This window comes from Eptesicus fuscus, chromosome 14 (assembly GCF_027574615.1).
Source record: "Eptesicus fuscus isolate TK198812 chromosome 14, DD_ASM_mEF_20220401, whole genome shotgun sequence".
In the NCBI taxonomy this organism is placed as follows: Eukaryota; Metazoa; Chordata; class Mammalia; order Chiroptera; family Vespertilionidae; genus Eptesicus; species Eptesicus fuscus.
In genome coordinates, this window is record NC_072486.1 from 13,150,551 (window position 1) to 13,265,616 (window position 115,066).

At 42.2% G+C, this 115,066-nt stretch overlaps 1 protein-coding gene and 1 pseudogene across 4 annotated transcripts; one reads left to right on the forward strand and one right to left on the reverse strand.

Moving 5' to 3' along the window:
• Positions 1 to 16,709: 16,709 nt before the first annotated feature.
• On the forward strand, positions 16,710 to 113,513 carry IGF2BP3 (insulin like growth factor 2 mRNA binding protein 3). 4 transcript variants are annotated; one of them, XM_054726412.1, is made up of 17 exons: positions 16,710 to 16,884; positions 18,087 to 18,147; positions 51,782 to 51,830; positions 74,575 to 74,626; positions 74,722 to 74,785; positions 85,053 to 85,334; positions 89,220 to 89,354; positions 90,992 to 91,114; positions 93,420 to 93,555; positions 95,217 to 95,372; positions 96,272 to 96,312; positions 98,133 to 98,137; positions 108,130 to 108,239; positions 109,981 to 110,055; positions 111,339 to 111,470; positions 112,148 to 112,261; positions 113,044 to 113,513. In XM_054726412.1, the coding sequence occupies exons 1-17, from the start codon at positions 16,710 to 16,712 to the stop codon at positions 113,140 to 113,142; spliced, it is 1,809 nt and encodes a 602-aa protein (XP_054582387.1). In that variant the 3' UTR covers positions 113,143 to 113,513. The 4 variants fall into 4 exon arrangements, with proteins under 4 accessions (XP_054582387.1, XP_054582389.1, XP_054582388.1 ...); XM_054726414.1 differs by lacking the exons at positions 96,272 to 96,312; positions 98,133 to 98,137 and adding an exon at positions 106,120 to 106,137 and having other exon boundaries at positions 95,217 to 95,342; positions 108,138 to 108,239; XM_054726413.1 differs by lacking the exons at positions 96,272 to 96,312; positions 98,133 to 98,137 and having other exon boundaries at positions 95,217 to 95,342; positions 108,123 to 108,239.
• On the reverse strand, positions 35,696 to 36,150 carry LOC129151446 (dynein light chain 1, cytoplasmic-like; annotated as a pseudogene).
• Positions 113,514 to 115,066: the final 1,553 nt, after the last annotated feature.

Here is a 115,066-nt window from a genome sequence, read left to right on the forward strand (position 1 = left end):
AGGGCAGCTCCAAAAAGCCTGAACTCTACCCACCCTGGGGGGTTCTCACAAATTACTGAAACAAGACAGAAAACAAAACTTACACGTTCACAAACTTACAGTAAATCCATGCCTGGATGTTGAATATTGCTCCAAAAACAATGAAAAAGGGCAAAATTTCTGGAAAAAGGGCAGCCAATGTTCAAAGGCATCCATTAATGAGTATCTTTAAAGACTAGACTGATAGAATCAGGATACAACTATCTAGAAAGTCAAAATTAAGAGGATATAGGATTGGGGTGTAAAAGTTACTGAAAGGAGCTGGTGGGATGAGTGTGAACTTGTTCATCACATCTTGGTGTTTAGAATTAGGAAGCATGCTTTCAAATCTTGAAAGATGTGGGCGGGAGGGGGGAGCGGGGGATTCTTTAGAGGGTGGGTAGGGCGTTTGTTTTGGACCCTTACTGACATTCTCTGTTAGGATATGATGGACCAAGAAACCCGTGATTGACCAAAAAATTAATTAATTAAGAAATCTTTTACTTGATAGAAGTATTTTTTGAAGGCACTTTTATATTTTCATTTCATTTAAATAAATTCAAGAAGAGTTTAGGTAAATTTTAAATGAGCCATTACACAAAGATGTTTTTAAGGATTGCATGAATGGCATTTATATGCTACCTTTCAAGGGGTGGTGGGCAAGGAACACACCTTATGCCCTGATCTTTATCCTCCCGGGTGCCCTACACTTTTTGGGACACAAATATTTGTTGAATAAATAAATAAATACAACTTCATTAAGTGTGTGTTGTTTTTTTTTTAATGATACTTATTAGAGAGAGTTGTAGACTTGAACAAATCTAGTTCAAAGTTTACCCAATACTTAAATCTTTATAGAAAAATGTATCCACTATATCATTTTCAGAATCTAGTGCTGATACTAGTATAAATCGTTTTTGTTAACTAACCACACCATGAAACCTTATGGCATCATACTACTACATTTTGGATAATGCTACTATTTGATATTGCCCATAATAAAAATAAGAAATGTAGCTCTGTCAATGTTTCTCTCTCATCGATGTTTCTGACTCTCTGTGCCTCTCCCTTCCTCTCTGTAAAAAATCAATAAAATATATTAAAAAAAAAAAAGAAAAGAAATGTGGCTCTGGCCAGTGTGGCTCAGTTGCTAGGAGCATCGATTCCCAGGTAGGGCACGTACCTAGTTTGTGGGTTTGATCCTCGGTAAGGGCTCCAGGAAGCAATGTGTTTCTCTCTCACATTGATGCTTCTCTCTCTCTCCCTCCGTTCCCTTCTTTCTGAAAATCAATGAGAAACTGGCCTCAGGTGAGGATTATAAAAGAAGAAATGTAAAAATGAAGGATTCCATTAAAATCAAAGCACATATTTCACTATCTAAAAATAATAGCTATCTTGAAGTGGAAGGTTAAAAACCTCATGTTTATTCAATATATTTTGCCAGATGTGACAAAAGTCATTCATAGTAGACCCCAAAAAAGTTTACTGTGAATTCAATTCTGCTCTCTATTCTTATTTTTTAGAAGTTAGTCCATGTATGAAGTGACAAAAGCTTAGGATGTTCTCTACCTGATAGGATTGTACTGATAATGAATTAGGACCAAAGATTTTTCATCATCCTTACAAAATTGAAAATTATTTTAAAAAGAAAATTATAGAGCTTTGATATAATTTGGTTCAGAGGAATTAGTTTATAGTCTCATTCCCAAAGTAGCTAGTTGTTTTTTGTTTTTTTAAAATTTGATGGTGAGGTGAAGTATGTATTTGCACACAAAAAAATATGTTCAACAATGTGAATGGAGGACTTGCTTCAGAGAAGGCTGGATGTAGATGGTATCATGCATTCATTCAACAAATATTTATTGAGCATATACTATGTGCCTGGCACATTTTTAGTATTGAAAAAGTAGCAGTAAGCAACATACACCTAAAAAAAAAAATTCCCTGCACTCATGAAGTTTACTTATATACAAAGATAAATCAGATTTACTAATCAGTTTACACTCTAATAGAGAATATACTGGTAAGTGTAAACAATTTTTTAAATGATAAATGTCTTGCAACATATAAAGTGCTATATCAAATTCACACTTTAAAATTCTGACATCAGAGGACGGGGAGATTATTTCTAGTTTCAAGGATCAGGGAAGCCTTCTTGGAAAATAATGACTCAGTTGAGACCAGCCTACAAGTGTAGCCTGAACTATGAAACTCGATACATGATTATCTTACATTAAATTCATGGTATTACAAAATAAAGAGAACGAAGAAAAATTAGGTAAGTTTAAAATATAAAGATTCAATACATGATTATCTTACATAAATTCATTGTATTACAAAATAAAAAGAACAAGAAAAATGATGTAAATTTAAAATATAAAGACTCACTACATAATTATTTTACACTAAATTTATTGTATTACAGAATAAAAAGAACAAAGAAGAATAAGGTAAGTTTAAGATATAAATGTGTCCACCTCTTAATGTGTCCTGGACATGGGAGACTTTCAACATGAACAACATGACAGATCAGGAATTAAAAGGCAAAATAAGCCAAAATGTGATTGCCTTTCTTGTGTTTTTCAAATTTTTAATTAATTTTGTCTTTTACAAGCCTTCCTTGTTTTAAAACAACTTTATTAGAGTTTAGACCATAATGACTTTTCTCATTTAAAATTCTGCAGTGGAATAAAAGTTTTACAAAATAAAAATCTCTTACCCTATAGTTGCATGATCAGTAACTCCAAAGTCGCAGGGCCAGATTAAAGGCTTTTCTTTTTATCAGCCTTGGAGTTATAAACTAAGTAAGCCAAATAATCTTTCCTGCTAGCTTATCATTGAGAATCTTCATTTACTTTCGCAATATAAAATTTGTGTTAACGAAATATTCTTACAATTTGCCTGGACTCTGAAAATTTTAGTGTCTGCAGAAACTTAAAATATCATAGGTGAATGCACCGTCAAATTTTCGTTCATTAGACTCCAATGAGTGGTGTTCTTTTGCTTCACAATTTATTTTAAATAAGTGAGAAATAAATAAGAAATGGTTCCTAAATCATTCCGTTTGTTCCATTAAGCTTCTTTCTCCTTCATTCTATGAGACTGAATTAAACAAATAAAATGCATAGGGATACTCATAACCACAGAATATTAAAGTCTAAATCCTATATCTATGTTTATTTCAAATATTGAAAATAAAGATTCATCTGCAGGATCTTTTTTTTTTTTCCTCTTAGAGTACTGCTATTCTCATTATTTTTGCTAGTTTTTCAAGTGCTCCACTGTTAAAGCTATTTTGCAAGAAGAAGCAACTATGCTGAAGGTCTTTAATTCTAAGGAAAAGTTCCTCTTTAATGTTGCTCACATGAATGTGTCAATTCTAGAGGGAGGAAGCCCAAGCCAGAGACAGTCACCGCAGCACAAATGGAAATTTTATGTCTGTCATGTTTCTAAGTAATTCTTACAGAATATTTTGAGAAACAACCAGAAATAGAAGTTAACATAGATATTTAAACTGAGCAGTTTAAATTCTTTAAATCCAATACATATGGTCTAAATCTGATGATGTTTTATCTACCTTTAGTTTGGTCTAGAATAACAATGGTTCTCAAGAGGCTCCAGTTTTTGTTCTAACCATCTATAATTTGTTCCTATAAAACTCAAACATCCACATTGATCCATTCTTCAGAAATCAAGGGAAGCAGTTAGAAAACCAATTTCAAGTCCAAATATAATTACTAGCAAACATTCATGCTCACTGATCATTTAGTAATTTGACATTTATTAGTTTTTAAATTTTGACATTTTTGTTTTTCTCTTTAATTCTTTTTACCCATAAATTCTGTACTATGGCAATAATTTCTTACCTAAGTTCATATGAAGCACAAGGATCTGATCTTCCATTAAGTCAGAAAATAAATGTGAAAATAGAGACAAATTTGATATAGCTTTCAGTCAGGACAGGGGCTTGTGTTAGTGGTTGGCATCAGCAAGGGATTCGTTTAGGATAGATTTTCATTTTTATTCTGCTTTCCCCACCAACTGTTGCTTAGCTCTTTTCTCTGACACTGGGTGTCTATATACACAAAATACCCCTCCCTGCATTGTTTTCAATGTCAGGCAATAACCCCTTCCCTTCTTGCAGTTCATAGAACTTTCTGAAGTGGTCCGATAATTTCATGGATATTCCCAGTCCTGGTCCTTTTCCTGAAAACTAAATTCCACAAATATTTGTAGCAAGCCTACTGGGTGTCCTGTTGTTGTGACAAAGGTAAAGGATGGCATAAATGGTTTAACTCACGTTACAGCTGTGGAAACAAAGGCCCAGGAGGTGGAAAAAAAAAAAAAAAACCTGACCCAGGGTCACAGCAGGGTCAGCTACATGCAGAGAAAACAGGCGCCATTGTGGCATCCACCATTTATGAAGATCAACGGATTTACAGGTACACACGCTGTTTAAGTGCAGCTTTTAATTCAAAGGCACAGCCAAGGACTTTGAGCTCTTAGAACAGGATGTGGCTCATGTATCTTGTTAGGGGTGGGAAGCCAGGAGGATTTATGGCCAGGGACCACCGCCGGTCCGGGTGGAGCCCCTAAGAGCTTGTGGCAGGGGGAGCCTCCAGCTGTCCTTCCACAGCCAGGAGATGGGAGAGGGAGTTCCAACTGCACCATGGGAAGATACATTTGCCTGTGTGTGTGTGTGTGTGTGTGTGTGTGTACACACACATATGTATGTAAACAGTGACACACAGTTCTCATCCACACCCTCTGAAATTTCACTAAAGCAAAAAAATAAAACTCAAGCCCACTGATAAAATATTATTCATTTGAAGCAAATCTGAACCATACCGACTTTTAAAGTCTGACGTGAGGAGGAATTTCTTAGCTTGCTGCTAAGAGTGGGTTGTTGGCCCCTGGAGGTTCTGGTGTAGCTGGGCCATGAATCCAGCTTTTGAAAGTACCCAAGAGAAATTTCCCCACCAGCCTTTCGCATTGAACTGATTTTACCTGTTTCGTAAAAGATCCTCGGTAAAGTTACTCAGATGAACCAGGTATAAAATTTTTTTTCAAGGTCTCTATCCTCCAGGCTGCCGCCTTTAACTTTCAATGACATGCAGAACATTTGGTAAGAATAAATGTAGGGTTTGTTTTTTTAAAGTTTTATTTATTGATTTGAGAGAGGGTTGGGGGGGGGGAGAGAGAGAGAGAGAGAGGAAGGAAGGGGAGACTGCAGGGAGCAGAGAGACAGAGATAAACATGAATTTGTTGTTCCACTTATTTATGCATTCACTGGTTGATTCTCGTATGTGCCCTGGCCAGAGACCACCACCCTGAACCGGAAATCTTGATGTATACGGATGACGTTCTCATCAACTGAGCTATGGGCCAGTGCCTAAATGTAGGGTTTGTTTGTTTGTTTGTTTTAAAGATTGATATTGGGTCTGGGCAAACCTTACCTTGGGTCTGTTTTCTTATCACCAAAAATAGAAAAAAAGTATTTATTACTACCTCCCACCCAGGATTGTTATGTGATTCGATTCAGTGATAAACAAATCTTATTCCTGCCACTGAACTTACTGTATGTCTGACACCCGTATCGACCTGCCTTGCCCTCAATTTCCTCAGCTGTAAAATGGGAACCGAATAGACCTCCAATCATCGTTCTAGCCCTCAGATTGTAGAATCATCTACTTATGAAGCAGGTTAAACTGAAAGTCACAAAAAAGAGAACATACTCTTTACAATTCCCTAATTAAATACACAAAACCCCCAACCTTCTTTATATGAAGTATCCAAGAATTTGAAATATATGTAAAAAGGGGTGTTTTCCCACTTTGACTCTTTTAGTACAAAGCTCTAATATACACTGCCTCAACCCCTTTCTCCATTAAATAAAACATGCTGACAGTTTACATTCTCAAAGACAAAAACTTAGCTACCAAAACGACATTTTAGAGAAACTGGAACTTACTATTTACTATAGTAAATCTAGATATCTTCCGGTTCACGCGCCTTTTCCTGTTGCAAGTGCTTTAAACACTTTGACTTCCTTCCCATTACACTGCAGTCTGCCTTCTTGACTTTGCATTCACTCTAGCCTGAGTTTTTGAAAACAATTTATTTGCATATTTATACTGATATATCCATAACAGAATTCAAAATCCAAAATCTATAACTTCATATTAAATTGTCTAATCACTCACTTGAATTGTGGTGTTTTCAAAGTAAATTTGTTTGAATACCCAATCCCTAATTACATATATATATATATATATATATATATGTATGTATATAATCAAATTCTCCAATATCCTTAAATTACCTGAAAGATGTTTTTTAAAAAAATCAATCACCAAACCAGTTTTATGAGTTTATAAATGCCATGAACTCTGTTGGCTTTTAATAGGTTATATTCCAAGTTTTCACGGAAAAATCGGAAGAAAAGGACATTTTAATCCTCAGATAATAAATTTTAACAAAATTACTAATAGTCTTCAGCTTATCTTTCATGTTTCGATTTTACTGCAAGGAAACATGAAAAAACACACACAAAGTAATTGTTTTTTATATCACATGTAAAGTTACATTAAGGGAAACCATAAGCTATCAAAAAGATTTCCCCCCATGATAATTAGTAAATACTGTATACTAACAATACATTCAAGTTTTAACTAATACAGACTTTAAACAATAAAATCTATAAGCTTGTTCACTGGGTTTGGTTGTGGGAAAAATACTCAAATTTTTAGTTTAATTAAGAGTTTCTTGCGTATACATCTTCTCTGCACTTGGCTGTAACATATTTATTTCTGTTAACTGTCATATTCGAGAATAATTCAGTTTATTGCTATATGAGCAGAACATTGGTAGAGATGAAAAATGCATCACTTATTGTAACAAAAAGAAACTGTTTATTTAAAAAGCAATGGTCATTCTTCATCTACCCAAAGTTCAAAGTGTTAAAATATTTGGTTATCCTAATGTAACATGACATTTTGTAATGAAATAATTTAGGGGTACTTAATAACCAAGGAAAGAGGATTTCTTACAAGAATAGAAATAGGAGGGGGGCTATCACTGATTGCAACAACATTCTTCATTTATAGCCACCAAAAACTTCATTGGTGGTCAGACATGAAGCAATGTTATAGTTTAATCCGTTTCCTTATCCCTCCATAAATATAGAAAAGGCAGTAAATAACAGGACCCAGTCAGTGCTCACTTAAAATCTGTGTTTCCTCACCACATTTAGATTTCAAACCACACTGCTGTTTTCACAATAAGAGCAGTTCATAACTTTGGCTCTTTTTAAAAAATAAGGACATTGTCTCACATAATGCTATTTACTTTGATTAAAATACCGTATGCACATTTGGATAATGTGCACAAATAGAAGTGGTAGAACAATCCAGCAGACAGAACTTCATACTTTGTAAATAAATCAATCTAACACCATTTTGAAAATATGTGATCATATTATTCTGTTTTAAAATTGATTAAATATATGTTTTATTATCAGATTTTAAAAATGTGTATAATGAAAGTTTTTAAAAGTAGAAAACGGCATAGAAAAATGTAAAATTAAAAACATCTGTATTGTTTAAATCCTAATTGATGTACCAATAGTATCCTAATGTCAGTTCAGTCTGTATTGTTACTCTTCTCTCCCCAGCTTTAAACACATCATATTGAAGTATTTTGATGGTTAAGGGAAAAAAATTGATAAAACAGTGCTTATCCTACTTGTTTTGACTTGCAACCTCAGAATTTGAACACAAGTTCTATCTTGCTTACTCCTTCAAATCTCCACAGAGGGCTTCTCAGCAGGCACATGTGTACATATTCTCATCTCCAATTGCACACACTGACTGCATTCCATACCGGACAAAATTGCCCTCAACTGGAAGATTTGTTGTTATTGAAGAAAAGGGTAATGTTACCTTTCACCCTACTGTCTGTTTCACTGGATTAAAGCATTTACTCAACTTTTGTTGCTGTTTTTTGTTTAATATTTAAAACAAAATTCAATTTAGTCTGTTTTTTTAATTAGCTCTTGATTAAAATAAAATTTGAATATATCTCTATGGTTGCCAGAGATAAGCCCCTATATAGAATGTACTACACCAAAATTTTAGATTTTTTTAGTTTATATTCTATTTGGGTTTTTACAGATGGCCATTCATTTAAATCAAACCAAAAATGTCATTTTAATCTTGGTAGTTAAAGAAATATAGGAGCAAACAAATTACCCTGAGAGATATGATAATTGAACCAACGAGCAAATTTCTAGACAATTTTCAACAAACGAAAACAGAAGATGGTGACATCACTCGGTATTTAATTGTTCCAGAGCAAAATGTTAACAATATAATAAAACCCTGGCCAGGTAGCTCAGTTGGTTAGAGCTTTTCCCCCATACACCAAGGATGTGGGTTTGATCTCTGGTCAGGACACATACATGAATCAACCAATGAATGCATAAGTAAGTGGATCAATAAATAGGTATCTCTCTCACTCTCAAATTAATACATAGAAAACAAACAATATAACAGAAACCAGATCTATTTCTGATATAACAAAATTCATATATATATATATATATTTTAATGAGCTTTGTTAGTGTCCTTTTTATAAATTAGATTTTTAATAGCTGGACTAGAACGATAATGGATTAGGATTAATATGAGGGGCCTATATTTATATTAGCTTAATGAAAAATATTCAATAGTCATAATTACTTGTATTATACCCATTTTAAAAAGTCTTTACTAATATTTTACGGAGTGAGATTCAGTTACTTTTAAATTATACTCCAAGTTTTTGAAAGTGCTGGGGAAAACATTTTTGGATATGAATAGTTTCCAAAGAAAAATAACTTAAAAAATAGAAAAAAAAATACTTCAATGACTGACACAGGATACCTCCAAAACAAAAATTAAGTAAGGGGAAATTATTGATGTAAAATTAAACCTCAGGTCAAACAAAATTTTGCCTTTGAGAAGGCACTAGCATTATTGATGAAAAATAATTGATCATTAAATTTAAGTCACTTGAGAAAAACAACAAAAGATATAACCAACTTTAATTTTCTTAAAAGACTTTTTTTTTAATTGATTTTTTGAGAGAGAGAGAGAGAGAGAGAGAGAGAGAGAGAGAGAGAGAGAGAGAGGTATTTGTTGTTACACTAATTCATTGGTTGATTCTTATATATGCCCTGACCAGGGATTGAACCCATAACCTTGGCAGATGATGCTAAAATCAACTGAGTTTCCCGGCCAGGGTCCAACTTTAATCTTTTAAAGCAATAATCTACCACACAAAAAGTAAATGTTTCAATAGAAGTGTGTTGGGCATAAATTTTAGGACAAATCTTATGGTGTCAATTTTGATAAAGATTTCAGATTAGGTTTTGTTTTTCTTTGCTATATCTTGTTCTCCGGTTCTTATGAACTTAAGCTGAGATGTTTTGAAATAATTTAACCCCCCCTCCCTGCTTTCATCTTTAATACTGGGATTATCATGCTAGAGAGGCTGAGGACTAAATTGTAAACTGAATTGACGAAGGAATGAATTTTAATGAATCAAAGTGGAAATGGTAATGATCTACCATTATTCTTTCAAATAAGGAATTTACAAATATATCTTGCCTTATTAAATCTAAGAATTAAGTTTCCATCTATAGACAGCATGAGGAATTCATCAGTTTTTCTCTAAAATCACAGAAAGAGCTGGTTTGTGTATACTTGTCTTGAAATCTGCTGTTTCATTAAGGGGCTTTAGTTCCTAAGTGTTTTGGAAAAGGATCTGGAAAAGCAATGGTCAAGAAAACAAAAGGATCCAAATATAAAAATAGCAATTTAAGATGTGTCTTTTAAATGTACATGCTAGAAAATGCTGGAAACTAGCTATAACCTCAGCATGTGCTTTGCTTTCCGATTATTTTAGTGAGGAGAGTAGGTTTTTTTCCAGTGGGATTTCATGCTTAGATTACTGTCCCATTTTACTCCATTAGTTAATACATTCTCTCTCTACCACCTGCCCTCCACTCTTAGCAAGGAAACCTGCAGGATAAATGAGTTGCAACCAAGAAACAAGTTTAAATACCCAGCTCTTCTCAGCTTCCCCATACCCCTCCCCCACAAACAAATGCCTGTCTTTGTTTTTCTATGGTTGGTCTGCAAATACTTATGCACATACCAATTACCAAGGTCTTTTCACTAAGGTCTCATCCCTACCCTCTCCTAGAACAGTAATATTAAATGAATATTTACAGTTTCACCTAAGTGAAATAAAAGATATAATTGCAATAAATTATGTATAAGGTTTACCAGCTATATTAAAATTCTCATTCCTGACTTAGTAGTTGGAAATTTAAAAAAATCAATTTCTCCCAACAAGAAGTTTTCTTAAATGAAAACATTGGTCATATAAATCTTTGGATTTGAGAAAATGTTTGAAAATATCTCAAATTTTAGAGTTTTGGCTTGTGTACATTAACTTGGAACTTCTTTTACAATTAAATTTTCTCTACTATAAAAACTTTTAAAATATTTTTTCTATTGTATCATTTTCAAAATATGAAAATTACAGAATATATAAATCCCAACCTGGAATCATTGTACAAAATCATATCTTCTCATTTTAAATATCTTAGGTATTTAGGGGTTACCTAAATCATTAACTGTAATCTTCAGCATTTACACTACAAATTTGTCTCTAAGCTTTAGTTTGTTCAACTCACAATAAACCATTTGTAAGTTACTCTATTTCTGGGAAATAATTTTACATAAGAACTTCAAATATACATATCTCTTAACCACATTAGTGAAATGTAGTTGAATTATATAAAATGTAAACAAAATGTATTTTAAAATTTTTTCTTTACTAATTAAGTCAGTTTTTGAATTTTGTTTTAAAGAGCTGCTAAAATAACTTTGTTTTGGCATTAGGGTGCATGGTAATTTATGTTACTTCAATTAGTTGTTTTTTAAAGACCAAAACGAAAGAGTACAGAAACTAAATAAAGAATATTTTTTTTCCCAAAAGAACTTGAGAATGATGTAACATCACTACTAGCTAAGAGTTAAAAATATAAAAAATAATTGAACTCGCTGTTTTAAACCAATTCTCTGCAAGTTTTTAATATTTACTGAGAAATAACCGTTTAACTGTTTTGTAACTACATCAAATATTTTATCAAGACTTAAAAAATTAACAATTAAATTATCTGTGAACAAATTAAGTTACATTTCTAACTGGTACATTTCTTTTTCCTTAAATAATGGAAGAATTGGAAAGTATGCTATAACATTAGATATACCAAATAAATTTATACTTTCCTCTTTTCTGTCATGGTCAGAATTCTGATCTTTAATTAATTTTTTGAGAAGACCAATAGCATATATAACTAGAAAGGTAGCAAAGACACTGCCTAGAACACACTACTGCAACTGTTAGTTTTCTCAGTTAATCACTTTAAGTATGATTATTCGTTTGATTTGTGCTTAATATATAAGCCAATCTTATATTTATTTTTTCTCACCGTCTCCACCAAACGCAAAATTAGAACATTTCAGCTACAGAAATCGCTAATCCTTCAAGGTTGGTCTCAGCTTCTTCGGTCTTAGGACAGCTTCAACGAAAACGCTGGTCTCGGCACAGTTGATTTTAAGCCGGAATGTTTCGTTTGCCTTTTTTTGGAGGGTTGTTTGGTTTTGCTTAAAACAACCCTGTGCACCACAAAGGGGGGTTAGAGAGGGAGGGGGCAGAATGAGGCGATTCTCTAGAAGTTCAGGGAAATCCAGGCATTTAGAAACGTATTTTGTTGTTTTAACTAAAAAAAAAAAATGTATATACTCTGAGATGTTGGACACGATGTGACTCCAGCTGCTGAGCACGGCGGAAACCCACGACCTCCGGGTGCTGGACGTTGGGGGAAGGGAGAGGACGGTGCGGGCACCACGCGGTCAGCCCGAGGGGCGGGCTCCACCGCACACAGGACAACTTTCCACCCCTCCTTCGTTACCCCCCGCCCCTCCTCGGGGGTTGGGGCTGGGGGCTCGCAGTTAAAGGGCTGGAGAAATGAGAACGCGAAGAGGGAAGAGCAACCTCTCCAATGAGAGGGAGCAAAGGGTTATTTTCGCGCCACAAAAGATGGAAATCCAGGGGCGGCCCGGGGGCCAATGAATGGAAACCAGCAAACGGCTCCGGCGGCGGCAGCCGACGGTGATAGGCTCCCTCCACCCACCAATCGGGAGAGAGAGGGAGCCCCCGCCCCCTCCCCAGGCAGGGGCGGGGCCTCTCCACGCGGGTTGCTCAACTCGGTCTCGGCCAGTCCGCCCAGCGCCGCGCGAGGCCCCGCCCCGGCACCGCGTTTGCGCGCTCGGGCGCCGCGCCGCCCCTCCCCGCCCCTCCCGGGCAGCGGCGCCGGGCTCAGCGCGGGCTGGGTGCCGTCTCTCCCCGTGGGTACCGAGCATCCCGCAGCGCCGGAGTCCCTCGGGCACTCGTGACAGGCCCGGAGTGCGGGAGGGTCCCCCATCGCACGCTGTCCGGCCCGGCCTGGCGAAGGAGGCCCTCAGGTGGGGTCGTGCCGCGAGGGGAACGGCAGCGCTTTCCCCGGGCCCCCACGTCTAAGCCGTCCACGCCGCTGCGCGCGGAGGGACAGGACCCGAGGCGAAGCCCGAAGGCGCCGGTCCCGCTGCAGGGCCGGGGCGGAGCGGGGGTCTCTGGCCTCCGAGGCCAGCCGGCGGCCGACGGAGGATCTTCCCCATGTGAGCTTCAAGGACCCCGCCCTCTTTCTCCGGGCAGACCCAGTGGAAAAGGAAACAGCCCCATCTTCTCCTCTCCAGGGGCACCATGTTTGATTTTAAACAAAAATAACCGAGGGGAGATTCTGAAGAGAGGCAGAGCCAGGTGACTACTCATCACGCATCTGGTTCCAACGGCTCAGACGCCGGGAGAGCCGGGTGAGTGAGCCCGAGGGTGTTCGAGGCACCTCCTCGGAGGCCCGGGCGGCGCGGCGCGCAGGCGAGCCCACCCTCGCCGGGGACTCCGCTCTCGGCCGGCCTCCGGGCGGCGGGCGTCAGGGGCAGCAACAGAAGGAAACGCCATTTCTCCCGCCTCTACCTGCTCAGCCTGCGCTCGTTAACCTGTGGACACAGCAACGGTAACCGACCTTCTAAACATCGCTTTTCTCCTTTAACATTGCACTTACCAATAAGAAACATTTGTGTTGTACTCAGGTCAGCAGAAGCGGAGGTGCAGCTGTCCAGAGAGTAAACAGGCTGCAGTTGGAGAAGCCTGAGCCGCATCAGAGCACACACAATGGGTGGGAGTCCTTCGTGGGATTCTTAAATTGGAGCTACAGCTGCTTCAGGAAGAATTGGGAGTCGCCCCCAGACATGGCTAATTTCTTGTGTGAGGCTCATCCAAAGACTGGAAGTCAGACTGACTTTATTATATACATGCTTGAAAATCCATCCAAGATATTTTTGCACTCGAAATGCCACTAAAGAAACAATTACCCATGTTCTTTTTTTACTCGGCCACTAATATATACTTATCCCTCAGTGCCTGGAAGATTTGAAGTTAAGTGGACTGCATCCACCTCCCTTTTTGATGTCTGGGCTTATATAACTCGTGTATGTTTTTAAGGTCCTAGATGGAGTATCCAGTTTGTTACAATAATACACACATTAAATTCACAAGAGCCCCAGGAACATATTTCTTCAAAACGGCACACAGTGTTTTAAATTCCAGCTGTTAGATTGGTTTGATAGTGACAGACAAGCATGGGCTAGTATTTATGGAAAATAAACAATTTTTCCCATGCTTTGGAAGGAGATATTTCCTTAGGTCTCGGTTTTAATGAGCAAATACAATCAGAAATCCAGAAGGCACCATTCAGTTGACTTTGGAAACTGACAAGCTGAACATGCAAATTTGTTCATAATGAGAAATTACTAAAAGTTAAATGATCCAACAGGCTAGTTTATAATATTTAAAAAGGTATTTAGAAAAGCAAACATTACTAAACGAATGGAAAGCATATTTAAAAAAATAGCTCTTGATCACATGCAACAGGTTCATGAAAAATTCACAATTTTTGATATTTACATTTTTATACCACATAAGTCATAAAGGAAGAATATATTTTTCTTTTTTAGAAGCAAGGTTCTCTTTTTAAAAACATGAAAAGGGAAATAAGTAAGCTTCTTTGAAAAGTTAAACCTGCTTTTTTTGGGGGGGAAAAAAGAAACCTAGTCATACACATAAAATTTCTACTAAAATGTTTTGTTTTTTAAGATTGAACTTATAATACAGTTCTAAATTATATAAAAACACGCTTGTCTCTTCCATCTCATAAAGTAAAAATATTTTACTAAGTTAAATGTGAATGAAAATATTGTAGAAATGAGTTTTACATTAAAAAATTTGGATTTGCTTGGCAGGAAAAAACAAAAAACTTGTTAGAATAGTTGCATTTAAAATGGATTATCTGACACCTTCCAGTTCCTTAACCACAATTATCAAGTAACTTACTTTTAAAAGAAGAAAAATATAAATACTCTTCATATTATGCAATGATTCCCACATATTTTTTAAAAAGCCTGCCATTCATCTTTCAATTGGAAAATACACACTTTTAAATGCCATATACGGTTTGACAAGGGAAACCAACTATATCAATTGTCATAATTAAGATGTTTCGGTGTAAATCACAGTATTTTCTCTATTACACAACACGTCTTCCTACTAGTAAGAGTACCAAGTCATGAACAGGGTTTGTGTATATTTCTGCTACAATATAAGCACTTTCTATCTTTCCCAGGGAATACCTGTTAAAAGTCTACCTGGCGCCCGTGAAACCTGTGCCTGGAGCGCACAATCACTGAAGGACACGGAGGTTTCCCTCCGAACCCCCGCGCTGCGTTCATTTCCGTGTTCCTCGTCTGCAGCCCACATTTTGTTGGTCCAGGAAGGCTCCCCGGGCCGGACCCTCCCCCAACACCCACCATTGTACTTGTACACACACGGGGACATTCTGAATGGTCCTCCCGACCAAATGCGGGCAGGAAAGAGGCAGAAAGAGGCTCGAGCCATTTTCGGGGCGAGTACCACCTTCGGGTAACGCAGAGTGTGGTCTTGCCGTGTTTCAAGAGTCCCCAGTTCTCCCAACTAAAATCATTTAAATGAAAGTACCAGCCTACCCCACTCCTCTGGAAACTACAGGAAGAAATGGTTTCCTTTTAAATGCCGACTTTTCCCCCCGCGCTCTGCCCTCTCTCCTCCAGCCTTCCAGGCCCCGGGACGCCCCCCTCCCCCCCAGCAACCTCCGCCCCTGCGCTCCCCTCCCCCACGGCGGCCCGGCCCGGCCCTCCCCCGGCCTCGTTCATCCCGGAGCCCTCGCTGCTCCGCGCAGCCAATGGCAAACGCGAAGCCCGGAGCCACCGAGAGCCCGGGCGGAGGAGGTGTCGCCCAGACACCCGCCCAGGACGCCGCGGGCTCCCCTCCCCCACCGGCCGGGCTCGGGGCCGCCCCACTCCTCCGGTGCCCGGGCCGGGGGAGGGGAGGGTGCAGGGGTGGGGCGCGCCCGACGCACCCCGCTCGCTCGCCCGCCCGCCGCGCTCCCGCCCCAGCCGGCGCCGGGAGCGTGCTCTCTCTCTCGGCGGTGCCCACGTTACTCGGGTCCTGTCACCCGGGCCACAAGGCGAGTTCGGGAGGGTGGCCCCGGCTTTGCTAACGACCTGTTTTCAGAAATCGAATATTTAAAACTCCGGTAACCAGGGCGGGGGCACGGCCTCGTCGTTAGTCCCCGCACCCCATCTCATTAAGAAAAAAGAGAAATCAGTATTCCTCCTCTCCCCTCCCTCCTCCTCCTCCCTCCCCTCCCCCTCGGGACCCGCCCCGACCAGATAACCCTTTCTCCACTCGGGGGGGGAATCGGCGCCCGCCGCCGGGTCCCCTCCGGCTTTTTTCCTCCTTCCTCCTCCCCCGTCTCGGGGTCCCTCCCCCTCGCGGGGTCCCTCCCCCGGGCCCCTCGCCCCTCCCCCTCCCCCTCCTCCCGCCCGCCGCTCCCCCACCCGAAACCCACTCTAATTGAGGCGCCGGGATTCCTCACGTGAGACGTTGATTTGTAGTTTGAACACGTGGCTCATTCAAAAAGCCGGACACTCGGAGCGGATCTCGTCCGCCTCCTGCGCCGTCCCCGCCCCCCCCGCGCCCGGCTCCCCCCGCCCGCCGCCCGGTGGGTCCGTGCGGGAGGCGGCGCTGCCCTCGCGCGGGGCGCTATCTCCCCGCCCGCCGGCCGGGCCGGGGCCGGAGGAAGAGACAAAAAGTAGTTTCCCCTCCTCCTCCTCCTCCCTCCGCCTCCTCCGCGCTAGGCCCGCCTCCTCCCCCGACTTCGGAAGACTCGTTGATGCGTTTGGGCTGCAGGAAGGCTTTCTCTTTTCGCCTTTTTTTTTTTTTTTTTTTTAATACCCAGAAGAGGAAAAACAACCTTCGGATCGGATTTTCCTCTCCCCGTCCTGGTCCCGGGCTCCTAACTGTGTGTGTGTGTGTGTTTTCACGGCGAGAAGACGAGGGGGAACAAAACCCGCCGGAGCGAGCCATCCCTGGGGGTGGTTTTCATTTTTCCTTTTTCTCACCATTTTATTTTTTATTTTTTTTGAAAAAAACAACCACTCTTCACGATGAACAAACTGTATATCGGGAACCTCAGCGAGCACGCCGCGCCCTCGGACCTGGAAAGTATCTTCAAGGACAACAAGATCCCGGCGGCCGGCGCCTTCCTGGTCAAGACCGGCTACGCCTTCGTGGACTGTCCGGACGAGAGCTGGGCCCTCAAGGCCATCGAGGCGCTCTCAGGTGGGCCCGGCCGCCCGGAGCCCGGAGCCCGGAGCCCGGAGCCAGGCCCGCGCGGCCGGCCACCGGCTCGTGCACACAGGGCCCAGGCCCGCGCGAGGCGGGGAGAGGGGCCGCGGCCCGGACCCGGGCGGGGAGAGGGGCCCACACGCGTGGGGTCCCCGGTGCTTCCCCAGCTTGGACTCCGACCCGCCCCCCCTCCCCCCGCCGGGCTCTGCGGGCTCAGGGCGGTCGCGCTGTCAGAAAGCCCGGGCGCGGGCTCCGAAGGGGCCGGGGGACCGCGGCGGAGCGGAGCGGGGCGAGGGGCCGGGGGAGGGGCGCCCGCCCGCCCGCGCGGGGCCAGCGCGCTCTCCGCGCCCCGCCCGGCCCGGCGCGTGCTCCAGGCTCCCGCACGCCGGCTGCCCCCGCCTCGCTTCCTTCTTCCTCTCCTCCTGACTTGGGGCGTTGGGTTCTCTCCGGGACCCCAACGGGAGAACGCGGCGTGGCCCCGACCCCGCCGCGGAGCGAGGCCGGGGCTGGTGCCCCGCGCGGCGGCCCTGCGCAGGCGGCGAGTGTGACCGGGGTCCCCGGGTCCACCTCCTGGCGTCCCACGAGCCCGACGGGCAGGTGGGCGGGTGGGCGGGCGGGCGGGCGGGGGTCGCCCAGGAGGGACCTGCGGCCGCCGGGTTGGCGGGGCGCGCGGGGCGCGGGCGGGAGCGCCCCAAGGAAGGCTGCCCTGGCCGCTCCGGGAGCCCGCGCCGTCCCGGGCCGGGCTGCACCGCCGGCGCGTGTCCTCCCTGCGCCCTCCCCGCGGCCCTCCGGCCCTTCCCGCCACTCCCTGCTCCGCGCGGGCCCGGGCCTGAGCCCCGGCGCCCCCTCCCCGGGTGGGTCTCACGGGAGTGTCGGGAGGGGTGGGCGGAGGGGCCGCGGCGGTCCCGCGAGGGTCGTGGGGTTGGGTGGCCCCCGCAGGTGGGCGGGAGAGGCCCGCGGGGGGGGGGGAAGAGTGTGACCCGTGGACGCGCCTCCCCTCCCGTCTGGAAGTGACCGCGTTCCCCTCGCGCGGTGCGCGGCTTCCCTCTGGGCCTGGAGCCGCGCCCGGGGGCCGTGCGGGGTCTCCGGGGGCCGTGCGGGGTCTCAGGGGGCCCCCGGGGCCGCCGCCGCTGAGGGGCCTTGGGGCTGGGAGAGCCGCTGCACCCCGCCAACCGCCTCCCACCTCTTGTCCGCAGGTAAAGTGGAGCTGCACGGAAAACTCCTGGAAGTCGAGCACTCGGTCCCCAAAAGGCAAAGGTGAGCTTGCTGGGTGTGTTCTCGGGGGTTCTGTCCTCCCCCCGTTACTGGGGGGACGGCCGGACCGTCCGCACAGCTGAAGGCTCTTCCTCTGATGTGGATTGGGCTGCTCGCCGCGTGGCCCGCGGCTGGGCGGGTGCGTTAAGTGTGCGGCAGGTGTGCGCGCGTGGGTGCTGCTGTGGGGAGGGAGAGCTCGCGGGTGGTCCCCGGCACTCGGGGTCACTGGTGTGGAGGTGACTCACAACGGAGGACTCCCCAGAAGAGGAGTTCAAGCTGCTCCGTCAGGAAACCGGCCGCTGCGGGCAGTTCTGGGGACTCTGTAGGACTTAGGAAGCCATGGGCGACCCCCCGCCCCCTCCTCCTCCTGAGTACGGGATGGGCAAAAGCAGCTGCGGACACCCGTGGGTGTGGCGTGCCTTTCCTTTTCTGCTCCGCGTTGTGGCTGCCAGCCTGGGAGGAGAGAAACTGCCTGCTACCCTGTTAGCTGGCCGGCCGGGATTGGAGCACGTGAGTGAACGGACGCCTGGCCTTCTCCTGCCCAGAGGCGCCTTTCGGTCCCTCCGGGAGGACACAGGTTTCTGCGAACCCGCCTTTGTCTCCTGCTTCTCCCCCCCCAACCCCCCGCCCCTTTTAAAAAATTCTAGTTGGGAATTTTTTGCTTATAAGTAACCGCCAAGAGGTCATGAAGACCCAAGATTTGGGCCGCTGCAGCAAGGGGATTGCGCTTTTGGGAGAGCATGTGTTGTGTGTCACTTGAGGGAATGTCGGGAGGCTGTGTTTTCACTTCTGGAGTGTTCTGGAGAAACGAAATGGCTCCTTTCTCAAGAGCAGGCCAATGTCGCCGCTCTGGAACTCCAAAAAGGTGCTGGGGCTGGCCTACGTGTGCCTTCCTGGGTTTCACAGGGTGGGGTTAGGGTTTGTGCGCTTTCCCCTCCCGTCGCCCCACTCCCCACCGGCCAAGCTATAACCTGGAAGTTAGTTAAACGGACTGTTTGTGTCTGGTTAGGCATTGGCGATAGTGCGGGTGCTAGAGGGCAGGAGGGGTTTGCTGTGTACTTCCCTGTTGCTGTGCAGAGAGCGCTACGTACAACGTCACTGTGTGCCTGTTTCTAGATTGAGTTCTCTTCCAGGTAAAGCATTTTCACAAATCGTGTTTTTGTTAGCAAGTTGGTTTGGATTTTTGTGGATTTCTCTTGTTCATGTACTTAATTTTCATTAGGATAGTTGAAAAGAGATACGTGTGATTGGGTAGATTTAGTTCTAGTTGGGAATTTCCGTAGGGGGTCAGATAATTTCATATAATAGAATGTAATTCTGTAAAAAAGTTTTACTGAAACAATAGAATGTATACTGGAAAGTATCTAAACTGATCTCAGTTTCATAGGAATTGAAAAATTCTGCATGAAGTCATATCTCCTTAAAAAGTTTAAAGGCATAGTCTGAATTGTTTACCTGCGGGGAGGGGGAGAATGGAAGCACATTTCTGCAAATTCTAATTGGTTTTGTGTTTAGCCAGTGTGTCTTAATGTTCTCTAAATATCGAATAAATTAAAAAAAGCAATGGTTCTGTTGAAGGATTGGCATTTTAACATTTGAGAGTTCCTAAATGTAAACATTATGTGTCTTGTGTTTCTCAGATACAATTCATTGACCTTAACGCAAATGCCAGTTACTTTGTCTTACTCTGCTGATTTTCCTCTCCAACCTGGTGTTAATTTCTCCCCATGTGTAGGGAATTAAACTTAAAACATCTGGTAAGAACTGCCTCTCTTATTCATAAAGGCTTTGCTCAACCTAAAAACAACTTAGTTGTTACTTTATAATGAGCAGGTTCCTCTTTAGGAAAGCACATAAGGTATAATGTTACTAGTGGCAGCAAGTATTTATCAGTGGAAGCTTCATTTTATGAACAATGTAGATTAAATTAAAATGCTCAGGACTTTAAATGATACTATCTTACTAGCAAAATAAATAGGACTGTACTGGAGACAACTTTTTACTCAGAGAATAATCAAGTAACTCCTTTGCTTATATTGAAATGGCTAAAAACAAAAGTAGAGCTTTCTTTTTTAGAATTTTCTTAGAGAAATGTTCTGGAAATTCATATTACAATTTTATTTTAACGGAACCTTGGAGCTGTGATGCAGTTTCCCTTATCTGAATGGGCTTTGGAGAGGGCAGAAGAAGGAACCTGGTGAACCACATGCCCAGCACCTACAGGAGGTCAAGAGGTGGTACTGGTGACAGAGAGTTGAATGCCACAGACCAATCCTTGCCAAGTGAGCCTGCTGGACTTCTGGGTGGAGTTCTTTGTGCTTAGCAGTCATTGCATTCCATCCCATCATCATGTAGGCATCTGAGGCAGGCACACCCACATATGCTGCAGTGACCTTTATACCTGCTGTGCAAGGCATGTTGGGAGCTCTGTGCTGAAGAATGCTTATGGCAGCACTCTGAGATGGATGAATGGGCTTGCAGCGACTAAAACAGGGGAGCAGGCCTAGCAAGTGATTTGATGCTTGGCAGCCTGGCCTAACTCTGACTGGGAGCAGAGCTGGGCGGGGACCCTTTCAGGAAGGGGTATTGTTGAATTTGGTTCAGACCAAGCTTAGCTCCTGATTACCGAAGTCTCAAGGGAATGTGGAAGGAATGTTGCTTATCTGCATTCAGATACCCCTCCATTGGGGAAGATTATAGCAGCACTTCACAGAGCTTGAGGTTCCCTCCATCCAGAATGAAGAGAGGATTGCACTGAATATTGGTGATAGTGTTGCACTTTCTGTAAAAGATACAACACATGAAGACTTGGCTTCACTCTGAGGCATAAGCTTAACCAACCCCCCTCCCACTTGGGGGTAAAGTTTGAGTTAAGGGTGGGTGTGAAAATTGTTGGGACTTTGGAAGAGTAGCTGAGTTTGGTTGGGGAGAGTCACTGGTATCTTTGTGGGACCTTGTATGTGCCCCTATGTAAATAGCACTGATTTTTTTGTTGTTATATTGTGGGCTATTTGGCATGGGAGAGAGACCAGGAAAGTCGCTGACACTGGAGAACTGAGAGGGTGGTGGTTTTACTTCATTTTTTCATTACTATTTTAAATTATGAAAAATTTTTAATATTTTCAGACTTTTATAGCTTCAACGCCCTCATGGTTTGACTGTTAGGATATATTGATCAGAATATGTAACCAAATATCTATTTGAACAAAGGAGCAAAAATAGTAGGATATTATAGTGTTAATATATATATATATATATATATTTTCAGGCAGAATTGGTTAAGACAGACTGTGGTGCCTAAGCTCAAATCTCTTTTTTGTTTTGTTTTCTTAAAAATAAATGAACAACTCATTTGCATTTTAGAATCTAGTGCTTAACATGTAAATTGGATAGACAGCATGTATAAAAAATTATCTTACTTTAACTGGCTATTTAAAAGCTAGTGCTTCACTTTAATAGCTGTTCAGTATAGAATAGGTTGATGCTGTGACCAGCCGTGTGCCCACTAGCCAGGGCTTATGACCCTGTTGTTTCAGGACAACAAAAGCTGCTTTTAATGCCGACCATTTAAACATAGGTGTGGATGCTATGGTGCTCCTTGCTTAGCAGAATGGTACAGGTGAAGCTTGTGAATCAGGGAGGTTTCTCACACATGCGGAGAATGTTAGGAAACTTTTGGTAAAGAATCGTAAGCAGGGTTATCTTTGGAGTGCTCCGTTTAAGATCAGTAATGCATGGCTGCTTAAGTGGTGGTAGCCCAAGAGATTTTTCTTGATATCAACCTGTTTTCTCAATACAGTTTGGAAGCGTTTAAAAGATTTTGTACTTTGGCCTTATTAGAATTTATACAAAAAAGTAAATGTTAAAGTGCTGTGCGTGGCTGTCCACAGTAACCAGGAAGATGTAAGGGAAGCATGACATGTGCCTGGAGCCAGTGGGAATTGAGAATCTTGGTTTGTGTTTGTGACTCTCCTTTGGACTTGTGTGATCACTTACATGATCTGTTCCTGCCAAATGTCATTAATAAACTAACAAGGGGCATATTTCGTTTTGCTGGAAATAAATGAATTCCCAGCTAAGACTTAAACATATCTTCTGGAATTACAGAGCTCCGAGGTTTCCCCTCTAAGAAACTTGACTTGTATTTATTTGTCTGTAACCTGGTGGTAGCTCAGTTGCTTTTGCACGGGCACCTCTTTCACTCAGTCAGCAAGAGGGAAATGATCTGGGCCATACTTTGAAATTCTTTTATGAGCCACATCACTGCAGTTATCTTACAGATCTGGCATTTTATATGAAAGTGAAGCTGTTGATCCACCTTGATACATATACTTAAAGCAACTCCATTGTAATCGTCTTCAGCAGCATTAAGACTTTTCTAGCAGTAACGCTTCGGAACGGTATGAATTATCCATTGAATAACTCCGGGTTGGTTTGGTCTGAGAAGAGGGAGAGGCTGTGCTATTCTTAGCTGAGTTTCTTTTATCGACTCTTGCCTCTGATTCAAACTTCTGGAGTCATAAGACAGGAGGTGGCAGTGTGGTAGCAGTGACCAACGGGTAGGCTTGGCATTTTTTGTTAGGATTTCTGCCCCATAAATCTGATGTTTAAAAAGTTGGCTTGGACTGCCAGGGTTTTGCTTGAAAGCTGGTTGCAAACATAGTTTTCAGGGCTCTTAAAATTGAGGGTATAATTTCTCATGCTCTTAACTCACTGTTTGGCAAGTGCTCAGTATTGGTAAATAAACAGTTATAAATTTTAATGTACTATGTGGATTTTGTTGCCCTGAAGGGGAACACTTAGTATACCAATTATGTATTTTAGAAAATTATCCTGAGACCATTTAACTTGATTAGGAAATTGTCTGAAATTATTATAGAACTCTTCTTTGAGGACTCTAAATGAACTATAAGCTGAAAGAGGCATAAATCCTCAGAATACCTGGCATTCTGTCACTTAATTGTTTAGGACCGTGGTCGGCAAACTGCGGCTCGAGAGCCACATGCGACTCTTTGGCCCCTTGAGTGTGGCTCTTCCACAAAATACCACGGCCTGGGCGAGTCTATTTTGAAGAAGTGGCGTTAGAAGAAGTTTAAGTTTAAAAAATTTGGCTCTCAAAAGAAATTTCAACCGTTGTACTGTTGGTATTTGGCTCTGTTGACTAATGAGTTTGCTGACCACTGGTTTAGGAAGTTGATTCATAACAAACCACCACAAAATAGCAGCTCAAAACAACGAGTTCTTCGTCCTCATGACCCTGTGGGTCTGTTCGGTGGCTGGTTCTGTTCCACTGGGTGTCGTTTTGGGTTAGTTAGTAAGCTGGGTGAAAAGGTTCAAGAAAGCTTCACTCATCTGCTTGGCCTCCTGACCTTCTCCACATGGTATCTCATCACTTGGTGGTGGACTGGAGCTGGCTTCCCCAAGTGAAAGCAGCAGCTGCGAGGCCTCTCAAAGGGATGGCCCAGAATTGGCACACTAGTATATCTATCCCATTCTACTGATGAAGGCAAGTCACAAGGCCAGCACTGAGTCAAGGGGGATATGGACATAGACTCTACCTCTTTTTTTTTCTTTTTAAATTCTGACCTGAGGATATGTTTTCATTGATTTTTTAGAGAGGAGAAGGGGTTGGGGGAGAGAGAAACATTGATGTAAGAAATACCAATCCATTGCCTCCCATACTCACTTCAACTGGGGATCAAACCTACAACTTGGGTATGTGCTCTGACTGTGAATTGAACCACAACCTTTCGGTGCACGGGATGATTCAACTGAGCCACTCGGTCAGGGCTAGACTCTACCTTAAAAAAAAAAAAAAAAAAAAATAAATATATAATATATATATATTTGATTGATTTCAGAGAGGAAGGGAGAGGGAGAGAGAGGGATAGAAACATCAATGATGAGAGAGAATCATTGATCCACTGCCTCCCGCAGGCTCCACACTGGCTGTTGAGCCGGAAACCTGGGCATGTACCCTGACTGATTCCCGGAACCTCCCGATTCCGCAACCTCCTGGTTCATAGGTCGATGCTCAACCACTGAGCCATGCCAGCTGGGCCAGGTCCTCCTGTTGAATGGACAAGACTTGTTTGTGACAGTGAACCTACCCTCTGGCATCTGTCTCTGCTTCTGGTAGCTGTGATTCTACTTTCTTACGGACGAGTCATTCTGCTTTCTATTAATGTACATGCGGAGAATCCTCTGAATCTGTCTTAGGTCTTAAAAGAGTGGAGACCAAGTTCACTGCCTCCATGTGGTTGTCTGTATACTTGAAGGTTTGACAAGCCAAGGTTGAAACTATTGGCCAAAACACTTAGGGACATCACAGGCTAAGTTTAAAATACTTTAACCACTTTATTTTAGGATCTTGGAATAAGTAAAGCATTCCTTTCATTTTATTCGTAAAGTGCTAGCTATAAGAAAAACAAGAAACCTTTTGTGAGTACCCCAAGTTTCCTCATTTTTGTATATTTAAAAATCTGGTTCTTGATAAAGTAACCGTGTCTTCCAATTATGAATTCTGTCTTTTGCCACAATAGTCACTAAAACTAGGTGATGTGTTAGAGAAGTTGATTTGGAGGCAGAATAAGTCTTTTATACAGACTGTTTGTGTCTATGCAAGTCCTTTGATCAGTAGAGTACTACTTTCAGAATATGTTAAACACCTACTAATTTAAAAAAGGAAAGCTAATAAAAACGGGGTAGCACAGTGGAAGTTTTTAGTGGTATTAGTTGCTGAACTGGAGGATTCTCCTTTAAGCCCTGGGAGAAGAAGTGGCTTCCCACAGCGCTGTAGGTGGTTGGTGTTACCCGTTTTCAGGTCCACGACTCGGCCCTGCCTTCATGCCTCCCAGTGAAGTTGCCGAGTCCTCACAGTAGCTTACACAAGCAGCCCGATCATGTTTGCGATGGCAAGTCAGAGCAGAGATGTCCTGTTTCTTGCTTTCTCCAAAGAAAAAAGATCTTGTTTGGCTTCTTTGAAGGGTTGATTTATTGTCTTCCTCAAGGAAAAAGACAGGTGCAGGTAGTCTGAAATCTGGGACTTACTATAAAGTATCTGGACATCTTGTCTTAAGACAGAAAATGAGACTACTTTTTCCTTTAAGGTAATTTTTAGTGGCTTCATCTTAATATAGATGAATTGCAGAAATATTGGAGGGGATAAGGAGATGGGAGAGAAGTGAAGAGGGCATCAGGAGGCAGATGCCAAGGCTTTATCTCCGGCAGGTGATGTGTTGGAGATAACAAGAGTTAGCAGTATCCGGAGTGGAGACTGTGGTGCCTGGTTGTCCCAGCTTGCTTCCAAAGTAGTAGGATCCTGGCTTGCAGGAGAACGTCTCTTTTAATCATATATCTATTTTATTGATTTCAAAGAGGAAGGGAGAGTGAGAGAGAGTTAGAAACAATGATGAGAGAGAAGCATTGATGGGCTGCCTCCTGCACGCCCCCTACTGGGGATTGAGCCTGTGACCCAGGCTTGTGCCCTGACTGGGAATCAAACCATATCCTCCTGGTTCTGAGCCCTGCTGGTTGGGTGAAGTCTCTCAAATGTGGAATATTGTTAAGGATTAGGAGAGAGTGGGAAGGAGAAACCACTTTGATTAGGAGCCCCCGATGCTTGCCTCATGTGCCCTTGTTGAACGGAAAGGTACAGCCAGAAGAAGGTGGGACATGAGGTCTTAGATCTGCGTTTGAATCCCAGTTCCACTTACTGAACGCATGGTGTTGTGTAAGGACAACGAAATCGCGGTGTGAGTAGATTAGAATGGAAACGATGTCTCAGGTTCCTGGGCACAAGGTAGGTAACGCATCAGTACATTATCACTCAGTAGCCACTCCAGTGGCAGCTGTTGTATTTTCCCCCTTGAGATTGGAGTGCAAAGGCTGGAAGTAGATTACATTTGGTGGTAACAGAAATATGGAAAATCTTTGTTCTGATTTGGGATGTGGACTGATATAGGTAGAAATCTTTATTTTCACTGAGCATGTATAAATTTTTTTTTAAGTAAGGTATAACCTAGATACAATAGAGGGTAAACAGCTTAAGTTCTTACATATGTTTACATTCAAATTAATTCAAACCACATGAAGTAAAATGTGAACATACTTGTTTTACAATCCTCCCTATGCCCATGTATTTCTTGGTCTTACAGCTGATACCTGGGTGTATTATTTTCCATAAATTCTTCTTTGCATGTATCCACAAACCCTTTTTAATTTAATAATGGAATCATTCTGTTTATATAATTAGTGCTTGTACTAAATTAGGTATCCTGAAGACTCTTCAGCGTAGGCACAACAATTTAATAGTTGCATTGTTCAGCTGAGGTGTGTAACAATTTGTTCTTTTCATAGTAATTTCAGTCCAGGATATTTATGTGTATGTAATGGACTCTTGGTTATATATTTTTATAAGGCACCTTGAATTTGGGATCTTACCTCAGAAACTAATAGTATTTTCTTGCACTGGAAACTTTACTAAATCATACTTTGAGGTTAAATTTGATTAAAAATTAGTTTCCAAAACAAAATACTGCTCAGCTTGCCACTCTAGCTGGGCAGATGATGAATGGAGAGTGTAATTAAGAGGTGGTGATGTTAAAACTGAGAAGTGATTGCAGTCTCCCCAGTGGTCCTCAAATGTCAGTTTTTAAAAAGTCAGCTGTTCTTGCCAAAATAAAGAAGCCCTTGCCTTTTCTTTGGAGAGATAAGTATGGTTGAAAATCCTCATTTCCATATTTTAGGGCAGGTGTCCTCAAACTACGGCCGGCCCGAGGGCCACATGCGGGTGTTTTTGCCAGTTTTGTTTTTTTACTTCAAAATAAGATACCGTATTTTCCTGCGTATAAGACGACTGGGCATATAAGATTTTCCTGGGTTAAAAAGTCGTCTCATATGCCGGAAAATACGGTAGTCCAATATATCTAATTCAATTTATCTAATCGCATTAATATAGTCCAATATACAGTATTTTCCGGTGTATAAAATGACTTTTTAACCCAGGAAAATCTTATACGCCCAGTCGTCTTATACGCCGGAAAGTACGGTATGTGCAGTGTGCATAGGAATTTGTTCATAGTTTTTTTTAAACTATAGTCCGGCCCTCCAGCGGTCTGAGGGACAGTGAACTGGCTCCCTGTTTAAAAAGTTTGAGGACCCCTGTTTTAGGGAGTGCTAATTTACCCATTTCTGCATTTTTCAAGTTTCATTCCCTGTGGCTTATATAATTTTTAGTTTAGCAAGCATAGATTGGATATTTGTGCCTCTGATCCATCCTGTCTAGGTTTCAGGAGCTACAAGAATTAGATACTTGCTTTGAAGAAGTATGTGGGGTGTGGTGGCTTTCACTTTGTTCTGTCTCAATCCCTCACTGTGTTGCAGTGATCCTAAAGGTGGATTAATATCTCTGCAGGTAAAGAGAAATTGCAAATGTGGCTTGGGGTACCTGTTATGCCCCAGAACACAGAAGGGGCATCAGGCTGAGGTGAGTGTTGGTAAGCCAGCAGGGAGAGGTTCAGAGAGGGATGTGCAGGCATACAGGCTAACCGTGTGCATTGGGGATGGAAAAGGCAGAAGGGACAGCAGGAGGAAGGCATGTAAGTGTGAAATATCCTGGTGTGTGCGGGGGAACTCTAAGCTGTTTGGGATTAGAGAGGCTCAACTGTGAGAGGGTAGTGGTTGAAGCTGAGCCTAGAGGGGCAACGGCAAGAGCAGCCTGTGTACTTGAGGAGGGACTGCATTATTCTGATTCTTCATGTGCTTAACTTGAGGGGTTCAGTCTGTTTAATTTAGCAGATGGTTATTTGGGATTATCATGCAAGACTTCATGCCTATGTTAATTTTGGGGCCTGCTCACCAGAGATCGTTGAACTGCTTGTACCTCTTAAGTGCTTCATGGGAACCGCTGTGCCCCAAAAGCATCCTATGGGGTATAGAGCTGTCCCAGGATACTCTCCGGCAGGGTAGTGAGGGTGAGCTGTGAGAGGACTAAGGAACCCTGCGTCAAGGCTGACTGAGCCTGGTTGTTTTTTAAGGTCAGCTGTGACAAGAAGTCATCGGTAGTGATGATTAAAGGGGTTCACCTGGTGTTACTTGATTTGTATTATGCCTCTCAAATGAAGTAACGAACCTTAGGAGAAAACGAGGCAGACTCGTCTGTGTGCACACACTGTTAACAGCAGAACTAGGGGCAGCCGTGCGTGCAGGACAGGGCAGGGAGGGCCAGTGGCATCTTGCCGGGAATCCTAGACCTCAGTTGCTCAGCTCCTTGGTCCTGGGCAAACTGGTTCAACTCTCCGAGCCTCTCAGTTGATCTATAAATAGGGGCCATAAAACCTGCACAAGGTTGTTGAGAGCTAAATGATCATGTTTGGAAAGGACTTCTGGAAGTATCTGGTACCTGTAGGTATTGTCTCAGATTAATGAGCTTGTGTGTTTATGTGTGGCAATTAGAAATAAGAGGTAAGTATATCTATTCCTATATAAGCCCATGGTTTGTCTCATATGCACAGGTACATAGGAATGTTTCACATTTGCTTGTGGAATAAGGTTATGTGTTGTCAGTTAAGAACTTGTACTTTATGTTTAGATGTGTAGGTCTTAGGATCCTTAAAACGGGTCTAGTTTTGAAATTATCTTAAGAGAGATCATACTGTTAAAAAAAGGATGAGGAGATAAAGAATTCCTGTTTAGTACAGACAGAGGTGGACACTATAGTATAAAAATGTTCAAGCGGTAAGAAGTGGCAGTTCAAAGGGGATATCTTAAAAGCCAATCTACTTAGGAAAAGATACTCAGTCTTACTAGTTATTAGAAAAATGCCAATTGGGAAAAGTGAATAAAGTTGGTACTGTCTGGTGTTGGCAAGAATGTGAAGGAATGGACACTCAGACAGCTAGAGAGTAAATTGTCAAAGACTTCTTGGCATGCCTATTATTGGCGGTATCTGTTAGAACTCAGTGTGAATAGCCTTCTAGTATCATAGAAAACAGCTCTGTCCCCGTGGTTTTGTGCAGTCTGGAGCATCGTTTGAATCAGCAATATGGTAAAAGCTCCAAATCACCACACGGGACTTCGTAAGAAGATCTCTGGGTAGTAGTCCATAGTACACACAGATACACTTGTAGGTTTTATTACATCACTCACTCCATTTTAACAGGTTACAGGTAACCTGGAACTCTCACATGGTCTCCTTTCCAAGCAAAGGGGATCCCCAGCCTTAGTTTGACTGTCTGGGACATTTTGCAGTTACACATTTTTGAGCTTCAGAAGGTAGATTTTTGGCTCTGGCTGGTGTGGCTCAGTTGGTTGAGCATCGTCCCATGCACTGAGAGGTCACTGGTTCGATTCCCCGTCACGGCACGTGTCCAGGGTGTTTGGGCTTGGTCATGCAGGAGGCAGCTGATGCTTCTCTCTCTCTCCCTCCCACCTCCCTCCCTCTCTCTCTAAAAAGAAATAAAAATATATATTTAAAAAAACCTTTAAAAGTAGATTTTTGAAGGAGGAAGCTACCTAGAACCCCTTTTCATCTTTCACTTTGCCCTTAAAAGCACTTGGAAGTAATGTTAAACAATCTCTAATTTTTAGGCTGGTTTTTCTTCTGGCAATTTCTGTTATAAAGCAATAGAAATTGGCAAAAGACTTTTTTTTTGCAGTATTGTTTAAATAGAAAATTGGAAATAACAAGTGTCCATCCAAAGAAGATATACCATATATTTTTTAAATATATATTTTATTGATCTAATGGAAGATATCGGTTTTATACCCTATTGTAATGGTTTTTATTTGATTTCAGAGAGGAAGGGAGAGGGAGAGAGAGAGAGAGAAACATCAGTGATGAGCGGGAATCATTGATCGGCTGCCTCCTGCACACACCCTGCTGGAGTTTGAGCCCGCAACCTGGGCATGTGCCTTGACTGGAATCGAACCCAGGACCCTTCAGTCCGCAGGCTGATGCTCTATCTGCTGAACCAAACCAGCTAGTGCTAACATGAGATTTTTGAAAAACAAAACAAAAACAAAAACACAAAACACCCGTTCTAAACCAAAACGAAAATCAGAAAAGTGGAATTGTTTTAAGTTTTTGAAATTTCTTTACTGTTTGGCCTAAAAGACAGCTGAGTTCTCGTAAGTAATTGTGCATTCAATCTGTTGTGATACATTGTTTTGGTCGAAGTATTTGAAGAAAATCCAGCCTCACACAAGCATATCATTAGAAAAGGAAAGAATTATTTGAATAGTCTTCTTAGATAGTTGTAGATATTCTTTGTTTTTACACCAAAACTAGACAGGTGGTAGTTTTTCAACGGGTTAGTTTGAAATGTGGAATCTGAAATCATATCAGTGGATTTTGTGTATTCTGTTACATTAAAATCCATTGGTCTCTCTTGCGCTTTGAATGGTTCTTTTATCCGTAAGTATTGGGAAACTGTCAAAGCTCATGGTGGTAGACAAGTTTGCCAAAATTCTGGTTTTTACTTAAAAGCTCAAATTTAGTCATTGGCAACAAATACTGTTAGGTTTTCTAGAAGTGGCTGGCTGACTTTATTTTCTTTTGAGCAAATGTCCACCAGGTACTCAAGGTTAAATACCACACTGTCTCTAGCTCTTTCATGTGAAAATGGTGCTGTGTCTGAAAAAGGGGGCGGGTCCAATCTTGCAATTCAAACAGCTGCACAGCACAGTGCGTTTTCTTCGGACAGCCACAATAGGTAGCAGAAGTGCTTCTTGCACACTGCCCTTTTCTTCACGTAGATATTAACGAGGTGTGTGTGCTCAAGGGCTGTTTAAGAAAGTTAATACTCTTTACTGCTTCTTCTAGGGCAGTGGTCGGCAAACCGCGGCTCGCAAGCCACATGCGGCTCTTTGGCCCCTTGAGTGTGGCTCTTCCACAAAATACCACGTACCCTAATTAAGTTAATAACAATGTACCTACCTATATAGTTTAAGTTTAAAAAACTTGGCTCTCAAAAGAAATTTCATTCGTTGTACTGTTGATATTTGGCTCTGTTGACTAATGTGTTTGCCGACCACTGATCTAGGGCATTTGAAAATGAAAGTTGGATTACATATTACTGCAAGTGAAGAATACAATGATTGCTACTACAGCTTAGTGTTAGTGCCTTGATTCATTTATGCTCAAGTGCCTCATTTTACCCACTATTGCTTTTACACCAACAGTGCAAATGCCAACACAGTGAAAAAGGCAAATAACAACTTAGGGGTATAAAAATCATGTTGACTTCTTGGACCTCTTGGAAAGTGTCTCAGGGACCCCTAGGAGCCCACATACTATATACATCGACGATTGCTGCTTTACACTAATGTGCTTTTTGCACTTAGTTGGATTAGGTATTCCTGGGAATATGTCTTTCCATCATAACCCAACAGATGGCAAGAACAAGTGAGGATTTTATGCAGTTTCATGGCATATTAGTGTTAGTAGGGAATTTTACACAAGTCAGTTTGTGAAAAACAGGTGTGGGAAGAGAAATAAAAGGAAAGAAACTAAACACAAAGGAAGAATCTAGGTGTATGAAAGATAAAATGTTTAATAATTAGGGAGCACTTAACCGCACATGGGCACCCTGAAGTGAGTATGGTCATTTGGGTACCAAAGTGCACTGTACATGTTGATTAGAGGTCTTGCCTAAGGAAATGAACAGCCTTCAGCATCTCCTGTTGTTTCTAAAATGTTAGAGATCTAATTAGAATCTCAGGACGCCATTGACGTTTCTCTTGAGGACTAGATGTTTTGAGGCTAGAAGCTTGCTTATGGTGACTCATTGTGTCTGTAAGGATGGCCACGTGAGGAGTCCTACCTCTGCTATATTTCAGCTAGCTTTCCTTGTTCGTAGTAATTGTTGGTTAACGTTAGAAAATAACTACATTTGTTCCTATCACAGGAGAGGTACTTTTCTTGTCTTAGACAATAATTTTTTCTTTTAAGAATTATAAGACAATTTCCTTTCATGTTATTTCACCACGTCTTTTTCATTCTGTATATATTTTTTTCTGGCATGAGAAGGCTGGGTAGCTTGCTAGTATGTTTTCTTTTTCAAATGGTTCTGTTTTGCTAATCTTGGGTCTTAGCAGCTTTTAATTTGAGCACATTTGAGTGTTTACTATATGCCAAGGTATTGCCTTCGTTCTTGGGAAGACAAGACCTTGCTCTCATAAAGCTTCGGGTCTAGGACTGTGCTGTCCACGAGGGCAGCCACTGGCCACCCGGAGCTGTCAAAGGAATTGAGATGTGGCTGGTCCGAATCCGGATGTGGTGTTCGTATAAAATACACTGGATTTTGAAGACTTAGTTCAAAAAGAGAATATAACATACTTCAAATTTTATATTAATTTTGCCTGCTTCTTTGTACTTGAATTGGGTACTAGGACAATTCTGTTGAAGTTTGGGGAACTCTCTGCTGAGAATAGACCATGTTGAGTGGAGTGGGATCAGGGAGACCAGTCAGGAGAAAATTACGATTACACAAGTCAGTGATGGTGGTGATGGCACCAGGGCAGTGAGGGGGAAATGGTGGTAGTGTGTGTGATGAATGGATACACAAAAGCAAACTAATTGTGACGAGCAAGATTATGGGAGCAGCAAGATGGGGAAGGGGAAGATCATTCAGTTTGGCCAGGTTGAGTTGAGATGCCTGTTAGACATGTGGACATAGGACAGTGACTACACAGGGAGTGGAAGAGGAGGAGGAGCCAAGGGGATGGAGGAGAGATGAGGGGGAACCAGTGATATTGATTGATATCCTAGTGTTCAATCTATAGATGTTATTCAGATTTTGCCTATTGTCCCACTAATGTCCTTTTTCTGATCCTGGATCCAATCCAACATACCTCATGCATTGAGTTGTGGTGATTCTCTTAATCTGGGACAATACCTTCGTCTTTTGTTTGTCTTTCATGACCTCCATGAGTTTGAGGAGTGTAAACTAGTTATTTTGTAGGATGTCTCTCATCTGAGTTGGTCTGATGTCTCTCCATGGTTAGAATCAGGTTATGTATTTTTGGTGGAACACCACAGAAGTGATGATGTCCTCCGTGCACCACATCAGGAGGCCAGAGAGGTTGGATTTGTTCTAATAGTGAAGGTGTTACCTTGGTTATTTGGTTAACTGGTATGTACTAGCTTCCTAAGTGTCAAGTTCCTGTTTTCTCCTTTGCATTAAGAGTCTTTGAGGGTTACTTTGAAACAGTGTAAAGCTCCACTTCTCATCACTTTCACTAATCAATGCATTCATCGATGGTTCTTACCTGAAACTGTAGTGGCTGTGAGAGGGTGACTCGCTGTTTCTGTCATTTCTCCTACATTGATTAGTTGGAATTTTGCTCTAAGGAAGAGCTTTCTCTTCTCTGTTTATTTTGTTTCTGTTGATGTGGACTCGCTGATTCTTATTTTACAGATTATACCATATTACTATTATTTTGTAGCTCTGTCAAAGTGAGGGTTAAGATGAGAGGCATTCTAGCATGGCGGTGGTGAGCAGTAGGCATGATTCAGCACAGATGGCAACATGATTATGATACTGTAATGTCCACAGTACGAGAAGAAATCTTTGTAAGTTTACACTGCGTTGTACACTTGGAAACGGACTTTAGCTGCCTAAGTGCAACAGATCTAATTTATTTGACTCACTTCTGGTGATGTTTTATAACTGGTGAAAATCAGGTCATTCTTTATGTATGTGACACATTGCATTTAAATTCAGGTACTGTGCTCTGTGCTTGATAATGTGTAGTAACTGTTGTCTAGCATGCGTATCACTGATAATTGATAATCGCATATAGGCTGTTTTTTCCATACCAGTCTAACTTTATTTTAGCTCAACGATCAGGCGTTTCCCCCCGTCTATTTCATTTTGATGCACTAAGTGTAGTAAGTGTGAAATTAGTAGAACACTGTAACCCATTTCTTCAGTGTGTCTGTTTAATCTTACATCTCTTGGCGAGTGGTGTGTACACTGACACAAATCAAATGGAATCTTAAACTATCTTCTTGAGATAATATACTGTATACAAAACACCCACAGGAATTAAGCAGAACTAGTTTTTTTCTGTGGTAATTAAAAAGGAAGATTAAAAAAAATATGTCGTTACATAGCAAAATTTAAACCATAAAAATGATTAAAATGATCTTTTTCTCTCTCTCCAAATGCAGTCATTGTGTAGTTTCTTGTGTTTTGGAAGGGAAAGATTTATACACATATACAAGCATCTGGGAATGTACATTTCTTAGAAAAAATACTACTTACTCAGTGATGCCCCTTACTGTTTTGAAGCTTTAAAAAGCAGTTCTAAAGGTGCTTTGGAAGCCAGAGGGAAGGAAGTTGTGGAAATACAGTATTTCAAAGCTATTTAAATAGTGGAGTCTTGATTTAGGAGTAAAGTATATTTACCCATATTTGGATTGATAATACATTAAAACTTGTTTAAATGTCTTTGTTATTAAAAGGATATTAACAATATGCTAGGATTCATCATTAATACTTGTTACAGGTTATTCTAATTTTTCTGAAAACTCCAGCATGTGGTTTACCCCATCATCAATATGGAAAGAAGAAATGTGTTTTACAGTGCTTAACCAAATATTAAAAAAAGAACAAAAAATGCTCCCAACCTCTGAAAACTTCAGAGCAGTCCTTATAAATAGCACGTGCATAAACATTATATTAACGGGAACTAGTTCAGTGCTCTAAATCTAAATTTAATTCTGTTATTGTTTGCCCCCTCCCAACTTTTTGTGTTTAAAAAAATTTTTTTTTTAAATCTTTAAAAAATATTTTTATTGATTTCAGAGAGGAAGGGAGAGGGAGAGAGAGAGAGAGAGCAACATCAATGATGAGAGAGAATCATTGATTGGCTGTCTCCCACACACCTCCTACTGGGGATTGAACTCACAACCCAGGCATGTGCCCTTGACTGGAATCAAACCCGGGACCCTTCAGTCCACAGACCGATGCTCTATTTATGGAACCAAACCAGCTAGGGCTTAAAAATCTTTATTGTAGTTTACTTTTATATTTTAAGTTTCTCTCCCTTTTTTTTTGTTTTAAAGCTGTTTTGCTAATTGTTTTATAACCACAACAAATGAGTACAGAGCATACCCTGTACAAAACAACACAGTAATCAAAAGACTGTCAAATTACAGCGGGAAGGTTAGGGAGGGGTGGGGGAGATAAGAGATCAAACGAAGGACTTGTATGCATGCATATAAGCATAACCAATGGACGCAGAACACTGGGGGGTGAGGGCATGTATGGGAGTGGGATGCAGGGGGGGCAGTGGTAAGATATGTACACATATAATACCTTAATAAAAAAAAATGGGGACAAATATGTGACACCTTAATCAATAAAGAAATTAAAAAAAAAATGGGGAAAAAAAACCAACAGCAACAATAACAACACAATAAAGGTTCAAGATCAAGGTGTTCCTTTAGGGAAGACTGAAGATTTCAGTCTCTGGTATTTGGAATTTAGGCTGCAATCCTTATTTTTGGATGGATCACTGGGTGTGTATAGCACAGTCCATGCTTTTAACCAGATTTGAACAGCAGAATGGCCTCTTGGCCCAGGTAGAAGTAGATGAAGTGTTGGTTCCCCCCCACAATGCAGTGCCAGTGGGGTTATACTTCTTGTCAGACTCCTTCTTAATATGGGCCTCAATATCCTTTCCTGCCCTGGCCGGTTTGGCTTGGTGGATAGAGCGTCGGCCTGCGGACTGAAGGGTCCCAGGTTCGATTCCGGTCAAGGGCACTTGCCTGGGTTGCGAGCTCGATCCCCAGTGGGGAGGCGTGCAGGAGGCAGCCGATCAATGATTCTCATCATTGATGTTTCTATCTCTCTTTTTCCTTCCTCTCTGAAGTCAATAAAAATATATATCCTTTCCTATGTTATATTTCTCCAACGCTTGAGTAGCACATTCCACGGAGTCCTGTTGCATCTCCTCCGACATATTGGCATTTTTGATCACCGCCTTTCTGTCGCACATGGTTACATGGAGCAGGGCCTGGCCGACTGCAGCAGTCTCCTGGGGGAGGGGCTGTCGAGGCTCAGACCCGGCTAGAGAAGCCGTCACTACCGAAGCCGTGGCGTATCTACTCTCTCTTTTCTAATGGTGTTTTTAAACTGCTTTTTTTGTTTCTCAAAATGCTGTTTATTTTATATTTTGTGTTTTAAGAAAATTATTTTTAAATTATAGTTGACATACGAAGTTTTAATTTCAAGTGTACCATATAGTGATTAGATATTTACATACCTTACAAAGTGATCACCCTGATAAGTCTAGTACCCATTTGACATAATACATAGTTATTACAATATTATTGACTATACTAGAGGCCCAGTGCACGAAATTCGTGCATGGATAGGGTCCCTAGGCCTGGCCGGCGATCAGGGCTGATCTGGGCCTTCCAGCTGCCGCCTAGGTCTTCCTTCGTTCTGCGCCGCCCCCTGGTGGTCAGTGCATGTCATAACAAACGACTGAACTCCTGGTTGAACTCCTGAGGGGACACTTTGCATATTAGCCTTTTATATATATACTAGGAGCCCAGTGCGCGATTCAAAATTGTGCGGTCCAGCCCTGCCTCCCTCTCCAGCCCTTGAAGCAGCTGCAGCTGCTGCTGATCAGGCCCTCCCCCAGCACAGGTGCGCGGACACCCCTGCCTCCCCGCCCCCGATGCTGCACATACAACCTCCTCCTGTCCGGTCAACCTGTTATGGCATCCTGGTTAATTAGCATATTTATCTATTGTGTGTATATATATATTTATATATTCCCTATGCTGTACTTGATATCTCCGTGACTATTTATTAAATGGCAATCTATAATGCTGCTTATTTTTTTTTTTTTTAAATATATTTTATTGATTTTTTACAGAGAGGAAGAGAGAGGGATAGAGAGTTAGAAACATCGATCAGCTGCCTCTTGCACACCCCCCACTGGGGATGTGCCCGCAACCAAGGTACATGCCCTTGACCGGAATCGAACCCGGGACCCTTGAGTCCACAGGCCGACGCTCTATCCACTGAGCCAAACCGGTTTCGGCAATGCTGCTTATTTTTAAAATTAAAAATTTTACAGAAAAAATCATCTTAAAATATTCTGGGGAACACTGAAATTTGATTTGTAAGCCTAAAGAAAATAGTTCAAGATTTTAAAGAAGCTTATTTTTAGTTTTTATACTGTTAACAATATAAATATTTTAAATTGAAGTGTACATTAATGAATTTTTAACAAAATACTGTTTTAATTCCAGGTGGCAGTCTAAAACATTTAGTGTACATCATTCTGGCTGATTCTAAATTAATAGACTTGTTTAAACTATAAGTCTTACATAAACTATATAATTCAGTGTTGCTAAACATCTCATAATGTAATTACAGCTAGCATATCAATACTGCATATTACATCTAAGATTTGTTGTATGTCTTGAACTTTAAATAAGCTTAAATTTATTAAAAATATCACTGTTTATACTGTCTAAATATGTAGATCTGACAAATTGTAGTTTGGTCATGATAGATTTGTGTATTAGTATTCACCTTTTTCAGAATAGCTTTTAAATTTTATGATAGTGTAATCAGTTTAAGATGTTAAAATTTCACTAAACTGCCTCCAAATGGCTTGGTCAAACATAAAATTCTAGTTCCCTAGTTTTATTGTAATTTTTAATTTGGTTTAATTACTGCTACCCTAACTTTTTAAATTTATCAAAGAACTGGATGAATATTTTAATAAAATAACAGCAAAGTACGTAAAAACAAATACTTAAACTTATTGATTAAATTTGAAACACTGAAACTTTTAAAAATCAGGAGGTTGGTCTCAGTAGAGTCTGAGTATGTGTAGTATTAATTGTTATTCCAATAAGAAAAAAAACACAAAAATGCTAAGAATTAAGATTTTTGAAAATACAGCTCTTTATTAGTAACTTTGAACAAAACAAAAAATCTCAACATAATATTAGCTTATAGCCAAGTGATAATAAGTGTGCTTCAAGAGATTGTATTTTAAAAAACTATTGATATTTGTAGTGTGACTTATAGCTTTATTGCCATTTTATTTTCTTCAACTCATCTATTGAAACCCTGCTAATTATCTAATGACAACTAGTTTGCTCAGGTGCTAGGGAGACAAAAGCATTACCTTACAATTTTGAAAGAGAAAAATGAACATTTTACAGTCATTTTATTCAAGTAAGAAAGCACATTTATGTGAATGATGTGTGCATTAACATATTTTTAGCCATTGTCATAATTGGCAGTAACTTTAAATGCATAGCTGCACTGAGTCTTTCGGACTGTCAGGTAGCTTGCAGTTACTGGAAGAAATGGGAGCTGTTAGGATTATGAAAGCTTCTCTTTATCTGCAGAATATTAAGATGTGTGTGGTTGGTTGTTTTGATACTATTTGTTTGGTTTCATAACTGTCATGACTTTCAAAAAGATAGACTCTTACATGTACAGTATTTTTTCTGCTTGTATCACAGTGAAGATGGAATTCTGAAACTAGTTTTTGAGTTACCCACTTTATATATTTAAAGCCTTCCCAAGTTAAAAAATACCTAAAGTTCTAAACATAGGGGTAAGTAATTAAGTACTAATAGCCAAATCTATCCGGAAGGGATTTGGAATCCCAAACATTTGTCACTGATATCCTACTCTTAATAAGATGTATTCTAGTTTTAATCATCAATAGAGTGTGCTAACTGCAAGTGTATATTAATGCTGTAGGATCTCTTAGAAAAAAAGTTAAAACTTTGACTTTTTTTTTATAAACTAAAAATAAACCAAAAAACCTGATGAAGGTATGGCTGATGGCTAGGGGTGTATTGGAGTCCTGGTGTGTTGCCCCCTGGTGGACAGTCTTTCCTGATAGCTTACGTTTTGCACTTGTTTCTACAAGTCAGTCTTTAGGCAATTAAAGTGCTTGGTCCGCGTTTAACACGTTCTTAAGTGTTTTGTAATGCATAAGCTTTTATTTCAACATTTTTACAAGGTGCTAAAGTCTAAAGCCCAGCCCTCTAAAATTTAATGCCCTGTACAGATTGTTAATGACAGGTTTAGTTTGTGATGGCTTTCCTAATAGCAAAGCTTTCCAAAGGGTTAGAGTACTTAAGGGGCGGGGAGGACCCTTTAAAACTGTCGGTGTCTGTGTTCCAGAGAAAGCCCGAGGGCAGGAAGATGTGCTGGGTACACTGGAGGGCGAGCACTGTGCAGAGGTAACGTGGTGCTCGGTGCCCACTCCTTTTGGCTCACGTTAAACTTTTGACCGTTACATCAGCACCTCAGGAAGACCAAGAGTTCGCCCAGGTCATATTACCATGTTAGTCACAGGTAACATGTTTTTGCATATAATCAGTGATTATAAGCATAATATTACCTTCTAGATTGCCATAATAGGCACAGGTTTAACATGTCACTTTTAAAAATATATATATTTTATTGATTTTTTACAGAGAGGAAGGGAGAGGGATAAAGAATTAGAAACATCGATGAGAGAGAAACATCAATCAGCTGCCTCCTGTACACCTCCTACTGGGGATGTGCCTGCAACCAAGGTACATGCCCTTGACAGGAATTGAACCTGGGACCCTTTAATCCGAAGACTGTTGCTCTGTCCTCTGAGCCAAACCGGTTAGGCTAACATGTCACTTTTTAAATTGCACATCTAATAACTAGAAGTATTTAAGACCCTTAAAAGGATTTCCCCGTAGAGGAGAACTTGAAATATCTTATGCATTGCATCTTTTATTGCCAGTTTGCACAACTATTTGTCTTATTCATGTGTCATGTTAGCTGCTTGGTGAGGCGGGAGGTTTTGTTACCTCGAAATGGTCTGCTCTATGTTGATGTGATGACTCCTTGGGCCTCTTCTATAGCAAGTGGATATAAATTAGATAACATTCAATGCTGTTTTTCTAGAGTGGGGTTTATACAGTTATGACTAGAGGCCCGATGCACGAAGATTTGTGCAAGAATGGGCCTTCCTTCTCCCTGGCTGCCAGCACCGCCTTTGCTTCAGCTGGAGCCACTTTTCTGCCTTCCCACGCTGCCCAGAGGCCCAGAGCGGCTGGGACATTGCGGAAGGGCTGCATCATGGCCATGGCGATGATGCAAGCATCCCGCCCTGCCCCTGGCCACTCGGCACCTGCATATGCAAATTAACCTGCCATCTTTGTTGGGTTAATTTGCATACTCCTGATTGGCTGGTGGGTGTCACGAAGGTATGGTCAATTTGCATCTTACTCTTTTATTAGTGTAGATTATTATATTGGACAGTTTTCTTGGAGATCTGTATTGTTGTTGGTTTTTTGTTATTGTTTCATAGAAGCCAAATAGTAGACACCTACAATTATGGTAGAAATAGCATGGAAATTGGAGTTAGAATTTGAATTTGGTTTTTCATTTACCTGTTTCTTGACCTTGATTAAAATAATCTCTTGATATTGTTTTCTTAATCGGTGAAGTGAGAGTATAATACCTGCTTAGTTCAGTTGATGTAAGGTAGAGTGAAAATGTATTTCAAATGCTGGCATAGTCTTTTATCCATTAAGAGTCCCTGAATAAATGATATCTGTTATTTTATTTTACTGTTAATCCTCACCCGAGGTCATTTTTCCATTGATTTTTAAAATATATATTTTTATTGATTTCAGAGAGGAAGGGAGAGACAAACATTTAAAAATGTATTGTCAAATTGTAGCCATGGAAGAAGAAATAACCTGGAAATGACTAATTTTCTCCTGCATGTTGCTGCCTTCAGTCTTTGTAGTTGGAGGATGCAACTTTTCATCTGCAGCATCTCTTATTTGTATCAGAATTGACATAAATTGGAATTGTGTAAAATTGTTGTCCCACTCTCACAAATGATTCCTTCTAAATAAACAGCACAGATGTTTCATTAATACACATTGCTATAAAATAAAACTTTTGTGGATACCCTGTATTTGAAGTTACACTGTAGTTACAGCAGCAGGATGAGTTTAAATGCACAGTCATCCCTGAGGATCCTCGGGAACTGGTTTCAGGGCTTCCACTGTAAACGTAAATCATAATTCTCTTCTAAAACTCCCTTCCTCATGGAACAGAGTACTAATAAGCCCAGACTTTGATTTTGATGGAATTTATTATTTGTAAAGATGGTGACTTACAGATTTTAGAGAGCAGGAAAAAAATGAGGAAATTTGAAAAGTACTGTAGGAGAGACATTAATAAATTCTCCTATAACCCTCACCTGGTTTCAAGAATCAACACCTGGCCCTGGCCAGTGTGGCTCAGTTGGTTGGAGTGTTGTCCCATATACCGAAGGGTCACATTAGATTTAAAAAAAAAAAAAATGTTTTTATTGATTTCAGAGAGGAAGGGAGAAGGAGAGAGGGATAGAAACATCAGTGATGAGAGAGAATCATTGATTGGCTGACTCCTGCACACCCCACACTGGGGGTTGAGCTCACACTGCAGGCATGTGCCCTGACTGGAAATCTAACTGGGACTTCCTGGTTCATAGGTCGGCACTCAACCACTGAGCCACACCGGCTGGGTTAGAATTTGAATTTGGTCAGGGCACATATCCAGGTTTCGGGTTCAATCCCCAGTCGGGGCATATATGGGAGGCAGCTGATTGATAAATCTCTCTCATATTGATGTTTCCCTCCCTCCCTCTCCTTCCTCTCTCTCTAAAATCAATAATTTTTAAAAAGTCACCATTGATGACCAGCCTTATTGGATCTCTGTGCCCCAATGTCATACCTCTCCGGATGAATTTTTGAAGCAAATTCAAGACAGCAAGCCTATTACACTTCTAATTCTTTAGAATGCATCTCTAAAAGATAAGAACTTTTAAAAAGCATAGATAATACTATTATTACATAAAGAAAACATTGGCACTAATTGATTGATATAAAATATTCCAGTTTTTCCCAGTTGTTTAATTGAGTCTCCACTTCACCCCCAGTTTATTTTAATTAGGATTTAAACAGGTTTCATACATTATGATTGGTTGATAGGTCTTAGGGTGTTTTGTGTGTGTGTGTGTGTGTTTTAATGTCAGGTTTTCCATCCTTTTTCTTTGAAATTTACTTTAAACAACTTTGACCCAGCTGGCGTGGCTCAGTGGTTGAGCGTCTACCTATGAACCAGGAGGCCACGGTTTGATTCCAGTCAAGGCACATGCCCGGGTTGCAGGTTTGGCCCCCAATGGGGAGGCGTGCAGGAAGCAGCCGATCGATGGTTCTCTCTCATCATTGATGTTTCTATCTCTCCCTCTCCCTTCCTCTCTGAGATCAATAAAAATATATTACAAAACAAAACAAAAAACTTAGATGTTTGTGTTGAGAGTTTCTCAGATCTGCATTTTGCTGATGTGTCTTTTGGCATGTTCTACATCTCTGATAGCTAGGTTAGAGATTTGGTCATTTTCAAGTTTAATTTTTTTAGATTGGCAAATATATCATAGGCAAGACATAGGAAAATTTTAATGTCTGAGAAAGGTTTTATTTGTTTAAAGAATAACAGATTCAAATAGTTTATCAATGTGAAAGTTCAAGTTTGGGGGAAAGTTGGTATAGATGAGGAAGCATGTTGTTACATTTAAGTGAAACAGTTTCTAACCTATTCTTCCTTAAGCAGGATAAACATACTTGGCTTTTCTTTTCTTACCTCACTAGAAGGTAAAAGAGCTTCTTAAGCAGAAAGAATTTGCTGCTGTGAGACTGGAAGGGAGCATTGCATTTATATTAAGCATTCTGCTGGGAGTAGGCTTCTCTGCAAGGTCTACTATGGCAATATCTTAGAAGAAAAGCAAGGTTGGGTTGTTTAGGATGAGAGGAATGTCAGATATTTGGATCAAATTTGTCTTCCTTCGTTATTTGTGTGTGTGTGTGTGTGTGTGTGTGTGTTTGCTGTATAAGAATTCTATGACATGAAACAATTTTCATAATGATTCTCTTGTGAGCAGTAATAACTGTTGGCTTATTTTATTTGCTTGATTCTACAAAACGTATTAAAATTGGAATTAGAAGCCATGTTGGCTGTCTAACTCTACTTCTTGGAAACAAGAAGTCATCTAAACTCCCTTCCTTCTTCATACTCTCAGGGGGTTGGGATTATTGTAGTTAATGAAGTTGATGAGAATGTGATACAACTTGATCAAGGACAAATTCAAGAATTTGCCTTGGAAAAGCACCACAAAATTGGCAGTAATGTGAAATGAAAAGTGTTAATGAAGAGATCCCCTATATTCAAAGTACAGCACTTTTAAAAGTTTCATCATCTTAAAATATCTCTTCTCACAGGTACAGTCACTTAGTGATGGTAAAATTTTGTTTCTTAATTATTCCTGAAATGTCCTTGACAAACAAATAAAATTTTATCTATTAGTTTTACCCTTGAGTATCAAGTATACTAAGTTTAGATCAGTTCTTTCAATTTGAAAAATGTGAAATTTTATATACATGTAAAATTTTAACTTTTCTAGTAGCCACAGTAAGATGTCAAAAGTAACAGGTGACATGAGCTTTCATATTGTGTACAACCCAATATGTCTTAAATATTAATCTCTTCACATGTGATCAGTATTCAAAACTAGTGAAATTTTATATTCTGTTTTTGGTACTAAGTTTTCAAAATCTGTTATGTACTTTACAGTCATGGAACAATTCCATTTGACTGGATTAGCCACATTTCAAGTACCGTGCTCAGAAGCCTCATGTGGCTAGTGGCTACTCCATTGAACAAAGAAGTTTTAAGATACTAAGCTTTAAAAATCACTTGTTAAAAATATGATTGAGTCTTGCTGGGAAAAAATGTAATGGTATATATAAAATTAGCTTAACTATGGAAAAATTTGGGAATGATTCATTTTCATTGTGACTCAAACAAATTAGAGGTTTTGTATCTGAGTACTTTATTCCCTTGTGACCACCTGAGTTTCAAGGAAGATATGTGTAAATGACTATTGTGTGAATGGTACACTTTTGAAGGAGCTACACTTTGAGTCACACAGGCAGTGAGCCTCTTATTTAAAAAGAACTCTTCCGTGATGTTCAACTCCGTGTGTTTCTGTGGTTGGTTGAAATACTGGGAGTAACTTTTTGGGTTAAAGGCACATTTTCAGATTAAATCTCACTCTGGAGACTACAGAAATCTTTGATTATTCATGAATCAGGAATCAGTTTGTGCCCAATTGATTTCAACTATTATTTTTTGAGCAATGTTCTGTCATGTTAACCTTGCACGTATTCTAAGTGTAAGAAAGAACCTTAACTGTAATCTTCCCTTGAAGGGACATTCGTCTCCTAAGAGGAAGAGAGATGGCAGTGTGCACTTGCAAACATTGGTAATAGGAGCGCACAGAGAAGAACATTTGGTTCTTGGACTCTGCCAACCCATATCCCTGGCTTCAGTCCAGTTTCTATCCGTACAGTTACGGTTGTCAGACTGTTCTAGATAGATGATGAAAAGGTGCACAGCTTTGAAAGATAAATACACTTCTGTTTTAGTTAAGGGGACTAAATAAAACATGGATGTTGTTTCCATGGAGACCTGGGATCTGGGAGCTGGGGGATGCTTACTTAGAACTGTAACGTTTAAGGAGACTTTTCTTCCTTTATTCCTTGTGTAACAGTGTTGAGTTATTGCTTAGGCGCTATGAGCCAGGCAATCTCAGCACCTGAATATACAGCGGTGAATAAGATAGAAATAATTTTACCTTCAGGGAACTTTTCCTGTTAAATAGACCTCACTGGTCACCAAATACTTGAGTTAGCTTAGTTTTCAGTATAGTTGCCTTCCTTCTTGGTATTAATATGCAACCTTGTCCATTTATTGTCAATATTGAATCTTGGTATATAAACTATTGATTGAGTTAAGCTGTGGGGTAATGTGAAAATGTTGTTTTAGGATTAGCATGCCCTTGACCTTTCGGGTTTAACATGCAACCTGTTATTTTTCTGGAGTTATTTGACAAGATTACATTCTTGGTTGGATTACAAGTGGGATCAGTAAGATTGAATATAGTGAGTGAAGTGAAGAGGACAGACTCTGGAGCCCGAATGCCCAGGTATGGATTCTGACCCTGCCACACATTAGCAGTGTGTACTTGGACAACCTAAACTTCTCTTTTGATTCCTGTCCATAAAATGGTGACTGCAAGGGTTAAATGAGATAATAGACATTATCTTGGGCAGTTTGGGCTGCTATAACAAAAACCACGGACTGGGTGGCTTAAGCAGTAGGCATTTATTTCTCATAGTTCTGGATTCTGGAATGTCCAAGATCAGTGTGCAGACAGATTGGTTGGGTGCTTGGTGAGACTTGTGGACAGATGCATTCTGGGCTGTAGACACACGTGGCTTTTTCGGGTGCCAGTGAAGAGAGCCTGGTTTGTCTTCTTAAAAAGACAGTAATCCCATTATGGGGGCTCTACCCTCATGACCTCAACTAAGCCTACCTATTTCCCAAAGGCCCTGCCTCCTAGTACCATCATAGGGGTTAGGGCTGCAACAGGACACATTTTTTTGCGGGGGATACATAAAGCACTTCTGGTTTATATTCTTGTTTAAACTGTTGTCAAACTTTACAGTGGAAGAAAAGATGCAATTACCGAAGACATTTGGCAAAAAACTAGGAATCTAAAATGTGAATTGGAAATAATCCTTATGAACACATGGTTTATTTCTCTTTCAAACATAATGTATATTTTCTAGCTCTGATCTAGGAGCAGTGACCAACTCGATAACAGTGAGCACCTTAGTGACCAGATTGTGTCTCTATGCATTATTTCTGACTTAAAAGGGACCATTGCGCCTGGCCTGTGTGGCTCTGTGGTTGAGCATCGACCCATGAATTAGGAGGTCACGGTTTGATTCCCTGTCAGGGCATATGCCCGGTTGTGGGCTCAATCCCCAGTAGGGGGGTGTTCAGGAGGCAGCCGATCAATGATTCTCTCTCATCATGGATGTTTCTATCCCTCTCTCCCTCTCCCTTCCTCTCTCTGAAATCAATTTAAAAAAAGGGAGAGGGGAGACCAAGGCTGATTGCGTATGTGGGCAAGAAGTGTACAAGTTGAACCTGGATTTATCATCTCTGAACAGACAGCAAGAGAGCTCCCAGAGCTTACTAGAGTCATGCCCAAAGATGCAGGAACCAACATGAAGAGGCTTCCACTGACAAAGACAGGGCAGTTTGAGCATCAGAAAGAATGAATGCAATGGATTGATACATACAAAATCTCTATGAGTCCATGAATTTATAATGATCCTGAAGAAAATAAACATTTGGTCAGCTTTGCACGATGCCAGAGCACCAACTGAAAATTTTGACATAATGGTGTCTGAGCTCTTGAAAGACGAGATTGAGGTGAGGACTTCATGAAGCTGATTTGTTTTGGAGATCATTTCAGAGAGCAAAAGTGAGGAATGGGGAGAGAGAAGAGGGGAATGAGGAAAAGCCAACGAAGGGTACTTGACTGGCCATAAGGACATGGGTGGGGCCTTAGAGAAATGTGCAGAATGCCTCCCTGCTGGTAGCTTGGGGCATTTATCTATTGGCGCCCCCCCCCCCCCCCCCCCCCCCGCGGCCTAGCCTATAAATTGCAGGTGGTTTTAAGGGCTTCAACTCTCCTGTGCTTCTGGGCTGGCTGCTCACGAACTCTTCTGACACTTTGGAGAAGCCCTGCTTAGGGGGAGGGAGGTAGGCAGACAGCTTCAGTGTGTGCGGGAGAAATCAGAGGTGAGTGGGAGACGGGGCACAAAACTGCTGCAGAGGTGGAGGAATCCAGTACTTATCCTGCCTTCACTGTACCTCCTGTGCTTCCGGGTATCCAAATAGTTGATAAGGGAGGTTGTTCTTAATGGAAGAACTTCAGCCTAAACACAGAAGACACCACTTTTCAGCTTTGAATGGAATAATGTGTTTAGGCAGTGATCATAAGGGATTGCAACATTTTAGGAAGGCAACCAGAGATAAATGGATCTCCCCATGATCTCCTCATGGAGCAGGACACACCCCCTGTGACGTATTATTGACTCAGTTAACCAAACAAGAGCAGCAAAAAACAAATTGAGTCTTCAGATCTAATTACCATTTGTGTGGGGCACAGAGGAACATACTAAACACCACCATGGGGGTTTAATTAGCAAAATTCAGACAGGACAAATGATAGATTTGGGATTTTTTTTTTACCTCCAAGTAAGTGGCAAGAAAAAAAGGGAAATGTATAGATTGAGACTAGTGTCATAATCAACCAAGTACAATGTGTGGATCTTCCTTGGATACTGATTGAAGAAACAATTGTAAAAACAAATTTTTTAAAAATTGTGGCTGTTTGACTAAATTTTTAGTGTGAAGTTTTGGTCATCTTTAAGGACTGATATTAGTATTTTGTCTACTTAGTGTTGTTTTAAGAGATACTAATACTTAGAAATAAAAGGCATGAGAACAAGTTGGGGGTGATGGTTACATTCTGGGAGGCAGTAGCATGGGTAACTTTAGCTGTCTTACTCTATTTGGTGAGGTGGGTTCATAGGTGTTTTATGTGTTGTGGTATAAAAAAATTATACGTCACTGTGCATCAAATTCAACATAGTAAACAATTATGATAGAGGATGCAGTGGATAAAATCCAGAAGGAATAATTGTACAGGATTTATGACCTGGACCACCAAATAAATGGCATGGGAGTAGTGAAGGAAACTCTTGTATCAAATAGACCTAAAGAGATATCAGCTCTACACGTGTGCCTCTTGGCGGGATCGCAACATGAACAAACCATTTGTAAAAAGATAGTTATAGGCAATTGGAAATAAACAGAATGGATATCTGATATCAAGGAATTTTTGTTACTTTTGAGGAGCAACAATGGTGGTATAGTAAAGTTTAAACCCAAAAGGTCCTTATTTTTTTAAAATATATTTTATTGATTTTTTACAGAGAGGAAGGGAGGGGGAGAGAGAGTTAGAAACATTGATGAGTGAGAAACATTGATAAGCTGCCTCCTGCACACCCCCCACTGGGGATGTGCCCGCAACCAAGGTACATGCCCTTGATCGGAATCTAACCTGGGACCTTTTAGTCCGAAGACACTCTATCCACTGAGCCAAACCAGTTGGGGCAAGGTCCTTATTTTTTATACCTATTTACTGGTGTACTTCAGCATGACCGTGGGACTTGTTGGTAAGGTGTAAGCATACTAAGGAAGACCGGGTGGTCATACTTGATCATTGAAGCTGGTATGGGCATGTGGTGGTCGATTTTATTAGCTTATCTAGTGTGGCGTCAATGTGAAAATTGCTCTAAAGTTCACTGATTAATAAAGGTCTTGAAGATGCCCTTTGGAGTCTGTGAGCTTTTCTGTTCGCTCGTTATCCTGTAATTTAAATTGCTTTTAATAAATAACTAGTATTGAATTTTCATGGTAACTAATATTTCAAGTACAATGTTAAACAAACTTTACCTCCTTTTTCTCTCCAGGGGAAAACTCTTAAATTCTCTATGGTTAACTTATAAAAAGATTGTGTTGGGGTTCTTTTTAAAAATAACACAGTAATTAAATACTTTTTAAAGTGATTTTTGCTCTCAAACTTAAGTGTGACAGTTCTCACTCCCCTTGTAATTTTTAATTTTTTAAAATTGATTTTAGAACAAGAGGCGGGGGGGGGGGGGAGAGAGAGAGAGAGAGAGAGAGAGAGAGAGAGAGAGAGAGAGAGAGAGAGAAACACACACGATTGTTAGAGAGAAACATAGATCTGTTGCCTCCCTCCCGCACGCACCTTGACCCAGGGTTGGGCATGGGGCCTGACCTGGAATCAAACTGGCAAGCCCTCAGTGCCCTGACGTCGCTCAACCAAATCACACTGGCTAGGGCACTTCCCTTATAATTTTTAAGAAAATCATTGGAAATGTTAGTTGTTTCTGGATGGCGGCTCTGTGAGTCTTGTTTTTCTTTTCCTTCTGTATATTATAACACAATGTAATATAATTATTAAGTGAGTGCCTCCCAGGTGCCAAGCTCTGCTCTAGGCTCTGAATACAGCCTGAGACCCTGCTCTTATGGAGTGTGTGTCCTATTTCTACTACTTTGGTGTGTTTCAGGAGGAGGTGAAACACCAACTTATTTTGCTGATAGTTAAATTGAACTTCAGTGATTTGATAACCATAGAGTAAAACAAATGCCAATATCAGTTCTACCAACTCTTAAGTATTTGGAATCAAACCAAGATATAACAACTCTAAAAGCTCATAAGGGAAGCAGATGGTAATGTGTTTTTAAAAAATATATTTGTGTTGATTTCAGAGAGGAAGGCAGAGTGAGAGAGGAATAGAAACATCAATGCTGAGAGAGAATCATTGATAGGTTGCCTCCTGCATGCCCCACCCTGGGAATCAAGCCTGAAACCCGGGTACATGCCCTGATTGGGAATCGAACTGGTGATCTCCGGGTGCATGGGTCTATGCTGGATGTACATTTTGAAGAATACATTGGGAAACATGGTTAATGATATACACAAGATAGTATTCTATTTAAAGATTTATTGGGAGTCCTGTGAAGTGGATATTTGTTTTTATAATATGAATAATTACCTGCTAATTGACCAGAACTCTGTATGTACATTTACATGGGTACTTTTGGGGAAAAAAATTGGTAGTATATACCAGAAGAATGAGTCCAATGGTAATAAAGGCTTAGTTTCTCAAGATTGTGCTGCTAATTATTACTGGGTCAGATGTTTGATTAAACAGATTAGTATTTGCATATCTGTAGTAATTCTTACTTCCTTGGTTACCCAGGGTAAATATTTATACAATGTCAGTAACTTTTCTGCTAACTAAAGCAATATATAGCAGTTTTGAAATCTGTGTATTAAGGCTTTTGTGGAAAATATAAAACCTTATACAAAAACAGAGCTATAGTACACATCCTGCAGCTTTTACTACGATTAGCAGGAGTTAAAAAAAAAAAAAAAAAGACAAATCTCACACTAGCATTTCATATGTAAATTGAGACTGGGTGGTGTTTAAAATATTTCCCCCCCTTAAATTGACACTCTCACTATCTCTTTGGTATATTGCTCCTGGTGACTGCACTTTGTTTTATTGTCTCAAAAATAATGTAAGAATGCGTCTTTCCACTTTCTGATTACAAACAGAATATACATATTCTTTAGCCTTTCCTAAGGGGTAGGCGGCACCTCTGGCAGTATTTGTTCTCATGCTTTGGGGGAAGTAGAAGGAACAAGAGACTAGGCTATGAATCTTGTCTAAGCTGGTGTTTTACTGTGGTACTTCAAAATAAGTGGATTATTTGACCTGGAAAGGGAAACTAACATGTTTCTAATTCTAGAAGTCAAGTGATTTATTTCACTTGAGATGTCAAGCCTAACTGCTAGTCTATTGTTTTAAAACATATATTTTTATTGACTTCAGAGAGGAAGGGAGAGAGACAGATGAGAGAGAATCATTGATTGGCTGCCTCTTGCATGACCCCCTATTCCCACCCCCATCAAGCCCGCAACCGAGGGATGTGCCCTGAACCTCCTGGTTCATAGGTCCATGCTCAGCCACTGAGCCACGCCAGCCGGGTTTTTTATAAAAATAGCTAGTTAACCATAAATTTCTTTGCCTTCTACAGGGGTGATTGGTGTGTGGCATCTATGCTAAAATCTCATATGATTATTGTCCATCCCCTCCTCCTCTTCCTCTCTCTGACAGTGTTGAAAAAAGAATGTAGGTGTGTGTAATATTACTATACAGAGTTTACTATATATGCATTTTACATATGTGGGCATTGAACTAAGGTGTTTTTTTTTTTAATGTTTTTCTACTGTGGACTCCTTAGGTAGCCTGAAATGTATGGACCTCTTAGGATGTTTTTAAATGCATAAAATAAAATACATAGGATTATGAGGAAATCGATTACTTTGAAATGCAGTTAGCAAAATGCTAAAACTCATAGTAACATGTGCTCCTTAACATAAGGAACAAGTTCTAGCAACACATCTAAATTTCACAGTAATGAGTGTAGATGATATTTAAAGATCTGCAACAATTTATTATAATATGAAAAGAATGGATTTATGTTGATGTCAAATTACAAGCAGTGTACTTCTACTGTAGTTGAATGCTATCATTTATGATTGAAAAGAGGTGCTAAATTTCAGGGAATAGTGAAGATAATAAATATATTGCCCTCCCCACCGCCCATCCACGTTCCCCGAATTCTGTCTTTTAATTGCACCCCTTGGCTGCAATCTCAGATTAAGAACATTCTGCTCTAAAGCTTTGTGTCCTGCAGTGCTTAATTTGAGGCTGAAGGGTTTAAACTTAGAATATAGTCGTCAGTTGAAATGTGTTTCAAACATTGTCTCTGCCAGTTTTAGAGGCTTTAAAAATGAGCCCTAACAACCTAATGTGCCAGATCTCCCAACGGTGTCCGTGTGTTCCCTGTGACCAGCTGTGTCTCCTTTTTCCTCCTTGGGCTGCATTTCCTTACTATATATGGGTTTTTAGTTAATAAAAAATTAACAATTTAAGTCGTTTTCAAACACCCATGTTGGCTATTAATGTCTTTTGCTTTTATATGTGTTCTTCTTTTTTTTTTTTAACATTTTAATTCTTCTGCAGGATTCGGAAACTTCAGATACGAAATATCCCGCCTCACTTACAGTGGGAGGTAAGAATTTCTATATTTAAAATTAAGATTTCAGTATCTAAGCCTGTTGTTAGTTTTTCCAAAGGTTTTTTTCCTTCCCCCAACTCCTGTGCTAGAACACACAGTTTCTCTCCTATGGTTTGTGTCGTGCTCTGTGGGCTTTTCTCTGTATCTTTTAAAAATTGCTCTTCGAGATATTTATAAAAAAATTGAAATAGCTTCTTGGGTCATCCCCTTCATTCAGTCTCATCCCAACGGAATCTTTTTATTTGAGGTCTTTCTCAGGAGTTTGCCAATTGTACTTAAATATGAAGTTCCCTTCTTGGCAAATTTGTTTTAAAAGAAAAATACCTGTTACTGAGGCTTTACTTTAAAATGTTACTCTGCTTTCTTTTGCTCAGATGGTGGCACTGTAGTGACTGGCCATAACACAAACTAAATATTTAGCACAATTGATTCATCTGTGTCAGCAATTTTCAAAGCATAAGAATGATGTTATGGTGAGAATTTGAAACACCAGTGGTTGAAGAGATAAAAGAAAATATCTGTTGACTCTTCCAGATGATGGAATCTGAAAGTTCTGAAAACCTAACTTGGAGAGGCAGTGTAAGGAAAGCTGCTCAGCTCTTGTGTATTTTTAATATAAAAATCAAGAGTAACTAGCTTTGTAATTTTCATGTTTGTCTTCTAAAATGACAGTTGATGAGTCAGAACCTTCATCAAAATGCAAAGTATGGTTAAAAGGTTTCTTTGGTGGTGAGTTGGTCAGAAGTCTGATTTTCCAAGGTCCCGATTAGTAACAACTCATTTATGCTCAGAATATTTTATACAGCATTTATACCCAGAACAATATTATTTATTGAATTTAATCTTTGTAGGAGGAGTTAGTTCTTTGGTATATGCTTGAATGTTTTTCAAGTTATATCATGCATAAAGAGTATACTTTTGTAGATGGAAACAGTATAAATAAGGTTAAGCTCAATGCATTTTCCTGTTTTAGATGAACACTTATTTAAGGAATTGAATAGCTTGGAGGATGGGTCCCCAAATCAAGTGTTGTGGTTTGATTGCTTTGTTTTAACATGATCTATGTTAAATATGATTTTTCTGCTTGTGTATTGTAGCTTTCAGTGAAATAGTCAAATTGTTGCAGCCAATTTTAAGCAAGTGAATTATTAGTATAGTAGTATATCAGATACAGGCAAGTGGCAATTTCGTTTAATTCTTTCATAGTATCTCTTCAAATGTAGATTGCAGTAGCTTCTCAAGCATTTAGTTTATTGTACTTTTGGTGGTTTTTCAAGCTTTTAGTTTATTGAATTTTTATTCTGGATAAAATTTAACCTCATTCATGAGACTAAATCTTTATTTGGCATATTTAACGTTTTAAAACATTTTTATTTATTGATTTTGAGAGAGAAGTAACATTGACTTGTTGTTCCACTTATTTATGCATTCATTGGTGGATTCTTGTATGTGTCCTGACTGGGGATGGAACCCACAACCTTGGCCTATTGGGATGATGCTGAGCTACCTGGCCAGGGCTGCCATATCTAACTTTTATATTTCATTTTACCTTCATCCGTAGTTCTTTAAGGCAGCGGTCGCCAACTGGTAGTCTGCGGACCATTGGTGGTCTGTGAGGTCCGAAAGATTGGCGACCGCTACTTTAAGGTATGGTGAAGTTGGTGACATTTCCATTTTCAGTGGGCAAATAAGGGCACACAAGTAACTGAGTAAGAACACATACTGAATGGTAAGAAGTTTGGAACTAGACTTTGGAACTCTTGACTTTTACCTCTTTAAAAATTTTTAAGTGATTGTTTGAAATATTGATCAACAAAATTTACTGAGGGGTTGCCCTGGCTGGCACAGCTCAGTGGTTAGAGCATAGGCATGTGCAGGGATCTAGATTGTAGGTTCAATCCCAGCCCCCGTGTGTGTGGGGGTGTTTGGGAGGCAACCAATCCATGTGTTTCTCTTTCCCTCCCTCCCTCCCTCCCTCCCTCCCTCCCTCCCTCCCTCCCTCCCTCTCTCTGTCTCTCTCCCCCCCTCCTCCCTGCCCCTCCGCCTTCCTTCCACTCTCTCTCTTAAAAAAAAAAAAAAAAAAGTCTATGGAAAAAAATATCCTGGTAAGGATTAACAAAAAAAAAAATTACTGTAGGATAAGGTGGTGTGAGGTTTCCTTTCCTTGAAGATGCGAATGAACGTCATCTGTTATTTCCTTTTTGAGACGAGTGACTTCGTATGACTTTTACCTGTACACCCTGAGTGTGCTGGCTGTTTTGTGCCAAAGCCTTATTTTCGACAGTGGTGATTTTGCACTAATAGGTCCAGACTCCTTAATATTGGAGAGAATAGACTTTGAATCCACTGATTACGCTTAGAATCACTGAAAGTAGAAAGACTGTACATTATGTGCCTCCTGATTTGATGCAATAGGAACTACATAGACACAGGTGAAATCCTCTAAAAAATAGAGGTTTGACTGGATTCACTTTCAATCTGACTTTTTTTTTTAGAAATTATTATTTTTTAAATATATATTTTTTTATTTTTATTTTTTATATTTTTTATTGATTTCCGAGAAGAAGGGAGAGATAGAAACATCAGTGATAAGAGAGAATCATTGATTGGCTGCCTTCTGCATGCCCCACACTGGGGATCGAGCCCACAACCCATGCCCTGACCGGTGACCTCCTGGTTCTTAGGTTTTATGGCTCAACCACTGAGCCACGTCGGCCAGGCTGGAAAGGACTCCTTTAAGGGAGTTTTTCCCCTAATCTTACTGTCTTAGTACTGCTCTCTCATCAAAATAATCCAAATTCCTAATAAGTACTCACAGATGTTGAAGGGGGTGCCTCTCTGAAAGAAATGTGAGCTCCATTAGTTATGCACGTGAAGGGTCAGAGTGAAGGGCCAGTCAGGCCTCATTTTGGGGTCAGGCGATCCAGATCGAAGGGTGTTTCTGGAGAGGCGACTGCGTGTGAAACAGTCCGAGCCTCGGAGCTGGTTGTCCGCATTGGGAGGCTCTGCAAGCTGGCAGGGCCGGATGTGCTCAGGCTGGAGCCGCTACATTTTCTGAGGCAAAGATTTGACTCTGTGGTCTGACCAATGCTTACGAGGAGTACAAACTTCAGACTCACAATCCTGGTGGAAAATTGAGACTGCGTGTTGGCTCTGCCTGGAGGACTGGAGATCCAGTTTCTCTGGAGAGGGGAGCTGGGAAGATGAGTGTCTTGGGAGGAGACTCCTGAGGTTTCTGCAGTGTCGGACCGTTTCGGCCACGTGTGTGGTCTGGTGTGACTGCCTGAGGAACAGAAGCTGCCTTCTGGGTTAAACACAGGGGAGGAGAGGGGCATGAGGGCGTCGGTTCTTCGGAACTGAAGCATCCTCAGATTGCATCCAGGCTTCTGACATTCGTGGGTTGGTCTCTGGTTCTTTTGTTGTTGTTAATCCTCACCCGAGGATATTTTCCCATTGATTTTTAGAGAGAGTGGAAGAGAGGGGGAGAGACTGAGAGAGAAACATCGATGTGAGAGAGACACATCGATTGGTTGCCTCCCACATCCATCCTGACCAGGGCTAGAGATTGAACCTGTAACCCAGGCACATCCCCTTGGCTGGCATAGAACCTGGGACTCTTTAATCCAGGGGCCGGCGCTCTATCCACTGAGCCAACCCAGCTAGGGTGGTCTCTGCTTCTCGATCTGGAAGGCGAGTAACTAGTATACTAAAAATAAAACACCAATGTTACAAGTTGGAAATTGCAGCATAAAATAGTGGTTTTAGTTTTTTTGTTTTTCTCAGAGCAGAGTTACCTTAATTATTTCTTTTAAAGGTCTTTCTTGGTGCTTTTATGTGAGCTTGAAGCAGTTTTTGGAAGTAACTAGATCTTACAGGAAATCTTAAAAGGCTCTTCTTTTGTAGGGACAAAGGATTGCCTTAACAGAACACTTTATTTAGGGGTTGGCCTGTTAGTTTTGAGCCCCACTCCTAGTAACCAGTTTGGAGAAGTTGACTTTCTAGGACAGTGATGGCAAACCTATGACACGCGTGTCAGCACTGACACGCGTAGCCATTTCTGATGACACGCGGCCGCTGAGGTTTATTAAATACAATTCTATATAACAATTATACATTTATGTTATTTAAACTATAAATATCGCAAAATAATGTTTTTTTCCTCAAAGTGACACACTACCCGAGTTATGCCCAGTTTTTTGGCGAAGTTTGACACACCAAGCTCAAAAGGTTGCCCATCACTGGTCTAGGATGTAGGGAATGTCAGAAAGCCCTTGGCTTCCTTCATGATGAAAAGGTTATTCTTTGGTCGCTTGGTGGTGGGGAGGGCCATGTTAATGGTGAGAGGTGGTAGGGAGGAGCCCCAGAACCTCCCTGTCAGTTACATTCAGGTCCGGCATGTTCAGTCTTTGGAAGGAGGGCTAAAGCTTTAGAAAGATGCCCACATTTCAGAACATACTAAAGAGGCATTCTAACAAATAAGGTGGAAACCTCAGAAAATGGCTATTTTCTTGTGAGATGAGGCAAGTACTTATAATGGAAAAATGATATGATCTACATTACACTTAGAAGAAAGCTTAATGAGGGTAAGTTGTAGAGGTCAGAAATTTCCAGAAGATGAACAACAGCTTCTTAAAGCTGGTAACATCTCAGTGAAGCCTATTATTTTCTTTCCATATGTGCTCTGAATATAGTAAGAGAGATCAATGATCGGGACCTCCCTGGCGGCACCGGGAAGTAGAAATAGCAGCATCTTTAAGAGAGGCTTTGGCAGAAGGGAAACCAAACAAGTTTTTATTTAGAAAGAAATAAGGAAGGAAGCAAGAAGGTAGAGATGCCATATGATCTAGTCCGGGGGAAGACCACACAACAGCAGAGTTGGTCCAGAAGAGTCCAGGATTGCCCTCATAGTAACACGGAATGAATGAACGTGTGCTGAGAATGAGAAGCCTGTCTTGGACATTAGGGAGAGGCGCAATGACTTCCAATTCAAGAGATGTAGGCAAGGGCTGTGGAACCTGTTAGGTGAAGACCCTCGTGGATGGCGATGTCTGTAAGGGAAGGAACTGTCACATTTTCATCTTCCCCATGCCGGTTCCTGTTGGGCACTCTGGTCAGATGCTGTTTGGCCCAAGATGAGTATGTGAATTACTGCCGAACAGAAGTTGGGTGAGACCAGAGCAGTTAAGTATAAATGACAATGTAAAGCTAACAATCCGAGGCACTCTAACTCAGCCACACAGAAAAAGACATCTGTAGGGACAGCAGGGTTGACATTAACCAGGAACTGAACAAGAAGTCACCAGAGGCACTGATGTTGAATATATTAGAAATAACCCATTTAAAGGTTGCCTTCTGCAATAGGACATCTTGGAGCTGGAAATAAAAGTAGTAGGTGATAAACAGGGTGTTTTGGGTGGGTGCTTTTCAAACCTTTTTCTTCAAAGGAGGTGGTGTGGTTGAAGCCTGGTATGTGCAGACAGATAAAGGCAGAGCTATTCAAAGGTAGGATAGAATCTGGCCTAGTGGGTCCCTGTTCGGCCCCCAGGAATCCTCTGGGGAGGTGTTTCGGGACTCTGAAAATCACTGTGACATCAATGAATTTGAGCAAACAGTTGTTAGAGGTAGTTGATCTTGACTAAATAATTTTGAAGGAATATAACAGGCAACTTAAGGAGAGAATTGATGCAGATAGATGACTCTGTCTTCACCAGGCACTGACTGAGCACGATGTGCTGGGTGCTGGATTAACCCATTTTATCTTCACAACAGTCCCATGTCCCCACTTTACAGATGAGGCAACTGAGGTACAGAAAGGTGAAATAACTTGTCCAGGGTCACGCAGCTGGAAAGGGGTACAGTTTCTGTTCTTACTCAGGTTACTCAAACCGAAAACTCCTCCCCTCACCCCCGCAAAAGGCAGTTCCTATTTCTTTATTTCTTGTAATTATCATTTATTTGCTTTCAACATGCCCTTGAAAGTTTGACAGTGAACCCAATAGAAACTGGATCTTTCCCAGGTCTGGAGGAACTGTGTGGTTATGAGTGAGGAATGGACTTGGACAGATTATTTGGGAAATTTTTGGTAAACTCTCCCTTTTAGAGAACTCTGGTCAGTAGAGTTCTTGCTGTATCATTGCTCTGGGATGGGTGAGACTTGGCCTCGTTAGAAATGACCTGGTGAAGGTGTGGGGGAAAACCAGCGTTTTCCTCTGGCCTGTATCTGAGTGGTAGATGAGGCAAGTGTTCTGCTTCCGAGCTGCCACCTCCCTGTGTTCACCGCGCCCTGGCACTGAGATGCCTGCACACCCCCTACTGGGGGTCAAGCCCAAAACCCAGGCATGTGCCCTTGATCAGAATCGAACCTGGGACCCTTCAGTCTGTAGGCCAATGCTCAAACCAGCTAGGGCAGTGGTCGGCAAACTCATTAGTCAACAGAGCCAAATATCAACAGTACAGATTGAAATTTCTTTTGAGAGCCAGATTTTTTAAACTTACACTTCTTCTAACGCCACTTCTTCAAAATAGACTTGCCCAGGCCGTGGTATTTTGTGGAAGAGCCACACTCAAGGGGCCAAAGAGCCGCATGTGGCTCGCGAGCTGCAGTTTGCCGACCACTGAGCTAGGGCAATCACGTACTTTATAAAGTGGTCCCCCCAATATTGCAAGTATCCATCTGGCCCCATACACAGTTATTATAATACTAGTAGCCCGTTTGCACGAAGATTCGTGCAATAGACCTTCATTCACCTGGCTGCCTGCACCAGTTTTCTGCTGGCACCGGGGACCCAGGCCTTGGCTGTGGCCACCGCCTTCTGCCTTCTGTCAGGGTCTGGGCTTGGCCCTGGGCAGTGGCCTTGGGCTCGGCTGCACCCAGCGTCCCTGCTACCCGATCTCAGGAGCGAGCTGACCCCCAGGTCGGCTCGCTCCTGCGATCGGCGAAGGCACCCCGCTGGCGCCCAAGGCCGGGAAAGCCTCGGCCAGCTTTCCCGGCCTTGGGCTCCGCCGCACCCCAGCGTCCCTGCGACCGGATCGCAGGAGCGAGCCTAACCCCAGGGCGGCTCGCTCCTGCGATCGGAGCAGGCACCCTGCTGGCGCCCAAGGCCGGGAAAGCTCCTACGCACCCCAGCGTCCCTGCAACGGTTTCCTGGTGGGCGTGGTTGCTGGGCGTGGCTTGGTTGGTGGGCGTGGCTTGGGCGTAGCGAAGGTGTGGTCAATTTGCATATTTGTCTATTATAAGGTAAGATTATTGACTATATTCCCTATGCTGTACATCCCCCAAACTGTTTTGTGACTAATAATCTGTAGTTCTTAATCCTTTCAGCTTTTTCATCTAACACCCTCCTCCTCCCCAATATCTTTGGTGGTGTTTTTTTTTTTTCTACTTCAGCTCTTCAACACCAGCTATGTGTCCTACAGTTCAACTCAGTTCTGACACTATTGGCTTTAGTGTCAGACTCACCAGGTTAAGAGTTCCATCTCACAAAACTGCCCCCCCACCGCCCTATCCCCACCCAGATGCCTGGTTCAGTGGGATGTCTGGTCTACGTACATTGCTACCTGGTTGATTACAGATTTGGAGGGCCCAATAATTCCTCCCTCCCCCTGTTGATAATTCACTAGACTGGTTCACAGCACTGAGGAAAATGCTTTACTTTGCTTACTATTCCCAACTTATTATAAAGGATGCAACTCCGGCACAGCCAAATGGAAGAGATGCATAGGATAAGGCACGGGGAAAGGAGCGCAGAGCTTGCCTGCCCTCTCCAGGCACGCATGTGATTCAGCTCTAGAGATGTGAAGGCAGTGCTTCCTACCTCTGATATTAATGACCCAAATTTTCAGGGTTGACCAGGGGGAGGGAGAAGTCCCAGGCAGGGGCTTAGCACAGTACACTGTTTGGGAATGGCAGGGCACTCTTAATTCTAATTTTAGGATCAGCAACCAGAGAGCAGGGTTGCCTCAGCACTCAGAACATTTCCCCCTTTGTGTTTGTGCATCGCTAAATGGCCTACTTTGTCTTACCCAAAACATAACCTTACTATTTAGAGTTTTCCCCCACGTGGGGACAGAAAGGCTGTAATTTTCTGTGGTTTTTCCTAGATGTATGTGTAGTACACATACACTGACGTAGTGCGCATACACTGGGTTCCTCAGTTATCAATTGGTTCTTGTCAGGGAGACAAAAGCAAGTGTTCAGTGAGCATTGGTTAAACTGAGAATCAATGTGATGCTTTTCAGAACACGGCCAAGCCCAGATAGAGATCTCTGTGTTCATCTTGCAGGATTCCTTCTTGCTCTAGTGTTTTGTGTCTCCCCTCCTCCATGTACGTCAAAAGGATTGAAATTGTTTAATTAGCTTAGTTGGGTAGATGGTAACAAATTGATTTTTCAGACATTTTTCCCCTCCAAGCAAGGCCTATATTTGATTGCCCATTTTCCCATGTTTTTGTGCTTACTATCGCATTCCTAGCTCTCATTTTCCTTTTTACTTTACTACCGTGCCTTTAAGTTTTAGATCAACTTCAACAGCAGACATGTGGGGGACCCTGAGCATGAGATAGACAGTCACTAAATTTTTCCAGCCAACCCTAGAAATAGTGCTGTCCCCACTTCCGGGCAGCCTGACCTAAAGCCCCCTTTCTTAGCCACCACAGTGTAACTGTATGTAGTTCTGTCGTCTCTTATCTAAAAGTAAGAATGGCCTCCAGTATACCCTGCAAGTCTGTTGATAAACATCAAGCTCATCAATGTGCTTTTATGTAGATATACTGTAATTTTTCCCTGTGTTTGACCTATAATGAACACTTTGATATTTAAATAGGCTTGCATTTTTCAACCCTCAGACCTGCACCTCTTTTAAACAAATATTTTCTAATGTTTCAATTATAATCCTGAAGTGAAACTCACAGAAAATATAGCCCACTCACATATATAATTTAAAATTCAGTATAATGTCCTAGTAATACCAGAAAGGAGAAGTGAAAGGAAATATTTCAAAACATAAATACTTGGACATGACCAGAGCTTAAGGCATGATGAAATAATCAAGTGCTTGTACCTTGTGTAGAATAACCCTCAGCGAACCAGTATTGATGCTAATATACAGGTGTGACATATGGGTGACTCAGAGTTGTGTTGTCCTGTGGTGATAAGGAGACCGAAATACAATTGTATTCTTTTTTTAAAAAAACTTTTATTCATGATTTGAGAGAGAGAGAGGAAAAGAGAGGGAGAGAGAGAAACATTGGTTTGTTGTTCCACTTATTTAAGCATTTATTGGTTGCTTCTTGCATGTGCCGTAACTTGGGATCGAACCTGCAACCTTGGTGTAGTAGGGCGACACTAACCAACTGAACTGCCTGGCGAGGGCTACAATTGTATCTTGATTTTACATGATAGTTGCAGTTTTGGGAGATAGAATATGTCTTCCAAATTGAGCAATTAAATTAAAACTGAACAATAAACATTTGGTTAGGTTATAGGCTCAGATAAATGGGCTTTATGTGGATGTGAATGTCAGGGCTTTTGAGAAGTGTGCAGGACATGGCATCTCTTAATCGTGTGGGACTGTCCCGTACACCTCAGGACGTGACTCACCTGGTCTCTGCCTACCAGGTATCAGTGAAGCCCCCCTCTCCCACCCAAACGGCCCGCAGTGTTCTACCACCACTCCCTAAGCGAAGACGTTTCTCCATTGAGAATTGCTTCTCTAAGTCGTCCCTTCCCCAGCGAGGTGGGAAGACCCGATGTTTTAAAACTCCCAATCAATCACTGACTTTGTATGACATACAGAAATTATTAGAAAAATAAAATTGTAAAGTCAGTCAAAAAGTCAAGCCCTGATTTCTGTGATTACATTTAGTGGCTATAAACTCCTGTCGATCTGCCATAAAAAGCTCTAAATGCCACATCTCCACTGCGAACCTGCCTTGTCACCGTGTGGCCTCCTCATCCCGCCCTTCCTCTCTCGAGTCGCCCAGAGTGAAGGTATGTTTCTGAAAAATTCTTTCTCTCGGAGATTTTACTCCTATTCTCCCTAGCCAAATGCTCAGATGTTTTATTCCCTCCTTTGTTGTTCATAAACGTTACTTTTTATAAAACGTATTATTAGTGATGGGAGTGAACCTAACTGCCCTCACTGTTAGGGATGCTTTTGTATTCCATGATAGAAATTTGCAATGTAGTTTAACAGGAGTAACTCAGATTGTTTTTTATTGCTCTTTATCGTTATATACTTAAAATCCACTGCACTTGCTCCATGCAAAGCCACAGGGAAGCAGTGGCTTTTGTAACCTCACTTTCAGAAGACTTCCAGCGATATTTTGCATACGGCGAGACTCTTAGTGATGAAGATAATTCCTGTCATAAGGCAGGAAATGTCCTGGATCATAAGGTGTTTCCAGCAGTTCATGTTGGTGATGCTGATGGCAGAACACCTTCAACAGGGGACCTGCAGTTGCTTCTTCTGTGACCTGTGGGGAGACCTGTGTACTGTATTATTGGGCAGGCCACGCCCAAGACACCGGCCTCATTAGGATGGATTAATGCTAAGCCTGAGTTTATACCCATCATTACCTCCATGTTCTTCTTTCTCAGCAAATCTGATGTCCACCAACCCAGAGCATGCTCTATGCACTTCCAATATTCCAGGATTGTTGAACCCTGCTTGAAATTCCCCAGCTGAACAAATATTTCTGATTTCACAAAATCTTCATCATTCCCCCCGCGCCCCCCCCATAAAAGACATGACCTAATCATGTTAGTTTCTTTCTCGCTTAACTAAACACGGGCAAGTCTTCCATCAGACACAGCTTTGTTTCTGAATGGTGGGATTTTATCCCGACTTACTGTTTAATTAATGTTTGTTTAATAAGAGGACCTTTGCTCATATGCTTCCTTCTACTGCTAGAGACAGAGCTTTGTTGTATATAATAGAGCTTTCGTTCCCTTCTGTGGACTGGGTCCAGGTCGTCTGTTACTGAGTTTATGGGTCACCTCTACTTTAAAGTGTATTTTAGGGTTTTAACTTTACTACTGATTTCGTACTCATTTTTTAAATCCTTCCTTTCCCCTGGCTTTAATTTTCTCTTATAGATATTCCGAAAAGTCCGTGTCAGTTGTCTTTGGCGAGTTGCTTCATCCTTTTGGGAAGCAGTTTTTTTTTTCAGTCGGGTAGGCTTTTCTGTAGCTAAAAGACCTTGTGTGTCAACTAGGTCCCTGGTTCCCTACCTTTAGACCAGGGGTCCTCAAACTTTTTAAACAGGGGGCCAGTTCACTGTCCCTCAGACCGCTGGAGGGCCGGACTATAGTTTAAAAAAAACTATGAACAAATTCCTATGCACACTGCACATATCTTATTTTGAAGTAAAAAAACAAAACGGGCCGTAGTTTGAGGACACCTGCTTAGACCCTCAATAACCAATTAGTTTTAAAAATCAACAACCCATATATCCATCCAAATACCGTGTTTTCCGGCGTATAAGACGACTGGGCGTATAGAAGATTTTCCTGGGTTAAAAAGTCGTCTTATACCATACGGTAATTATGGTGTACAACATGGGCAAGATTCATTGTTCAGCTTACCAAAGTTCACGGAGCCACGTATGGACTGTGTGCCCCTGAAGGACCCAGTCCATTGAGCAAGGCTCAGTGGTGGGAAACCTGTGGTACGTGGGGGCCACGCCTCCTTCCTTCCACAGCAGGAGGGAATCTCAGGGAGAGCTTTTCCCACTGAGCCTGGATTACACCTCAGAATCCTTAAACACGTTCTGGATAGTCACAACCAATTGTTTGCAGCTGGAATGCAAGAACCTTATTTGTCTCCTTGGGCTGGATGATCTATTAAAAGCCTATCCATTTGACTTCCATACATCTCTACTGCTCCCTTGAGAGTGTCTGCAACCTCATTCACATCTACAAATCCTCCCAGTACGTGAAGAGAGCACAGCGAGGGCGTTCATTGTTTATCCGAGATGCACGACTCCAGATCCCTCACTTGTGCCTTGTCTGAGGTACTCCCGGACCCCACATAGCTGTTTCCCTCTGGGGGCCTGGTTTCTGTGTCTCTGAGAGGAGGACACAGAACTGATTGGAATGTTCTGTACGCATCTGAACTGTGCTTACCGCGATGTGGGCCTTTCTTCTCCTTGACAGTTGCAGATGTTTGTTCAGTGAAGGGAAGGTTATACGCCCACATTCTCTGGACATGAGACTGTCATTCATTATAGGTGAACTAGCTGTTAGGTATTAAAAGGCTAACGTGTTTGATTTACGTGTTTAAGGACATGTGTGGTGTCTAAGTTACCTGTGTTACCTGGCACTAACATGAAGGATTGGACAGGTCAGGGTGATTAGTGGTGAGGTGACAGGCACAGAGTTTTTGTGGGCCAAGGGGAGACCACCCTATGGGCAGAAGACATGCTGAGACTGGGTGACAGCAAGTTCTTGGTCGTGGAAGCTGAAGTGGGTGATGAGACTTGCTGAGTGCCCACTGAGGGGCTGAGGAGTTGGGCTATTCTCACTAAGAAACTGACCACTGTCCATCTTAATGTAATGAGTGCTGTCCATTTTAACCTTTTAAAATAGAAATGCTTTTTTTTTTGTCCCTCCTGAATCTTAGAAAACCTTTTCTCAAGTCAAACGTTGGTAGTCATCCCTTTAAAATGTACAATTCGGTGTTTTTTAATATATTCACAGGGTTAGGAACCATTACCTCTATCTAATTCTGGAACAATTTTTTTTTTTTTATTCCAAAAAGTAACCCAATAGCTGTTAACGATCACTGGCCTTCCTATCCTCCAGCCTTTTTCCAGCCCCTAGCAACCGTGAGTCTACTTTCTGTCTCTCTGGATTTACTTCATTGTGGACATTTCATAGGAATGAAAGTACATAACACATGGCCTCTTTTACTTAGCATAATATTTTCAAGGTGCATCCATGTTGTAGAATGTACTTCATTCCTTCGTGTGGCCAGGTGGTATTTCAGTGTATGAATATGTCACATTGTTCATCCATTCATCATTTCCAGGTATTTTATTATAAGGCTCTGTAGAGCCCAGTAGAATCACTAATGCACATCTGAAGGAGTCATTTTTATGGGAAATATTCTTATTAATACTGACTTTGGAACCCACCTTTCTTTTCCTTCTCTAGCTGTTTTTCTTTCTATTAAAAATAAGTAAACTGTAGCCCTGTTTAGGTAGGTAGCTCAGTTGGTTAGAGCGTTGTTCTAATATGCCAAAGTTGTGGGTTCAATCCCTGGTCAGGGCACTTATAAGAATCAACCAATGAATGCATAAATAAGTGCACAACAAATCAATGTCTCTCTCTCTCTCTCTCTCTCTCTCTCCCCCTCACCCCCCCTCTCTCTTTAAAAATATTAAAACTTTAAACGAGGGTAAAATGCCAACATCTGGGATAGTCTACTACCACTTTTGGGGGCCACTTACTTTTGGATATTTTTCACTTCACTTGGATAAGTTACTTCTTAATCAGTGCCTTTACCCAGGATTATGTTAGAATTGTAATTAGGCTTTTGTACTGCTGCCTCTCCCTTTCCTCTAGCAATTTGTGGCTGTTGAGAGATAATCCCGGCCTTTCTGCACAAGGAATGAGTGAGTGAGTGAGTGAGTGAGTGAGTGAAACCGGGGTTTGCGTCTAGGATTCCCTCCCTAGTGTTTGAATTTTTGGTTTAGGGCTGAGGCCTGGAGGAGGCCTGGGCAGTCACTGCTTTCTGGCTCACTGCCGGATTCTCCCAAGACCTGTGGCATGTGGGGGTGGACCACAGGAGGCTCAGGGTTCAAGGTTTGGGGGGCTGTTGTGACGGGAGGGGACTGGAGAAAAGATAGCAGGTTAATAGCTGGTGCTGTGAAATTCCATGTGGCAGTTAAAATGAATGTGCTAGATTTGTATTTACCAACATGGATTGGCCACCAAGATGACAGAGAAAAAGTAAGATGAATAATGTCATATTAAGCAAGTTATGTAAAATCTGCCTCTGTTGATTCATCTGCAAAATGGGGATAATAGCCACATTTTGAGGAGTAAGTAAGAAAGTATATATATATATATATATATGAGCCTAAGCGACCATTATGACCGGCCGGTAGCTATGACGTGCACTGACCACCAGGGGGGCAGACGCTTAACACAGGAGCTGCCCCTGGTGGTCAGTGTGCTCCCACAGCCAACCTCCCGTGGTCGGCCAACCTCCCATAATCCCTCCCCCTAGCCTGCCGGCTAACCACCTGTGGTCCCTCCCCCTAGCCAGCTGGCCAACCTGCGGTCCCTCCCCCCAGCCAGCCAACCATCCGCTGGCCAGCCATCCCCGATTGGGATTGGGCAAGACGGCCCGATTGCCTGCTAGGCCGAGGGAACCCACCTGTGCATGAATTCGTGCACCGGGCCTCTAGTATGTAAATATTTAGGACAGTAATACATTAATTTTACAAAAATTAAAAACTCAAAATATTTGTCCTCTATGGGTACTTGTGTGAATATATATACTAGTATATGCATATACACATACGTTTTTAAAAAACCTTTAAATTTCACATAATTATAAAATTTACCAAGTGGGTTTTAGCATATTGATGAGGTTGTACAACCATCACTACTAATTCCAGGACATTGTTATCAGCCCCAAAAGAATCTTCCTGTTTATTAGCACTCACTCCCAATCCTCCCTTCCCCAGCCCCTGACAACCACTCGCCTATTTTGTCTCTATGGAGTTACCAATCTGATAAATGGAATATGCAATACGTGACCTTTTATGTCTCGCATATTTCACAGAAAATAATGTTTTCAAGGTTCATCCACACTGTAGCGTGTATCAGTACTTCATTTTTGTCTTCTGGCTGAATCTATTCCATTGTATGTGTAGACCATGTTTTGTTTCTCCAGTTGGGTTGCTTCTACTATTTGGTACTTGTGAATCATGCTGCTTTGACATAGGTGCATAACTATTTCTTCGAATCTCTGCTTCAGTTCTTGTGGGTATTTATCCAGAAGTGGAGTTGTCAGGTCATATGGTAATTCTATTTTTGTGGTTTTTTTTTTGTTTTAGTAACTGCCATATTGTTTTCCATAGAGGCTGTGCTAATTTATATTCCTCTCAGAGGTGTATGAGGGTTCTAATTTTTTCATATTCTTGCCAAGACTTATTGTTTTCCTTTAAAGAAATACAGCCACTCCTGTTGGGTATAAAGCGACATCTCATTTGGTTTTGAAATGCATTTCCTTGGGGACTAATGATGTTGAGCATCTTTTCATGTGACACACATACTTCTAAAACCATCTGGAGAGACCCACCAAACTGACCATGGTGTTGTTTTTTTTTTGTTTTTTTTTTTTTAGAGTTTGGGGGAAGTAAATAGTTTAGAAGCAGGTGGTCATAAGTTTATATTATTTGGAGTGGTTTTTTACAAATATTTCTGTTAGTAAAATATAGAACAAGTTAATGCTGGTTAATACCTTCATCTGAATAAGGTACATAAAAATACAGTAATAGCACTTGAAACCTGGGAGTTGATAAAGTTCTTTGCCTACCAGATGATGATTGTGATCTTCAAGCAAAGTCAGGATTGAACTGGTTTTAGTTTGTGTCATCATATTTCAATTTAATTGTGTAAAGAAATGGGGCAACTTAGTTCAGCATGTGGGGAAGAGAGTGGACTCTGACAGCTAGGGCTTAAATCATTTCTCCATCACTTTAGAATCTATGCTGTAATTTACCCATCTGTGAAATGGGATGATACCTCATGGGATTGTGTGGCCTAAATGAGTTAACATAGAAAAACCATATGGGACAGTGCTGCTGCTAGAAAGCACCCTGGGGTGTCTCCCAGAAGTCACCATGGAAAGGCCAGTGTGGTTGGAGAGGAGAGAGGGGCATTGGATGATGAGTGGGTCACACAGGCCTTCAGACACTTGTTAGGGATTTTGAATGCTATTCCAGTTACAAGGGGAAGCTCTTAGAGTTTATAGGGTGTGAGTTGATTAGCTCAGCTTTAAAAAGTACAGCATAGGAAATATAGTTAATATTCTAATAACTAGGTGTGGTGGTGGATGGGTGTGAGATTTATTGGGGTGATCACTTACTAAGTTGTGTAATGTCTGGTCACGGGTGTACACCTGAAACTAAATATAATGATGTATATCAAGTGTAATTGAAAACAAAAAAATGATTTTAAAAAATCAGTCTAGCCCAGCACTGTCCAATGGAAAGATAATGCAGGCTGTTAGGGAATTTAAAATTTTTTAGTAGCCACGTAAAAAAAAGTTAAAAAGAAAACAGGTGAAATTAATTTTAATAATTTGCTAAAGCAAATGTAGCTAAAATGTTATAATTTTAACTTGTAATCAATATTTAAAAATTTTTTTTACTATGTCTTCTAAATACGGCATATATTTTACATTTGAGCACATTTCTAGTGCCCAGTAGCCCCATGTAGCCAGTGGCTGTCACACTTGGACAGTGCAGGTCTGTCTGTTACGAGAACAAGCAATTGGAAGCAAAAATGAATCTGAGGGTTCAGAGTAGGAGGTAGCAATACTAGGTGGACTTTTAATAATGAGCTTCAGGAAAATGAAGGTAAAATTATTCAGGTTGAATACAAAGTTTCTGTCATACATACATGGAAGCCAGGTAACTATTAGGGATGGATTACTTGCAACACACCTGACATGTAGTCAGTCACTATGGTTAATAACCACTAGTCCAGTGGGAGAAGAAAGACCAGTGAAGAGATTATAAAATGACATTGCTTTCATTCTCAGGATTAGGTAAGCTCAGGTGCTGTGGAAATAAGAGCGCTCTCCCTACTCTGAGGGTGTGGCAGGAGCGTAGGTGTGGGGGAAGCATGTTAAAGGTGTTGGAAGAGGCAGGCTGTACCAGCTGAGACCTCCTACAGCTGCTGCAGTTTGGACAAGTTCTATGGGCATTCAGAAGCCACTGAGAGGAGTAACTTCCAGGAGGAGAACAGTCATGGGGTGGTGGGCTGGAGGCAAGGATGCCAGTGAGACCTTTGGTTCAGAGGTGATGGGGCCTGAGCAGTGGGTGTAAAGAACAAGTAATCAGCAGAAGGTTTTTCTGGAGAGCATGAACTCCTCCCTGCCCAAGGGGGTCAGCTGAAAATAGCTAGTTTTGTGGGGGATGCGGTGGGGTGGTGGGGTTACTGTGGCAGAGGAAATCTGATCACGTGGAGTTACAAAGATAGTTTTTCACGTATCTTTATTTTGGTGTTTGTGTTTGAATAAATTAGGCTACTAGATTGAAGAGGGCATGAAGAAACTTGATTATGGCAGTGGTTTCATGAGTACATACGTAATGGCAAAACTGATAGAATTTCACTTTAATAATACTTCAAGGATTAAACAAACCTAGGTGATTAGCTAGTATTATTTTTTTAAGTATTTAAAAAAATATATTTTATTGATTTTTTTACAGAGAGGAAAGGAGAGGGATAGAGAGTTAGAAACATCAATGAGAGAGAAACATCGATCAGCTGCCTCCTACACACTCCCTACTGGGTATGTGCCCCGCAACCAAGGTGCATGCCCTTGACCAGAATCGAACCTGGGACCCGGAGTCCGCAGGCCGACGACGCTCTATCCACTGAGCCAAACCGGTTAGGGCAAGCTAGTATTGTTGATCTTAGTTATTTTTTAAGTTTTCTTGAGCTATAATTCACATACTGCACAATTCCCCCATTTAGAGTGCATAATTCTGTGGTTTTTAGTATGATCACAGATATGTGCAAGCATCACCACAGTCAATTTTAGAGCATTTTCATCACCTCAAAAGAAACCTTTAGCTGCCACCCTTCCGCTCCACCAGCCCGATGCAGCCACTAATTTACCTTCTGTTTCTGCAGAGTTCCCTATTCTGGACATTTCATATGAATGGAACCCTTAAGATGTGGTCTTTTGGCATTGGCATCTTTCACGTAATGTTTTCAGGGTTCATCTATGTTGTAGCATGTATCAGTACTTCATTCCTTTTTATGGCCAAATATTCCTTTGTGTGGCTGTACCACATTGCGTTTGTCCCTTCATCAGTTGGTGGGAAGTTAGATTGTTTCCACTCTAGGCTGTTATGAATGATCCTAAGTCTTGACAACTATGTTAAGGAAAGTGACAGTCTTTGCGTTTAAGCGTGTGCTTCTTTCTTGCTATTTCTACATTTGGAAGAACTTTTATTTTTTTTTTAAAGTGCTGAATATTTGAGATTTTCAAGTTTTAAATATATAAAAAGGGGGATTCCGCCAAGACATTCATTCCCTCTGCGGCTTTAATTTGCTTTGGTAGCGTCTTCCCCTCCCAGTTGGAGTTTAAACTTACATAAGCATAGAGAAATGTTTTCTTGTGGGCTTGAGTAAAATAAGTTCATTTAGGAATGAGGGTTTTGGTTTGTTAAGAGATTGTGGAAATGTTGGAAATGTGCAGTGGAAGTATTTTGGGTTTTGTTTGTTTTTACCATTAAAACAAGGCTGTTTAAAAGAAACATTTGTGGTTGAGATAGATGGGAGAAGAGACAAGACATTCTAGGAACTGAGAGGAGGCAAGAACCTAGGGATGGTGGTGGGCGTTTTATGGGACAGATACAGGAACATTTGTTTTTCTTCCCGTAATGTAGGCTGAGTCCACAGGGCAGACCTGGGGGGAGTAAGCTGTATTTGCGCGGGGAGCTCAGTGAGTTAGTTGAGTGGCAGGATACAGTGTGGTAGTCCTGCTCCACACAGCGCACTCTGATAGATGCCTTCCCAACCCGGTAAAGGGAACCGGGCTACTTAGCATTGCTCAGGCACTTGGGGGTTGGAAACCCTTCTGGGATTTGTGATTCTGATTGGGTTATTGACAATCTTTCCCCCATCTCTCAGTTGTGATGACCCCCAAAACTTACGCAAAAACGACGAGTGAAGACCTCAAAGACCCATTGAAATTCATCTCGGGTGTCTAGGTAAACCCCCCTAGGTTGTCTGGTTAACTTGTCCTCAACTAGGTACCAAGATTGATGATGGACCTATATTTCCTTTAAGAATTATAAAATAGTGTGTGTGTTTTTGTTTTGTGTGTGGGTTTTTCTTAGAGCAAGGTTTATTCAAGTATAATTTACACATAATAAAATTCACCATCTTTAGAGGATAGAATTGTAGTTTCTAATTTTCCCCCCAGAGATTTTACACACAGGATAGTTCTGATAATCGGTAGCATTTATTATTATCTAGGAATAGAATGTTTAACTCTACAAGCAATTTTGTTTTGAACATATTAAACTGTACAGTAGATGCAGAGAAAATTTTGTGTGTATTTCCTCGATTTTTTAAGTTAAAAGTTTTCTTGTATCATTTATCTGTCTGTATGTATGTATATATCTATACTAATAAAAGGGTAATATGCTAATTAGACTGGGTCGACCGGACATCTTCCAGATGTCCAACTTCCTTCTGGACAAAGCCACGGTGGCGGGGGCCGAGGCAGAGGCGGTTAGGGGCAATCAGGCTGGCAGGGGAGCAAGTAGTTAGGTGCGATTAGGCCAGCAGGGAGCAAGCAGTTAGGGGCAATCAGGCCGGTGGGGGAGTAAGCAGTTAGGGGTGAGATCAGGCCAGTGTGGGGGAGCAGGGAGCAAGCAGTTAGGGGTGAGATCAGATCGGCAGGGGAGGGCAGTTGGGGGCAATCAGGCTGGCAAGCAGAGGCAATTGGGGTGATCAGGCAGGCAGGCAGAGGCAGTTAGGAGCAATCAAGGCAGGCAGGCAGGCGAGTGGTTAGGAGCCAGTGGTCCCGGATTGTGTGAGGGTGTAGGCTGGGCTGAGGGACACCTACCCCCCCATGCACGAATTTCATGCCCCATGCCTCTAGTTTACATATAAATAAATATATGTGTATATTTGTGTGTCCATATATAAGAAGAAATATATCTATGATTTCTGTCACTTTGCCAGTGGGCCATTTGCAGAACATTAGTTTCTTTAGCATTATTTTTGCAGGTTTAGTCAATATTGTTTATAAATCATGGGTACTTAGCTTTTGTAGTTTTTTTTTCTTTTTTCTTTTTTCCTATAATAGTAAAAAGGAGATTGCTCTACCTGGTTTGGATCAGTGGATAGAGTGTTGGCCTGTGGACTGAAGGGTCCCGGGTTCCATTCCAGTCAAGGACACATGCCCTAGTTGCATGCTCGATCCTCAGTAGGGAACGTGCAGGAGGCAGCCAATCAATGATTCTCTCTCATCATTGATGTTTCTATCTCTCTCTCCCTCTCCCTTCCTCTCTGAAATCAATTAAAAATATTTTTAAAAAGTTAAGGAGATATAAGCTAAAGAATATGGAGAGTAATGTATTTATTGAAAAAACTGCTTTTAGGAAGAATTAAGAATGATGTTTATGTAAATGAACATATTAAATTGGCACCTACCCGCTACACTCCTCCACCACCTCCACACCCCTGCCCCTCAAGATTACCAACTTGCTGTAAAGCCCTACTGTTTGAGGGGCTTCCATTTAAAAGTTGGGTTTTAACTGGTAGCTGGACCGTTCCTGCTGCTTTAATTACTTAAGATGGAATGAATTTAAATACCTCTTTAGAATTCTATTAATATGCATATAAAACATTTTTGGTATTGAAACATTTTTGTCTTAAAAATACAAGTAGGTTGCTTTTTTTAGATTTTAAGGTGTTACATGTTGCATATTATGCCTCTTTGGGTGGCATTGTAAGAAGTTTTCTATTTTTTTTTTTTTTGCTTTTATAAAAGATGTCTGTGATCAACATGACATGCATGTCAAATTCACCTCTGAAACAGGTGAACACTATTGGAGAGTGCCATTCCTAGTAAGCTGTCTGTACGAGAATTTCCTCCTGAGAAGTACTTAGTTCACTTACGAGCTGTGGGAATGTCTTTTCGTGCCTGTACATTCCAGGTGCCAGGGACAGTGCAGTGAACGGAAATTCCTGCTCATGTGGCCGTTCATCCTCGTGGCTGAGACAGACACATGAAATGATATGTGGTCAGCTAAGTGCTCTGAATTAAAGATTAAGCTTTTTGATTTAATAGCAGCTGTAGTTAGAGACAAAGATTAGTGTGCTTCTATTAATAAGCCCCACTCAAAGGAAATTCACGTCAAAACATCAGTATGAAAAAATGTAACGATTCCCCATTCACTAATAGGTATTAACTTTATTTAAAATGGGGGAAAATAGCCCTGGCTGGTTTTGCTCAGTGGTTAGAGCATCGGCCTGCGGACTGAAGGGTCCCAGGTTCGATTCCGGTCAAGGGCACATGCCTGGGTTGCGGGCTTGATCCCCATTGGGGGACATGCAGGAGGCAGCCATTCAGTGATACTCTCTCATCATGGATGATTCTATCTCTCTTTCCCTCTCCTTTCCTCTCTGAAATCAATAAAGATATATTTTAAAAAATAAAATGGGGGAAAATAAAATAAAAAGCTCATTCCTAGACAGACCTGCCTATAGTTTTCAAATCGGAATCAGTAGACAACAGCCTGAAAGATACCACATAAAATAAATGTTCATTTAGAAGAAGCTTAAAGTTTAGTAGGGAGTTAATTACCCTGACTACTTAGTGCGTTTCTTGATGCTTGACTGTGTTCTGGGGGCCAGAACACGTTCTCCAGGGCCTATCCTTCAAAGTTTGCAATTAAATTAATGAATAATTGGTTCCCTATAAATTAATAGAAACTCATCTTAGTTTATTTTAAAAAAAATCTTTTTTCTAGTTCTTAGAAGCGAAGGACAGTTAGATTTGGTTCGTACTGATGAGAGGTACACCCACAGTTCATGGTCTGATAAAATTTAGGTGCTGCTTTCACGGCCTCTCATTAGACTAACATGCAGAGTGGAATAATGCAGCCGCAGAAAGATGCTAAGACAGACAGTTTCAAGTTGTGCTTTTTCCAGCCTACTCTAGATTTAGAAATGTTCACTTCTTTTTTTTATACTTTTTACTAAGGACTGATATACCACTCAGCTTAGTCTCTAGCTCCAGGTAGAATATCAACTCTGTTCTTTCTTCATTTTGCTGGCCTGTCTTGAGAGTCATCTGTTCCGATGAGTCCATTTTTTTAAATTATTATTTTAAAATATATTTTTATTGATTTCAGAGAGGAAGGAAGAGGGAGAAAGAGATTAGAAACATCCATAATGAGAGAGAATCATGGATCGGCTGCCTCTTGCAAGTTCCCCACTGGGGATCGAGCCCACAACCCAGGCATGTGCCCTTGACCACAGTCGAACCTGGGACCTTTCAGTTCGCGGGCCGACACTCTCTCTATCCACTGAGCCAACCGGCTAGGGCCAACTGGGTCCATTTTAGCCATAAAAAGAAGTTCTTTGAGAAGGAACATCTTAAAGATGAAACTTGACGTGGGCCCTTGTCTCGTGACTTTGTATACAAGGAGGAAGTGTGATGAGGCGTTGCTGTATGTATGGGAAATAGATGCTTCCTGCTGCTCCAGCCTTGGGAACCGGGCGGCTGTGGCTGTGAACACTGCTGAGCTGCCTCATTGCTTCGTTATCCCCGGGAAATGAGCCTACGGTCAGGGATCTTGGGAGACGCAGGAGAGGGGACCCCACAATGGGCCCTTCCCTCACTACGATAGTCCAGAACCCAGTTAATTTTGGGGGCTCTTTTTCATCACAGTTCTTTGTGATTTTCAAACATTTCTGCCCTCGTAATACCTTGGGAAACTGAAAATCTGTGATTTTCTCCCCCTCCCGATAGGTGCTGGATAGTTTACTAGGCCAGTATGGAGTGGTGGAAAGCTGTGAGCAAGGTACACGTCTTCTCAATTGCTTTCAAATTTGTAAAAGGGGGGACGTAAAAAGAAGACTAACTTTTTTCTTTCTCTTCCTTTTTCTCTCCCTTCAGTGAACACTGACTCGGAAACTGCAGTCGTAAACGTAACCTATTCCAGTAAGGACCAAGCCAGACAGTAAGCAGACTGACACTTTTTATCTCTATGGATAGTAAGCAGGTTAAGTACAGTACTTATATTTTGGCCTAGTGGATAGCAGAAATAAACTTTATTTTGCCAAGTTTGACCTTGCAAATCTTTTAATGTTTGACGGTATAATAAGAATTTGCATTGGTTCAAGTTTTATTACTTTTTCAATATATCAATGGGAGATGGATATGGGATGAAACTGAACTATACCCTATTTGCAAAAAGCTGTGGACCTGGGTATCATCAAATTACATTAAGATTTTCCCCTTACTGATACGATACATACATTATTGCTGTTTTATTCAGAGCTGGTAAGTAGGTCATGTGTTAAACTATAGTGTTAAATGTTGTTTTCTTGCTCCCTGACTTTCCTAATGGTTACTGTTGCCATTTAGGAGTGTGCAGACATTGAACCAATGTAATTTTACATATGTATTTTATTTTATTTTTTTCCCCAAAAATACTTGGACATTTTAATGAACTTCCCTCCATGGAGCTTCAAGCTACCAGGACACAGGCCCCACCAACACCCTTCATCTCCTCCTCAGCTCTTCTGCGGAAGAACTTGGCCTCACAATGACAGGCTGCTTAGTGCTTTCCCTTCCCCAGAGCTCTGTAGTAGCCGATCGCACCTCACCAACGATAGGAGCAGCGCCAGTCCTACTTTTGGCAGCGTTTACCCGTGTCTGCTCACTGACCAGGGCCCACAGTTTATCGAGGTTGACAGTTGGGCAGAAGCTCTGGTTCCTCCTTAAGTGGTGATGCCTCACACCAACTTTCCCAAAGTAACTGGGTGATATTTGTCGAAGTTGATCCTCTGATGATGCAAGCCGCCAGCATTACCGCGGCCTCCCGGTGCTTCCTGTGCTTGCCGATGCGGCCCCGAAGTTTTCGGGTCTTCCTGAGTCAGGATAGCGTGTCGGTGGCCGAGCTGCAAAAGCTGTAATTAGATTTTAGATTGGTGGGGGAAATGTATTCCAATAAAATGGGGAGGCTAAACTTTACAGATAAAAAAATCTTCCTTAGGAAAAAACACTTCTCTAGGCTTGGGAATGATCTAATGAACTGACTGAACACTAGAGAGAGAAAATGAGGATCCCACATATTGCCTTTGACTTGTCTGTTCCTATTGCAAACAGAGGAATGGCATGCAAGGTGCCCAGCAGCAGAGAGCTGAGTGTCAGGGACCGTGGAAGTCTTAACCGCCTCCAGACACAGGGCCGGCAGGGGCAGCCTGTCTGCCCTCTGCGTGGGAAAGGGGAAAGACAGACCTCACTGGCCGACCTGAAGCCCTGAAGGGAAAGGTGATCGAGCTAGCTGACCAAAGGCCCGCTCCTGGAGGACCGGGGAAGGAAAGATAGGGCTGGCGAGGACATGGAAACTTGCATTACACAGTGGGACTTCCGTTTTTATATTGATTGGTAATACTCACATGGTTCAAAATGTAAAGGTCCAAAGATGTATATGGTGCAGATCTCCCCCCAGTATTGTTCCCCAACTTGCTTGAGTGTTTTGTACATAGGAACCTATTTTTTAAAGTTGCATAGAATTTCATTGTATGAATATAGAATGACTTAGTTCCAAATTGAATGTTTAGCTTATTTCGAGTCTCTTGCAGTTATGAGCAAGGCTGGAGTGTAGCGATTTTCAACCTTTTTCTGCTCATGGCACACAAACTAATTACTAAATTTCTGCTGCACACCAAAAAATAGATTATATTTGTTGCTGGTCTGACAAAAGAATAGGTGAAGTTTTGACTCACCGGATGGCTATGGTCTTGGCTGTTGTCATTGTTTTATTCGACAATCTGAGGGAAAAGAGGCCGGTGCCGCTGAGGAAATAGTCAGGTGCTGCGTGTTCAGTAATGCCGGCCGCACTCTGGTTTGAAAATTGCTGCTGTAGAGAATCTCTTCTTTTGCCCGTCACTTTGCATGTGTGTGAATATGGGTGTGAGTTAAATTCCTAGAAATAGATCAAGATACTTATTAATTTTTTTTTAAATATTGGCAAGTTCTCTTTCATAGAATCTGAACTAGTTTAAATTCCCATCGGTCCCATGTGAGTGTGCGTTCTTCTGACTCCCTAACACAGAGCTTTACCAGGCTTTGCTGATCCTGTGGGTGAAAAGCAGTATCTACTCATATTCATGCCACTTTTTTTCCTAAAAAAATGAGGCTTCTGACATTCATTTTTAATGAGACTTTTAAAAATATTCTGTTTTTCCTTCTGTTTGTATCTTTCACTCATTTTTTAAAAAATTAACAGTTAACATGAGGTTTTTTGACATCTTAGAAATTGTGGTATGAGTGGTAAAACTGATTTTTACAAACTTTATTCTTCAACAATAATGTGTGCGAGGGAAGAACAGAAAATTTTCACGTTTTATACCCCAAGTAGACTGGGGCGAAAGTAAGAGTGAGGGCAGTGAGAACACAGACTCCGTTTGTCTTACATGCCCCAGTCTTCACAGAGATCTCCAATAAGTGCTTGCGACAGCCAGCTCTGTTAGATGGAAACTCTGGGGTAACATGCTAAACCCAAGGGTATTTGGAGATTGTCCCAGTTGTCCTGCTTGAAAACTTAGGTGAGGATAGCCAGCTAACTGGACGATGCTTAACAGTTAGTCGTATGGGAGAACGTTGTTGGTTTTGAACTCGAGTCTGGACTGGCTGACATTTAGAGCCCCTGCATTCCAAGCACCGAGACAAGCACAGGAAGGGCCGACTGGGAGCCGGGCAGGATCACTGCTGCGAGTAACCCCACCCTGACGGCGGACGGAACGCGGAGACGGTTTTTACAAGTGTTGTCAGAGGGTGCAGGGTCCTGTTGGTCCGAAGGGGAGAGAAAAAGGCTGTTGGGAATCTGTCATTTCAGTAATTAAATACCCTAAACAAATAAATGAGCATTTCAAAGAGGGAAATGGTCTTTACATCTCTTATTCTAATAGTCCTTCAATGAATCGCAACTGCGTATTGACCAAACGTTGCCGGTGACTAAAGGCAGAATCCCTGTCCTCGGGGATGGGCATCTTGCTGGTGGAAGTGGAGAGGGACCGCCTGATTTTAATTCTTGCCCATGTTGAGTTTCCTTACAAGAATATTTGGTTTTCTCTCCCTCAAAAATTCCAAAGAGCAAAGAGTATTAGAAAATAATTCAGAGAAAGTTAATAGATTTAAAGAATGGAAAAGTCAGTCTTGTCATTCAGGGTTCTGAACATTTTCTAGTAAGTTTTTTTTGTGTTTTTTTTTTTTAAAGAGATGGGGAGTGCATTCTCATTCTGTGAGGAGAATTGATTTTATTTGCGAGGCATTGGATCTTGCATTCCTTGGATGTCGTGGAGAAAGCGTGGCCTCTGACTGTAACTCTGACCTCTCTGAGCTTCAGTTTTCTCAGCTACAAAATGAGAGCTGACAAGAAACCAATCTAGTCATTCATTTAGGCACATATTTATAGAAAGACAGGCTTATCAAATGGCCTGGCACATGGGCACCAAGGAAGTAGTAATAATTCTTGCCCAACCCATTGGTTCTGGGCTGCTTTTAGAGCAGCTGGAGGTGGTTTGAGCTGGGAAGGACTTGCTCCACTGAGCCCTGCACACCTGTCCTCTGGGCTGCGCACAGCTGTCTGCTGCCTAAACCACCGCGGTGTGATTTCCTTGCCCTAACAAAAATAAACATCAGAAATAAGAGCCCGTTCAAAGCTCATCTCTTCGGGTCATGAGGGCAGAGTCGATGTTCTCAGTTGGCTTTTCTTTCCTTGTGCCTGATACTTGGGAGACTGTGTACCTGGGATGTGCTGGTGTGGGGGTGGGCAGAGCGGGGAGGCTTGGAGGACACATTCCAGAGTCCATGGGGTGACTCTCTGTGCCACCACTCTTGGCTGCCACTCTGGTCAAGTTAATCTGTCTTAGTTCACACCTGCCTGTAAAGTGGGAATGATTACAGTTCTTAGCTCATGAGGCTGTTGAGAGAACCTATGTAGTGCTTCCAAAACACCTATCAATAATACCTCACAAGAACTCCAAAGTTAGCAGCTATTAAGCATTTTCCAATATTTCTCATTTCTGCCGATGATACTCTGTTCTTGCTCAATATACTTCATTTCTACTCCATTCCAGATAATGACTGGCCGCTGATACTCAGAGTTAGGAACCTAGTTTAAAGGCTTTGTGGCTGCCTCTTTTTGTTACTTGAACCTCTATAAATGCCACTTTTAAGGAGATTGATTCCTCAATAAGGCTGACTCTAAGACAGAATTTAACATGGAAATACCTGCCACCTTGTGGTTAGAAAAATCAAAGGTTCAGAGTAATATATTATGAGGAAATACCTATTTGTTTTAACTTGAAGTCTTGGATTATTAAAATAAAATGAATAAAAATAATAAAAACAAAAAATCATAAAAAACAGAGAATGTATTTAGTATCACTTGTTCCTTGGAGCAAGAGAGGCTTGGGCCTCGGGACACTCATTTCCTCCCAGAGATGCTCAGGTAACATTGTCCAAGGTAGCCATCACTCACTGGAGGATTTGTAATGTGTGACAAGGAAATAACCCTTCAGAATTTGCAGGCATTTAGTTTTTATACTTCCTTTTCTTCCGGGCTCTTATTTCTGATGTTTATTTTCGTTAGGGAATCAGAGTATAGTTTGTTTATATTGTGAAGCTATCATTGAAGATCCTTCTGTATCAGTTTGAAGACCCATATCACTGTGATGGTTAGAATTGTTTTCAACAACTTGGCTGATGGCTAAGGGGAGGAAAATCATCCTTAAACTGTAAAAATCATGTGACTAGAAGATTTATTCTGGAAAAAGAAACAACAGATAAAGCAGTAAGACAAAGGAGTTTCTTGCCATTCAGAGATAACCATCAAGCTTTGTAGACTTTGTCCCACGTGTCATAACTTAAAATTACGAAGATCATTCTGTAGAGTTTCATTATTTCCATTGACTATATTTATACTGTTTGTAATCTCTACATAGTATTTCACCCCTACCACAGTCGAAGTATCTAGTCCTCTACAGCACAGGTTGTTTGCAGAGATTTTGCTTTTTGAGTGTATGTGCGTGTGCTTTTAGAACCAGTGTAATTGATCAAGTCCTTTGGAGGGTAAATCTTTGGGCTTTGGCAATAATTATTTCCTTAAGTTGCATCCCTGCAGTACTGATAATCAGGCTTCCAGTAGTTATTACTAAACTAGAGGCCGATGCACGAAATTCGTGCAAGAGTAGGCCTTCCTTCCCCCGGCTGCTGGCGCCTCCTTCCCTCCAGCACCCGGGACCTGGGCTACCCTCACAGCCCTGGCTTCGTCTGGAAGGACATTCGGTCTAATTAGCATATTACACTATTATAGATTGTATGCCTCAACCTTTTGTTCTTGGTACAAGCAGAAAACTGAATTGTGTGACTTTTCAATAATGGTTAAACCTCATTTTGTTAGAATTTGTGCTATATATAGCAGTGAGGTCTGGGAAAAAGAAAACAGAAATTCTAGACATGGAATTTTTTAATTGAAAGGGATCATAAATCGAATCACTGCATTTTGTAGGTGAGGAACCTAGTGCCAAATAAGAACATGACCTTTCCAAGGTTACATGGCTGCTTATTGTTCTAGCTGCACTAGAATTCTGGTCTCTAGTTCAGCCTCTTTTCACTAAAAAGGTGTGTGTGTAAACCCTTGGATGGGTTTAAATTCTTCTCTGGTCTCATTTCTTCTCTCTCCCCTCCTCCCTCATCCTTAATTTAAACTACATATCCCCTCTCTCTCTAGGCCCCCTAAACTGTGATCTGCCCTAATAAATTTTTTATCAATAGTTAAGTGTTACTGACTGACAGAACTACTCAGCATCTCCCGAGTGACTCAGATTAGCAGCAGAGCAGAGCCAGGTGAAGACGGGAAACGGGATCCTGAGGAGCACGCTTGGAAAAACACCCTTGAGTTCTGCTGAGCTGAATGCATATGTTTTGAATAATTATGACAGTTGTTCATTTAAATTGGGGTATAATTGATATATATAACGTTATCTTAGTTTCAGGCGTCCAACATGATTTGATACTTGTATAAATTGTGAAATGATCACTACAACCAATCTCGTGAACACCCATCATCTTCTCACCATATGTGTTGTATATAAGAAACATGCCTCTGGCTTACCTTCATAGAAAAGGAACAGCATGTGGCCAGGCGGCTATTGAATTTCCCCAGAGCAAACAGGATGTGGGAGTGGGGAAGGAGGATGAGAGCTGTACACGTGGCTGATAGCACATGTCCTAGGAAGATTCCTCTAGACAAAGGGAGGTGAAGGCAACTAGAAGAGGCCCCAGCCCATTTTTTTAAATAACCCAATGGGAGACAGCAAGACGTAGGTGACCTATTAGGAAACAGGTGACCAAAATAGTACTCGGCCAATGAGGGACTGGAGGAGGGACTAAATATATCGGCTATGCACCCTGCCCCAAGTGTGTTCCTGTACAATGGGCGCCCGCTCTCGAGAGTGTTATTAAAAGTCTCATTTTCGCCTTGCTTCTGTTTCCTAGTCCAGCATTTGAAATTTGGACAGGTGAGCCATTTCTCACATATACAGTCTGGTGAAAGTTCTATAATGTTCTACCCACGGACTCAGCAAGCCACCAAAGGACAGAGCTGAGCATCACCCTGTGCACAGAGAGGTGTCAGTGTTTCATTCCGCAGCCTCGATTCTGAGCCCTTGCTTGCCGTTAGGTTCCTCCTGTACTTCCTCAGCTCTGCCCCAATGAGCACTGTGGTTTGAGGGGTCGGAAACTGCCGGTTGGCAGTCACACGGGGCGACACCCAGTGTGTATGCATTGGGAGCCTTTGGGGCCCAGACAGTGCACTGGGTACCGGAGCACCGTGCCTTCTGACCTCCCGCGTGAGAGAACCTTTCCTTTTCTCCCAAAAAACCCCCCAGAAAAACAAGAAATAATAACAACGGAAACCTTTTAGAAGCAGCGCATGAAGTTTGACGTTACAGTTTTATACCAAGTCAAGGAGCTGGTACTGAGGGACACGGGACTTGGCTGAGCCCCAGAATACCACAGGCTGAGGACTTGCAGGCTCACCTCCCTGGAGAAGGACTGTCCGAGCTCGCCTGTCTCACTCCAGAAAGAAGGAGAGACTTTTTGTAACATTACTGACTGAATTCCACAGTCAGAGCCGCCTCCCTTCCTTCTGGAGCCAGCTGTGCGGTTTGTAGTAGGAAAGGAGTGTAGTGAGCCCGTTGCCCTGAGTGCCTGTGGCTGCAGTTGACTCCTTCACCGGTCCGCGTTCCCGTGGGTTTCCGAAAGAACCCTCAGTGATGAGTTTCTCTTGGCCTTGAAAAAGGTTTAAAGTTGTTTGGAATGAAAATCTAATTGGTTGAGACTTCTGCAACTCCACCTTTCTTTAAATATATATATCATAAATATCAATATAATTTCTCAGCGGTTGTCCTTCAGAAATAACCAAACTAGCCCTAGCCCTAGTCCTAGCCGGTTTGGCTCAATGGATAGAGCATCGGCCTGTGGACTGAAGGGTCCAGGGATTGATTCCGGTCAAGGACACGTACCCTGGTTGCAGGCTGGATCCCTGGTCCTGGTCAGAGTACATGTGGGAGGCAACCAGTATTTCTCTCACATAGATGTTCCTCTCTGTCTCTTCCCCTCCCTTCCTCTTCCTCTCTCAAAATCAATGGAAAAATATCCTTGAATGAGACAGATTAGCAACAACAAGAAAAAGAACCAAACGAATGCCCTTAATCCACATTTCCCTTAAGGAAAAAGGGGAGAGGGAGAAAGCAAAGATTAATAGGTTAACTTACGGTTCTGCTATCAGGATGTTGGTAAAATAGTTTGCCACGTGCCTCCTATCACCGTGTAGGCTTATGAAAAGAATGCCCTCTGACATAGAAATCACATGGAAACATCCCAAGGTCTCTTTGGGAAAAAAGCAAAACACAAAATGATGTACCTCATGATCCCAGTTCTGTCAGGCACTGAACATACGCTTGTATGTAAAGAGGGAAAGGAGCGGTCTGTTTGCAGAAGTTATGGTGGTCAGCAGTGATTCCGGGAAGGGTCTTGGCGGCTTAGTGCTGGTGGCAGAAATACCCTGCTCCTTCCTTTGTGTTTCTGTACGACTTGGGTCTGTTGTGATGAATTCATCATGGGCTCTGTGGGACAGTGAGGGGAAGGGGTTGACGTGGGAGAAGAGGGCAGGAGGCTGGGTCCCCAGGACACCAGTGTGCTCCGTCAGCTGTCTAGGCTCCATGCTTTTGGTGCCCTTTCTGGTGGGGGCATTTCTTTTCCACCCTCCTGTTTCCATCTAAGTCAAAATGGAAAGATCGCCACATAAGAAAGCAACATGGGAACCAGAAATGACCACTGAGCAAGTAGGGAGAGACCGTTTCATGCCTGTTTTTCTTTGCCTTCCGGGTCTGAACTCAAAGCCCATTGAACAGAATCTGAGTAGCCTTAGGAAAGTGTGGGACCTTTGTTTTTAATGTTGTGTACTTGGGAGTGTGTATTATTAAAAGTGTGTTTATGTGTGCTTTTGGTATCTTGGTGATATCTTCTCTGTCAGTTTTTTATTGCGTTTTCCACCTTAAAAATACTTAGGTGAGGTAAAAAACAACAATATGAGTAAATCTTATAAACCTGGTAAATAAAAGAGGTCAGACATGAGAGAGTACATAACGTATATACGAATACATACTTATTTACCTAGACTTCTAAAACAGACAGAATCAGTCTATGGTCTTCGAAGTCTAGGGAGGTACTGGTGGGCTTTGGTGCGCCGCTATGTCCTCGCTCTGGATTTGGGTTGCAGGCTTACCTTCTGAAAACTCATTGAGATGGACTCTTAAGATTTGGTACTTTTCCATGGTAACATGCAAAATGGAAAAAAAAAAAACAGTAAGGCTCCTCTCAAAATAGAGAGGTGGACGGATGGGCAGGTAGGTCAGGTAGAAAACAGCTTCGCTGGCTGCTTCTGGCCCATCATCACCCCGCCTCTCCGCCCCAGGCCAGACCGTAAACTCCAGGCGGCCGGGGGCTGCTTTTGCTCAGGGGCTGGCACCTGGTGGGTGCTGAGAATGTGTTGAGTGATTATCCTGAGTATCAAATCCTACCCATCTCCTGTGAGAGTTTGAGAGAGGTCTGTCCTTTGTAGCTTAAGATGTTTAATGTTTGTATTTTGTAAGAAGATGAAGCGAGGGAGGGGCCTATTTCCAACATCTTCTCCCTTCTGATTTGGAAAGACTGGCCTGCACCAGGTCTGCCCACTCCCTCCCCTGGCTGTTTGCGTGCCCTCCGCTGTTACTGACCTCTTGGGTTAAAGCTTACTGAAGAGTTTCAGCTGCAGCATTTTTTATAGTAGCTGAGATATGGGAACAATTCAGTGTCCATCAATGGAGGAGTGATAAAGAAAGCCTGGTGTGTATATATGCACAGTGGAATAGCATTCAGCCATGTGAAGGAATGAAATCCTGGCATATGCAGTAACGTTGGATGGGCCTTGAGGATGTTACGTAGTGAAGTAAGTCAGGAAGAGGTCAGACAAAGGTAAGCACAATATGCTCTCACATGTAGAGTCTAAAAAAAAAGCCAGTCACACACACAAAAACAAGTTCATAGATTCAGAGAGCAGATTGGTGGATATCAGAGATGAGAGGGCAAAATGGGTGAAGGGAGTCAAAAGGTACTCACTTCCAGTTATAAAACAAGTAAATCCTGAGGATGTGATGCTCAGCCTGCTAACTGGAGTTAATACAACTGTATTGCATATTTGAAAGTTCCTGAGAGAGAGCTTAAAATTCTCATCACAAGGAAAAAAAATTCTGTAACTATGTGTGATGACAGATGTTAGCCAGACTTATTGTGGTGATCATTTCACATTATATGCAATTATCAAGTCCTTATGTGGTACACCTGACACTAATGTAATGTTGTATGTGAATTACACCTCAATAAAAATGTTTGACAAATGTTTTCTATTTTTCATGGGCAGATGACAAGTATGTTCCCTTTGGAAACTGGTCAAGTTTTCCTTTCCCGTGTGTGTGTGTGTGTGTGTGTGTGTGTGTGTGTGTGTGTGTGTGTTTTGGGGTGTTAAGTTGTTCTGGGTTACCTGTTCTGTGGCTTTATTCAGAAGATTTTGAGCCAGTGATCCTGAGTGGGGGAGATAGGTATTGCTTTGCTGAAAGGTTTATTATAAAGTTCGATTTCTCTTCCCACCCTTGCTCCTTGTCAACTTTCAGAGCGTTAGACAAACTGAATGGCTTCCAGCTGGAGAACTTCACGTTGAAAGTGGCCTACATCCCGGACGAGATGGCCCCCCAGCAGAATGCTTCGCAGCAGCCTCGAGGCCGCCGCGGGTTCGGGCAGAGGGGCTCATCGAGACAGGGCTCTCCGGGATCGGTGTCCAAGCAGAAACCCTGTGACCTGCCTCTACGCCTGCTGGTCCCCACCCAGTTCGTTGGCGCCATTATAGGAAAAGAAGGTGCCACCATTCGGAACATCACCAAACAGACCCAGTCTAAGTGAGTACTGCGAGTGTGTGGTGGGCGGTCATGTTTCCCCGGATCTCAGTAACAGTGTTGTGTGGTGCTTGGTCTTGTGAACGTGGTCATGATCCCGTCCAGTACTTGGGAATCTGGCAAAACCTTGCGACTTTGATATCTTAGTGTTTATTTTATACAAATACGGGACTAAATATCAGTCTCAAAGGGAACCTCAAATTTTCACATGTTAATGGAAAGCAAATGATACCTAATCCACTTGTGATGTGAGAGACCCTGGCAAACAGAAGGGCAGCTTCTAGATTATTCTCTGCTCCCCAATCCCCGGCGATACCTGCCTTTTTGTTTTTGGAAGTAATTTTCTGGGTCCAGTATAGAGGTAGTTTTTCAGTCTTGTTTTACTTGAGTAAAGAGTGATTCAGCCTGTGGTCCAAATTTATCCCATGAGTATGCCCTGTAGCTGGGATGGCTCATGCTTAGCATCTTGGTTGGGAGTTTTAACTTGCAGATTTGAATGGACTTGGTGATTCTTGGCCAAACCCTGGAGCTAACTTTTTAGGAGCAGCAAGCAGAGCTGTGTGTGATGATTTACCGCCGTGCTGAGCAGGTTGCCTGATAGGTGAAAGGTTTTCGTATTTGGCAGACGAGTGAAATGTGACTCCACTGCATCGTGTACTAGTTGCTTTGCTTTATTAACCAGCCTGTGATACTGTTTGTGGCTATTTTGACCCTAAGAAGCTGGGAGATGGGCCTGTCCCCACCCTGGTTCTGGGCAGTGCTTCCGGGCACAGCCTGGGCTGCTGCTGCCCTGTTTCCCGAAGAGCCAAGTGTGTGAGGGAGAAGCGGCTGCACACAGACCTCGCTGGGGTCAGTCGCTCTGTGCCAAGCGCCAGGGGCATGGCCTTGGGCCAGGTACGAGATGGCTGTGGATTATTTTGTTTTTTAAATTTAGTAAGGACATTGATTCTATTTCATGTGGTCCAAGGAATTAAGGAGAGCCTTTTTCTGGAAGTGCAACTGTGGTGCTGAGCTGGCTCCAGCAGGCTTCAGAGGACATCCATATTCATTGCAGGCACCGTGCCTGCATTGAGCTAGCTGCTGATTGCTCCTGCAGAACCACAGAGAACTGGGCTTTGTGTTGGGGGTACCCACTCCACCTGCAGAGTGACGGCTGATCCTGCTGCCCCTGCTTTGAAGCAGGAGGTGTATGGTGTTGGGTACCTTTGTGCAGAATCAGTGGCCTTGACCTCATCACGTATGAGATGGGAAGACAGTGGAACCATAGCCTGGATCAGTATTTTTTTTGTTCGTTTTTAAATCCTAACCTGAGGATACCTTTACATTGAATTTTTTTAAAGAGAGAGAGAGAGAAACATTGATGTGAGAGACACACATCGATTGGTTGCCTCCCACACTTGCCCCAACCAGGGCTGGGGATCAAGCCTGCAACCGAGGTTCAAGCCTTGACGGGAATTGAACCCAGGACCCTTCAGTCCATGCATCGACGCTCTGTCCACTGAGCCAAACCGGCCAGGGCCTAGATCAGTTTTAATGTTCGTTTGCCTGGTTTTAATCTTAAAATGGAAGGGCTTCTTTCTTCCCTTGATTCAGCATTACCTGCAGAAACTAATCATGAAATGGTTTGCCTTCCTCGTCAATGGCAGATTAGAAGTGTTCCTTTTAATGCTATTCATTTCCTTGTCAGAGGAAAGAGCTTCTTTAAACTGAGCTGTTTTATTTAAGGCAGGAAGATGGCGGATGGAGAGGGAAGGGAAGCAGTTTTTGTTATATCCAGTGGATTCAATTGATTCCTGCCATTGAAACTAGTCGTTACCGGGTCCTCTGCTTCTGGAACGGCCTCAGAGGGTTATCTTCTCCGAGGATCAGAGTCTAGTGATCCCTAGCACGGCGAGCGGGCGGAAGTGCCCTGGAAGGAGGGAGTCTGCCGTGTCCCTCCTAGAAGATAAGCAGTGCTGGAGGTGACTGGGGATTTCTGAAGTAGTGGCTGGAAAAATGGTGCCTGAGATTGAGACTGCTGTCTAAGGCGCTGTTTTAATTAGTTACTTGTAGTTAGCTCTTACTGGTTTCATTTCTACATTGCCCTTATTTTTAGCCATAGGTTTTGCTTCTGAAATATGTCTTCAGTTTTCAACCAACATTTAGGAAATGAAATCCAAACCTCGGTTTTATTGGCACGGTGAAGTGGCCGTTCTCACAGCGAGGAATTGCACAGCTCTCTGTCTTCTGGTGTCTGAGTGGCCAGAAGGACTCACGAATGTCTCATTTCCACTGAACTCCGTTTTTTGGATGGTTGATTTTTTTCTTGTACCTTTTCAACAACAGCAGACTTATTTTTGTATTTAATTCAAAATGAACACGTATGCAAATGAGAAGAAAACAAAAAAGGGTGACCCTCCATGTCACCCCCTATGGTAGCCATTGTTAAGTTGGGGATGTATCTTTATAGGACTTGTTCCTTGTATCTACTAACAAGTGTAGCTTTGAAGGGGAAATCTTATGGTGTGAATTGTATTTTTTCACAGAAGGTCAAGGACTCTCATAATGTTGGTGTTGGTATTTGTAATTATACCACATGTTTTTAAAAATCTCCCTGATACGGATATACATTTATTACTTACTTGTTTAATTTACCTGATGCTGAAGTTTTTCTTTTTTTTTAAGTTATATTTTTTATTGTTGATAGTATTACAGATATCTCCCATCTTCCCCCCCCCCATCCTCCTCCTCCCAGCCCCTACCCACCCCCCTAGGTCAGATATGCTCTTACTTAATCATCTCTTCCTGGTGAGCTTTTAAAGATAATCCCAATGTTCTTTCTGCCACAAATCATGCTGCAGTGGACGTTCCTGTGCTGGTAGTTTTCACCCAGGGTGACCCGCTCAGCCCCGTGGACATTGGCAGTGTCTGGAGACATTGTTGGTCAGCACATCTGGACGAGGGATGAGCTAGCTAAGGCATCCGGTGGGTTGAGCCAGGGATGCTGCTGAGCACTGCAGTGTGCAGGGCAGTTTCCACAGCAAAGCGTTTCCCTTTCACCACAGCAGTGCTGACGGCGAAAACACTCTCTTGACACACCTGTGGGACGGCCTCTGGAGATGTTACAAGAAGTAGAATTCTTGAGTCAAAGTTGATAAGCTTCTTAGCTTTGATAGGTCCTGCCAGGGTGTTCTACATTCCCACCAAAATTGTGGGTGTGCCCATAGTCACCGTCCTCTTAGCAATACTTAATTTTATCTCTCAAAATAATTGCAGGTCTGGAAGAAAATACACCTTATTTTAGCTGGTGTGTATATAATTACTAGTGAGGTTTGACACATTGCATTAATTGGCCATTTGCTTTTCTTTGAAGTTGAATTGCCATCTCTTCGGGTTTTGTTGTGGACTTTCCTCTATGAAGGCGGCAAAATATAGGGTGAGCTTTGCAAGAGGAAACAGGCGAGTGAAACGTGCTCATCCGATGAACAGCGAGAGCAAACTATGGAGTGAGAGTTGCACCTGGTTTGTGGGACTCCAGCTCCCGCCCTCTTGGCATGCGGTCCAGGTCCCGTGTGGTTCAGAGCAGAGAAGAAAGCCTTTGTCTGGACCGAGGCTCCGACACGAGATGCTTGTTCTGTGCCATCGCAAAGGGGGAGCCTGAAGCAGAGGCAGCTTGGGCAGAATGAAACCAGGTCCCTGCTTGGTCAGAGTGAGGAGAGAGAAGGGAGTGTTCGGGAATTAAAATTCATCCCTAAGGCATCCCGCTGACAGTGTATCAGGAGCTTATGCTCTTGAGGGAAGTGACTCATCTCTTGCCCAGAAGCCCTGACTTGGGTGTTGGTCATTGTAAAGCTCTGTGAATGCGTGCCTTACAGCCTCGCTTTCCTCTCTCCTGTCACCCACCCTAAGGATCGATGTCCATCGTAAAGAGAACGCAGGCGCTGCTGAGAAGTCCATTACTATCCTCTCTACCCCAGAAGGCACCTCTGCGGCTTGTAAGTCTATTCTGGAGATTATGCATAAGGAGGCCCAAGACATAAAATTGTGAGTAACGAGGATGAACCCGGGGAGAGGTTGTTATCCGTGCTGTTTTGCTTTGAATTGACACGGTTCTTAGGGATTGCCAGCAAACCCCGGGAGCTGCTGCCCCAGGAGGTCCGGGGGTTGGCGTGTTGATTCGGTGTAAAGCCTAAGTCCTTAACATATTCTCCTTTGTGTTTGGCTGTGGGGTGAGTGGCAGGAGTGAGGACTGTCCAGCTGTAGAAGGTGGCTGGGGACATAAGCCCACCTGGGGTCTAGGAGTATCCCTGGATTTACCCACCGCAGGGCCCAAGTGCTCACGCCGTGGCTTTGAGCTCCCTGAGGTGGGGAACCCTAACCGTGTGCTGAGATAAACGGGGGACTTACTTGGATATTCCAGGTTGGAACTCTTAACTGTCTTTCCCACAGGAACTTGGAGTGGAGGTCGGGTTTTGTGTTACATTCAGTCTTCAGTGCAGTGCTGGGCATAGAGTAGACTCCAGAGTAAGGCGCTGGAGTTAGCCTGGGACCTAAGCACAGCATTTAGTTTGTAGGGACCTTTAAATACATTAAGTATATTTTAGTTATAAGGTTAGTTATATGGTGCTATATTGTAAGATTCTAATTTTTTTTTTTGTATAGAGAACAATAAAGATAACACCAATGATGTTTTTATTTATTTAAAATATATTTTTGTTGATTGCAGAGAGGAAGGGAGAGAGATAGAAACATCAATGATGAGAGAATCATTGATAGGCTGCCTTCTGCACACCCTACACTGGGGATTGAGTCCGCAACCCGGGTATGTGCCCTTGGCCGGAATCAAACCTGGGACCCTTCAGTCCGCAGGCCGACGCTCTATCCACTGAGCCAAACTGGCTAGGGCATGTTTTTATTTTTTTATTTCAAAATAATTTTAATATGTTTTTATTGATTTCAGAAAGAGGAAGTGAGAGGGAGAGAGAGGTAGAAACATCAGTGAGAATCATTGATCAGCTGCCTCCTGCATGCACCCTACTGAGGATTGAGCTCGAACCCTGTGCATGTGCCCTGACTGGAATTACTACATCACCTCCTGGTTCAAAGGTCAATGCTCAACCACTGAGCCACACCAGCCAGGCCCAATGACATCTATAAACAGTGATATGTGTTTGGGAAATTCAGAAAGGTGCACATGAAATGTGACCCCGCCCCCCACTCTTACACTCTTCCCCAGAGTGTAACCACTGCTGAGTCCCTTGTTTCCCTGGCCAAATTGTGCCTGTGTTGCCAGGTATGGAGCTTAAAATTTACACTAAAATCATACTGTTTGCATTTGTACATGGTGTTCTGGAGTTGGGGGGTTAGGAACAGGAATTTGAGTAAGAGCTGTTTTCAAAGCTAAACAGAATCCATCATTGGAAGGCAGTTCCTGAGATGAATAAAAGGAAACCGTTTTTAAAAATTAACTTCTATCCAGGTACATATTAATGATTTTACCCCCTCTGTTCACACATTGCTAGAATGTGGCTGATGGTCAGTCAGTTTAAACTCTCCTGGCATCATGCTTCCTATGTGGTAGGTAGGAAATAAATGTTTAATGAACAAATATTCTCTTTTTACCCGAGAGTAGGGTTACTTGCCCGTATTTCATGGCCTTTTTTTTTAATATTTATTTACAGCACAGAAGAGCTTCCCTTGAAGATTTTAGCCCATAATAACTTTGTAGGCCGTCTTATTGGTAAGGAAGGAAGAAATCTTAAAAAAATTGAACAAGACACAGACACTAAAATCACGATATCTCCGTAAGTGCTGCCTTGCTTGCTTTTGAATAAGAAAATTTTCAAGCGCTGTGTTTCACTGGAGGTTTCATGTTAAGCATAGCCTGTCCCATTGACCGAGCTAGCCAGCATCGCCCTGCTTATACTTCGTTTCTCAAACTCAGTCCACCGTCTGCTGTCTGTCTCTAACCCATCTCGAAAGACTCTACTCCCACCAAAGAGGCAGGAGGCACGAAAGTTTTACATTCATATTCCCTCGCTGGTTTTTGGTCACGTGTGCTGACCTATATTCCCCACGGAATACAGAGAGCCCAGGTTATCATCCATTGATGTGTGAGACAGTAGCCCAGCGTTTGAGAGCTTATGACAGTGGGAAAGGTTTATGGGTCCCCTAGTCTGTGGGTCAGGGGTTCAGGAGCAGCTCGCCTTGTGGCTTTGCTCAGCTCTCATGTTGCTGACAAGTCAGTGCTGCCTGGTGGTGTGAGGCCTCAGCTCCTCCCCACAGGGGCCGCTCCACATGGCTGCTCGGGGTCCCCAGGACACGAGACACGGCAGCTGGATGATCCGAGAGCAGGACGGAAGCGGCAGTGTCTTTGTAACACTGCCTCAGAAGTCGCGGCCTCTCTTGCTATTCCGTGTGGGGAGGGGTCGTCCTGGAGGCTGGCTACCACACCTGGGGTCCACAAGGCTCTGGAATGATGGGAAAGGTTTCTCTTTTTCTGAGCGTGCCTACCCCTGGTTTCCATCAGAGTACCGGGAAAAAGATAGGTGGGAGGAGGCGGATGGACTAAGGTGGGAGGAGGCGGATGGACTAAGGAGAACTGAGCACCGGGTTTGTGTAGCACAGAGTTCTCAAGGGAGGAGGAGGTGGGGAAGGAGGAGGGTCCTGTGTGACTAAATAAATAAAGACAGACACTAAGTGGTAAATAAAATACATGGTCCCACCCTGTCTTGATGTTTATGCTCAGAAAAGGGAGGGTTTTAAGTGGAAAAAAATCTTAAAAGCTATTCTGAAAGCAGCTATTTTGAAAATTGTAATATAAAAGCTTGGCAGGGGCAAGGTGGGTTGAAAACGGAGATTAGAAATGCACTTCTTCTTTAAATAGTCTAAGACAAACAGTACGTCGATGTTTACATTTTTAGGAAGTTGGAGGAAAAAAGGAGTAATACCCCGTTCATCTGTCTCAAGTTTAGCATACAGTATTCTGCTAGTCATGAAAATGAGAATTGTCACTCTGGGAATCTGAAGGAGAGCTGGACCAATAGTCCATCTCCTCCCGCGCTGTGTCCTTACTTTCCATGGCACTGGCGCAGGCGTCGATGCCTCACATGTCACCGGAGGGCTTGGAAGCTTCAGCAGGACCTGGGTCGGGCAGGGGTTTCTGAATATTGCTGCAGCATTCTCATTTTTTACTTTTCTAGTTGGTCACCCAGGGACCCTTTTAAAAAAATTTATGTAGTCAAAATGGATTGAAAAATAAAATTAAAAAATAAAAAACAAAATAAAGCCGAGACCGGTTTGGCTCAGTGGATAGTCGGCCTGCGGACTGAAGGGTCCCAGGTTCGGTTCCGGTCAGGGGCATGTGCCTTGGCTGCGGGCACATCCCCGGTGGGGGTTGTGCGGGAGGCAGCTGATCGATGTTTCTCTCTCATCAATGTTTCTGGCTCTCTGTCCCTCTCTCTTCCTCTCTGTGGAAATCAATAAAATATATTTAAAAACAAAATAAAAAGATGGATTGATTTACATGATTTCCTCCAGCGTACTTTATCTAAATTCTAAGCTTACTGGCAAAGAGGAAGTGTGTACATGTGAACTCTGGTTTGCCTTTGAAACATTTCCATGCTTATTCCTTGCCTGGTGACCCAGAAAATGCAGTTGCTGGAGAATGCCAATTATGCTTAGAACTGGTCAGTGCAGACAGGGAACATACTCATTAAAGGTTATGTACATCTGGTTCTTGGTTTCTGCTAAAACTCTGTCCTTCCAATCATGCTCTTTATATTTCACTGTTAAATTGTGGAAGTGGTTCAACCTTAGGTGGCCAAGAAGTCCCCTGTGTTTAAACCATGAATTTAATTGAACCACGTGTGCCCAGTGCTTTTTATTGAGAAGGTGGGTGGGGAAGTGTTTTCTCTCCCTGGCTTTACTGTTCTTGGATTTGTGTCTTTTGGGGCTCACTCCGTTTTCATCATATCTAACTGCCCACTTTTACAACTTGCCAGCCCCCTCATTTGGGTTTTAATTGCCATCTGTGGCTGAACTGTTACTACGACTCTCTTCCTCCCATAATTTTCATAATCTTTCTCTCCCTCCGTTTTCAATCTGCAGATTGCAGGAATTGACGCTGTATAATCCGGAGCGCACCATCACAGTGAAAGGCAGCGTGGAAACGTGTGCCAAAGCTGAGGAGGAGATAATGAAGAAAATCAGGGAGTCTTATGAAAACGATATTGCTTCTATGAATGTTAGTTTTAATACCTAGGGCGTGTGTTTATTTTGATGAAGTTAAAAGATGTTTTCAATTGCATTGATATTGATTCCTTTAATGGGTTGTCATTAGATTAGGTTCTCACTGGTTTTTAGCACCGTAGGGAAGTGCCCTGGAGGACACAGGCTCTGACAGTCGGCTTGGCTATCTCTGAGCTTTTAGAAAGTATTTAGTCTTTGAGACTTAGCTCCCTTATCTGTGAGGTGAGACTAATACTTACCTTAAAAAGGTTAATATCACCTCACAATGTTAATTTGAAGGAAATTAATACAGTAGAGGCATGTGAAGTGTGTTTGAATCCCAGTTCACCTGTTTATTAACTGCAGCTCTTTTCTTTTTTTAAAAATACATTTTATTGATTTTTTACAGAGAGGAAGGGAGAGGGATAGAGAGCTAGAAACATCGATGAGAGAGAAACATCAACCAGCTGCCTCCTGCACACCCCCCTACTGGGGATGTGCCCGCAACCAATGTACATGCCCTTGACCAGAATCGAACCCGGGACCTTTCAGTCCGCAGACCGACGCTCTATCCACTGAGCCAAACCGGTTTCGGCCAGCTCTGTTTTCTTGTACAATTTATTTGGTCTTTCTGAGCATCAGTTTCCTCATCTGTAAAATAGGGGTACTGCCTACATTGCATGCCTGTTAGAATTACAGTAGATAACAGTGCGTGTAAAACTACTGTTATGAATATGAATATAAATTTAAAACTTGGTTCCTTGGAGATAAAAATAATCTGTGTAGCGACTAGAACATAGTGAATTGTTGATGTTCCTTAACGGATGGAATGGTGCTCACGATGTAACATTGGTAAAGTTCATCTTGAATTTTCAAGTAAATGTTTGAAAAAAAAAATTGTCCTCAATTGGGCCTGTCATCTGAAACATTACACCTAACAGAAGGGAAATGTAAAGATGTTATCACCTTTGTGAGGGGAGCTTAGAATGCTAATCACTTTAGTCCACTTGACTGCCTTCCTACCTTCACATTGTCACTGCTCATCCAAATGTTCGCGTTAACTGGGAGTAAATCCAACTCCACAGGCCTTTTAAAAGGGTTCTCAAGTACGCGCAGGTCTCAGCTCTCTGATCTCCACCTCACTTTCTCAGCCCTTATAAAATTAAACGGAAACAAACTCTCCTCAAGGATAAGTTCAGTTGTAGGAGCTATGCGGAGAGGACCTGATTTCCAAAGGCCTTGACTTTGTTTTAGGCCTTTAGACCCACGACTCCAAATTTTATCCGGAAGTAAAGATCTCTTAATAGTTCGTTCTCTATATTTGGTTTACTTTGCAGTGAACAAATCTTGTTCGCATACTTCTTCAACGGGTGCACGATTGTCTGTCTGTCTGTACCGTGTGCTACGGTATAGAGTATGTCTTGGAGCTCTGAGCTGCCCTGAGAAACTCCGTGTGGCTTCAGATCAAGGAGGAGGCACACAAGCACACGGATTTTAAATACCAAGAAGTGTGAACAGATATGAACTATCTGCTCAAGTGTGTCACAGGAAACATCTGCTTTGTTCTAAAACTTTTGTGTCAGATGATTTTCTTTCACGAGACAAGAGGTCACAGTCTGAATATTGTCACTTAGAAATGCTCACTTACACTGGCTCTTTTTAATTTTACCATTGCAGCTTCAAGCACATTTAATTCCTGGATTAAACCTGAATGCCTTGGGTCTGTTCCCGCCCACTTCAGGGATGCCACCTCCCACCTCAGGGCCCCCTGCAGCCATGACTCCCCCTTACCCACAGTTTGAGGTAAGACGATGCGCCTCTGCTTTCTTCATGGTTGAGCGGGGGAACATGGCTGCCTTTGAGTGTGTGATGTGAGCTGTTTTTTTGGGGGAAATCTTAATATAAAACCTGGTTCCCATGTGATCTGGAATTAGTTTAGAGCCAGCACATGCTTTCTGCTTCCAGTCAATAGGACCTTCTTTCCTATCCCTTGTAGACACAGGACTTATTACTGGGGCTTTGGGGTGGCAGGCACAGTTGTCAGCATGTGTTTTCAAAGGTCAAAAGTTTGAGACTTTGCAGAGGGGGAAAGAGGTTACTTATTTTTAAATATTGAAGAAAAGGATTTTTAAAAGTCTTCATCTTTAATTGCTTTGAAAGATCAGTAAAAACTGGACTTTTTCATTTTGAGTATTTGTACTTTTTAAAACTATGAACTCAGTTTTGTGTGCAAATGTTAAATGGCTTTTATTTATTTTGTAAACAGTTTAAGAAATAAACCTTATTTTTATATTTGCTTTTTAAGAATAGCATTTTCCCTGAGGTCAGAAAGAGGACACCAGTGATAGTATGAAAATAATTGCAGCATAGTAGACACCTTATCCAATAATTCTTTTTGAAAGTAAGTCATTTATATTATCAATGATAATTGGGGGTAGATAATCATGTGAAATAAAATTGACGCTGTTCTGGGGTCTTCCTTCATGCTTTTGTTTTTATATCTCTCCCTTCCTGTTTGGCTCTCTTTATCATGTAACGTGTTTTTTTTGTTTGTTTGTTTGTGTTTCTTTTATGTGCTTTTTTTAAAAAAAAAATTATAAATCTTTATTATTATTACAGTTGTTTCTCCTTTTTACCCCCCCATAGCTCTCCTCCACCCGGTTCCCACCCCTCCCTCTGCCCTTACACTGTCCTCATCCATTGGTGTATGATATTTGTCCAGTCTCTTCCAGTACCCCCCACACAGACACCCCTTTCCCCCTGAGAATTATCAGTCCACTCCTATTCTATGCCCCTGATTCTATTATATTCACCAGTTTATTCTGTTCCTCAGATTTTGAATTCACTTGAGTTTTAGATTCACTTGTTGATAGATATGTATTTGTTGTTCATAATTTTTATCTTTACTTTTTTCTTCTTTTTCCTCTTTTTAGAGAATACCTTTCAGCTTTTCATATAATACTGGTTTGGTGGTGATGAACTCCTTTAGCTTTTTCTTATCTGTGAAGCTCTTTATCTGCCCTTCAATTCTGAATGATAACTTTGCTGGGTAGAGTAATCTTGGTTGTAGGTTTTTGCTATTCATCACTTTGAATATTTCTTGCCACTCCCATCTGGCCTGCATAGTTTCTGTTGAGAAATCAGCTGACAATCGTATGGGTGCTCCCTTGTAGGTAACTGTTTTTCTCTTGCTGCTTGTAAGATTCTCTCTTTGTCTTTTGCCCTTGGCATTTTAATTATGATGTGTCTTGGTGTGGTCCTCTTTGGATTTCTTTTGTTTGGGGTTCTGTGCGCTTCCTGGACTTGTAAGTCTATTTCTTTCACCAGGTGGGGGAAGTTTTCTGTCATTATTTCTTCAAATAGGTTTTCAGTCTTGCTCTCTCTCTTCTGGTACCCCCATAATTCTGATGTTGGTACACTTGAAGTTGTCCCAGAGGCTTCTTACACTATCTTCAACTTTCTGGATTCTCTTCTCTTCTTGCTTCTCTGGAGGAGTGTCCTTTGCCTCTTTTCATTCCAAATCTTTGACTTGATTCTTGCATTCCTCTAGTCTGCTTTTGGGTCTCTGTATAATATTTTTTGTTTCAGTCAGTGTATGTTTAATTTCTAGTTGGTCCTTTTTCATATCTTCGAGGGTCTTGCTCATATCCTCGAGGGTCTTGTTAAATTTATCGGCCTTTTCTAGGAAATTCTTGAAAAACCTTATAACCGTGGTTTTGAACTCTGTGGCCAGTTGTTTGTTCTCCTCCATTTCTTTCATTTGTGATCTGTTTCCTTGTCTCCTCATTTTTGCTGCTTCCCTGAGTTGGTAGGGTAGCTTTGTGTGCTGCTAGGTGTCCTATATGGTTCAATGGGTCAGCCTCCCAGTTACCTGAGGTGGACACTCTTGGTGCACCCCTTTGTGGACTGTGTGTACAGCCTTGTTGTAGTTAAGTCTTGATTGTTGTTGGTGTCACTGGGAAGAATTGACCTCCAGGCCAATTGGCTGTGAGGACCCGCTGTATCTATAATGGAAAAATTGCTGTGCTGGAGACACATTTATGGGGCAGGACTTGTTCCAATGGGGCTTTGGTGCTCACTGAGTCTGCCTCTTGAATGTGTCCCTTATGAGAGTGGTTGAAATCTGGTGTCGTCTCACACAGACCACTAGATACACTAGTTTCTGGATCTCCAATGGGGTTCAGGTCAGCTACTGTCTGAGGCTACCCAGCAGGAGCTACAGCAAGAACTACAGTTTTCTCCTCTTTGCTTGGGATTTGGCGGTTTTGGAGCAGTCTGACTGGAGCTGCAGTTTATTTGGTTAAGCTGCCACAGGGCAGGCCATTTATATGTAAAAGCCACTGTGTGGAGCCTGGGCAGCATTTGCATCTTCCCTGCAACTTACCTGCCACTCCCACATGTTTGGGCTTGGAAACCATATGACAAAGCCCATCAATCTAAGGATAGGCCTCAGAGTCCCAGCTCCATGTCGTGTGAATAGACTCACCGTGCCTTAAGTGGAACTGTCCACTACAGCCAAAGCGGTGTGAAGTAGCTGATGTGTTTGACCTTGATGCTAACCGGGGCAGGTGGAAGGAGCCCTGCAGGTGAGAGCCCAGGTCTGGCCCGGTGGAAGGAGCCCTGCAGGTGAGAGCCCAGGTCTGGCCCAGTTCTGCCCTGGGTTTGTGTCACCATAGGTCAGTCTCCTCTCGCTTTGGGTTTTTCTGACCTGAACAATGAAAAAACTGAACTAAATGAGTAATCTTGAAAGGCTCTTTTTTTTAGATCACACGTTTCTAGTTTTTAAAGAATTCAATAATGTAAGAAGTTGGAGAAGAGAGTAAAAGTGAACCGTAAGTGGGAATTGAGAGGATATGGGCTTCCCTCTACTATGCCTCCTAGAATCTTGATTACAAACAGGTGCATTTGTCATATGCTGAGGTTAGGGCAGATGTGTCCCTGGCAGTTCTGTGTAAAATTACATTTATTGAAAGCTACTAGGAGCTGATTCAGTGACTCTGTGCTGTAGAAGCTCTCCTCTAACCTCCACTTCTGCTAGCTGCCCTAACTAGCTTTCTCTTTGGGTAAGTCACCTAACTTCTCTGTTCCTCATTCTGTTTCTCTCTGCTGGTTGCATGTCATGTTCCAGTCAGTAAAGCCTTTCATACTACGAGTGGTAGCATGTCAGAACATTCTTGGACGTCATCATCATCTATACTTCAGTAGCAAAAGTTCTTAAATTTAATTGCTAGGTATCTATTTTTTAAGTATTCAATTAAAATAATATGATTATTCTTCGGATGTAGTCCATTTTCTGATTATACAGTTTTGTGTATTGGGTTTCTGTGCTGTTAAAAAATTGTTTTAAGAGAAGGGAGATCATATTAAGAACTTATACTTCTGAAGCACTTTTACAATTTGAAATGTCTGAGTGACTTAAACAAGTAGCAATTTTATTTTAAGAATGGGAGAAGGAGGTCAAGGATCTTTTTTAAATTTTTATTTTACTGATTTTTTTTTTTTTTTTAGAGAGGAAAGAAGCAGGGGGAGAGAGAGTAAGATAGAGAAACACAAGTGTGAAAAGGAAACATCCATCAGTTGTCTCCTGGACACAACCCAACAGGAGATCAAACCCAGGGTGTGCCCTGACCAGGAATCGAACCGGCAACCTTTTGGTGCACAGGACAACGCTTAACCAACTGAATCACCCTGGCCTAATCTTTACTTTAATGAAAGGGAGCCAAGAGTCGATGCAAGGAAGATCTCACTGCAATTAGGTGGTCTTTGGTTCTCCTGAGATTTTAAAACAAAATCGAGTAGGTGCTGCCATAGCCAGTTTGGTTCAGTGGATAGAGTGTCAGCCTGTGGACTGACACTGGGTTTGATTCCAGTCAAGTGCATGTGCCTGGGTTACGGGCTCAATCCCCAGTAGGGGGCATGCAGGAGGCAGTTAATCAATGATTCATTATTATTATTATTTTTTTTAAATATATTTTATTGATGTTTTACAGAGAGGAAGAGAGAGGAATAGAGAGTTAGAAACATCGATCAGCTGCCTCCTGCACCCCCCCCACTGGGGATGCGCCCGCAACCAAGGTACATGCCCTTGACCGGAATCGAAATCGAGTCCGCAGGCCGACGCTCTATCCACTGAGCCAAACCGGCCTCGGCCAATGATTCATTATTGATGTTTCTAGCTCTCCCCCGCCCCCCCCCCCCCCGCTCCCTTTCTTTGTGAAATCAATACAAATAAAAAATAATATACATATATATTTTAAAAATCAAGTAGGTGCAATTAGAAGCAGCCAATGAGAACAGGAAAAGATGCAGAAGCTGCCAGCAGGAAAGGCAGAAATACTTCAAGAGGGCAAGAGCTCAGAACCCCTACTGGCCTGGTGGTTCAAGGGCCGGAAAAAGACATTCTCATTCTTAAAGGGATAAAATGTGGACAGTCTTAGCAATCTGGTCTCTGAAAGATTCCAATGGGCATTTTATTCTATGTGTATTCTAGGCAGTGATAACATAGAATCCCCAACTTTAAACCGAACATTTCCGATTACATTGGTGCACCAGGTACCACCTAGCACATTAAATGCTAAGAAGAAAGGCAAATCTGTCTACCCAGCTGGAAAGGTTGACAAATTGTGTATATATTGCATGTGTTTGCTGAAGATAAGTGTGATCTTGTGGTTTTTCTATAGATTGTAACCTACTGCTAACTTCATCTCTCTATTCATCTTGGACCTCAAAGAATGTGTCAGGAATTAGCCATAGAACTAGAAAATGAAAAAGGAGATGTATTTTTGTAATCTACCTTTTTCTTCAAAGTGGAAGAAGTCTTTGCTTTTGCAATTGCCTTTTCCTCTCACAAGCACATCTGTGGGCAGTCCTGTCTTATATATTTGGTATATATTTTTACAAACTTTGTCATTATAGGTGATTATTAATGTGAGAACATTGCGCTATTTTGAACTTTTCTCCTCAAGTACATTCTCCTTGATGTTAACTACAGCATCATCATCACTCTTCAGAAATTTGGCAGAACACTATTATTTAACATGCAGGCCATGTCTAAATTTTCAAAGTTACCCCAACAATGTTCTCTATATCTCTTTTCAATAAAGAACCCAATCAAGGATCATGCATTGCATTTAATTGTCATATCTTTAGTCCTCCCCCTTCTTTTTTAACAGTACTCATCTGCAATGCCCCCTCCCCCCCTTTTTTCTTCCTTATGGTATTGACAGATCCAGGCTAGTGGTTTTTAGAGAACGTCTCCTAATTTGGATTTGATTGACTGCCTCAGATTAGGCTCAGATCAGACCTTTTATTGAGGCAGGAATATCTTGCAACCATGGGAAACAATCAGTGTCTCGTTATTGGTCATGTTAAGTTGGATCATATGATCAAGGCCAGGTCTGTTTGATTTTTCCATTATAAAAATACCTTTACCAATTGTGATTACGAAGCAATTAGTAGTACTTGGGGATTGTGTGTCTTTCACAGCAGTGGGTTGAATATCCATTGCTGACATTTGCCCAAAGCATGTGACTGTCTTAATGTCTTCTTTTACATTCATTAGTTGACAGTCTTCTATAAAATACAGCTTTTTCTGATCCATATGTTAAGGGTATGTATGTGTGTTTTGTTCATTATATTAGAACTTCCCCAGGCACAGGGTGGGGATTGGGGGTGAGACTAGGCATTATTATTTTGGAAAATGCCATAGATGACTCCCCTGTGTAGCCAAGGTTAACTAAAAACAGCTGCCGTTTCTTAACTGGGCCCCACCTTGGACTTAAATGGATCAGAATCTCAGTCGGAGTAGATGGAGGCTCAGAGCTTGTGGTTTTGTAAGGGTCGTCAGGAGCTTTTTGTTGCCCATTCATTGTCAGGAACTGCTGTTCTGGTCTGGAAAGAGTGTTTACTAGTCTGTGGAGGGTGGACTTAAATGTTGGAAAAGTATATCTCCTATCAAGACTAATGGCGTGGGAGACAATATATAGGATAAGTATAAACACACCACTCATATGTCCCTCTTTTTAACTTGTTTGAGGCTTTACTTTAAAGCATAGTGAGAAAACTCTCCCCGCCCCCCTCCCCCCTTTCTCTCACCACCTGTCATTCCAACCCATAGGCAACTATCAGGCCAAAGCTGTCTGTGGGATGCTGCCATATGTCTGTTTTCATGCTTCTAGATTTTGGCATGCTATATCATCAAGATTAGGTTTGGCTGTGTGTTTGGAGTGAAAAAATGTGGTTAAAATGAATTTCCCTTTTTTAAGAGAAGAGTTGGAGGGCAGACAATCCCAAGTAGCTCTGGTGGTAGTTCTGCTATATCATCTAGGGCCGGCCACCTGTTGGCTTAGCACACTATCTCCTGGTCCAGGGTGACCGCTCAGGCTCCAACCATTGAGTCTGATTCCAGCCAGCAAGAAGGATGAAGGATCAAAATTGGAAGTCACCTCATTTAAAGAGGCTGCCTGAAGATAGCTTTTCACACTTCCACTGGTGTCCTATTTGCTGGAACATAATACCTGTCCACTTCGACCTGCAAGAGAAGCTGGGAAACTGAGTCTGTAACTAAAGAGATGAGCAGGTGTCAGGGATGGCTGTTTGCACCCTGGACTTAGCAGTATTGCATGTTAAAGGGGTCTCTTTGGCGCTTGGAAGGGAGGAGGTAAACTTTCAAGGTCCTCCCACCTCTCTACCCCTCCCCCCACCCCTACCTCCCTACCCCCGAAAACCAGGAGACTCTTAATTAATTCTGGAGGAGAAAATTCCATGTCCTAGTTCCACTCACTCCTGCAGATTATTTTCATCGAATAAAGGGAAAACACCATTTTCAGAGAATCATACTGTCTCTGGATACCAATTAGCGTCAAGTCTACTTCCAAATAACTGTCAGGGAATTTTTTGGCTTAATGTTTGAGAGAACAATTCTTTAACAGTTTTGTTTTAGGATATAACTTCACGGGAGAGGAATACTTCGTTGGAATAGCTATGCCTTTACTGTATTAGTAGACTGTTCTTTTTCTAAACCCAAATCACTAATAAGTGGTCACCCCTTTTTGAAACAAATACACCGACGACTATTTTTAAAGGCAATAGTGAAATTTACCAAAGCTTTATTTTTTTTGCTTGCCATTGCTTCCTGCAGTCCTTTTATTCCCTTTGGCTTCATTTTTCTTCTTCTGAAGAACATAATATGGGAGGTCTGGGATATTTTTTAAACGCGGGGTAGAGAGAGAAAGGCTGGCAGGCATTTACCACGGCCAGGAGCCACCGCTGCTGCAGGGAAGCCTGCTGCTCCTTAGAAGCTCCCCTACGGAAATCAGTTACTAAGTCAGCTCTTCACCGCGATGCCCTGTAGTTAGCAGTAAGTCTCTGCTTTTACTTTACGTGTATATTGCCTGGCAAGGAGGTTTTGATGGCAAAATGTTTCAAAGAATCTGACTTTTTATGTAGTGCTTCCTCTTTCTTTTACAGTTGGTTCATTTTCTTGTCCCTCCTATTTCCTCACTTCTGCTTTGTAATATGATAGAATGGATGCATCTTGTCTTTGGATAAATTCCTTGCCTCTGTTCATACTCTTCTCCCTGGAACCTGCCAGGTTGATTATTCCCATAGAGCCGAAGAGTTGGTTCTTCCAACAGACAAAAAGTCTGCAGTTCCGCCTAGCAGCTGGCTCATGCAGTACTTAATTGGCAAACTTCGAGTTTATAAATGACAGGAAATGCTCCTTTCAGAAATGCTCAAACAGTAGGGAAGAGGCAATTGGCAGCCAGTGAGCAGAGCAAGAGCTGGAGTTGGCACACATCGTCACCCACACAGCAACATCCATAGCTTGACAGTGTTGGCAGCTTGCTTTGGCGTTGGCAGAAGTTAGACCAAGTGCTGTTGTCTTAATTTTGGTAGTGCCTTTGGAGTCTCCCCAAAAGTCTCCAAATAATAGCATCATCTCTTAAAATTGCTAACTTCCTGCTTATGGAAGAGGTAAGAAAGGTGAGCAGTTCCTTAGGTCTTAGCCAGTTTCAGGTGCTCTTCAAGAAACAAAATAGGAGTTGAAAGGAATTTTTAGATCAGATGGCTGTTTCGTGGAGTCTCTGAGTCCTGAGGATTTCTTACTATGGGTACAGCTCTTTTGTCAGTAAACAATTTCAAAGTAAATAATCCCTGGCACACATTAATTACCTCTAAGAGGCCCTGATAACTTGTTATGGGGGGAAAGTTTCTTTGCCCTTTTTTTTTTTTTTTTTAAGATTTCAATATTCTTTTCAGGTCATGGAATTGAGTCATGGAACTCAATTCCAGTTCCAGATGAAAATCCATTGAAACAAAACAAAGAAACCCAGGAGTATCTATTTTACAAGCCCAAGGAAAACACTGGCGTCCCTCCAGGTTCCTGCAGGCTGCTCTTGTTGGCTGGCATGCACGTCTCCATGCCTTTGTCATGTCTTAGGTTCTGTTCCCCACAAAGTAAATACACTTAACCTTACTGTTTGCTCATTCTTGTATCATAGATGATTAGGAATTACTCATTGGCAGACTGCACCAGTTATGCAAACTTTCAGTTGAGCAGCTTTGTTCTTTTGTTTTTTCAAGCTCTAACATAGAGTCTGCCAACAACTCCAAAGGAAGTTCTGCCGATAGGCATCTGGCAGAAATCCACTGGGAAGCAGCTTGTGTCCTGTGAATATCCTTCACCTCTGAAGGTTTAGGAAAAGGGGTTTGAGATAACGCAGCTAACGTGAACTTAAACGCAGAGCGTGTAACAGCAAGGGCAATGCTGGTGAGTTTTTTCAAGCTCCATCTGAAGAGACTTGAATTCACAGGTGGAAGAGGCTTATCATACCCATTGTTCTGGTTTTAGTTTTGTAAGTAAACATGAAGTTATCTGCTTATCTTACGGCCCAAGTCCCGAAAACATGGCTTACTATGCTGAATCCCATGTAAGAATGCTTTGTACCAGAGAGCCAGTGTCATGATTGTCAAGGGGACAGGATGTTTATGTGAGGTGCCTTATATTCTCAGAGGAAAATTTCCTTTAAAAATAATTTAGGGTCAGGGAGATGCCTGGTGGATATGGAATTGGAGCAAAGGGAATTGGGCGATGTTCAGAAACGTCTTCATCAAGGCATCTGATGAGTCAACTTGGTATTAAGGTGCCAAGAGGACACGTCACTGTCAGGCTGGGCACCACCTCCTGGGGTGCTGTCTGCTTTGCTCGGACGCCTTTTGCATTGGACAGGTTCTGCTGCTGCTGCTTCATCCCCGTGCAGAGCACATTTCTGTCTACATGTGGTTCTTCCTTCAGGTGTTTGCCCTTCTTACCGTTCGGTTTTGGTCCTTTGGACCCTTCTCTATTGACCACCATTCCTTTTCCAAACGTGACACAACTTTTCTCTTAAACCCCCAACACCTCAACAAAGCAAATGCATCGATAGCCTTTCATCACTGGTGGGAAGATGATTTAGCTTTTGTTCAGCCTTTGAGCTTTGACGACAGTCTCTGCCTCCGAGCAGAGGCCTTCAGTCTTTTCCAGGCTGACACATGCCGGGGCTCTGCTGGCTGGACTCACGCTCACAGGATGATGCCCATTGCCTTCATCCTCTGAGGACATTCACTAGTCGCTCTCACAGGAAGAGTAGTGTTTACTAAGCAAATGAAATTTTCCTCTTACAGACACGGTAAATCATGCAGCGGATTTTTTTCTTCTTTTAGCTGCTAAGAAGCTGAGAGTCAAATTTGTGTAATAGCATTTCTGGCTTCATCTTCTCTCTTCTGTTCAGGTCTCTATGCTCTTATTTCTTCACCTTTGTTTTATCTTTTTAGGTTATGTGTACTTTGTAAGCAGCATAAAATCTTACTGGAACAAGGCCCAGAAAAAAATAATTATGGTCATGGCAAAATACAGTGGGACAATTCTGGGCGAGTTACACCTTAAGATTTAGGCTGATCATTTAAGAGGTCTTTATCACTGCCAAACTCCTCTCCCCTCAAAAAGTATATAATTCAGAAGAACATGATATGGATGTTCTCAGTGACAAAATATTTAGGTCCTAGCTTTACTTAAAAAAAAGAAAAGAAAAAGTGCCCTGGCTGGTTTGGCTCAGTGGATAGAGCACCGGCCTGCGGACTGAAGGGTCCCAGGTTCGATTCCGGTCAAGGGCATGTACCTTGGTTGCAGGCACATCCTCAGTAGGGGGTATGCAGGAGGCAGCTGATCGATGTTTCTAACTCTCGCTCTCCCTTCCTCTCTGTAAAAAAATCAATAAAATATATTTAAAAAAAGAAAAATTGGTTAAGCCCTGGCCAGTGTGGCTCAGTTGGTTGAGTGCCATCTCATGCACCGAGAGGATGCTGGTAATAGATGCTGACATTGAACACAGTTTATGGTCAGTGTCGGCATTAATTCAGTTGGTCTATCTAGTTATTAAAATACGATAGGCCTTAAAGGGTCCCTCAGGAATAAATGGCGAGTGCTAACTGGCAGGCTGAGGTATGGTGCTTTCCGAAAAAAGGCATGCTTCTTATGACTTGGAAATACTGAAGAATGAAGCAATCTTACTTGGTGTTCTTCACTGATGGATAGCAACAGCAGTCACCTGACCAAGCTGTGCAGGACAAGCCCCTATTACAAATCTCCACAGGCAAGAGTTCAATGATTAAAAAAAAAATAAAAAGAGTTTAGTGATAAGGCAATCTTCTGATGTTTATTCTAAAATGCTCTAGAGCAGTGGTTCTCAACCTTCCTAATGCCGCAACCCCTTAATACAGTTCCTCACGTTGTGGTGACCCCCAACCATAACATTATTTTCGTTGCTACTTCATAACTGTCATTTTGCTATTGTTAATGAATCGTAATGTAAATATCTGTTTTCCGATGGTGTTAGGCGACCCTGCTAGGAACCGCTGCGACCCAGAGGTTGAGAACCGCTAGCAGGGTCGCCTAAGACCATCGGAAAACACAGATATTTACATTACGATTCATAACAGTAGCAAAATGACAGTTATGAAGTAGCAACGAAAATAATTTTATGGTTGGGGGTCACCACAACATGAGGAACTGTATTGTGTTAGAGGGTCGCGGCATTAGGAAGGTTGAGAACCACTGCTCTAGAGCTACAAGAAAAGACTTCGTTTAGCTGACAGCTATGTTGTTTGTGTTCTGACATCCTGGGAAACAGGGAATACCAAAGAAATACCAAGCTATAAAGAAGATAGTGTGTCTATTTAGACAGATGCTGAAGAAATAAAATCCAGGACTCAGAGAAAAATCCAATGGTTTTTAGTAAGAATATTTCCTGGAGTTGAACTTTAGGTTCTCTTACAGGAAATATGAGGTACATGGTGGGGCTATAAAGGAACAAACTCAAGATAAGCAGAGTTTAGATGATTTTCATTTGTAGAAAACTAGGTGTTGGGGTCTAGAATCATACATTGCTGTGTTTTTCATAAGTGAGAAAGGCATGGTTTAAACTAAAATAACCCCCTTAATATGTATCTTACTGACTGCAAGGTACATTTATTAGCATGAGAATTTAGAAATATCTGTCAGTTTTAAATGGTTATGCTCTGATTCAGCATTTCTATTACATAAATTTTTAGAAGCATTTGTATAAGGGCAGAAGATTTATGTTTAAAGATTTTACATGAATTAGTGAAAAATTGGAAACCAGACTTTCTCAAGGTATTTATTTCAATGTTCACTTGAGGATATAGAGAGACGTAGACATGAGATACATCGATTGGTTGCCTTCTGTACACGCCCCATCTGGAGGTGGAACCCACAACCTAGGTATGTGCCCTGATTGGGAGTTGAACCCACGATCTTCAGTTGCATGGGATGACACTCCAACCAGCTGAGCCACATCAGCCAGGTCATGGTTTTTTTTTTTAAATTGATTTTTATTTTTTGTTAATCCTCACCCGAGGATATATTTTCTATTTTTTTATTTTCTTTTTAGAGAATGGAAGGGGTGGGGGGAAGAGAAACATCAATGTGAGAGACACACAGACTGGTTGTCTCCTATACACGCCTACCAGAGATCCTGTGTGCCAGGACCAGGAATCAAACCCACAACCTTTTTTTGGTATATGGGACAACGCTCCAACCACCTGGTCAGGTAAAGGTCTTTAAAGTAGTGTCCTCAGATACAACGAAATAACTGTCAGGTTAAGGTGAAGGAACAGTGGGTTTTTGTGTGATGTGATTTTATTCTCATAACTTTATTTACTTGTTAAGAATCTTCCTTGGATATAGTGATGGGGGAATCTTCATTGTATACATAATCTGTGCCTCTATTCCAATACATTTAAACTTTGTAACATTTATAGAACTTTTAAATCTATAATTTGGTGACATTTTCAAGTTTAAGAAAATTGTGTACAGAAGTGATAATTTAGATGCAAGTGCTTTCAGGATGAGTATATAAATAAGATTTTCTCGACCTGTTAGGTAAACTCATGTCAGTTTACTGCAGTGGTTTTCCTACAACTGTCCCAGTATTCCTGCTGAATGCAAAGCCCCCATCCCTGTGCCACGATAACAGCCTGATTGTATGCAACAAGCATGAACGTCCTGTGTTTCTTTTCCGACAGCAGTCAGAAACGGAGACTGTTCACCTGTTTATCCCAGCCTTATCTGTCGGTGCCATCATTGGCAAGCAGGGGCAGCATATCAAACAGCTTTCTCGCTTTGCAGGAGCTTCTATTAAGGTATGTTCTGCCGACTGTGGCTGCCCTGGAGCTTTAAATACAGTCTGTTACAGGAACATGAGTCTTCTTGATTCCTCATAATTTGAATCGAAGGTACAGTCTGTCCCAGTGATGGGCAACCTTTTGAGCTTGGTGTGTCAAACTTCGCCAAAAAAACTGAGCATAACTCGGGTAGTGTGTCACTTTGAGGAAAAAACTAACTCCAAGACTCTAGTCGCAAATGTTTCATCCTCGGCATGTGGCCGCGTGTCATCAGAAATGGCTACGCGTGTCAGTGCTGACACGCGTATCAGTGCTGACACGCGTATCATAGGTTCGCCATCACTGGTCTATCCTGAAGTTACTTTACTTTATATGGTACTCAGTGACAGTACTTGGAGGGAATTTATCAGTTTCTTGCTCACACTGAACACTTGGGGGGCTCTGATGCACGAGGGCCGAAGACCACTCTGAATAGCAGTGGTGTAGTGACGGGGGCATGGGCGGTGGAGATACAGACCCACCTCTCCCTCCAGCTCTATTGGCTGTGTGATCATGGGCCAGCTAACGCAACTGCTCCAGCCTTCCGTCTGCCCATGTGTAAAGTAGAGGCAATGCCTTGTCAGAATGTAGTGAGGATTAGTTGAGGGGCTGCAAATGGACTTTTACATTAGGACCAGGCATAGTGTAAGGACAAGTGTGTGGCAGGAGCAATCTAATCTAATAATAGACAAATATGCAAATTGACCGCACCTTCGCTTCACATAAGCCACGCCCACCAGCCAAGCCACGCCCACCAACCAATCAGGACGAGTATGCAAATTGCCCCAACAAAGATGGCGGCTAATTTGCATATCAAGACAGTGTCGAAAGAAGCCAAGAGCTGCAAAGGGGAGTAAAGCTTCGAAGAAGCAAGCAAGCCAGGGGGGCGGGGGAGGAGAAGGGAGGAGCGAAGTCAGGGCCGTAGGCGAAGGGAAACGAAGGGAAACGAAGGCGGGCTGGAGGAGAAGGCGGGGCCGGTGACAAGGGCGGGGCAGAGGCGGGGCCGGGGGCGAAGGGAAACGCGGGCGGGCTGGAGGAGAAGGCGGGGCCGGTGACAAGGGTGGGGTGGAGGCGGGGCCGGGGGCGAAGGGAAACGCGGGCGGGCTGGAGGAGAAGGCGGGGCCGGTGACAAGGGTGGGGTGGAGGCGGGGCCGGGGGCGAAGGGAAACGCGGGCGGGCTGGAGGAGAAGGCGGGGCCGGTGACAAGGGCGGGGTGGAGGCGGGGCCGGGGGCGAAGGGAAACGCGGGCGGGCTGGAGGAGAAGGCGGGGCCGGTGACAAGGGCGGGGCGGAGGCGGGGCCGGGGCCGAAGGGAAAAGCAGGCTGGCCGGAGGAGAAGGTGAGGCGGGCGGCAAGGGCGGGGCGGAGGCGGGCGACAATGGCGGAGCAAAGGGAAACGCGGGCGGGCTGGAGGAGAAGGTGAGACGGGTGATAAAGGCGGAGCGGAGGCGGGGCCGGGGACGAAGGGAAACGCGGGCGGGCCGGAGGAGAAGGCGAGGTGGGCGGCAAGGGAGGAACGGAGGTGGGGTAGAGTGCAGCAGGAAATCCCATTGCAGGAATTTTCCTGCAACGGGAAAGCTAGTAACTAATAAACCCATATTAATTATTGTCTCTTCATAACTTCCTTCCGGAAGGCTTTCTACATATCACTAAGTCAGGTGCTAACGTCAGGCTGGTTTGTGTAACCTTTCTATCATAACCCCTTGATGGGTCTGTTCCAGATTGCTCCGGCCGAAGCACCAGATGCGAAAGTGAGGATGGTGATTATAACGGGGCCACCGGAGGCCCAGTTCAAGGTATGTACTCTGGAGTCTGTGCACAGGTAGCAAATGGATGGATGTGGAGAATATGAATGCCTTCTTTTCAGGAACTCTAACCTGGCTTCTCCCTTAAATGTATCTAATACTCAGTAAAAACAATTTCTGGATGGAAATTTCTAAGACTAAGAACAGAGAAGAGGAGTATTTGAGATCTTGCTTGCCAGCCACTGTGGTCAGCTTGGCACAAATACAATCTTATAAAAATTAGAACTGTATACTTGAAACGTAATTTTTCTGACCAATGTAACCCCAATAAATTAAATTTAAAAAAAAAAAAAAAGAGAAACAAACCCCCAATTACATTTCAAAACCAAAGCCTTTGTTTTGAGAGTTCTTTAGTGGTTTTTGGATTTACCTGTCTCCCGAAAGAGAATTTGCTCAATGCCTCGTTATATGTGAAGGTGAGCCCTTAATACTGAAATCTACAAACCTGCCTGGTTAATATGCCTTGGAAAACTTGTTCTCAAATTTTCCTTGCCCCTGAGAAGCCATAAACTTGAATTAAAATGCCTTTTCCTCTTACCCTTGGATTAACTGTTAGCCCCAGTTCATTATCTCTCTACTCACTCTTGTCCAATTAAACTTAACTCTGACTTTTTTCCTTTGGTACAGAGCAGAGCAAACTAATGGTAATACACCATAGGGGAGGTTTCTTCTGTGTAACTTCTAGTTGTATGCAGTAGGTGACAGGATGTGCTGACTGTAAATATCAGAAGTATGTGTTAACTTTTTGTAGTCTTATTCAAAGTAGAAACCACCTGGTTAAGAGGAAAAAACTATTCCTCTCAGCAGGTTTCTCACTGGCCCATTTAGACAAGAGCTGGCTTCCTGTGAGCCCAGCACAGCTGGCTCTGTTAGTTCTTCCCTATGTCTCTTCTGCTCAGGAAAAATATAATTACTTTCTTATTGCCTGGAGGAGAGGTTTTACCTTTCAGATGGAGAGCAAATGGCCATTTGCCCACAAAAGTGATTTATTTTTAGTTAGGATGACTACTAATTAACTCCTTTAACTTTTGTCTAAAGAATATGGTTCATTCTCTCATCAATCATTCAGTTGACTCATCTGTGACATGCAGTTCCGGTCAACCTTTTCCAGGGCTTCCTAACTTCTCAGTCTCTTATGCGATCTTCAGTCTATCAAATGCAGAGGTATCACTGGCAAAGGACTATCCAGTAGACTTGGGCCATTTTTAATGTTAAAGGACTTTTTGTCTCCTACATGAATGACACTGATTAATAGGCTATGTTCTCATCTGTAGGCTCAGGGAAGAATTTATGGAAAAATTAAAGAAGAAAACTTTGTTAGTCCTAAAGAAGAGGTGAAACTTGAAGCTCATATCAGAGTGCCATCCTTTGCTGCTGGCAGAGTTATTGGAAAAGGAGGCAAAACGGCAAGTACTTCAGCAAAACCTGTGCAGTGGTATGAAAGGGAGAGCATTGAAAGGTACTTAGGAGTTCCAAGTCTCTGAATTTTGGCTAATTTGTAAAAAGCAGGACCATCTGGGCCAAGGTTTGGAGAAGACTGTCTTTTGTTCCGCCTGAGTGTTGGTGTCAGCTACTGGTGGAAGTAATGCCTCTCTTTCAGACCACTTGGTGGGAGAAAACTCATTTATAAGGGGCATTTAGCATTTTTCTGTTGACATAACTCAGCTTTTAATTTTTACTGCACAATGACATGAGAAAAAACTTTTTAAATTTCATCTTATATAACTTGTAACTCTATAACTGAAAAAAAAAATGTTTCCCAGATTTAATACATGTAACTAAGTCATTTTCAAAGCTATTTACAATTTTGAAGTGATTGAGAGCATATACTTTGGAAGCCGACTCTCAGGGTTTGAATTTGGTTCTGTCATTCATTTGTGTGACTTTGGGCAAGTCAGTTTCTTTCCCTAAGCCTTGGTTTTCATCATCTTGCAACGGGGACAGTATTACTAACCGGACAGAATCATTAGTGGATTGGGTGAAATTTGTAAAGCCATAGCTAGTGTTTGGCATAGTAAGTGCTCAGGAAATGGTAACAAAAGACAAAACAAAACCTAACATGATTTGTATTTATCTTTTTCAGGTGAATGAGCTCCAGAATTTATCTAGTGCAGAAGTTGTTGTCCCTCGTGACCAGACGCCTGATGAGAATGATCAAGTGGTGGTCAAAATAACTGGTCACTTCTATGCTTGCCAGGCAAGTGGGCTCTGATGTGATAAGCAAGCTCTAATGCTTTTTTCCCAAATGGAAGCAATTTTCCTGTCGGTACCAAACACTTAAAAAAAATTTTAATTGGTTTATGTTTTCATATGAGTTGGTTTAATTCCAGGTGGTACAGAATTCGGGATAGAAAAAAGACTGAAGAACACACTCTGACAGGACTCTAGGCTGGGTCTACTTTGACCTCACAGCTAAGTTAAAAATGGCTGAGAAGAACTAAAGAGATGAGTCACTGCATTGTTACTATTAACAAAAGTTTTTTCTTAAGTGTACCACAGGCTCCAAGACAACACTTCGTTCTAGCTTATAGGTGGCAACAGATGCTGTGACAGGGAATTCAGATGTTAAAACAAATGGAATTGCCTCAGGCCCAAGGACTGGCTCACTTTTGCCAGATTTCTTAATTCCACTAATGGCCAGGAAGTACTTTTATCCTGAGTTTCTTCTATTTATGCTTTTCCTTGAAAGCCTTATCTTCCTCGTTCATCTCCTTGCCACCCTCACAGCTGGACATGGCCCCTTCCCCAGAAACTGAGCTCTGTCCCACCCCTGTGCCTATGCCTCCAGGTGGGCCCATTGATTCTAGTGCCAAACACTTAATTCCTTTTAGCAGGTGACTTCAGAGACTACTAGCAAACTAATTAGTATGGATAATTAATCTTCAAATAAACTTGTTTGAAGTTTTTGAAATGGAAAAGTAAACCAACTTTGAGTAACCTTTGATCAGGTGGAAATTTCAAAACTCTCTCCTTCTGTAGGTTGCCCAGAGAAAAATTCAGGAAATTCTGACTCAGGTAAAGCAGCACCAACAGCAGAGAGCTCTGCAAAGTGGACCACCGCAGTCAAGACGGAAGTAAAGGCTCAGGAAACAGCCCACCACAGAGGCAGATGCCAAACCAAAGACAGATTGCTTAACCAACAGACGGGCGGCTGACCCCCCATCCAGAATCACATGCACAAGTTTGTACCTAGCCAGTTGTTTCTGAGGACCAGGCAACTTTCGAACTCCTGTCTCTGTGAGAATGTATACTTTATGCTCTCTGAAATGTATGACACCCAGCTTTAAAAAGAAAAAAATAAGGGGGAGGGAGGAAAAGAGGAGCTCTGCACTTCCCTTTTGTTGTATTTTCAGTGTAAAACTTTTCTAATTTTTCTTAATGTTCCCATTTATGCAAGAAATTGGCTTAGTGATGCACTCACTAAATTCATCAAATAAAAATAGATTGCTCCTAAGTGAGAATAGAATTATTATAGGAACTTAAATGTTAAGGTTTCAACATAGAAAAACTTCTGTTTTATTTTTATCTAACACTAACATGAATAACGTAAGGGAAGTGCTGAATGGTGTTGGCAGGGGTATTAAATGTGCATTTTTACTCAACTACCTCAGGTATTCAGTAATGCAATGAAAGCAAATTTTGTGGGTTTTTTTGAAATTTTTATATACTTTATAAAGATAAAAGTCCAACTGTTTTTTAAAAATAAAATTTAATTAGCTAACAGGCAAATAAAAATTTTTTTTACTTCTGGCTGGTGACAGTAAAGCTGGAAAATTAATTTCAGGTTTTTGAGGCTTTTTGACAGTTTTTAGTTGGAAAATCCAATAAATGTCCAGTGACATGGAGCAGTGCCTATGTTTGGAGAGCAGCAATACCATTTATTGTTTTGTTTGGTAGGGAAAGTTTTTGATGGTACTAACAGAGCAAAGTGGTCACAGGAAGTTTTGGAATGGCTAGTTTCAATGGCTTCAGTGTTTTTGTTTGGCTAAGTGATTGAGTGCATAATTGCTTTGTGCTTCTGACTATCACTACCTAAAGAAAGTGCAGCAATGGAGATATGCAGCCCCTGTGGACTTGAAACTGACTGGCAAAAAGCAAGCCCCAGCTTGTCTTACAGGATCTTAGTTTGCCAATCCACCTCAGAGCAGTTGGTGTACCCTTTGAGCAGACCCCAGAAGAGTTGCTTGCGAAGACCAGTGGGGCAGTCAGATAGTGTGAGTGTTTGAAGGCCATAAAAAGCTATATCTGCATGTGCCAGGCACTGCCATGAGCCTCACTAAGCTGTTTTGAAGATTTTTAAACAATGATAAAAAGGAAAAGCCACCTAAAATATTAATTAAATACAGCAGGATTTCTGTATTCTGTGCAACCAGTTATTGTAAGAAAACAATTTTTGGAATATAATTCGAATGACTGTGATAAAACCTTTGACCTGAACTCATTTGCCCGTTCTGTAACTTGATGGCAAAGCCCAGTATGTACAATTATGTGGGTGTGGGTGGTCTCCAAGGCTACCCTGCTCTCAGAATTGTTTGTGTTGCTTTTTGTTCATAAAAGGATCACAGTCATCACGTTACATGGATCTGAAGGACATATATAATAACCCTTAAAAAATCATTTTGCCTCATTTGTATTTCAAAATGAATTTCTACAGACTAGGTAAGTTTTTCTGATGATCAGTGTATCAGACATTTTGGAAATGACTTGAAACGTTTTCCTAAATGTTTTCAGAAAACCAGTTTATTTTGTAGTGTTAGCCAAAAAGTGCCCTTTTTGTCACTGAATTCATCTAGCATTCATAACACCCCCATCCCACCCCCCAACAGCAAATTGCTTAAAAAAATAATCATGGACTGGCTTTCGGGTTGGTTTTTAGGTGAGATGTGCTTATGGCCAGAACTCTTCCTCAGTATTTGATTTTGCCAATATTTGATGAGTTGTTTTTTTTAAAAAAATACAGATAGGTGCTGCATTTATATCTGCTGGTTTAAATTCTGTCATA

Bases quoted from the DNA above. Each gene is read 5' to 3' on its own strand.
- IGF2BP3 (XM_054726412.1), top strand. From the start codon at position 16,710: ATGAACAAACTGTATATCGGGAACCTCAGCGAGCACGCCGCGCCCTCG. The intron at 108,240-109,980 runs GTATGTTCTGCC...GGTCTGTTCCAG, and splicing joins TTGCAGGAGCTTCTATTAAG to ATTGCTCCGGCCGAAGCACC. The intron at 111,471-112,147 runs GCAAGTACTTCA...TATCTTTTTCAG, and splicing joins TTGGAAAAGGAGGCAAAACG to GTGAATGAGCTCCAGAATTT.